This window comes from Macaca fascicularis, chromosome 6, assembly GCF_037993035.2.
Source record: "Macaca fascicularis isolate 582-1 chromosome 6, T2T-MFA8v1.1".
NCBI classification, from domain to species: Eukaryota; Metazoa; Chordata; class Mammalia; order Primates; family Cercopithecidae; genus Macaca; species Macaca fascicularis.
The window spans coordinates 76758111-76902289 of record NC_088380.1 but is presented as its reverse complement, the minus strand read 5'-3'; the positions used below and the strand labels follow the sequence as shown (position 1 = coordinate 76902289).

Genomic DNA, 144179 nt, shown 5'->3' with positions numbered 1-144179 from the left:
CAAAGTGCTTTGTACTGTTCTTTGTAGACGCTTTCTTGTTTTTTCTTTTTTTTCTCTTTTTTGCAGGTGCACGTGTTTGTATTGGTGATCATAGTTGGAGGAGGAATTCATCATTCTTTCTTCACTCTTAAAAATACATCATCTCTTACTTTTCAGTTTACACAGGGGCCTCCATATTGGTGGGGGGAGTATGTATATAGCTCTACAGATATAGATGTCCATTCATTCATCCACTCAACAAGCACCTATGGTGTTTTGGCACTGTTTCAGGTGTGTGATAGAGAGCAGTGAAGAAAAGTTGAATTCTGCCCTCAGAGATCTTAAATCCCAGTAGGGATGATAGGCAAAAATAACACAAACAAGTAGACACATAGTATAATATCTGAAATGTCGGTAGATACATAGCATAGTGGTAAGTACTATGTTACAAAAATAAAGCAGGGCAAGAGCAGTATAATGTCTTGTTTAAAAATAGCAGATGAGATCAGAAAATCTATGATACAATATGGTGACTATAGTTAAAATCAAGGTATTGTATTCTTAAAATTTGCTGAGAGTAGATTTTAACTTTTCTTACCACAAGAAATTGTAAGTATGTGAGGTAATGCATTAATTAGCTCGACTTAGCTATTTCACAACGTATACATATTTTGAAATAATATGTTGCACATGATAAATATGATTTTTATTTGCAAATTTAACAACTACTTAATTAAAAAAATATATAGCAGATGAGATGACCATATAGAATATGGCTCTGGAATTAAACTGCCTGGATTTTAATCTTGGCTCTGACACTTATGAGCTTTGTGACCTTGGGGGAGGTTATTTAACTACTTGTATGACTCAGTTTGCATGTCTGTAAAGTGGGGATAATAATAGTATCTACCTCAAAGAGTTTCTCTAAAGACTAAATTAGTTAAAATATGTAAAACAATGGCAGGGCACCATTGTTAACACCTTTAATCCCAGCACTTTGGGAGGCTGAGGCGAGCAGATCACTTGAGCTCAGGAGTTTCAGACCAGCCTGGGCAACATGGCAAAACTCCATCTCTACTAAAAATACAAAGAAAATTAGCTGTGCATGGTGGTGCACCCCTGTAGTCCCAGATACTTAGGAGGCTGAGGTGGGAGGAACACCTGAGCCCAGGAGGTAGAGGCTGCAGTGAGCTGTCATTGCGCCACTGCACTCCAGAGCCCAGGGAACAGAGTGAGACCCTGTCTCAAAAAATAATAATAATAAGGCCGGGCGCAGTGGCTCACGTCTGTAATCCTAGCACTTTGGGAGGCCAAGGTGGGTGGATCACCTGAGGTCAGGAGTTCAAGACCAGCCTGGCCAACATGCCAAAACCCTGTCTCTACTAAAAATACAAAAATTAGCCAGGTGTGGTGGCGGGCGCCTATAATCCCAGCTACTCAGGAGGCTGAGGCAGGAGAATCCCTTGAACCAAGGGGGTGGAGTTTCCAGTAAGCCAAGATTGCACCACTTCATTCCAGCCTGGGTGAAACAGCGAAACTCCATCACAAAAAATAATAATAACAATTATTATTATTATAAACTATTAATATTAAGAAAACAGGAAGTGATGGGGGGTCCTATTTCAGAGAAAAAGTTTAATGAAAATCAATCTGAGGAGGTGAGTGAAATGAAAGAAATAAATCTTGTGATGTCTACCAGACAGAAGCTACCAGGCAGAAGAAAAAGCACACAGAAAAACAGATGAGGTTGGTATGGCTTGAGCAGAATGAGTGGGTAATAGTTGTAGGGAATGTGGTAAAATAATGGAGTTGGGCCAAATCAGCTAGGGCCTTATAGGTCATAGAAAAACCTCAGGTGGTATTCTAAGAGTGATGGGAAGTCATCAGAGGGCTTTTAGCTGAGCAGTGTCATAACCTAATGTTTAGAAGGACTATCCTGGCTGCATGTGGAGAACAGGCTAAAAGTGGCAAGACGGCTGGTTGTTAAAAACATGTACCAGCACACTACTGGATTCAAGATATACTAATAAATAGAAAAAGGCAAGGTGTGGGACAAAATGCATGATATGCTGCAATGTACATTTAAAAAATCTCTATATATGTGTATTTGTAACATATATGTGTGTATATATACATATATACATTTTACAGCTATATATAGACATTACATATATACATATACACAATGTATATTACATATGTATTTTCTTCATATACATATCCTATCCCTGGAAGGAAGGATATGTAAGAGACTGGTAACAGTGATATTTTGAAGAAGGGAACTAGATGACAGGATTTAAAAGATTATCTTTTGCAATTTTTGAATTTTGTTCTTTGAGACAGAGTCTCGCTCTGTTGCGAGGCTGGAGTGCAATGGTGTGATCTCGGTTCACTGAAACCTTTGCCTCTCAAGTACAAGGATTCTCCTGCCTCAGCCTCCTGAGTAGCTGGGTCTACAGGCGTGCACCACCACGCCCAGCTAATTTTTGTGTTTTTTAGTAGAGATGGGGTTTCTCCCTGTTGACCAGGATGATCTTGACCTCTTGTCCTTGTGATCTGCCTGCCTCGGCTTCCCAAAGTGCTGGGATTACAGGCATGAGCCACCGTGGGCGGCCTTGAATTTTGTTCTATGTGAATGTATTACCTATTTAAAAATAGATAAATATTGTCGGACCCTTGAAAAACAGAAAAAAAAAAAAAAGATAAATGAACATTAAAAGGAAAAAAAAAAGAATCAGAATCATTTTATCCAGATGTTAAAAAGTGGTAGTGGGCCGGGCACAGTGGCTCACACCTGTAATCCCAGCACTTTGGGAGGCCGAGGCAGGGGGATCACGAGGTCAGGGGTTTGAGGCCAGCCTGACCAACATGGTGAAATCCTGTCTCCACTAAAAATACAAAAAAATTAGCTGGGTGTGGTGGCAGGCACCTGTAATCCCAGCTACTCAGGAGCTGAGGCAGGAGAATTGCTTGAACCTGGGAGGCGGAGGGTGCAGTGAGCTGAGATCGCACCACTGCACTCTAGTCTTGGTGACAGAGAGAGACTCCATCCCAAAACAAAACAAAACAAAATGAAACAAAAAGTGGTAGTGAAATCAAGGTTGAGGGACAGGGCTAGAACTAAAGTTCATAATGGATGGGATGCTCAATAGGAAAAAACATGAATGAACATCATGTTTAGGAACCCCAAAGGTCCTAGTATGGGTTAAATAAAGTAAAACATGGCATGGTTTCCTGATACCTTTTTATTTCAATGATAAGTTGACTAGTGTGAATTGGTTGTACAATTATTGCGTCATACTTTATTTCCTTGATTTTTTCTTTTTCTTTTTTTTGAGACAGAGTCTTGCTCTGTCTCCCAGGCTGGAGTGCAGTGGTGCGATCTCATCTCAATGCAACCTCCACCTCCTGGGTTCAAGTGATTCTCACGCCTCAGCCACCTGTGTAGCTGGGACTACAGGTGCGTGCAACCACGCCCAGCTAATTTTTGTCGTTTTAGTAGAGATGGGGTTTTGCCATGCTGGCCAGGCTGGTCTGGAATTCTGGACCTCAAGTGATCTGCCCGCTTCAGCCTTCCAAAATGTTGGGATTACAGGCATGAGGCACCATGCCCAGCCTTCAATTCTTTTTAACTTTAAAAAATTTTGGTCTTGGCCGGGCGCGGTGGCTCAAGCCTGTAATCCCAGCACTTTGGGAGGCCGAGACGGGCGGATCACGAGGTCAGGAGATCGAGACCATCCTGGCGAACACGGTGAAACCCCGTCTCTACTAAAAAAATACAAAAAACTAGCCGGGCGAGGTGGCGGGCGCCTGTAGTCCCAGCTACACAGGAGGCTGAGGCAGGAGAATGGTGTGAACCCGGGAGGCGGAGCTTGCAGTGAGCTGAGATCCGGCCACTGCGCTCCAGCCCCGGCGACAGAGCGAGACTCCGTCTCAAAAAAAAAAAAAAAAAAATTTTGGTCTTGTGTGATGACTCATGCCTGTAATCTCAACACTTTAAGAGGTTGAGGCAGGAGGTTCGTTTGACCCCAGGAATTGGGGACAAGCCTGGGCAACACAGGGAGACCCCATCTCTATTTAAAAAAAAAAAAAAAAAGCCAGAGGTGGTGGCGTGGACTACCTGTGGTCCCAGCTACTTGGGAGGCTTAGGCAGGAGGATCACTTGAGTCTGGGGGGGTTGAGGCTACAGTGAGCTATGATGGTCCCACTGCACTCCAGCCTGGGGGATAGAGTGAGACCCTATTTCAGAAGAATTGTTTCCGTTGGCCGGGCGCGGTGGCTCAAGCCTGTAATCCCAGCACTTTGGGAGGCTGAGGCGGCCGGATCACGAGGTCAGGAGATTGAGACCATCCTGGCTAACACGGTGAAACCCCGTCTCTACTAAAAATACACAAAATTAGCCGGGCATGGTGGTGGGCGCCTGTAGTCCCGGCTACTAGGGAGGCTGAGGGAGGAGAATGGCGGGAACCCGGGAGGCGGAGCTTGCAGTGAGCCAAGATTGTGCCGCTGCACTCCAGCCTGGGTGACGGAGTGAGACTCCCTCTCAAAAAAAAAAAAAAAAAAAAAAAAAATTGTTTCTGTCACTTAAAAAATGTTTTTCTTTTAATCTTGCCCTCTGTGTACACCACTGTGTTTTCAACAATGTCTGTTTTCCTTTGTGCTGCTTGCACATCATGTTCACTTCTGCAAATTTTAACATTCTTTTTCACTTCTCTCTGGGCCCTGCTGTCTCATGTTTCGTCAACAGGAAGAAAAACACGTCTTCATGTTTGTTTTTTAAATTTGTTTGTTTGTTTGTTTGTTTGAGACGGAGTCTCGCTCTGTTGCCCAGGCTGGAGTACAGTAGCACGATCTCGGCTCACTGCAAGCTCTGCCTCCCGGATTCACGCCATTCTCCTGCCTCAGCCTCCTGAGCAGCTGAGACTACAGGCGCCCGCCACCACGCCCGGCTAATTTTTTGTATTTTTAGTAGAGACGGGTTTTCACGATGTTAGCCAGGATGGTGTCAATCTCCGACCTCATGATCCGCCCGCCTTGGCCTTCCAACATGCTGGGATTACAGGCGTGAGCCCCCGCACCCAACTGTCTCCATGTTTTATTTTACCTTCCTTGAAGCTTATATTTCTGCTTTGTGTTCTTTTAATTCATGACAATGTGTTTGGTCTCAACTTTTATTAGCTCTATGGTGAGAATGCTTTATCTACTGTTTGTTTTGTGGGGGCTGGAGGTGGGTATTCCCATCTTTTCTTTTTTTTAAATAGTTCCTATGCTAGTTTTTATTTTATTTTAGGTCAACTTTAAATAAGGTAAGTTCTCATCTATTTACCAGAGTTTTGTGTGAGAGAGGCCAGGATGGCATTCGTGGTCAGCAGAAACTCTCTCCATAAGACAGGGTTATGTGCTGCCTGTGTGAATAAACTTTATGTTTTGCTTCTCTGCAGCCTCCTCAAGGTCAGCACCAATGGGGTGTCACAATGCAGTCTCTCCCCCTTCTCCTTCCTCAACTACAGACTACTTCCTGAAAAACATGATTAGTTTATGATATTTCTTGCTCAAATCCACTTCCTCAGCTTTTTCTTAGTACCAAACTGTCCAGAAAAGTTCCCACCACCAGAACCTCATTCCATTGTTGCAAACAAAGAGATTATTGATTTTTCATCTTAGGCTATGCATTTCACGTTAGAGTCATGTATTCTGCTGGCTCTGTACATTTCTGTTTGATCTTCACTGCTTTTGGAAGACCTTTTTTCTACTTCAGTTTCAAATGTCTTCTAGTTGCATCAGATATAGAGTTGACGTTACCGTTTCTCATTCTTCTTATTACTTTTGGGTGGCTAGGCAGTAAAGACCTACATTCTTTGCCATATTAATACCTGGATAAGATCAGAAGATCATTTTGCATTAATTCTGCCTGGCATTTAGTAGACTCTTCCAATCCAAGTCCTTCTTTAGCTCTGGAAAATGTTCTTTTTTTACTTCTTTGATAATTGTCTCCCTTTTATTTTTTTTATTTTTATTTATTTATTTATTTTTTGAGACGGAGTCTCGCTGTGTCGCCCAGGCTGGAGTGCAGTGGCCGGATCTCAGCTCACTGCAAGCTCTGCCTCCCGGGTTTTTACGCCATTCTCCTGCCTCAGCCTCCCGAGTAGCCGGGACTACAGCGCCCGCCACCTCGCCCGGCTAATTTTTTGTATTTTTTAGTAGAGACGGGGTTTCACCGTGTTAGCCAGGATGGTCTCGAACTCCTGACCTCGTGATCCGCCCGTCTCGGCCTCCCAAAGTGCTGGGATTACAGGCTTGAGCCACCGCGCCCGGCCTATTGTCTCCCTTTTATTCTTACAGTCCTATAGCTCTATACTGTATAATTTTAGTTATATGTATCTTCTGTGTCTCTTAATATTGCTGTACTTTTTCTTTTTTTATTTATTTCTTTTTTTTTTTTTTTTGAGACAAAGTCTTGCTCTGTTGCCAGGCTGGAGTGCAGTGGCGTGATCTCGGTTCACTGCAAGCTCAGCCTCCTGGGTTCACACCATTCTCCCGCCTCAGCCTCTGAGTAGCTGGGACTACAGGCGCCCACCACTACGCCCGCTAATTTTAGTGTTTTTGGTGGAGACGGGGTTTCACCATGTTAGCCAGGATGGTCTTGATCTCCTGACCTCATGATCCGCCCACCTCGGCCTCTCAAAGTGCTGGGATTACAGGCTTGAGCCACTGCGCCTGGTCTATTGCTGTACTTTTTCTTTCTTTCGTTTTTTCTTTCTTTTTTGCATAAATTTTGGAAAAGTCTTGCAGCTCAATTTTCCAACTCATTAATTGTATATTCAGCCCAAGTATTGGATTTAACATTTGTTTGTTTGTTTGTTTGTTTGTTTTGAGAAGGAGTCTCACTCCATCACCCAGACTGGAGTGCAGTGACGCAATATTGGCTCACTGCAACCACTGCCTCCCGGGTTCAAGCAATTCTCCTGCCTCAGCCTCCCGAGTAGCTGGGATTACAGGTGCCTGCCACCACGCCTAGGTTTTGTATTTTAAGTAGAGATGGGGTTTCACCACGTTGACCAGGCTAGTCTTGAAATCCTGACCTCAAACAATCCACCCCCGTCGGCCTCCAAAGTGCTGGGATTACAGGCATGAGCCACCGTGCCCAGCCGTAATAATATTTTAAAATTTCCATGAATTCTGGTTGTGTTTCACAGCAGCTGTCTCTTGTTTCAGTGTGATATGCTTTAAAGCAACTCTGAGGATAGGAACTATGTTTAATTTCAAGTTTTTATCTGTTTCCATTGACTATTTTTTTTTAAGTGGGCTAGTTCTGTTTGTTAAATTTGGTGCTCTCTTTAATGCTCTAGGTTTCTCCAAATGTTTGTTGATTCTTGGTTTTTTTTTTTTTGTTCCATTTATAGGAACAGAATTTCAGTCTAGACTGAAATTCATAGCCGGATGCATTTCCTCACTTCAAATGAGAACTCCTGTTTACCGGCAGTGAATGCAAGTTTTGATTACAAGAATCTGCCTCATGGGATTTGGTAGGGATAGGCAGACTCTGTAGGTAACGTCTCTTCTTAGAATGGTTTCCTGACCCTCCAGGGTATTGTCCTTTTCCTCTGACCTTAGCTTACTCTGGAACAGTGGTATGTTGGTAAATGTTTGACAACCAGCTCTGGGTGGAGTAGGGGAAGTCCTAATCTGCAGCATTTCCTGATTTCCATGCAATGTAAAATCTCCCACCCTAGCCAATTTCAAGCTAGCAACGTAACGTCACTGAAAGGGGAGCTGAGAAGAGATGTGCAAACTAGATTCTTAAGAGACTGACTTCATTTAGCACACCATTGCTGTGGGGCTGCTGCACTACGTCAGAAAACTAAACCCATGACTCTCATCGAAGCCCGAACAATGGAGCCAGCTGCTCCAAGAGCAGCTCCAGGAATTGATGGGGACTTAGGGGTATGGCTCCGTTATTTCCTCCGCTAACAAAGTTCTTTGTTCCCTTGAATGGTTTTAGGCTCTTATGCCCTGCTAGATTTTTCTATCAATTCCGTGTTTTTAATTTTTTTTGAAAAATTCCTTTCTATGTTGTTTGCTGGAAGCACCTTTTCTGGTTTTCCTGTGCTGCTTTGAATTTATTTTTCTATTTCTTTGTGATTTCAGTGGAATTTGGAGAAGGAATGGCAAAGCAGATGTCCTTCTCCTATTTCATGCCTTAGCTTGTTTTTATTGGAAGTCACTTTCTCTTTCATCTCAGAGGCTGATTTCCCTCCCATAACCAATGATTTTCCTATAAGCTCATTATCCTGAATGATGGTTGAACTAACCAAGGCTACTGGCTGCTGAGGGGTTTCTGAGGAAACTTGGGTAGCCTGATTGAGGCCATCTGCCTCTCCACCTGGGCTCTGGTTGTGGAGTATACCACTCTGTTCGTGGAGGCCATGCACATTGGCCAAAGAGCAGCCCAGGTGCAAAAGGATCCATGTGAGCATTTTCCATTTTCACAGTTCAAATAAGAGGACTTCCCACATTTATTCAGAAGGTAGTTGAAAGTGGTCAGCCCCAGATCTCCTCCATGTGACTCTTTGGTTGATGCTACTTGTACCTCAACACTTGGAAGGCCCGTTCTGGCCAGGAGCAACTTTCACTTTACTCTAGAAACATAGGCAGGTGGGTACAGAATAGAGTGAGTCTGTCCCTGAGGCAGGAACTCCTTCAGGCTAACTTTGTGACAGACACTGTTCTAAGTCTTTAGGTGAGTTAACTCATTTAGTCTTCAAGACAATCCTCTGAGGTAGGTATTGTTATTATCCTTAGTTTACAGACACAGAAACTGAGACACAGAAAGGCCCTTTAGCCACTCAGTGGTTGAGGCAGGACTGAAACTCAAGAAGTCTTGTGATAGTTGGAATGAGTTAGTCGTGATGGTGGCTACCAGGTAGGTGTGTGGATAGATATGTAGTGGCCTCTCCTCCGATGGAAAACTCCCAAAGCCCTGTGAAACAGTCTGGTAGCTGTAGTTGCCGAGGTGTGTAGGGGCATTGGTGAGCTCAGCAGACTGTGTTCCAAGCCACATTAAAGAGGCAGATTTATCGCAAGCCTATCTCCTAGAGACAGAATGTATTTTCCAAAAATGGGCAAAACACTGTGTCCCATCCCACATGCTGTTCTTATAATGTAACTTTGATAGTACATTCCTATTTAGAGATGGAAGTCCATGTTTCCTCCCTTGGATGCTGGGCAGAATTGTGACTACAATGAAAATAATGCTATATGGCTTTTGAGGCTAGGTCCTAAAAGGTAATGCAATATACATATAGTTCTCTTGGAACATTTAATCTTGAAATCCGACCACCACACTGTGAAGAAGCCTGCAGCCCATGGAGAAGTTCACACAGCCAGGAACTGAGGGCCAGCTGAGCTCCTGGCCTACAGCCAGCCCCAAGGTGCCGTCATGTGAATGAGACATTTTGAAAGTGGATCCCTCAGGCCCAGTCAAGCCATTCCTGCCAATAAAATGTGGAACAGATATGTGATTTCTTTTTAAGACCTCCCCAAATAACAGATTCATAAGCAACAATAAAGGACTGTTGTTGTTTTAAGCCACTAGGTTTTGGAGTGGTTTGTCATGTAGCCATAGATACATTCCTGGATATTACCTGCTTGTCTCCAAAAAATCCAAAACTCAGTCTAATAGGTGGGACCTCCCCTGAGGGCTCTGGCACTCATCACATTTTCCCCATAACTTTCACCAAATTATTGAGCTGCTCCAGGAGAGGAAGAATATAAAGAGTATATTTACAATCTTCCTTTATTTCATTTATTTTTAAATCTTCTTTTTTTTGAGATGGAGTCTCATCCTGTTGCCCAGGCTGGTGTGCAGTGGCACAATCTTGGCTCACCACAACCTCCATCTTGGGTTCAAGCGATTCTCCTGCCTCAGCCTCCCGAGTAGCTGGGATTACAGCATGCATCACCACACCTGGTTGATTTTTTTTTGTATTTTAGTAGAGACGGGATTTCACCATGTTGGCCAGGCTGGTCTTGAACTCCTGACCTCAAGTGATCTGCTCACCTTGGCCTCCCAAAGTGCCGGGATTACAGGTGTGAGCCACCGCACCCAGCTTACCTTGAAATCTTTAACCTATTTAGAATATAAAGTTTAGATGAGTCATAACATAGGAATCTAACTTTATTCTGTTTCTAGTTACAACACAACAGTTAAAATTTTCATCGTTTTGCTATTGATTTAAAATATCACCTTTATCATAAATTGGGCCCCCTAAAGACAATATTATCAAGGTAAAGTTAAGCACAAAATAAACCTATACACAGAAGGGGATAGAAAGGAAATTTGCTAATTTGACCTTCACACTAGATGGAGAAAATCTCTGCTAAAAATTCATAACCACAATCTAGGAGTTACATGAATGTGCAGCCTGAGTTCATGTTACTTAAAAAAAAAAATCAACCAACGGTCAAGCAGAAAATGTATTTCAAAGTGGCCCTGGGTTGCTTGTATGCCAAGTAAATAGCAGAGGCAAACATAAATTATCTCTGAACAACAGTAATTTCAACACATGCCTCAAGAACTTCCACAAATAAAGTTCTAAGAAACATGAAATAAACAAATTTAAAAATCACGAAACATAAGGAAACCAGGCACCATAAATAAAAGAGAATCACACATACAAAGAATTCAGATATTGAAATTATCAGACACAGAGTATAAACAACTATGTTGGCTGGGCACAGTGGCTCATGCCTGTAATCCTGGCACTTTGGTAGGCCAAGGTGGGAGGATCACTTGAGGTTAGGAGTTCAAGACCAGCTTGGGCAACATGGTATGATCCTGTCTCTAACTAAAATAAAAAACTTACCCAGGCATGGTAGCATGTGTCTGCAGTCCTAGCTACTCAGGAGGCTCTCTTGAGCCCAGTAGTTTGAGGCTGCAGTGAGCTATAATCATATCACCGCACTCCAGCTCAGGCAACAGGGTGAGACCCTGTCTCTAAAAAGAAAAAAAAATTATGTTTAACATGTTTACACACAAAAAAAGAAATTGAAAATAATAAGCAAGGAAATAAGAGACTATATAAAGTAACCATATTTGAAAAAGCATCAACTAGAACTTTTAGTTCAATACAATAAATAAAATTAAAGACTCAATGGAAAAATTAAGCGGAGGAATAAACAGAACCGAAGATAGAATTAGTGAACTGGAAGATAGATATCTGAAGACATTGAGAAAGAGATAAAAATATTAAAAAGTGACCGGGCCTGGTGGCTCATGCCTGTAATCCCAGCACTTTGGGAGGCCGAGATGGGTGGATCCCTTGAGGTCAGGAATTTAAGACTAGCCTGGCCAATGTGGTGAAACCCCATCTCTACTAAAAACACAACAAATTAGCAGGGTGTGGTGGTAGGCAACTGTAATCCCAGCTACTCGGGAGGCTGAAACAGGAGAATTGCTTGAACCCAGGAGATAGAGGTTGCAGTGAGCCAAGATCTCACCACTGCACTCCAGTCTGGGTGACAGAGCAAGACTCTATTTATCTATCTATCTATCTATCTATCTATCTATCTATCTATCTATCTATCTATCTACCTACCTATCTATCATCTAAAAGTTATTAAAAGACAGATAACAGAGTGAGGTCTAACAAACATTTTATGATATTCCACAAGTAGATGAGAAAATATTCAATGTTTTAGAAGTGGACTGGTAAAAATTATTAATAGGTATTAATCTGCATACCTGGCAAGACCAATGTCTCCCAAGCAGGATAAATTAGAAATATTTTCACAAACAGGATAAATTGGAAGGATTTCCACACAACTTTAAGATCTTAGAAACAAAGAGAAAAGCAGATGACCTATCAAAAAAATTTTTAAAAAGGTAATTCGCTGGGCATGGTGGCTCACACCTGTAATCTCAGCACTTTGGGAGGCCGAGGTAGGCAGATCACCTGAGGTTGGGAGTTGGAAACCAGCCTGACCAACATGGAGAAATCCCATCTCTGCTAAAAATACAAAAAAATTAGCTGGGCGTGGTGGCACATGCCTGTAATCCCAGCTACTCAAGAGGCTGAGGCAGGAGAATCACTTGTACACAGGAGGCGGAGGTTTCAGTGAGCCAAGATCGTGCCATTGCACTCCAGCCTGGGCAACAATAGTGAAACTCAGTCTCAAAATAAAATAAAATAAAATAAAATAAAATTTTATAAAAGGTAATTAGATTGAGGACTTCTCAACAACAATTTAAGGCTCAAGACAATGGAATGATATCTTCAATGTGCTAAGAGAAAATAAATGTCAACCTAGAATTATCTGCACAGTGAAAAGATCTTTCAAGAAAAGAAAGCAGAATTAAAAAAAAATTAGGCAAGCAAAAATAGAATTTACTACAAATGGTGAAATGGTTTGGCTGTGTCCCCATTGAAATCTCATCTTGAACTGTAGTTTCCATAATCCTCATGTGTCATGGGAGGGACCCAGTGCGAGGTAATTTAATCATGGGGGTGGTTATCCTTACGTTGTTCTTGTGATAGTTGCCATGAGACCTGATGGTTTTATAAGGTTCTTTTCCCCCTTTTGCTTGACACTTCTCCTTCCCTGCCACCATGTGAAGAAGGACCGACTAATATAAATGGATCTTCACTAAAGAAAATTCTGGCCAGGCGCAGTGGTGTACGCCTGTAAGCCCAACACTTTGGGAGGCTGAGGCAGGTAGATCACGAGGTCAGAAGTGCAAGACCAGCCTGGCCAACATGGTGAAACCTTGCCTCTACTAAAAATACAAAAATTAGACAGGTGTGGTGGCCGTGCGCCTGTAGTCCCAGCTACTTGGGAGGCTGAGGCAGGAGAACTGCTTGAACCTGGGAGGCAGAGGTTGTGGTGAACCAAGATCGTGCCACTGCACTCCAGCCTGGGCAACACAGAGAGATTCTGTCTCAAAACAAAAACAAAAACAACAACAAAAAAGAAAATTCTAAAGTATGGGCTGGGTGTGGTGGCTCTCGCCTGTAATCCCAGCACTTTGGGAGGCCAAGGTGGGCAGATGACCTGAGGTCAAGAGTTCTAGACCAGCCTGGCCAATGTGGTGAAACTCCATCTTTACTAAAAATACAAAAATTATCCAGGTACGGTAGCGCACGCCTGTAGTCCCAGTAACTTGGGAGGTTGAGCCAGGAGAATTGCTTGAAGCAGGGAGATGGAGGTTGCAGTGAAGCAAGATCATGCCACTGCACTCCAGCCTGGGCGATAGAGTGAGACTCCATCTCAAAAAAAATCCCAAAAACCAAAACCAAAAAACAACATGGAATGAGTAGAAGAGGAAGGATGATATAAATGTCAATTAGTGCTAAGTAGTTTCAGAAAAGAAAAAGGATTATAGCAGCCACCCATGGTCTCTTCCTTGCCTTGTTATTAAAATACTATATATGTTAACCAATTTTCTTTTCTCTTTCTTTCTGATGAATCAATGGTAATTCAAAAACTTAATCCTTAGAATATAAGATATCAAGGTACAGTTGATACCAGGAATTTAAAAAAAATCTATTCAGAAATCAAACTGGATTTGTTTGTTCTAGTTCTTTGAGCCCCTTTCTGAATCAAATAAATGCTCACCAAGGCTCTGAAGCCTATGGCTGGGGGAAGGAAAGTAGAGAGGAAAGAGGAGGCAGAGAAGAAGAAAAACCTATGCTAAATATTACCAATTTTTGACCTGAAGGAAAGTAGAGAGGAAAGAGGAGGCAGAAAAGAAGAAAAACCTATGCTAAATATTACCAATTTTTGACCTGAAGGAAAGTAGAGAGGAAAGAGGAGGCAGAAGAGAAGAAAAACCTATGCTAAATATTACCAGTTTTGGCCTGATATAAAGCCAAAATTCCTTAAAATTCATTTCTTCGTACTGATATAAATGAATAAAGAGTGGGACAGGAAAGACCTTCCCTATAGTAGAATACCAACTTAAAAATGTAGAAAAACACTATTTGGTAATCCACATAGTAATAATTGACTCAAGGCAAGAAAAATCAATAAATGCTAAAACTACTGGAGGTGTAATGAAGAAAAAATGATACAGTATTTGCAAGTTTCAAGTATTGGCCCACAAGATATTTATTAATTGCAGAGAAAGTAGTAACTTTACATTTGGGAAACGTGGTAGATAGCAAAACATGGTAGAGATCAAAGTTGACATTACTAATAATGGTACAAATTGGTATGTTTCCCTTGTAGAATAGTATTTCTGCCAACAATGCATATTTCTGGATCCAATATAAAGGAAACAGTAGATGAACCAAAGTCGTGAGACATTCTACAAAACAACTGGTTTTTCCTCTTTAAAAGTGTCAGTCATGAGAGACAATGGTTGAGGAATCTTTCCAGATTGGAAATGAAGAGACAAAGCCACCTGGATACAGTGAGTGACCTGGGAATTTTCTTTGCAAAGGTTGCAAATTGAGTCTTAACTTTGATCATTTTTCTATGGCTATGTAAGAGAATATATTAGGACATACAGTTTGAGGTATTTATGGATAAAGGCGCATTCTGTAACTTATTCTCAGGTGTTTCAGGGGGAAAAAGAGTTGTAGTTATTAACATTTATTTCCCTGTAAAAAATTACCCCAAAACGTATACACTAAGAACAACAATATTTACTCAATAATATTTACCCAAGTGAATAGCTTATATATGGTTGTTATAGAAACCAAGATGTTCAACAAGTAAAATGATAAACTGTAGCATATCCATATAATGGAATACAACTTAATAATAAAAAGGAAGGCCGGGCGCGGTGGCTCAAGCCTGTAATCCCAGCACTTTGGGAGGCCGAGACGGGCGGATCACGAGGTCAGGAGATCGAGACCATCCTGGCTAACACGGTGAAACCCCGTCTCTACTAAATAATACAAAAAGCTAGCCGGGCGAGGTGGCGGGCGCCTGTAGTCCCAGCTACTTCGGAGGCTGAGGCAGGAGAATGGCGTAAACCTAGGAGGTGGAGCTTGCAGTGAGCTGAGATCCGGCCACTGCACTGCAGCCCGAGCGACAGAGCGAGACTCCGTCTCAAAAATAAAATAAAATAAAAAGGAATGAGCCATTGATTCATACAAAACTAATGAATCTTAAATGCATTTTGCTAAGAAACCAGATTCAAAAGGCTATATGATTCAATTTCTATGATATTGAAAAGACAAAACTATAGAGTTGGAAAACAGATCAGTGGCTTGCCAGGGAAGGGTGAGTGGTTGACTACCAAGGGCCTGTATGAAGGAATTTAGGGTGATGGCACTGTTTTGCATAGTGCTAGGGTAGTGAAGACATGTCTTGCTACATTTGTTAAAATAGAAGTTTTACTGCAAATGGATTTGAAAAATTAATCGGGAAATCGGGGGAGGTGGGAATCCAAGTATGAAATGCAGATTGAGAGAAGTGAATTTATTTGTCATGACCTCATTGAAAGTAATGATGGTAGGCCGGGCGCGGTGGCTCAAGCCTGTAATCCCAGCACTTTGGGAGGCCGAGACGGGCGGATCACAAGGTCAGGAGATCGAGACCATCCTGGCTAACATGGTGAAACCCCGTCTCTACTAAAAATACAAAAAAACTAGCCGGGCGAGGTGGCGGGCGCCTGTAGTCCCAGCTACTCGGGAGGCTGAGGCAGGAGAATGGCGTAAACCCGGGAGGCGGAGCTTGCAGTGAGCTGAGATCCGGCCACTGCACTCCAGCCTGGGCGACAGAGCGAGACTCCGTCTCAAAAAAAAAAAAAAAAAAAAAAAAAAGAAAGAAAGAAAGTAATGATGAAAAAAGGAGTTGACCTAAGTAACTTGGGAAAATGGTGTAATTTGAAAATTACAAAATTACAAAAATCGTGTAATTCTGAAACTACGTTTACTAGAGTTGAACAAATAAGTAAACACACTGAAGATAATTGGAGCTAGGTTTATTACTTTCAGAAAAATAAATTATAAATAAGTAAAAGTGAAGGTGGAGGGGGAAGAGACTAGAATGGATTGTAGCTGAAGATATTTGAAGTTATGTTTCTTTTCCTATAGTAATAGAGAAATGTAGATATGTGGATATACCTGGGTTCATATACACATATTTATTTCCTTGCCCTGCACACTGAGAGGACTAGAACAGCGGCAGTAGCAGTTAACTTACACAGTGGCCTGATCTTGGTTTCTAGATGCTATCCTCCAATAAAAAGAACCAGGACTTCTTAGGGAAACAGCCAATTCTACGGCTGGGGCAGGAAATATACAAGATGAGCCTGGAGCATCATATAGTGCCAGAAAGTAAAGAAGTGACACAAAATAAAAAAGGATGGGAGTATGTCAAAAGTACACTGCTAGGTGCAATGGCATGTGCCTGCAATCCTAACTACTTTGGAGGCTGAGGCAAGAGGATCACTTGAGCCCAGTTTGAGCCCAGCCTGGGCAGCATAGCAAGACCCTGTTTCTAAAACTAGCAAACAAACAACCCCTCCCCACCGACACACACACACAGGAACCAATCTGAAAGTATTCCCAATAGTCAAACCCAGAACAAGCTGGGTGATGAAATAATGATAGTATTATATTATAATCCAAAGAATACAACAAATATTCATGAATCCACACTAATATAAATTATTAAACAGATAAGTAAGAGAGAAGGAACAGTCTTCTTTAGAGAGGAATTCCAAATAGGATATGTAGATGCTCCCCTTCCAGGAGGTGAGGTTTCATTCTTGTCCTCCAGAGTGTGGGCTGAACTTGATTAGCAGTTCAGACATTTGAAACTGATGGTATGAAGACCTTAAGGTTCTCCTCACTCTGTGATGAAGGAACAGAGAAGTCATGTGGCAGGGGGAGGGGGAAGGGGAAAGAGAGAGAAGGAGAGAGGGAGGAGACAGGGAGAGGGAGTGTATTTCCCAAAAGAGGAAGAGGGGTGAGGGAGAGGGAGACTGAGCTGGGAGACACAGAAAGGGCCAGATGACACAGAAACCTGTGAAAATTTGATAGGCCCAAAAGAACTATAAGAAACAAACAATCTTAGTATGTCAAGTATTTCTGCAAAGTATTGGGAGCAGAGGTTGGAGAATATATGTTTAAGGGACTTTGGGATTACAGGAAATAAAGATATCTAAAAGGTAGGAGAAGGTCTTAGGTAACTTTGAATTTACATATACAGGTTATCTTTTATGTTTCCTAAGAAGAAGATAGAAGCTTTCTGAGGTATCTGTGAATCTTCCTATTCAACAAAATCGTTTTTATTGGGTCCGGGTGCGGTGGCTCATGCCTGTAATCCCAGCACTTTGGGAGGCTGAGGTGGGTGTATCACTTGAGGTCAGGAGTTTGAGGCCAGTCTGGCCAACATGATGAAACACCATCTCTACTAAAAATATTTAAAAGTTAGCCGGTGTGGTGGCGCACCCCTGTAATCCCAGCTACTCAGGAGGCTGAGCCAGGCGAATCACTCGAACCCGGGAGGCAGAGGTTGTAGTGAGCCGAGATCGCGCCACTGTACTCCAGCCTCAGTGACAGAGTGAGATTACATCTCCAAAAAAAATTTTTTTAAATTGGGACATTATTATTCAGTATTAAATACAAAGCTACAGGAATTTAACTTTCAGTCACAAAACAAATTTGCTGCAGACAGAAAATGGATTAGTTGAACAGTAAATGTGTTTATTAATACCACACATCCCACTATTTATGTACAAACTTCTGGTAGATAGAAAAATTTGAAGTAGCCATCTATTTTTCTTTTTTTTTTTTTTTTTGCCAGATTTGCAAGTAAGATTAAATTGGTGGCTTTGGAAGATTAGAAAAAGTAACAATGCCAAATAAAACTTTCTTCTGACAATATGATGATATAACTGGAATGGCAATTCCTATCAGAAAGCCACAGAAGATAGCTTAGTACTGATCTCTGGTGCAGCAGAAAGCCTGAAAATTAGATATTAAATAACTCCACTTAGCTGGTTGCCAACGAACACTTAAGGAGCTCCTGTCTTTATCAATCATCTTTAATTTGGGATTATGACAGTTCATTCCTTTGGCTGATGAAACTATAAGACTTAACCAAATTAGATAATGGGTTAGGGACTAGTGGGCACCTTGTTCCTTCATTAAACCTAAGTGAGTCTTAACGGGATGTTTCTCTTGTTTCTTTCCCACCCCCGATGTGTGAGCCAAATCAGAGTGGGGAAGTGCTCCCCACACCAACAGTGTGCAGTCTTGACTACCATCATCAGGACTCTATGTTGTGGCATAGCGAACCTCACCATCAGACAGCAACAAGCAACCATACACAGATATATCAGGCCTTTGGACAATAATCACCTGTATCAGTCTGATACTTGAGCACCATGTTGGTAACAACTTACCTAAAAACGGGTGGCGGTGGCAGTATTTTTGTTAAAGCATGGGCTCTTGGGTCACACTGACCAATTATTTGGGTTCAAATCCTTGTTTCATTACATATGACTTATTTGCTTCTCTGTGAGCCAGGAATAATAGAACTTACCTCAGAGGCTGTTAAGATTAAATGAGTTAATATACATAAAACACTTAGACATGTCCTCATTCATTCAACAAATTTTTACTGAGCATTTATTTTGTTTCAGGAATCGTTCAGGGCACTGGAGATACTTGAGCAAACAAAATACACAAAGCCTCCGATATCTTGTGAAGTGTACATGCTATTTTGTTATTGTTGGTTAAAACGGAACTTCAATTTTCCAAGAACTCTCTGGGTTCTTGCTAACTCAAAGTGAGTGAGGTCCATAAACAAACAATGAGGCATCACAAGGGAGCCTGTGAGAAATACACAATCTCAGGACCAATCCAGACTTTAAGAATCAAGAGATGCATTTTCACAAGATTCTCAGGAGACCACATGTCCATTGACGTTTGAAATGTCCTGTCTATATCATAAACTCTGTACTTGGACTTAAGGAAATATCTTGAAGGTTTCCTGCATTCCAAGGTGAGAATAGCACTGACATTTTAAAACTACTCTAAAAAATGTTTTCAAGATTATTTTCATGTAAAAATGCATGTTGAAGTGACCTTAAGAGGTGGAAATATGCTTATTATATGTACATACCTTACATTCCTATAAAATACTGTTCTGATACTAGCATTCCAGAGTTAATCTAGGTAAATGGCTCCCTCTAATGGAAATATTTTGATTTATACATCACTGGGTATAGCTTAAGCTTAGAGTCCTAAGAGAATCTCAAGAAAAATAAAACTCATTTTAAGAATCTTAAGGAAAATGTGCATGCCTACAAGGGACAAATAAAGGATGAGGTTTAACAAAAACAGAAATGCTTGTAAAATCCTAGCATACATGGGAAAGACTTAGTAACCTTAATTCCTTTCTTTTCACGTATAAAGAGTGGGCCTTCGAACAAGTGCTAACTTTTAAACTGTAAGGAAGTGTTAAGAAGATAGCATCCCAGATATCCTTCTCTAGTTGGGAATATGTGCCTTCAAAGTGAAAAAGTGAAAGTACTTAAGGAATTTGTCAGTAAAGATGGTAAAATTTCAATGGTAAGAACGTCAATTACTTTTGCACCAACCTAATATGTTATCTGTCCTTGTAGAAAATATTTAATACTTGAGTTTAACAACAAAAGCTCTTACGCTCTTTTGTTCCCAAGAATACTGGATTGAAATGATCTTAAGTTAACACATCATATGCTAAGTGTTGTTATAAACTTGCCTTTTTAGGATGGGCATAGTGGCTCATGCCTGCAAACCCAGCACTTTGGAAGGCCGAGGCAGGTGAATCACCTGAGGTCAGGAGTTCGAGACTAGCTGGGCCAACGTGGTAAAACCCTGTCTCTGCTATTTAAAAATAAAAAAAAAAAAAAAAATTAGCTGGGCATGCTGGCGGGCACCTGTAATCCCAGCTACTCAGGAGGCTGAGGCAGGAGAATCGCTAAAACAGGGAGGCAGAGGTTGCAGTGAGCCAAGATTGTGCCATTGCTCTCCAGCCTGGGTGACAAGAGCAAAACTCCATCTCAAACAAAACAAAACCAAAAAACCAAAAACAAACAAACAAAAAAAAACTGCCTTTTTTCTCAGTCCTAGTTTTATTATAAAAGGTGAACTTACTAAAAAAAAAAAAAAATAAAGATATGTTGCCATTGCATGGTAAGCAAATAGGTCTTCTCTGGTGCAATGAAGTTATGTGTGAAATGAGTATTTATGTACCATTTAAATAAGAATATCTATGTGCCCACCACCCAGGTGCACAGATGTTCATGATTGTATTCTCAGCTCTGCTTTAAAGATGTAACCATCTTAATTTTGTATTATACATGTATACATGCATCACTATGTATTTTTTGTTGTTAAACTTCGATATAAATGGCTTCTCTTTAGGTACAGAATTGAGACTGGCTTTTTTGGCCAAGTTCTATTTTAAAAATTTACCCATTCTTTCGGGCATTTGGGTTATTCCTTTTTGTTTTTTTGCTATTACAATGCTGATATACATTCTTGTTTCCTGGCACATATGTCAAGTTATTCTAAGGCATGTATACACTGTACACATACCTTGGCGGTAGAACATAGGTCTAGGGGTAGGCCTAGGTTTTAGCCTATGCAAGTGTTCAATCTTACTGGGTAATGGTAAATTGGTTTCCAAAGTAGTTGGACTAAATCATCAGTGTAAGTTCCTATTCCTCCATCATTCATCCTAACAACTGATAGCAACTGTGTTTTCAATTTTTGCCAGTTCAGAGAATGTGAAGATTATTTAGCACCTTTCTGTTTATTTATGGGCTGTCATGCAGGTTACTTAGGGGATAATTTATAGGTCAAACTATACACACACACACACATATATTTTAAATATATTACTGATTTATGTTTCCTTCATGTTGTACTAATTTGCTCCTACTAGCGATGTATGAATGTCTTTCTGTATTCCCTAGGTAAGAGTATGTCCTCAAACCTCTTTCACCTTTGTTAATGTGTATGTGACCTATTAAATTTCAGTTGATTGGGGTGACTATCTTTAAAACTTAAATTCAAGCTTGTGAACTATACATACCCATTGCCTACTTTTCTATTGGGCCATCCTGACTTGTAGTGTTTAGTTTAGAAAGTTACCATTTTCTGTGAAAGGAGTCTGTCAAGTTTTTCCCAAGCTTTACTGTCATGCAGACTTTTTTTTTTTTTTGAGACAGGGTGTCATTCTGCTGTCCATTCTGGAGTGCAGTGGCATCATCACAGCTCAATGCAATCTTCAACTCCTAGGCTCAAGCGATCCTCCCCAACCAGCCTCCCAAAAGTAGCTAGGACCACAGGTGTGCGATACTATGCTCGGCTTTTACTTTTTGTAAAGATGGGCATCTCCCTAAGTCACCCAGGCTGGTCTTGAACTCCTGGGCTTAAGCAATCCTCCCAACTTGTCCAACCAAAGTGCCACAACGCCCAGGTAATTTTTGTATTTTTTGTAGAGATGGGGTTTCACCATGCTGCCTAGGCTAGTCTCGAACTCCTGAGCTCAAGATCCACCTGCCTTGGCCTCCCAAGGTGCTGAGATTATAGGTATGAGCCAACGCACCTGGCCTTTTAAAAATTGTAATACTTTGAAGTGCCATAAAATAGTTTCCAAATATATTAGTGTATTTAGATGTTTCTAAACTTAATTCTTCCAAGCTGCTTATTCATGCATCATAAATTCCTGAAGCCATAATTTAAAAGAATGTCAAACTGGCATTGTTCCACACTCATTACTGTTTTTAACAATTTTTCTGCCTTGCCTTTTTCATATGAACTCTAAAATAATCTCATCTAATTACAAAAACTTGTTGCTCATCTTTTTTTGGGGGATGGTGTTTTATTTTGTATGTAGACACTACAAGCTGGTAATATTCAAGGTAGTAATCTGGCCACTTTGGCCTGTTTATTCACTCTTCATAAGCTTCCAAATTTCTTGAACAACTGTTTTAAAGAAACAAAGCCACTGAACTTGGCCTTGAGGAAAACAGAATCCCAAGCTTTGTAGAAACCTAGAAGAGAGGAAGGAGATGGCTCTCATTCTACGTCTCCCATAGCCATACAAAAATCTACCAAAATAATGACCTTCATACTATAAATGTAATTCTCACTGCAGACAATATACATCGAATACTATGCTCCTTTGATTTTTAGTCAGCTCTCAGACTTTAATGTTGAGTGCTACAGGGTTAGTCCCTACCATCTTTAATTGTTCCAGTCCTCGGATGATGTTCTTGTTCAATGATTTGAAACAGTATTTATACACCAACTTCCAGCTTTCCATCTTTAGTCAGGTTATCTCCCTGAACTCCAACTGCCTACTCTACTTCTCGTGGGTGTCTCAAACCAAATGCCAGATCTTCCTTACTTTGGTTAAGGTAAATTCCACCCTTCTAGCTGCTCAAGTCAGGCCAAGTCTGAAGAGCCATTTGTGATTCTTCTCTCCACAACCCAAATCCAGTATGTTGGCAAATGTTGATTCCTCCTCAAAACATATCCAGCCACTTTTCACCTTCCCCACTACACTCTGATTCAAGCCACTGATAACTCTTCCCTGTTCATAATAGCATTCCCTAAAGCATCTACTTGCTTTGACCTTTGTGCTATAGTCTATTTTCAATTACATCACTTTTCTAACCCAAAACCCTACAATGGCCCTTTACTTCATTCACATGTAACACTTATACCATGTGGCCTTCCAGTTACCTCTTACATCTAATCTACTCTTCTCCCTTACTTTGGGTGCTCAAATTAGAACCCTCTCATTTATTTTACACAAACGCATTACGGTTTTGGGGACATCTGTCTTTATTGTTCCCTTTACCTGAAATAATCTTCCTCAGACATCCATCATTTCTTCAGCGTTTTGCTCATATGGCACCCTCTCAGACCTACTTCCTTACTCCATTCGAAAAAGCAACCTCCCCCACTATCATCACCTTCCATCTCCTCCTTTCCTTATGGGTACTTGCCACCATTAACACACTACTATCTGTCTCCCTAAAAGAGAATGTGAAGCTCCATGAGATCACAGAACACTGCCTGCAATGTAAGACTCAAACAACTGTTAAATATGTAATATAAAAACCTAGATTTTGTATGTAAAATTTCATACAAAATCATGCTATTAAATCACAACTTACAGCACACATGACAGAATCCACTGAAGTTGGTGCTGGATATGAAAATTAGTACAATTTAACTGAAAGGTAATTTAACTACACCAACTACCTTTGACCTGCTAGTTTCACTAAGAAATCGCTACAGATGTTTGCAAACATTGAAGCATTGTGACTCTCACTACAACTTTATTTCTAAGAGTGAAAAATTAGCAGTAACTTCGGAATGTCCAACAACAGTATAATTGCATAAATTGCTTATAGAATAATACGTAGGTGTCAATGTATATTAAACAATTCTGGATATAACTAAAAACACAAACTCACCATATATTTATGTACGTACACAAGAATATTAGCAGTTAACACTAGGTAGTTCTATTACTATTCATTTAACTGTTCACTTGTCTTTCTTAAAATTGTTTCAAGTTCTTCAAGAAGTAACACAAAGCTTGAAAAGAATACTTAAGATTTAAAACATCAGCGTAAGACTGCCATCAATCACATGCATATAAATGAACTGCCTGGCACAAAAACCTAAAGGGTCTCAGTGTAACAACTCTTCTCCGTATTGCTCTTGCCAATGGTTTAGAAATTTACAAACTGTGGCCGGGGTGGTGGCTCACACCTGTAATCCCAGCGCTTTGGGAGGCAAAGATGGGCATTTCACTTGAGGTCAGGAGTTTGAGACCTGCCTGGCCAACATGGCCAAACTCTGTCACCTAGGAGGTGGAAGTTGCAGGGAGCGGATATTGTGCCACTGAAGACTGGGAGACAGCGAGACTCCTCTCAATTAAAAAAAAAATTTACAATTTGTAATGTGTAAATTATTTGTGTCTATCTACATACTGGAGATGTTTCAGGAGGTTCTTAAACTTTTACATCAAATTAACACAAGACTCAGAAATTAAGAATTTAAAAAATGACAGAGCTTTGGCAATTCCATATTCCACTGTGTAGTACACAAAGGAAATTAAAAGTTAGCTGTGTAGATCCTACTGCCACTTTTCCAATCATTCTTAAAGAACCACGTGAAATTGTGGAGTTATACTGATTATGCACTCATTACAAGAATGCCCACCAGTCTAAAAATTGTTAAGCCAGGCTTACTCATTTATCATTATGATGGTTTAATCACCTGAGCTGAGAAGGAAAAGATCATTTGCATAAAATGGATAAGGCTTTAGTGTCACTAAAATATTGACGACTTAGAAATGACTTTTGGTTTCTAATCTTGAACAAGAATTAGGCTGATTTTAATTATCTTTTCCCCACAACCTAAATCCTAAAATTCTAGAATATTAATCTCTTGAGGATGTGTTTTAGAACACGGTATCTAAGTTCCAATTTTCTTTTCTTGTTAACACAACAGAAGTATCTCAAATATTTTCAGGGCCAGGTAACAAAGAAAAAGAAACCCAAGCCTCATTTCTCTTAAAAGTTTTTGCATTGTACTGATGTAATCTTAGGCTCTTTCCTGTTCTAAATCTCAGATAAAAGACTGTATGACAAGGCCGGGCGTGGTGGCTCACACCTGTAATCCCAACACTTTGAGGCCAAGGTGGATCACCTGAGGTCAGGGGTTCGAGACCAGCCTGGCCAACATGGTGAAACCCCATCTTTACTAAAAATATAAAAATTAGCCGGGCGCAATGGCACATGCCTGTAATCCCAACTACTTGGGAAGCTGAGGCAGGAGAATCGTTTGAACCAGGGAGGCAGAGGTTGCCGTGGGACGAGACTACGCCACTGCACTCCAGCCTGGGGAACGGAGGAAGATTGGATCTCAAAAACAACAACAAAAACCATATGACAGTTATGCACACATATTCCCTGAAATATGTTAATATACATTTAATTAGTAACATGCAACTATATTAATGGATTACAACCTGAAGAAAAAATTACTTTTATAAGTTAATTCCCAAAATTACAAATCTTAATTGTTTGAAGGATATACAGGAAGGCTTAACAGGATATACATTCATACACACTCATGCAATTTATCCTTACATCAACATTTTATATTCACAATTTCACCTTTAATTCCCTTTTTACACAATACATCTCCCCCGTCCTCAAACAGCTGAACCTAGAATCAACTGTTTAAAACACATCGAGTTAAGTTAAAATGTGGAAAAATAAGTTTTTACTATACTATGCAAATAAGAAAACACTCGTTTTAAGAAATAAATGATGTTCAACAACAAAAGTGTACTAATGTGTAAGCTAAGGAAAAAAAACCAACCAACCAAAACAAAACCTCAAACTAAAAACAAGGGAAAAAACCCCCAAAAACATAAGGCTTATCTAGATCCAAATGGGGTAAGAGGGAAAAAGAAAACTCATTTCCTTTCATTAAAAATCAGAGTGCAACATCTATAGTTAAACAACTTTATTAACATAGTCAAGCAGTGATTAACATTCACATCTATTATGTCACATCATACAAATGTAAATACAAAATTACTACAGTACAATATATATTCTCTGCATGATCCAAAATATTTGGTGGCCCCAAAAAACTCTCTTTAAAATTCAGCAGCTTATCAAAAATTAAAACCGTATTCTATTTAAAATGGAGATCTGTTAGCACAGAGTTAGACTTCAAGAAATATCAATTTAGTACAGTTTGAGAAGTTGCAGGAGGATATGTTTGAAGGACACATTCTAACATAGTGTGGCAGGTACACGAAACATCAGATTTAAAGCTTTTAAGCGTAACTCATACAACCTAAGTTGTCAGCAGAAAGATCCAGTTATTTATAACTAAAGCTAATGCTACTAAATTATTGCACCCAATGTTAACATATTAAGTGTAAAACTGTTTTGTAATATGAAGTCATTTACCACGTTTAAACATCTCTTCTCACAAGATGATAATCTATTAAGTAAAACTAATCATACAGTATTGTCTAATTATTGTCTCCATAAAAATCACCCAAGCTCAATTTGCTTATATATCCATAAAGGAAAACAACAACAAAGTAGTATGCGGAAAGTACGGTGGAACCCCTTTATGAGGCCGACATTAGAAGGGGACCAACACTGCCTTATAGGCTAACCATATTATAATAGGCTTTCAGAAAGATGTAAGACCTGCGAAATAGCTAATCTTGAATAATACCAAGCCACAGTATAAGGAAATTCTATGGTAGATAAACAAAAATTGCAATGAAAAGAAAAACTGCTTTTCTTATTAGTGATACACTGCTTGGCAAATAGATTTGGCTTGGTTTTAAAATGTACAAGAGGTGAAAAAAAATCACCATTTTAACTTCTTTCAAAGTCATGCATACATTCAGCTATTATGCATCTTTTAAAAAACAAAATACATTCTGGAATACAAACCACAATGAACAATTGTGTAATTTAAATGTGTACCTTTAAAATTAATATGTATAATAACTAGGCATAAAGAATTATCTACGTAAATAATGCTAATGGGTGAAAGATCTACGTAAGAATGAAAAAATTAGTCACAACTCACCTGGAAAGCCTAAAGGTGAATAAAACTAACTTTTATGTAAAATTTAATTTTAGAGAGGCATTAGAAGTATCTCCACATTTAATACAGTATAAAATGCACTACGTTGGTATACAATGCTATATTGCATGGTATTATTACCAGATAATATTAACAACACAGCTCATTATTGATCTGACCTTTCATTTAGATTATCCCAGGCCCATAACTATCTGAAGACCAGTTTTCTTAAAGGTTCCAAGGCCTACACTTCATTAACAATACTAGTACCAACAGTTAGTTTCCCCGCCTTGTATTATTTGCAAAAATAATTCAGTAAGCAAAGCTGTGTGTGTTTTAAAGTACTATCAAAGGAAGGACTTAAATTGCAGTTATGCATGATACACTCTTCCCCTGGGAAGAATGCTTTTGCACCATTATCTGTTAATACATTCAATATGAATAATATAGATTAACCATATGAAGCAAAAAAACACTTTTTCCTCATGGCAAAGGACTTAAATTTAGACTAAAGAGTTTAAGATGTAATTAATTTATTTCTGGCTTTTCTGCTAGGTAGAATAATTTTATATAGGGGAGAAAAATGTCCACTTTCCTATTTGAGAGTCTGAAGAAAATGAGGACCAAATGTAGCTCATTTTCAGTTAAACCTGCACGCAGGCGGCTTGTCAGGAGGGCTTTATACCACCCCAGTCTGCTAGAATATTAGGAAAAAAATCAGACTAAATGGAAAGAGTCTCAATGAAATACACTAAAAAACAAAGAATGTAAGTAGGATGACCCTTTATAAGCATGTCACCAAAGCAAAAACAATACAAGAGTATTCACCTGAGATAAAACTTGTATCTGAATATTTTATAACTGAGTAGACAAAGCATTTCAAGAGGAAAGTCCATTGAAATTAGTTTAAAATATACATCTGATCCTATTTTACAATATATGCAATTTAAGCAATTCAGATGAAAAAGTCTTAACCAAAAAAATCACAGTGTTTATCAATATGTTAATTACAAAATGTATGCTACTTGTTTTGTTTTTAAGATGTAATGGCTTGGTTAAGTGTTTTAAAATCTATTCTTCTGAAATCTAACTTGCGTAACAAAATCAAGTAGCAATAATGTAAAGCATCAGAACTGGCTCTTAAAAGATTATTTACATGTTGATTATTTGGGAAATAACCAACCAAAAAATATAAAAAAGTGATTTTTTTTTCTAACACAGTATGAAGTCATTGAAGAGATCAGACAATACAAAAAGCAAAATTCTTTCCTGAATAAATGAATACCTGTGTCACTAAGTTCACTCACTAATGGACTGTAACATGGAACTGCCAAACATGCATTTAAGTTATATTAATTACACTTTCTGTTTCCAACTTAGGTTGATCAGCAGCTTTGTTCTGTTAGAATCCTTCAAAGAGAGAAGCTCAAACAGGAAAAAGAAGGCATATATAAAACAGTAAACACTGACCTCCTGAGGTTCCTACAACATAAAAATATTCAAGTAGAAAATCTACATCACTTAGCAGCGGCTATTTCTGTAGTTGAGCACACTAACAGCGTTTTAGTGTGTAAGGAGCAGATGAAGTAAGCCGTGCTTTAAGCATGCCAAGAGGCAGAAACACTGGAATGTAACAAAGACAAACTCACAATTTCATAGACATTCAGTCAACATTCAAAACTATTAAGACTACACCACAAGAATTAAGTTGCTTTATATATATCCCATGATGTATTAGGTTTTATCAGAATAAATGCTAAATCAGAGCTTACCTCAAAAGATAACTTAAATGGCTTCTGCAAATTCCTGTTCTACACTATGTATCTGAAATATAAATTAGGAAGAAACAATAACCTCAAGGGGAAAAATACAGAAAAAATCCCAATACAAATTTAGGTTGCCAGTCATATTTACCTATTTTTATTATTTTCAAATTAAATTTCATTTAAATTAAAAAAATGTCAAGTGACTACAAAGCTGGGTGCATTTTTAATAGTGTTACTCATCTGCCTAATTGGAAACTAATTTTTAACCAGACAGGTGACAATATTGCCTTTAGTCAGTACAGAATTGTCAACCACAAGTTCAAAAAACTTTACTGAAGATTGCTTTTATGTGTTTTAAATTGAATTTGGTCATTTCAATTTAAAATATTATCTATTCCAGAATACTAAACTAGCTCTCATATTATTCTAAGTATTTGAAACACTACAGAATATCACTATAATCTAAGAATAAAACAGCTACTCTACTCAGTTACTAAAGACTAACAGGGAAGAAAATTTTGAGTCCCCAGTGAAGCAATGGTACTAGAAAGCAAAATGCTGTATACCCTCTGAATCCAACTTATAATTTTAAAAATATTAGGCACTATAAAATAATTTAATTTCAGGCTCTACAGACTGAAATTTGCAAAGCCAAAGTAGAGGAAAGGTGAAAGAACGTGTTAAAACAAAACAAAACAAAACAAAACAAAAAAATACACACACACACACATAATAACAAAAACCTTTCTGCATGCTACCATGCATTTGAAATTTTTGAAACAGTATAAATTCACACGCACACAGCTCAAACTTCAGTGCAATGGCTGTATCATTCAACACTTTTAGAGAATAGAACCATGCAAAGAGGAGCAACTGCTTATAAAAATGGTTACTCAGTATTTATTCTGCAATGCGAAGGTGACAAACTAAAATATAAAAAGGCTGTTATGGCTTAACATTTTTGTTGCAGATTAAATATGCAGCATTGAAAAATGGAAAGGCGTGGCTTCATCTCTGACCAGCAGAGTTAAAAAGAAAAATCTCTCCATTTTCCTTCATCATGGGATACACTGTTCAGGCAATCCAAATTAATAAAGACTTGCACTTTCATATGAACACAAGATCAAGTGTACCAGTTAGGTTTTCACATTCACAGTATATAAGAAAATACACATGGAAGGAAAAGTAAAGGGTTAACTTAACAAGGATTTATTCACAGGAATACATGTAAGTAGAGAAAAATAACAGAAAAGCTAAACAAATGAAATGAAGAGGATCCAAACCAACTTTCACTCTGTAGCTTTTAACTTGCACCCTGTGTGCATATATCTAGGGCACAGAGGGCCACCAACATGCGCCAAAATACAGTGTAGGAACCCTGCATTACATCCATTAACTTAAACATATCTTTAAGATCATGCTTTGAACAAAAAAGGGAAGCTTAGAAGGCAGTATGTTGAGTGGGAATAAACATTGAAATATAGCAATCATTTTTCAACTTCTACAATTGTCTTTATGTGCCAACTAACATTTATGCAGCCTTTTACAGATCTTTTACCATGTAATTTAAATTTTAGGAGTTTTGATAAAATCACTAGTAGTATATAACCATGCAGAAAGCACATCACACTGACAGCACAGAGGCAAAGATTTTGCACAGGTATATCAGCTTTCCACATTGTGCAGGTTACACACGATACAATATCAATCTTATCCTAACAGATCCTAAAAAAGATATTTCAAGGCCTACCTGTAACTACAGTACTTTATATATCTATATTCTTAATAAAAAATAAAATCCACAAATCTTAAAAAGGAACTTTAAATGCAGGGCTATATTGAATTGGTAAACTGCAACACAAACTGGCGCAACATAGGTAAATGAATACCAATCTCACTCTATGTGATGCAAGCATGCTACTTTCCCACTAATTTCAATTACTTTCAACCACTATGAGCCAGAATGCATGCCTGAACCTTAAACTGCACTTTAAAAAATAACATCTTGGCCTAGAAATTAAATCTAATGAAGTATAACCATCAAATTATATCTGCTACATTAATGTTCAATGCAAAATTAAGATGTCATCTTTAGTTTGATATGCCCAACCCCATTTATTCCTCCCTCCCTGCCCATCCCAAAAAAGGTAAAAGGAGTGACTCATTTGGCATTTCACAGGGTGCTTCATTGTTTATGTTTGTTTTGCTTTATTTCCAACTTTTTTGGGGTACCTTAAATTGTAACTTCCAAGAACCTGCTTCTACTATGGGAAGGCAAGCTGATTTTAACTATATTAGTTTTGTTTGTGTAGTTCTTCACCAACATGCAAAACAAGGCCCCATCATGTGGGAAAACTTATATAAAAAAACTTTAAATTAAAAAAAAAAAAAAGCTTCTTTACTATTTGTAACTCCCATTCTTAGGTTTCCTTTATTGTGCGCTGTAGAATTGTTCCTCTTTCTTGTCCCTAGGCATCATTTATATGGTTCTTGTTTTGGTACAATTCCCCATAATATTCCACAATGTACTGTTTTGTGAGTAGACTGAATAGATTTTTTTTTTTTTTTTTTTTTTTTTTTTTTGCTTCTTCACATCCACTGCGGAGTTGTAACTGGAGACATATTTCCACCCACAAAAGCTCCAGATGTTAAAACGTTTCCCAACATCGACTTAATACAGTGACGGCAACACCTCCCTCCCGCCCCTCCCAGTAGGGTTGGGATTGTACTGTATTCCCTACTGGTTTACCCTTCCCCCCTGTAAAGGGTAACATTTTCCCTGGGTGCAGAGGCTCCCTCATAGTCTCCAAGACTGAAGGACCTATAAGAAAAAGAACAAAAACAATTTTATCTTTAACGATCGTTTGTCTTTCAAAGCCAGTGGAGCACAAAATTAATCAAATAAGAATACTATCTTTACCCATAAAGAAAATGAGAAGTTTGGACAAATTGCCTAAGATCATGTTAGTCATAACTACACTGCTTCCTTCTCTTATGGCGCTGAATTGTGCTGCATCAGGTATGAAAGTGAGGCCAAGCTGGGTAGCAGAGTTGTACAGACAGGCGTACAACACTTTGTATAGATGAAATATGGCTTGTATGATGCTATTAATCTAATTCTTTATCCCCTTTTGCAAAATGGGACCCAATGGGAACTGGTTATTTATTATATAACAAGTGGCCTTATTTTCTTGAAAATTAAGTAGCCCTTTCTTTAGGACAACCCTCAGAATGAAAACACCATCTTCCCCCCCCAGTATTCTCAATATTAAGCAAACAAAAATTCAACCTATCAAAACACAAAGGAGCATTTTTTATTTGGTGTTGTCTGATATTTTAGCCTAGAAGGCACTAGAAGTGTTCATTACCACAGTAGGGTTACTACATTCAGTAAATATCAAAAAACAAATTCTACATAAAAAAAGAGAGAAAAGCAAATTTAACATTTATTTATTTATTTTGGAGATAGCACCTTGCTCTGTCACCCAGGCTGGAATGCAGTGGGGTGAATATGGCTTACTGAAGCCCCAACCTCCAGTGCTCAAGCAAACCTCCTGCTTCAGCCTCCTGAGTAGCTGGGAACATAGGTGCATACCACCATGTCCAGCTAATTTTTTAAATGTTTTTCATAGAGATGGAGGTCTCATCATGTTGCCCAGGCAGGTCTCAAACTCCTGGGCTCAAGCAACGCTCCCACCTCAGCCTCCCAAAATGCTGGAATTATAGATGGGGGCCATTACACCCTGCCTACACTTGCCTTCTTGATGTTCCTAATTCTCATTCTGATCCTATTTCATTTGGTCATTTCCACTATCTTCCAGTCACTTGGTTTTCCTGGTAAGACCTTTTTTCTATGCTAAACAGTTTTAATGATAAAAAGGATATTAAGAAATAAGGTAAGATTACTGGGAGATTAAACTGTTACCTGACAGTGGTCCTTTTACAAACAGAACTCTACTACCCACTGATGCCAAATTTTGGCCATTTATGAACGTTCATGTGAATTCACAGAGGGCAGTTAATCCATCTGTGTAGAAATACAAGCAACCCACCCCCCTTTTCTCCTGCCTCTGAAGAAAGGGAAGAGGAGTATAAAAAGGCAGGAATAAAAGATACTGATCTATTTTTAGCTCTAATTACAAAATCGAGAACTATTTCATACCTTGTCTTAGAACAGTTGATTCATAATTGGTGATGAGACCACAGAGGTAATAAATCTGAAAGTGATTCACTTAAGTAATTTTATTTTCTATTTATATGAGATGGAGTCTTGTTCTGTCCCCCAGGCTGGAGTGCAGTGGCACGATCTTGGCTCACTGCAACCCCCATCTCCCAGGTTCAAACAATATTCCCACCTCAGCCTCCTGAGTAGCAGGGACTACACGAACGTGCCACCACCACGTGGCTAACTTTTGTATTTTTAGTAGAGGTGGGTTTTCACCATGTTGGCCAGGCTGGTCTCAAACTCCTGACCTCAAATGACCCGCCCGCCTTAGCCTCCCCAAGTGCTGGGATTACAGGCACGAGCCACCACGCCTGGCCCACTTAAGTAATTTTAAATTTAAAGCGCAAGATAGAATGATATGAGGCTATGTTTTATTCAACCTCTAGAAAACAAATAGCTTTTTATTCTATTTAGTAGTTTGAAATGATAGCCCTAACAAAATTTTCTTCATCCTGAAAATTTCCAAACTTCTTATAACTTACCCCTAATTTTGGGACTGCAGCTTAAGTGTATTAGATTAAACACCATAAAAAGCTGCAAGACGCTCTTTTAAGGGAAGAGGAAACTGGTCAGAGAAACGCCTCCAATTTTCATCGCCAACTTGATTTTTAAATCCATGAAGGATCTGTAAGAGTGAAAAACCATTAATTTATCACTAACAAAAGAGAAAAACAGATCTGCATAGTTTCTGAAATCCAACACAACTGATTTTATTATTTATAAATTTTATCCATTTTAAAGTAGCAATTCTCAAACTTTGTAGGATTCTACACCATTCCCTGCTAATATGTTTCGGCTGTGTGTGCCCACCCAAATCTCATATTGAATTGTACTCCCATAATTCCCATGTGTTGTGGGAGGGACCTGGTGGGAGATAATTGAATCATGGGGTCAGTTTTTCCTATACTCTTCTGGTGGTAGTGAATAAATCTCATGAAATCTGATGGTTTGATAAGGGGAAACCCATTTCACTTGATTCTCATTCTTTTTCTTGCCTGCTGCAATGTAAGACGTGCCTTTCACTTTCCACCATGACAGTGAGGCCTCCCCAACCACATGGAACTGTGAGTTGAATTAAACCTCTTTCTTTTGTAAATTACCCAATCTTGGGCACATCTTTTTTTGTTGTTGTTGTTGGGGACAGAGTTTACTCTTGTTGCACATGCTGGAGCGCAATGGCACGGTATCAGTTCACTGCAATCTCCACCTCCTGGGTTCAAGCGATTCTCCTGCCTCAGCCTCCTGAGTAGCCGGGATTACAGGCGTCCGCCACCATGCCCAGCTAATTTTTTATATTTTTAGTAGAGATGGGGCTCCACCATGTTGGCCAGGCTGGTCTGGAATTCCTGACCTCAGGTGATCCACCTGCCTCGGCCTCTCTCAAAGTGCTGGGATTACAAGTGTGAGCCACCGCGCCCGGCCCTCGGGCATATCTTTATCAGCAGCCTGAATATGGACTAATACACCTGCCTTTCTTAAAAGTACCTCATAGCATATGCTTAAACTCTGCTTTGAGAAGTTTAGAATTTGGCAAGTATTCCAGCAACAGACATACTCTAAGCAATCTGATACCATACTAATGAAAAAACAGAGAAGTAGAGAAGTCATCCAAGTAATACAATTTTTATGTAGTATTTTTTCAAACTGGAAATATACAAGCTTTGAGCTCATGACAAACTACAGTTCACTAACTTTAATCTTGGGTGATTCAAATGTGTAACTGCATTTTATTTTTTACTGTGGTTGAGTACTGATGAGTTAATCAAAAGGGGGTATTGACAAAGCAAATAGGCCGGGCGCGGTGGCTCATGCCTGTAATCCAGCACTTTGGGAGGCTGAGGCGGGCGGATCACGAGGTCAGGAGTTCGAGACCAGCCTGACCAACATGGTGAAACCCCACCTCTACTAAAAATACAAAAATTAGCTGGGCATGGTGGTGCGTGCTTGCAATCCCAGCTACTCAGGAGGCTGAGGCAGGAGAATCGCCTGAACCCAGGAGGCGGAGGTTGCAGTGAGCTGAGATCATGCCACTGCACTCCAGCCTGGGAGACAGAGCGAGACTCCGCCACCAAAAACATAAACAAAGCAAATAATGACATGGGCTTACTCCTGTGGCGGCCATTTAGATTTACTCTTTTTCAGATTATACTCCAAATCTCCATTTCCACTTGAAAAACATGTACTATTTTCCTTAAATGGAATAATGGGACCACCTAAACTAGTGGTACACTTGGGAAAATACTTTCAAAGTGCATCCTCTACAGATAGGAGTCACTGCTAGGCCGGGCGTGGTGGTTCACGCCTGTAATCCCAGCACTTTGGGAGGCCGAGGCGGGCGGATCACGAGGTCAGGAGATCAAGACCATCCTGGCTAACATGGTGAAACCCCGTCTCTACTACAAATACAAAAATTAGCTGGGTATGGTGGTAGTGGGTGCCTGTAGTCCCAGCTACTCGGGAGGCTGAGGCAGGAGAATGGCACGAACCTGGGAGGTGGAGCCTGCAGTGAGCTGAGATCGCACCACTGCACTCCAGCCTGGGCAACAGAGTGAGACTCCATCTCAAAAAAAAAAAAAAAAAAGGAGTCACTGCTGTATTTTAAGAAAAGATCAAACCAACTTTGTTACCAAGAATAAGAGTTATATATATAAACTATCAATACTGACTTGAAGAGCCTAAGTTTTGTAAAAAATGTAAACATAATTTAAAGTTTTCCACTAGGATATTAACAGTCCCAAGATGACGCATTATAAACACTTATTAGTTACCTTACAGAACATGTCTCTGAGATCATCTTTTGGGTTAATCCATGATGCAACGGCATCACAAAAAAATATAAAATCCTGTAACAAGCAAGAAATACATCTTAGGTTGACATTGTATTTGTCAAACTCAGCAAAAGATATATGTAAACCTTGGAGTTTAGAATCTAGCTTAAAAAAGGAAACATTTAAAAATTAACTATGATCATGAGGAATTAGAAGAGATTACCTTAATGGCTGTCCCTATTAGCCCACAGTCAAGGAACCTCAACTCATTCAGTTTATACTGGACTTTAACGTCCTCCATCACACAACAAAATAACCCCCTGTGCAGTAAATGTTCAGCATCAGAAATGAACTGGAAGCACCAAATCGACACCTATAAAAATACTCTTTCACTTACCGGATTAAAGAAAAACATAAAATCAATGACCTTACAGTTCTGACTAGCCAAGAACTTAAAGCTAGCTAAATATATGTTAAATGACCTTGATTTGAAATAGAGAAATTAGTGATTTCAAGGTCCATTTTCAGACAAAACTTAAGTGAAACAACCAAAAATTAGAGAAAAACTAATTATGTAATTACAAATACCCAATCCAAACAAGAACAAAAAACCCAACTTTTGGACAATTCCTTAAAAGACAATCAGGCTATTCTGACTACAAGAACAAGATGACAATATGCTTTAAGCATTTCATTAAAACATTCTCTCAATCTTGCCTATCATACTGAAACATTAACAGTTCAACAAACAGCATTCAACATAATGCTGATTTTCTGACATGTCAACTATAAATTTTACTAATAAATTCAGAGAACATCACTAATTTCAAAAAATTTGGTAATACCACAGTATGTGTATAAGATGCTTATTTAAGCAAATAAGACTTGCTTAACACAATTTATTCAATTATGTCTTCCAAATACCAAATCTGATGTTAAAAATTTAAATGCACAGATACCTAGAATTTGTGATTAAAAAATTTAAATGTAAATAAACCTATGACATTTTATTTTAACCATATCCAAAATAAGGTATGTAAATAAAAGTTATAAAACAGAAATTGCTACCAACTCTTAAGTTGGTTTCCTTCCATGCTTTCTTTTCCTCCAACTCTTAAGTTGGTAGCAATTTTATGATCATACATGTGCTACTTTTATCATCTTACAACATTAATTCAAAGAGAAAGAAACAATAAAATCCTGGTCGGAAGATGCTTTTGAAAAAGATGGTACATGTCGTATCAGATATCTCTAACACACATTTGAGATCACACGAAGTTCTTAAGTATTAAAAAAAAACCAGAAAATGTCAAAAGCTTATTGTGTAACTAGAAACCTCTCAAGATGGCACTAGCTTGTTCTAACAGTAAGTTATGAGTATTTTATGAGTGTGAAATCAGTCAGAAGTTATTATCTAACTCTAACTTGTAGGTTTTCAATGTCTATCACCTATATCAATTTGAATTTTATAAAACAGAATTAACGTTTCTAAAACTGAGATAAGAAAAACCACAATACAAGCTAGGAAACATCAAACGGTCACAATTTAAAAATGTTCAAAACACCCCTCTCGGAGTGGAAAGTTGGAATTTTCTTGAAAATTAAAAAATGCGAGAAAGTTATTGCTATAAAAGCATTTTTTGGGGGCAGTTTTCTAACTCTTGTGTATATTCCTGGACACCAAAGTTTAGTTCTTCGCTTCCCTCCCTCAACTACTTTTTTTTTCCCCAGACAGTCTTGCTCTTGTCTCCCAGACTGGAGTGTAATAGCGTGATCTCGGCTCACTGCAACCTCTGCCTCCCAGGTTCAAGCAATTCTCCTGCCTTAGCCTCTGGAGTAGCTGGGATTACAGGCACCTGCCACCACGCCTGGCTAATTTTTGTATCTGAAGTAGAGACAGGGTTTCACCATGTTTGCCAGGCTGGTCTTGAACTCCTAACCTTGTGATCTGCCCAACTCAGCCTCCCAAAGTGCTGGGATTATAGGTGTGAGCCACCATGCCTGGCCTCAACTACATTTTTAAATTGATTTGATATATCTTGGGTCTCTTGTCTACAGGTTTCCTTCCATGCTTTCTTTTCCTTAAACATGTCTGCTGAAGAATCCAGGTATTTAACCTAGAGTCCCACAGTTAGTCTTTTGTTCACTGAATATACATGGTGTAATTCAACATGTTTTTGTTTTGCGTGTCTAGAAAATTGGCAGTTGGATCCAGATGCTTAACTGGACTCATGTTCAATACTACTGCCAAATAATTAAAATGTCTACATATAACTTGAACTTGGAAAACAAAGATGAATAAATCATAAGCTCTCAAAATTAGAGCAATTTCAATGGCTGATTTGTATTTCATTTTATTCATTATTTCTAAATCTGATTCAAAGTATTTTATTTAGAACAGAGAGATAGGATTCCTACTATTTGGTCACTCTCTTAAGTGTAGATATCCACAAACTGATATCCAGGGATGGGAGGCAGGGACAAAATAAATAAATGAGGTCTGAAATCTGGATGAAAGAAGCCATGGCCTGATTCAAGACAAGAATATAACCTTGTTGTCCCAATCTGCTGTTACTATCTCATTTCATGACAAAAAATTTTTGGGAAAAAAGGTATTACAATGTCAAGATATTAAGAAATAAACATTTTAAAGGTTTAACTGTATTTTAGTATTTTTGAAAACAGTTAACTTTTTATAATTAAAGTATTAAAATATTTCTTCCTTTAAAATTTTATTAATCAGACATTAAAAACAAATCTTTGTGAAATCTTACTTGGATTACGCCACTGGGATTCACACTGATCATGGTACAAATTCCACGGAATGCTGAATCCTTTTCCTCATTGTCTCTTATGTTTCTCAGAGAGGTGCACCTATTGAATTACAGAATTGAGTTCAGCATTTAAGTAACAAGCAGATTCAATTACAATACTAATGGACAGTATTTAATGGAATAAGCACCACAGTATAGATAATGATTATATTAAAAGAGTTTTTCGGAAAGCTTTAGTTTCATTTACTTATACTTCCTGTTTGTTGGGCCCATCTTATCTCAATACAGTAGAACCAGTGAAATCCACATTTTCTTAATAAATTGCATCTATAAAGTAGATAACTCATTTGAATCTCCCATTTTAAACTATTACTGAGCCTGAGCCAAGAAGAGCAAATTACCAAATTAACTTTTAAAATTGTACTCATGACTTGTATTCCATTAAACACTACTAAAATGATTTGAATTGAAAGATTATCAATTGAAAGAAGCAAAACATAGGATATAGTGCCACAATATAAACTATTACTATATAGCTTATGGTGTAGATGTTTAATTTTTACATTAACAAGTAAATAATATTTTTATACGTAACAAATTTAAACATGTATTTCTTAATGCAATCCAAGTTTCCAAATTAATTCTAAAAAAGAAACGTAATGCAAAACCTAAATTTATAGAATTTGCATGCATCTTTATTTTTCTGGTGGATATTTAAATGCTTTTTATGTATAATCAAGCTTTTTAACACAGCAAGCATGTGACAATCTTATCCCATGCATCAATTAGTCGTTAGCCACAACATAAAATAAATATACATGACGATGCTATTGAAAAACCTCACAAACCTGATAGGACAAGATTAGTCACATGGTTGGCAATGATAAAGGATTGTGATTTTTGTAACCAACTGAAAATATATCTAAAAGTGAGATAGAGAAAGAAAGAGTGAAGAAAAATGAATTAAAAAAAAAGATTGAATAATACACACCAGGGTCTTATAAACTGCTGTAGCATGGGGGCCACCTCTTGAGGACAAACGTAACCAAGACGACCAATTGTTATTGCTAAGGTAACGCAATCACGGTTATACACCACCAAACGCCAACCAAGACATGAGCAAATGAGGGGGGAAGGAGAAAAAATAAAGAAAAAACAACAAATAACTCAGAAACAGAAACCAACAGAATTTGTGTATGATAATAAACATAAGATTTCACCAGTGCTGTTTATTACCACCCCCTAAAGTAAGGGGCAGCAACATATATGGCATACTCTTGGAAAAAGAAAAACAAAAGGAAGTAAAAAAATCTAAAGATTGAGAGAACACCAAAAACCATAATGAATTGCTTTTCTTGCTCAATCGAATGTCAAGTTATCATTCTGTTAATAAGATGAGCAGTTAAATGGACAAATTTAGATAACCTTCATTCAAAAGTCAGCCAAAATTTCAGAATTTAATAATAAAATCTAGTTTTTTTTCCTGAGGAAATATCAGTAAATGTGATTATATTTCTCAAGTATCTCAAACTAATACAGGTGAAAGTAATTTCCATTCCTTGGAAATTATCTAGGGAATTTAAACCAAATTTTTGGTAGTTTAAAACTTTTTTTGATTAACATTTGCCAAACCAACCAGTGGAAATCTGTTACTTTATATCAAAATCAACTGTCAGATTTTAAGTCTCACGGTACTCACTGAATGAATGGATTAGAATATTGCTATGCTACAATGTCAAATCTCATTTTGACAAACCTCTGGTAATTCAGGTAACACTCCACTAACTTTAGGCCATATTTGAAATAAAATTCTAATAAAGGAAATTTACAGCCCACTGCAATGACATATGATATGTGGACCATAGGAAAACATAAATATTCTGTTTCTGCTACTAAAGGTACAGCACAAAATAGGTAATACATTATAATAATTACACACTATTATTTTATTTTTTACAATTTTGAAGTGGGCAAACATATATTCACCATAAAAACTAAGGAAGTCTTTAAACTTACAAAGAGCTAAAACAAATGCAACTCGGAACTGCATTCTGCAATTCAAAGGTACGTACATATAAATACATTCATACACAACGGGAAAAAATACAAACAGAAAACAAACCATGAAGTGCTTTAATGGTGTTCTCTCAAAAACTTACAGGTTAACCTTTCATAAAAAAAGGGTAGGGGGTAAAGAAAAATGTTTAAGGATTACTTGAAGCAAACTACACAGATAATACTAAAATCCAGCAGATTCATATGAAGCAAGAGAAAGAAAACCTATGTTCAAAAGACACAAACTATGCAACATTCTCATTAAACAGGCAAGTATGAACAATCCAATGAAACATGCGATAAAGCAGATGATGGTCCATTGAAAAAGTTCACTGTAGGATATATATTAATCGGAAAAAAGCAAATTAATGGCAGACTAAGGAATTGGCTTTATGAAATACTGAGATAATGGTAATTAAAAGCTGCTAAAATCTAGTATTAGCCATTGACAATCATTTTAATAATTAAAAAAAACCCACTTTTTTGGGTAAGTAATAAAGAAAACAATACTTTATGCAGCCACTTGTGATAAGTGATAATCTAATGAATCCCAAGTGTGTTTCTCAATAACATCAATTTAGTCCATCAACTTTAGGGCATTACGACTCATTTATTTATGCAGGATATAATCATACTTAAAATATAATCTTATAAATAAAGCCAATTTGTTAAATAAACTATGTAACAAATTCACCAGCTGATATCCCACAAGAAACTTTCATATACATTACACTCAACATTTATTTGCAGTTAAGCATTCACATTTAAAAATAAAAAGAAGTTTTTTTAGGTTCAACAATAATTTTATAATGGCAAGTGTTTCAAATCTGAATGTCATGTATAGGTACTGCATTCTGAAAAGATAAAAACCTAACAGGATTTCATAACCCATCCTATACATAGATTTTTGCACTTTTCAGCAAGAAAATCTAATTCACTTTGTAAAATAAACAGTACCCATACAGCCAAACAGCCAGATAACTGCTTCATAATTAAAAGATTTCCTTCCATACCAGTAAACATTATCAATTTTAATAGCATTAGAATAAAATGAACTTTCTATAATTTAAAAATACCAAATAAAAATGCCTTTGAAAATTAACTTTCTTATTTGGAAAACCTTATTTTAATCTTTGTCTAGTATTCTGGTAGAATACTCATTGAATTATAAATAAATTATAGGAATCATCTTAGTATGTAAAGAAAGGAATGTGCCTGAATGAAAACAAAATTTCTGTCTTTCTGGATTGTTAGCAGCAATCAGGGAGGGTAGAAAGAAAAGGACTCAATTCACCCACAAATGTGTTCTATAGTATGGAAGGTACTCTTTAATATAAACATGCTCTCTATAATGCAAAAGAGAAACAAGCTTCCTAAAAAAAAAAAAAAAAAATCCCATAACATACTGCCTAAATTCCCAATTCGAAGAAAATTGTATGATGAAATACAAACTACAAATGCCATTGTTATCTAACCAATTTGCCACTGAATCTTTTTGACCACATTTGGACAGATTGAAAAAATAAAAATTACTTCCCAGCTCCCAGTTACTCTTCGAATTGATTTAAAAGCAAAATTCAGGTGGTTCAAATAGTTATCTTAGCTGGGATCCATTTTAGGAAGTATTAAAACACTGGAATAGGGGAGAAAAGTGTTTTTCTGGTTATACCACTAAATATATAACCACTGAAAACTGGTTATAGAATGTAGCTGGAACAGTATATTTCATTACTGAGAATCCAAAATAGCAATTAAATACAAAATAAGCTTGATTTTAAAAGCTAGTTTTGCTTTGGTTTCTCTACGCATATTAAAATTAAAATGCAACAAATTTTCTCTTCACTGAAACAGTTCAGTCATATGGTACCTGTATTCTCTAACAACGTCTTTGGTGTGTTGGGTCTGTTAATGATTTCTACAAGCTGGTGCAACACCATAGGAATATAAGGCTGCATCTCTATACCTAGAGATCATCCCAAAAAGAAAAAAACAAAACAGAAAAATTGAACGTTAAAATACCAATGTGAAATTTTGCTTCCCTTATTAACTCTGATGTGTCATACAAATACAGAAACATAAATAATTAAAATTAAAGCAATCACAAAAATATCAAGGCACCTAAAAATTTATATTTTATTTATTTATTTATTTAGAGACAAAGTTTTGCTCTGTCGCCCAGGTTGGAGTGCAGTGGTGTAATCTCAGCTCACCAAAACCTCTGCCTCCCAGGTTCAAGTGATTCTCCTGCCTCAGCCTCCTAAGTAGTTGGGATTATAGGTGCCCGCTACCACGCCAGCTAATTTTTGTATTTTTAGTAGAGATGGGGTTTCACCATGTTAACCAGGCTGGTCTCGAACTCCTGACCTCAGGTGATCTGCCCACCTCAGCCTCCCAAAGTGCTAGGATTACAGGCGTGAGCCACCGTGTCAGGCCTTACGCTTTTAAATAGGGAAAAACATCTTACCCATTTGAATGGAGATTTCTCCAATTGCCCATGTGGCATTGTTGCAGACTGAAATGAATTCTGGATTTAGGTTGGTTCCCAATATTGGCATGAAATCAGCTAGAAAAAAAATTTAAACTATGTAGTAAACTTTTCAATAGCAGTATATTGTATTTTAAAGGAAATCTACTAGATGGAAACAAAAATCTAAGCAAGAAATAACAAGTTTCACCATTAAAAAAACTACTGCAACATCGATTTAAAAATCAGTGGAAAAAGGCGACTGTATTTAAAAATATTTTTAAAAGGGGTTGGTAATGTTTATCTTAAGAAAGCAGTATCTGGCCAATGAACTTTCATATAAAGTTGAACAGGAAATACGAGTTTGGGTATATTTTACAAAATGCCACTAAAAAGAGTTGGTCAGAGTAATCTCTTGTAATTAGATGAAAAAAAAAATCAATGATTATGGCTTTTAAAGCAACTTTCACTCTTGTGCTCTGATTGTGGTCTCTGAATATCATTTTCCACTAAAAAAAAAAAAAAAAGGACTCTCAGAAAATGTCACATTACAGGCAAAGGCAGAAAATGTGTAAAATAAGTGGACTACCTCGTCGTAACGAAAGGACTTGGGAGCCAACTTAAGTTCTCACTGCAAGCAGTACAACAGCTTGAAGATCATGAAGTCACACTGGCACTAAAAAAACCCAAAAACTAAACTCCGAAACATCAAAGATACTTTTGGAGGATGCTAGGAATCAATTCATTTTCTCAAAATCGGTAAATAGAAAAGAATCAAGTATTTATCTTGCCTTTGCTATATGATTTTACCTCAGGGCAGTAATCTATTGATATGGGAAATGTCTCTCTATATAAGCATCTTTATTATTAAATGAAGAATTAGAATATCATAATTTTTTAAACCCCTAATAAATCAGGAGATGTAAGCCAGGGTTTCTTGATCTCAGCAATACTGACAGTTTGGGCCAGATCATTTTTTTGTTGGGGGGAAGAGGAGCTGTCTCCTGTATAAGATGTTTAGCAACATCCTTTGCCTCTACCTACTAGACATCAAAGGCACCTCTCCAGCGTTAAACAAAATGTCTCCAGACATTGGCAAATGTTCCCTGAATGGCAAAATTGTCCCTACTTGAGAATCACTGATTGAGACAATCATCAAGATTGATAACATAAAAAAAAGGAGGGACAACTAGACACTATGTAGGTACCTCCTTAAGAAAGTACACAATACCATCTATAAAGTCTTAAAAACAAAACAACATAAATCTCATTAAACCTCAGTCTCTGTATCAAAACAATTTACAGTAAATACAACGGACAAAGGAACATGTTAAAGACATCAGAAAGATGCAATCAGTAAAATTCACAGTAAACTCTTCAGAATAAAAAACATGGTTTAACAAAAAACAATTGTAAGAAGAGGTAGTATGTACTAAAATATTGTGACTTCTAACGCTGTGTTTGAGATTTGCTCCAAAATATCTGAGATCTATGTGTCTCTCACCATTGACAACAATATATAGGAAACATGGCTGGACAGCTGAAGCTGGGTGATAGGAGGTTTGTTACATTTTTTCTACTTTTGTACATCTTAAAAACTTTATAATAAAAAAATCAAATCCTTTCATGTAAATTTCAACTAAAAAACTAAATTAGATGGTAAATATGAGAATCATAAGCTTCCCATAAGAATTCATTATACTGTTAGGTTTAAACTTGATGGTTCTTAATATATCATAATTTATGTTAACGTTTTTTGAGAAATGGTTATTACACAAAAGCACGATTATATCAGATGATAAAACATTCAATAAATATTTTAAATTAAGGTTTAAATCAAGTATTAAAACAATTTTTTTTCTTTTTTCTTTTTTTTGAGACAGAGTCTCACTCTGTCACCCAGGCTGGAGTGTAGTGGTACAATATCGGCTCACTGCAAACTCCGCCTCCCGGGTTCAAGCGAGTCTCCTGCCTCAGTTTCCCAAGTGGCTGAGACTACAGGCGCATGCCACCACGCCCAGCTAAATTTTTGTATTTTTAGTAGAAGCTGGGTTTCACTGTGTTAGCCAGGATGGTCTTGATCTCCTGACCTCATGACCTGCCCACCTCGGCCTCCCAAAGTGCTAAGATTACAGGTGTGAGCCACCGTGCCCGGCCATATTAAAACAATTGTTATCCAGCATGCTGAGATACAGAAAAGGGGGGAAAAATCCCATAACGCATTTATAATCCATAGGTTTGAGAACAATTCATGGTACAACATTCAAGGAACTCCTTATCATTGTCACAAAAGGCCAAGACAAATGCTATGCTAGTCTCGAACCTCGCACTCCTGACGTCAAGTGATCTGCCTGCCTTGGCCTCCCAAAGTGCTGGGATTACAGGTGCGAGCCACCAGGCTCAGGCTCAGTTAGAGTAACATTTGTTGGAAGTTTTCTGCAGTATCTGAAAAAGTATGCTGGTTTATTAGAGAATAATAAACTGATTATTACTATTTCTGTGTACCTCTACCAAAAAGGTGGCTACTCAAAAAAAGGATCTATTAACTAGGCCGTGGTACCAAGGCTTCCATGGTGGGCATGTCCTTTAAAGTATTATTACTAAGATTTCCTCCAGTAACAGGAGCGCCTAAAAAGCTGAGATGATGGCAAGCTCAAGGAAATTTTAGGGGTTCCTGCCATCTTGCCTGTTTCAGTCAGAGCAACTTCACTTTAACCAATAAAGTGTACATTTATAAATGCTGGGATTCCATGCAATTTCAGTTTAATAATAAAAAACAAAGCTGATGTAAAAATAACTTTAAAAAACCATATTCATAGCAGTAGAAAATATTCATACCTATACAAGGCTTAACATGCTGAAAGCAAGCTTTTGTGAGGTCACCTAACAGGGCAAAAGAACTCTGTCGAACTTCTGGCATTTTATCCTACAAGAAATAAGAAGAAATTAACCCCAATGTGACACAGAGAAACAGGCTTCAATTTATTTTCACCTTTCACGTCTCACCTGCATACACTGATACATTAGTGTTAGGATGTTACTTCGGGCTACCAGCTGTTCAATGTTGCCTCCAAGTCCTTCAGCCAGGCCACTCAGTAAATCAAGAGCCACTATCATAAAATCTTTATCTGGAGCTTCATATTGATCTGGTTGAGCATTGTTTAGCTGAAATTAGACACAATGTTTTTTGTAAGTTTGTTTTAAATTAACTACTGAAAAAGTTTGTATACATTATGCCTATTTTTGGAAAAATGTCCACCATGTCAAGAAGGGAAAGACATTTTAAAAAAATTACCATGGCTTGTGCAAGAGTCTTCTGTACTAGGTTTACACAACGCTGATACACAGGTTCACAGTACGGAAGGAAGCCAGACTGCAGTGCTGTGGCAACTGAAGATAGGCACTAGGAAGAATAAAGTACACATGCTAAATTTTCTGGTTACACTGAAGATTATGATCAATGCTTTAAACTGTGCTCAACAGAATCCTGGTCATTTACGAGCTTGCTCTACTAGTTTCTACAGTAGCAGGTGTCTTTTGTTTTTGTTTTTTTTTCCCCAAACATCTCTTTTGGAAGCTATTCATTGCTGTTAGTTTGCGAGCCAATCAGGTCAGGTTTACTCAGAGGAAGAGTTTCTACAAGAAACATTATCCTTCAAGGACAGATTGAGTATTATGTGTTCATATTTTTCCCTCAAATTGAAGTGATTCATTTCATGCTCCCATCATGGTCAATGTTGTGGATGGACTTTACTGGGCACATCTGAGATCCCACTGGAAAGTAATATACATACAGTTGGCCCTCTGTATCTATGGATTCAACCAATCTTGAATCAAAAGTATTTAGAAAAAAAATTAAAATGATTTAAAGTATATTGGGAGGAGATGCACAGGCCATATGCAATACTACACCATTTTATATAAGGGACTTGAGCATCGCTGGATTTTGGTATCCACAGGGAGTCCTGGAAACAATCCCTTGAGGATACTGAGGAACGACTGCATACAAAAAACGAACCATAATGATTCTTCTTGTTTTGTTGGGCCCAGAATTAGTTGTTGCTCATGGTCATAAAAAATTTAACTTCTCTGGCTAAGGAAATCCACGGTAGAAGTTGGCGAACTTCTAAGTTTCAGTGACTACATTTCATAGTGCGTTCAGTTACTACAACGTCATATACAAGTTTGCAATGGAAGGGGTGTTACAAAAAAGTAAGTATGCATGGAAACATTTTCAAATTAGAAAATAAAGTACCTCCTTACTGGCACCAAATCCTACTACTTCACATATATTTATAAGTGAAAAGATATATACACACACACACCCTGGTATACCAGCATGTTATCTACTGTCTATATATAGAGAGTAGATAACATAAGAGAACTTAAAACTATAATTTATTATCAATTAAGTAAAGCAGGTTAGAAAACAACATGTATAATATAATTTCCTTTGTCTACTTCAGAATATAAATTTATTAACACTTTTCTTATCACATATACCCATTTTGGATTTGAACATGTGTTCTTGGCAACAGATTAAATATTACTAGCCCTGCATACCTCAAGTAAAGGGAAGAGATCTTTATCTTCATCCTTTAACATGTTCCATTTCTGGATCAGTGGAGGCATTAGCATCTGAATATATTCCTATTTACAATGATGAAAAACATATAAACTTCCACTATCACATGTAAACAAGACCACTGAGTCTTTGAAAATTAAAATCCATTTTAAGCAATTGTGTAAAATCATTACAAAAGGCATTTTAAGAGTCATTCCTCACTTCTGCACACTCCCTTTTAAAGTTTTCCTTTCTTTTGCCTACCTTTATACTTACATCACCATGTTCTAGTTTTAGATCTAGAACTAGTGATCTACTAATCTTTTATCCCTGCTGAAAAAGAAAAGTCTATCAACAAACACACAGCTAATCAAAATCTATTACTTAAAAAAATCACAATCAAGGAAGATCTAAGTTTTTAAGTTACAGAACATTTTTATTTCTGCAGCTGGGCATGGCGGCTCACACCTGTAATTCCAGCACTTTGGGAGGCCGAGGCAGGCAGATCACTTGAACCCAGGAGTTTGGGCCAGCCTGGGCAACATGGCAAAACCCTATCTCTACAAAACATTGGCCACGAATGGTGGTACCCGCCTGTGGTCTCAGCTACATGGGAGGCTGAAATGGGAGGATCGCTTGAGCCCAGGAGGTGGAGGTTGCAATGAGCTATGATCACACCACTGCCCTCTAGCCTAGGTGACAGAGTGAGACCTTGTCACACACACACACACAAAAAAAAAAAAAAAGAAAAGAAAGAAAGAAAGAAAAATAAATTCTTTTTAGTCCTGGAACTGTAACATGTAATATGGCTGTTACTATACAGTACATTTTAAAATCAAGAGGTAAACTTATATAGATGCATTTGTAGAAAAACAGACTTAAAATCATTTAAGTGTCAAACTAAAGAATGATCCATAAAACGAATAAACAGTTATCATGTAAACAGGGGCACAGATTCTAAAGACATTCAGAAAACCACCACAAAACCAAACCAAACAACCAACAGCAAAGCAAACCTACAAACTGCCCTGTACCAAATTTTAAGTATAACCTAAAAATAAAACAATTTCTTAAGACTTTTGATATAGCAATCATATAGAAGTCTATTCAGCAGGGTATGTGGAGCTATATTACAATTCTACTATCACTTAAACCCTCATTAGACAAATCCATCCTCCTCTTCTCTTAACACTACTGGAAACAAGGCACTTTTGCATTATTATTTAGCATTTTTAAACCTATCACCCCAATTTCTAATTGTTTTATACAGTATACTCCCCATACCTGCTGAGAAAACAAAGATGTCTAGATATCATACTCTAAAGCTACAGTGTTTATGAAGCAGGAGATTCAAAACCACTAGAAAAAAGCAGATAGCTAGATTCTAAAAACTTTTTTATCCCTTTGCTTTAGTCATTCTAAGTAGTATCAGAGCATTCATGTGAAATGCTGTTGTAGTTTCCACACCAAGTATATACTTAAAGAATACCATATGAAAGGGGATATATTTGCTGCCTTTGTAAGATCTATACTCCTTAAAGTAGCAAATGCTACCTATTCACATCTCCCAAAACATCTTAATTTCCAAATATACGCTAACCTATTGATTGTTAACTATGCTACACATTATTTTCCATAATAGTTCTTAACAGATACTTACTGGTTTGTTTAAATGATGTCCTACTGAATCTGCTAATGTTCCTATGGCATCATAAAGAATGAGCAGGTTCTTATGCTGGTATTTACTAAATGCAAAAACCAGAGTATCAAGTATATAAGCAAGGTAAGGAACAAGTTCTGTACAAGCCTCCTCTTCTAGGGTAGCAAAGGCACTGTTAAAAAAAAAAAAAAAGAAAAGAGTACTTATTGACTGCAAGACATATCTAACTCTTAATTTCTAAAATGTTTATGTTCTGTTTTACCCAATCAGAAATTTCCTAAAATGGTCTAAACCATCTGTTAATGAAAGCCCTGGTCATCAGCACTGTGAATTATTAACCCATTTCTTCTATAGCACCTGCTATAAATGATAATTATGTTGTTGCTTTGTATCTCCTACTAGCCTGTATGCCTCAAGATGGCAGAGACTGTAAACTCAGCACTTAGTATATGCTTAACAATTAATAGCTTAAAAAAACTCAAAAACCAGGTACTGAATGAATAAACTATAGGATCTCAAACATAATCTATATCCTCCCTCCCCTGAAATTATTTAGTGCTATATTAATCACTATAGCCCCCTGTTCAACTTTCTTTCATCTCACTAAGAATATCTTCCAGATATTAAGGTCAAACTCAGATTTACTTTTCTTGCCAGGTGTGGTGGCTCACGCCTGCAATCCCAGCACTTTGGGAGGCCAAGATGGGTGGATCGCTTGAGGTCAGGAGTTCAAGGCCAGCCTGGCCAATATGGCAAAACCCCATCTCTACTAAAAATACAAAAATCAGCTGGGCATGGTATCGCACACCTGTTGTCCCAGCTACTCAGGAGGCAGAGGCAGGAGAATCGCTTGAACCCGGGAGGCGGAGATTGCAGTAAGCCAAGATCGTACCACTGCACTCTAGCCTGGGCAACAGAGCGAGACTCCATCTAAAAAAAAATAAAATGAAATTTTACTTTCCTTTGTTCAACAGTTTTTCTTCCTACTATCAAGGTCAACGGTAAAAGCAAATCTACTCGAAAAAGTAAGAACTATAAACATAAGCAGAAGGCCCTTTTAAAATATAAAGGTTTGTTCCAGGAAACTGGAATATTTGCAGTAATAATAGCAACTGCTGCTTTGATATGAAGAGACAGCCTCCAAAGCAACAACAGAATGGCTACTGGAGCAGAACTACTAAGCACTCAAGACCTGTAACTGGTAAGTAACAGAGCACAGGTCCCTGTGGGACTTTCTAAGTTACAGAGGTTGACCTGTAGTCTAAAGATGTCACTCTGCTCAAACTTTGTTATTCCTTCAAGAGTAGGAGTCCTGTCATCACTACTTCAGATGTTTGAGAGAATTAGGGTGTAAGATAATTCTGTTATAATAACCACTGAGTGGGAAAAATGAGCCAAGGAAGAAACAGCTAAGATTGATGTTGTCACATTTAGATCTACAAAATCATCAGGTAAAACCCGTATGACAAAATTCTCCTGGCCAAACAAAATGTATAAAATATGCTAATATGCAAACCCAAAAGCTACAGATCCTGCAAAAAACTTCACCAAGAAGAAAAAAGAAAACTAAGCTTTCCGATGTAACTGGAAAATTTTCAATTACGAAACACTTCATTAAAGGTTTAACACCAACACTCCATCAGAAGGTTGAAAATTAGTTTTTCACTCCCACAAAGAACACTGTGTTATGAATCTGTCCCACCTGCAGGCAGCTTCTTGTACTCTCTTGTTGCTATCCAGGATGCGCTTTAGCAATTCTGTCATTAATGGCTTCAGGTACGTGTCTGGTGGCTGGCTGACTACCCAGTGTGCATAGCGGCTAAGAGTCCAGCATGTTATGGAACGCACAAGAGCCTTTTTATCAGAGAGGCACTGAATAAGGTGAGGAATAAGCTCAGGCAAGTATGGAATCATGCCCTGCATGCAACCTAGAAAAAAAATAAATCTTTCAAAATGCTAAGATTTGGTTATTATTATTTTGATCGTGAAAATAAAACATGTATCTATGAAAAAATCCAGAATATTTCTACTGCTATAAATATACTACAATAACCTATACCAAATTTTTAAAACCCTGAAGTTACAGCTACCCGCTCCCAAGCATCTTATAATAGGGTTAGGACCTCATTTTATCTCTGCTACACGAATTATAGCTTTCAGAAATGCCTATTAACGTGTTTCAATTTCTTCTAATAGATGTTTACTGCCAGGACAGAATCAATAATAACCCTTCATAGAGAATGATGACAGTCTTGCCTTATTGTGTTTCCTAGATTTACCTAAGAAATCAAGGATTTTTTTTTTTTAAAGCAATGGGGATGCTTCAGACATCAGAGCCTTTCATTCTGTTCCCTTAATTTTTTTTGTTATTTTTTTATTGAGATGGGGTCTTGCTCTGTGGCCAAAGCTGGAGTGCAATGGCACCATCTCAGCTCACTGCAACTGCCACTTCCCAGGTTCAAGCGATTCTCCTGCCTCAGCCTCCCAAGTAGCTGGGACTACAGGCGCATGCCACCACACCCAGCTAATTTTTGTATTTTTAGTAGAGACGTGGTTTCACCATGTTGGCCAGGCTGGTCTCGAACCCACCTCAGGTGATCCACCCACCTAGGCCTCCCAAAGTTCTGGAATTACAGGTGTGAGACAACATGCCTGGCCTCTGTTACCTTTATTATAACAAAAACATTTTGCAAAATATCTGGCTGGGGTTAGAAGCCAGCATATGGCTGTTTAATACCAGTTATCTGCTTCAAAACAGAAATTCCTTAAAGTCGCCTAGCCTTATTAGTACCTAATAGTAGTAAGAAGCCAACTTACATAATTCAAACTGGACTTAGACTTACCTTCAGCAATTGCTCCTAAAACCAAGATGCCTGATTCTTTAACAACCCATTCATGATGAAAAAGTAATTCTTTCAAAAGGGGCAAAATATGTGGCAGCAGCTCATCACGATACACATTTGCCAGAACATCTAGGGCAGCAGCAGAACATTTTCCTAAGGAAATATTTAATTCAAAAACATTACATTAACCTCTTATTACTTATATATTAAAATATTTACTGTATATGTAACTGTTTGTTCATATCTCTAATACAGGGTTTTAAAGTAAGAATTCAATTGAATAGGACGTAGTCTGTCACATGAAAACATTTTCTGTTTTTTTTGTTTGTTTTGTTTTTTTTTTTGAGACGGAGTCTCACTCTGTCGCCCAGGCTGGAGTGTAGTGGCCGGATCTCAGCTCACTGCAAGCTCTGCCTCCCGGGTTTAAGCCATTCTCCTGCCTCAGCCTCCCGAGTAGCTGGGACTACAGGCACCCGCCACCACGCCCGATAGTTTTTTGTATTTTTTAGTAGAGACGGGGTTTCACCGTGTTAGCCAGGATGGTCTTGATCTCCTGACCTTGTGATCCGCCCGTCTCGGCCTCCCAAAGTGCTGGGATTACAGGCTTGAGCCACTGCGCCCGGCCGTCATTTTTTTTTGAGACAGAGTCTTGCTCTGCTGCCCAGGCTGGAGTGCAGTGGCACGTTCTCGGCTCACTGCAAGATCCTCCTCCCAGGTTCAAATGATTCTTCCACCTTAGTCTCCTGAGTAGATGGGATTACAGGTGTATGCCACAACGCCCAGCTGATTTTTGTATTTTTAGTAGAGACGAGGTTTCACCATGTTGGCCAGGATGGTCTCTAACTCCTGACCTCATGATCCGCCCACCTTGGCCTCCCAAAGTGCTGGGATTACAGGTGTGAGCCACCATGCCCGGTCAAAAACATTTTCTATTAAGATGAATATTTTTTATGACAAGAACTTACTTGGCAAATTAATTGTGAAGACATTGTATTCTGTACATAACTATCATACTAGAATTCTGCCTATACAGAAAAACTAAAACAAATACTGTGCCATTCAAGTCAATGCTTCTAATATAACCACTCAATACGATATAATCATATTACAATCATGATTACAATCAATGTTACAATCATGCAAAAAACATATATTAATTCTACTTAACATTTCCAGCGGTAAATCATCTAGAATTTAATACGCAATTACTTAGCTAGAATTTAGACACAAAAATTGGAACAAAAGTCACTGACACATGAAACATAAAACATGCTAGAAAATACTCTTTACAGACAAAGAATTAACTATGGGACTATAAATCAACCCAGATTTTATTATCATAATAATTTAGACAAGAGCAACAAAATCGAAAAATATCATTTAACTGTTATGGGTAGGAACATGTTCCTGAAAGTTCATGTGCTGGAAACCTAATCCCTAAAGCAACAAAGATGGGAGATGGGACCTAATAAGAGAGGCTTAGGTCTTAAGGGTTCTGCCCTCATAAATGGTTTAATGTTGTTATTGCAGGAGTGGGTTAGCTATCAAGAGAGCTGGCTTATTGTAAGTGTGAATTGAGCTCTCTCTTATGTGTGTCTTTCTGTCATCAGATGTTGCAAGAAAGTTCTCACCAGATGCAGCCCCTCCACTCTGAACTTCAGGTATCCTGTTATAGTAGCACAGAATGGACTAAGAAAATATCAAAAATCAAAATATCAAAAAAAAAAAATCAAAAACTAGGCATAGCAAATGATGAATCACAAACTACTAGACAGTAACAAAATCCTTAAAAACAAAAAACAAAAAACAAAGCCATTACATTGGCCAGAAATTAACACCTTACCTATCAATAAGGATCTTAGTTATACCACATGGTAGATCCATACAACTAAACAGTACACTGACATGCAATAAAAGGAAATCTAAATTTGTATGTACTGATGAAGAATGAGGCATATGATATACAGAAAGAAAGCAGCAGAGTACATATAATCTGATTTCACTTTTAGAAATTTGGCTTCTCCTCTAGTTATCTGTGTAATGATCTTGAGCCATCCGGCTCCCCCAGTCTGAAAGTAGGGATACACTGGGAGATAATCGGTAATAGCAGTGAACACCATGGGTTGTCTTAACAAGTGAGACTCGCGTACCAATACTAGATGTGCTATCAGTACTAGCTATGCTAACCTTGGGTAAATTTCTCTTTCTGCAGTTTTCTTACCTATTCAAGGTTGTTGGAAATCTTAAATATAAATATGACTTTATTCTTACTTATGATTAAGTAAGACTTTCATATGCATGTAAAGTCCTTGGCCTAGTGCCTGGCACATTAGGCACTCTAAATAGAATGTTAGCTATAGGAAGCTGAAGAGGCAACAGAGGAATCAGCATTATCTAACCAAACGAATGACACAGCCCAGACTAATAATGTCTGTCCTTAACTGCTTTATTCATAGTTATTAGAAAGCCCAACACTTTGAACTAGAGTAGGGGCTCTAAACTGGGGGCAATTTTGCTCCCCCAGGGGATATCTAGCAATGCCTGGAGGCATTGCTGGTTGTCACAACTGTTTGTGCTGCTGGCATCTTTGGGTACAGGCCAGGGATGCTGCTTAACATCCCATAATGTGCAGGACAGCCCCCACAACAAAGAATTACGTGCATGATGTCGCATTCACATGTAAGAAAAAAAAAAAACTTATGTGGCCCAAAATGCCAATAGTGCCAAGGCTGAGAAACCCTGAACTAGAGTAGTAGAGGTTTAAAAACCAGCAAGCAAGCAAGCAAGCAAAATCAGAACACAGGTGTTTAGGTTCATCCCCAATTAGGAAGTGTGGGCCAGAATGCTAGCTCTACAGGTGATGTGATTTGCAGCTAAGGTTGGAAATTAACATATTTTAAAAAGCATATTTCATAAGTTTTGAACATAACAACTTATATTATTTTAGAATTACCTATGATAGCCAATTCTCATGCAAATTACCACACAAAAAACACTCATGTTAGAAAAACCAAAAAAGCTTGTGGTAATGTTCTTACAGTATTAAAACAAACAGCCTTTTGAGAAACGGTAGTTTAAGAATACAATAATGATAAAATAAGAGCAGGCCCACCAGGAAAATGCAAACCAAAACCACAAAATACTACCTCACATCCACTGGAATGACTATAATAATAAAGAGATAATAATAAGGCAAGTGAGCATGTGAAGAAACTGGAACCCTCCAGACAACGGTGCTAGGAAAGCAGAATGGTGCAGTCACTTTGGAAAACATCAATTTCTCAAAAGGTTATTTCTCAAAAGGTTAAATATACAGTTACCATATGACCCCAACAATCCTTCTCCAGAGTGTTTACCCAAGAGAACTGAATACATGTTGGGCCAGACACAGGGGCTCACGCCTGTAATCCTAACACTTTGGGAGGGCAAGGCGGGTGGATCGTTTGAACCCAACAGTTCAAGACCAGCCTGGGCAACATGGCAAAACCGTCTCTACCAAAAAACAAACAAACAAACAAAAAACACACAAAAAAATCAGCCAGGTGTACTGGTGCACACCTGTAGTCCCAGCTACTTGCGGAGCTGAGGTGGGAGGATCACCAGAGCCCGGGGAGATCAAGGCTGCAGTGGGCCATGACTGTGCCATTGCATAATCACACCAGCCTGGGTGACAGAGACCCTGTCTCAAAAAAAAAAAAAAAAAAAGCCTACACACAAAAATTGTACATGAGTATTTATAGCATCACAACTCAACAGCCACAAAAAGAGAAACACAAACATCCACCAACCAATGAATGGATAACTAATATGTGGCATATTACTACAATGAAATATTATTTCATAATACAAGTGAATGCCACAACATGAACTGTGAAAACTTTATGCTAAGTCAAAGAAGATGGTCACAAAGGACAATGTATTGTATGACTCCATTTACACAGAATGTCTAGAATAGGCAAACCCAGAGACAGAATATTGACTAGTAGTTCCCCAGAGCCAGTAAACAATAGGGAGTTACTGCTGAAGGGTATGGGTGATGAAAACATTCTACAACTGATTGTGGTAATCGTTCAACAGTTCTCTGAATATACTAAAAACCAATGAATTGTATACTTTAATGGGTAGTAAACTGGACAGATGAATTATACCCCAATAAAGTTGTTACCACAGCAGGCAACTGTGCTTTTCCCTTTCTGACTTACTTAGATTCCAGTCAGAAATTGTATCATCATCATCAATTTCATCATCATCATCATCTTCCTCTTCAATTCCATCTTCATCATGCTGCTGGGCCACTGTCCTTGATCGGTGAAAACGTGGCCGTATATCCTGTTCACTATCAGGAATCGTTTCATCTTCTTCAACATCACCCTGTTGTTTTTTTTAAGATAAATTTTTGGTGGCATTCATTATAGGCTAATAACATGTACATGAGTAAGAGAAACAGAATATCCAGAGATGGGGTCATGCACAGGATTCTGAAGTATACTTCCAGAGTGATTAAGAACCACGCCCACGTACAGAACATATTCCTTATGGAGGGGCGAACAGATTGACATAACACACCTATTAGGTTATATGTCCCTTTCAGCCAACTACATGGCCTCCAGTGGCTGGTATAATCTAAGTGTACCTGAATCAAATTCAGAGCAGCATATATAAGAATATTTTTAAAATAACTCCAAGTAATTAAGGGGAAATTAATAATAACCCTACCAATGTCACCATCTAGTACCAAATTAAGCAAGAATTTATCATTACTCAAACTTATGCTTCTAACTTTAAACTTCTATAACCTATTATAGACAATAGGAAGTCTATTTACTGGATATCTATTCTCAATGAATGTTTTATTGGCCAAATTCAAAGATGTACTAAATCAATATAAAAATCATGTTCCCTATTCATCAAAAAAACCTTCCTTACCTTAAGTAGGATAATATCTATATCTGAGTACTTCATGCCATTCACTAACACAGGAATCAACCTATAAAGAAAGAAATTCATGAAACAAAGTCCAAAAGATCTCAACAGAATAATTAGTAAGTCTTAACCTTGTGTGTACTAATAAAACCAATGAGATAATTAACGGTAATATTGTCTTTGAACTTATTCAGTGATATATATCTGCTCTCATTAACTGAAGAAATGCTAATAGAGAAAAGGAAGCAGTGAAATACAAAATCCCCTGGATAGGTTTAAGAAATGTGGGCTAGTCAAACTTTCACGCTCAAAGTCCTTCTAAATTCGAAAATAGAAAGATTAGTAGTAAACATTATAGTTAGCATAATTTAACTAGGTAAGACTTAAAATACATAGAACTATATTTTGTAAGCTACAGGCATTTTGCAGGAGAAACAGGTGTATCTGGATCACTAACAGTTAATCACTGATGATCTTTGTCAACAATTTCAGAGAAATGGTGAGGACAGACATCAGAATGTAAGATAATGAAGAGTTAACAAGATGTGGGTTAAAGAAGTGAAGACAGTAAGTCCCACTCAAAAAAAGTTTGAGTTGTTTTTTTGAAGACAGAAAAAACTGCAGCAAGTTATAAAGTTATGGAAAATGAGGCAACAGGGAGAAGCTAGGAGTGAGTATTTATCTGGTACGGTGAGGTCTCTGGGGATATGAAAAATTTATACTATACGGAACTTAAGTTTGGTTAGGAGAGGACAACTCATATGAAAATATTATCTGTAAGTTTTGGGGCAAGATAATGGGTCACCTGCTTTCTTTATAAGCAATAAGAGCTCAAAATGCATTAAGAGAACATCAAAAGAGTGACAAAGGTTTCAAACAGTTGCTCTTGGTGACTAAAAGATAAAAGCTGATCTGGAACATGAATTAGCAGATTGTGAAGGGTCCACTTGTGGATGATGACCACAGATTTCTATAGCCAACAATCCCCCTGGGGGAGTGTAATTTTCCCCAAAGGCATTCGACAACCTGGTTAAAGAAAAGAGTTCACAGTTCAATTAGTCTAGAGTAGGGTAGACAGAAGTTTCGCGTTAGTAGGGTTTATTCATGGCTCTGATGTTTGTCACATAAAGAGAATAAAAATAATCAGATTAGGTCGAGGCAAGCGGATCACAAGGTCAGGAGTTTGAGACCAGCCTGGTCAACATAGTGAAACCCGGTCTCTACTAAAAATACAAAAATTAGCCAGACATGGTGGCACGTGCCTGTAGTGCCAGCTACTCGGGAGGCTGAGGCAGGAGAATCGCTTGAACCTGGGTGGTGGAGGTTGTAGTGAGCTGAGATCACGCCACTACACTCCAGCCTGGGCAACAGAGCGAGACTCCATCTCAAAATAATAATAATAAAAAAGAATCAGATTAGAACACAAAGAGGTCAAGGGCCTTGGAATGGGGTGGCAGATGGGCCTAGCAAGGTTTGCAAGAAATAAAGGACTGGCTGGTAAGACTGGGCAAATAAGAAAAAATTAGGCCAGAAAAATTAACTGTGACCATGTGGCAATCTGGCATGTGCCTGGCAATCACGCTAGGCAAATTATTATTTTTGAACAGGTCTAATTGTGAAGATTTCTCCTGAAGCCCCCATGTAGCCATTAAAAACAATATTTTTTTTTTTTTTTTTTGGGATGGAGTCTTGCTCGTCACCCAGGCTGGAGTGTAATGGCACGATCTTGGCTCACTGCAACGTCTGCTTCCTGGGTTCAGGCTATTCTCCTGCCTTAGCCTCCCAAGTAGCTGAGACTACAAGCACGCACCACCAAGCCTGGCTAATTTTTTATATTTTTAGTAGAGATGGGGTTTCACTATGTTGGCCAAGCTGGTCTTGAACTCCTGACCTCAGGTGATCCACCTGCCTTCGACTCCTAAAGTGCTGGGATTATAGGCGTGAGCCACTGCACCCAGTCAAAAAACGAGTTTTTTAATGCAACATCACATAAAGGTAGTAATATAGATAATAAACATTTACTGACTACTTAAATATGGCCTGAGCACTGGGTTGTTTTACATGGAAAAGCCACACAACAGTCCTATAAGACATTAATGTACAAGAATAAAGGTGGGAAAAAGCCAAAACAATTTCGTAAAAACAAGAGAAATCAAGAGCTGCTATACCAGATTACAAAATACATTAATGTTCAATAACATAGTACTAGTTAAAAAAAATAGGACTATATAGCCCAGAATGATAATAGAACTTAATATCCTCCCTGTTACATTGGTGCATTTTTTTTGAGACAGGGTTTCACTCTGTTGCCCAGGCTGGAGTGCAGTGATGCCATCTCGGCTCATGGCTCACTGCAGCTTCTGCCTCCTGGGTTCAAGTGACTCTCCTGCCTCAGCCACCCAAGTAGCTGGGATTACAGGCATGTGCTGCCATGCCCAGCTAATTTTTGTATTTTTGATAGAGACAGGGTTTCACCATGTTGCCCAGGCTGGTCTTGAACTCCTGAGCTCAAGCCATCTGCCCGCCTCTTGCTCCCAAAGTGCTGGGGTTACAGGCATTGAGTTACTGTGCCCAGCCTACAATGGCGCTTTCTAAATGAGTTTTTATTTATGAGCGATCTTGTAACACATAACAATTTTAATTCCCATGCAAATGCTTTTTGCTCGTATTATACTAAGCAAGTGTGGTTAACAACTAGGAAAAACAAGTTATTTCATTGTGCATCAGACTGATGATGATATTCTGCTATCCTGTCAATACATTAACTAAAACAATAAAAACAGCTGTGTTTTATATATAAAAATGGCTCCCACCGGGTGCAGTTATCCATGGCTGTAATCCCGATGCTTTGGGAAGCCAAGAAGTATGGATTGCTTGAGGCCAGAGGATCAAGACCAGCTTGGGCAATACAGTGAGACCTCCTCTTACAATAGTAGGGAAGACATAAATCAAACTCAGTCATGACTGGCTTGAGTTGTTTAAGGTTGGCACCTAATTAGTACAGCAAAATGGGTAGTGCTGAACTTTTAATTTCCTGCTTGTTTTAGGAATATTTGGATTATATTAGTGCAATAATAGAGTTAAGAGTACCTAGTTGTAATTCCTCATTTTCAACATCATCTCTAAAGTTATAGCCTAGGTTTTCATTAATAATATCTCTGGAGTGAAGCACCTGCTGCTGAAATTTGGGGGCAAATAACTGGAGTCTGGTGGGAATAGGAGTTCTAAAAAAGTATGTCTGGAAGGCTGTGGTCCAAGGCCTTTTCTGCTGGCTAAAAGCAGGGCCTCCAGAACCAGAGGAAACACACAGCTCTTCTTAAAATTGAAGATGTTTATGCATGAGGTGAAACAGAATTCTCTTTGGGCAAGAGATGTGCTTATGTATATAAAACAAAGAAAAACACAGAGATTCCTGGTGGCAAACCAAACAAAGCCAGAGTAATCTGGGCCCATGGAAACAGTGCCATGGTTCATGCCAAATTTCAAAGCAATCTTCCTGTTGAGGCCATTGGACACAAAATCTGAGTGATGCTGTACCCCTCAAGGATTTAAACTAATGAAAAGTCAATAAATAAAAGTGGATTTCTGCTCTTGAAAGAAAGAAAATCTCTGCAGTTTTTATAAAAATTATCTATGACTTTTAGAATTATATGACCCCACAGAAACCCAAACGTATCATTAAAGTGGTATTACAAAGTAAAGAGGAAAGGAAAAATAATAGATTTCCTAAAAAGAAAAAAATCCAGTCAGTGTATTTGGAGAGTAAGGTTAAGCAAGATATGACGTGCCTTGCTTAAAATTTAATTTAATTAAAATTAAACACCACATCTTGCTTAACCTCACCCTCCAAATAAAGTGACTTTACTGTTGCTTTCTTGATGGAAAGAAAAAACTCAGTTGACCATAGGACAATAAGAACATTCAAGTACCATATCTGAAACAGAAAAAAAGAAACAAAAACCCTTTACTATTAAGACATATTAAAATAATTATTTTTTCTTATCCAGATGACTAAGATTTGAGACATTAAAATTCGTGGCTGCCAAAGTTGTGATAGACACACAGTGGCGCATGCAGTTCTATAAATTTCCTAGAGAACTATTCGGAATATTGTGAAAAATCATTAAAATGCTCATATACTTTGACTCTGGGGAAAAAAATCACTCCTAGCAATCACAACAAAAAGGAATAACCTTTTATTGACAAAGAAAGATATTCACTTCAGGATTATTTATGAGGGGGAAAAAAAGCCAAAACAACCTATTCAACGGCAGAGAACAGTCTTTCTCTCTCTATACTATACACATATACAATCGTCAATTATGTAAATATGGTTATGTATACTATGATAGAATAGCATACCTCCACTGAAGTTTTAAAGACTAATGACATGGAGGAAAGCACACAGCATATAACAACTGAAAATTTTAAATAGTAAACAACTGAAATTTTAAATAGTATATTTAAAATTTTAAGCACTAACTACAGGCGAGATGTCATGTTAATGTATTATATATTATTAAATCCAATTCCTTCTCAAACACCCTGAATACATGCTATTTAGTATATGGTACTTTCACAGAAAAGAACATTAAAAGATGACAGCAAAAATACTGCCAGTGATTACTCAGAGTGGTGAAAATGCAGAAAATATAAAATTTTCTGCAATTTAGTTTTCTCCCATGAGCTTGTATTTTAGAAATACTTTACTTTAGAAAAATGGGCTTAACATTAACTAAATTTTGTTGCATCACAACTAGTGGGAAATTATTTCTTGGGAAAAAAGCCTCGTAAGAGTCTGTGGTTAAGTAACAATTAAAAAAAAAAAAACCCCAAAATACTGTGCTGTAAATTATCCAAAATCAATTATAATTTAAAATAGGCAATTGCTTTTTGAAAAATCTCTTTACTAACAATAAAATTAAGTCTGGCTTCTTTAGAATCTCACTTCCTGATGGCAAAAGAATGAATTTTATAAAAATACGAAAATGAAGAATCACTTAGAAATTAAAGAACAAGGCAGCATTTATAAGAAGGAACACTTACTTAGGAAGATGCCTTACGAGTACATCTTTGCATATTGGCTGTTCAGCTAAAGTTAGCCAAAATTCACAGGCTTCTAAAGCCACATTTTCGTCTTGATCTTGAGTCCTCTGTAGCATGTACTGGAAACACAAGATCCTTACTATTAGTCAGTTTAAATCACACAATTAGTATCAATTCAGTCCCATTATCAAGCAAGCTTTTTACTTTATGGTTTTCAACCTAGGCATCTGAATTTTTTAAAAGTTTCCTAGGTGACTATAAAATACAGTTAAATTAAAGAAACACTGATTTAAAATGTTACCCAATGAAAAGTGTTCAGTGAATGTATTATGTTTCTGTGTAGTTTTTTTATGATACCACTGAGATTTTTGAAATGTGAATGTTAATCAAATATTAAGTCTTCTTAGAACATAAAAATAAAAACTAAGAACTCCATATATATTTCTTAAAATGAAGACTCTATAAAAGAAAAAACTGTAACATTATAAATTAGGCTCCCCAGCTGTGACCAAGCAACTGATAAAAATATTTCTTCACTTTAGTTAACACTAAACTTTCAATCAGTCCTGCCTGACTTTTCAAAGAAAAAATAGGCCTACCTTATGCAGCCACGTTTCCTAAAGTTTTAGAACAGGAGTTGCTGCATACCACGAATGCTAGCTTTTTAACAGATCTTAGACTACATGCTTTAAAAAAGATCCTCCCTTCTCTCTACCATATGGAACTTCGGAAGTGAAAAGGAGACTCTAGATAACATACTACTTAAAACACTTCCAAAGTTATATAGTACATACAACTATATCCAGAAATACAAAACTCCCCACAAAGATAACTCATAATTTTAAGACAATCATAATTATTTTATAGTCCCCTCCCCACCTGGTATGCTGCATTTTCTATCTAGTATTTCTCTTAGGGGAAAGATGAGGAAAGAGCCTTTAAATTGCCAGTGTTACCTCAACTATGTTATGCATGTGAGGAAGCAGGCGATCCATTCGAACTTCGAGCAACATCACAAGCGCTCGGCACACATTTTTCCGTACCTCTGGTTCTTCATCACCAGCTAATGCAAAGAGATTCTGTTGCACAAGAAATAATTTTTTCTAGTTTTAGAAAGGCTTATACACAAATAAGTAATCTGCAAGCTGGTGACATTTAAAGAAACCCTACGAAGATAACATACCAAAAAGTGACTCAATGGCCTACAATATTAATTATAAGAATTAAATGTGAAATAGCTGACAAAGATTATGATTTTGATAAAAGATGAACAGCTGTTCTTTTCTGATAGAGTACAATCAGTTGTATTTTGGGGAAATTTTTAATTTTTAAGAAACCATGTCATTAGGACACAGGACCATTTGTTTGCCCACCCAGAAGCAGAGACAAAAGACTTCCCTACCAACCCTGATTTTTAAGGTGAGAGGTGGTAATAGATTCAAGTTCTATAAAAAGGTGATATAGATGCAATAATCGACAAATATTAATATATACTGATTTTCTAACTTAACCCTAAACTGATGTTGTTCAATAAAAATAATATTAAATATTATGCTGTTCCCTACAAGTACGTCTGCAAGGTAAAAATACAATGTCTGAATGGACAATAGGCTATTTTGTTTAATCTTCAAAACTCTTAACATGTTATTATTCAATTTTACAAATAAGGAAACACATTAATAGAAGTTAAGTAGCTTGATAACCAGCAGAAGATCTGAATCTGGCTTTCACGGAATCAGAGTCCATACTCATTTCCTTATACCAACAAGCTTCCACTAGAAGAAAAAGACATCTCTCAGAGCGGGGATGTGAAAGAAAAACACAATGAAGCCTTCCTCATGTCACACATAGTCTTACTTTATTTACACATACGTGTATTAAAAGCAGTAAAACAAGCATTTAAAAAATAAGTAAAATCCAATGTGTCCCACTGTCTTTTTTCAGGAAATCACAGAAATCTCTACAAAATGAACCTAAAGTCTCATTACAAGAAATTCAGAGGAGAAATTCAATGATCAAATGGGACACTATCTGAAGTACTATTGCAGCATTTTTAAAATGTTGATTTACCCAAGTCCTGCTTCCACATTTGACCCTCTCAAAACTAGATAGTTCCTGTTTTAATCATGTGTTTTACATAGAGAAGAGCACTGTTTTCCCAGCAGGCATTGCCATTAACAGTGCATCTTCCATTAAATTTTATTAAAAGATTTCATTAATTTACTCTAGAGAACAGCAACTGGGTTGGGGGTGGAGATATCCAATGCCATCATCTTGCATTTGTCACTTTTGTTACTACTGTCAATGAATACCTAGCTTTGCCAAGGTTACACATTATAGCCATGTACTAGTAACCAACAAACTTTTCATCAATACATTAGACTTAGCAGACTTGATACCATAGAAACAATGGCAAGTGAAGAAAATCAGTTTACTTATTCACTTGGCAAATTGTTATTGAGGGCCTACTATATGTTAGAGGCACTTCCTCCAGAGGTTTACTGTTTTTGTAGGGTGGAGAATTGGCTAAATTCTGTAGGACTATCAAGTAGTAAACAAATATTAACATATTATTTAATAGTAAAGCAAAATATTTTAAAATGTTAGAAAACGCTTCTGCCTCACTTGCTGAGTACAGTCCTATGAAATTTTTATTTTCAGAGAGAATTCAATTTCATTTATTTTAGATTATATTTCCTTATAAGGTGCTTGTATGTCTATCACTGTCCCCTTTATTAAACTGTGAAAGAGTAATACAAAAGGAAACACCAGGATAATTACAACAGAAATAGCACTATTAATACTTTAATAGCTAACATGAAGTACTTGCTTACTCCGTGGCAGGCACTGTTCTAATTTACTTTTATCAACTAGGTGTATAACAATCCAAGAAGGTAGGTCAATTACTGACTCATTTTACAGATATAAAGAAAACATCAGTTAAATAAAGTATCTAAGGTTACAAAGCTACTAAACTGAGAAGCTGGGATTTGAACACCAATAGTCTACTCCAGACCTCTAGTATTACCCACTACATTATACTACCTCTAGACTAGACTAGACTGAAAGAAAACACCTTGTAGGCATAAAGTTTAAGTATCCCTAGTATCAAGCACAGCATCTGTCCCACAGTAGGTAGTAAGTCAGTAGAACTATTTAAGACACATTTTGGTTTTAACTTGTAAATGGTTAAAGGATCTTTATGGCTACTACTCTTAGTCTATTGGTAAAAAATGCTCAGAAAGAAGCTGGTCAATTTAAGTGACAAGAAAAAAAGTAACATGACCTCCCCCCTCTGCCGACTCTTCCTTATAATTTCCCAACAGTAATATCAACAGTCTGACTTCTAAGGGACTTTTAACAATTCCATTTCATGAAAATAAAAGTGAAGGCGCTTAAGGAACTTTAACAATCCTTTTAATTGTTATCAAGTAGCAGAGATTTTGAAAAGAAATTGTGGTGCTCATGGTTCCTGGCCAGAAAATTATGCTCTTTTCTTTCCACTTTTATTGGAAAGTTCAAAATGCCTTTAAGAGTCTGTTTTTCCTGATGTCTCTAATTTTACAATGGAAACCAATGGAAAATATTGTCCTTGTAGTCTGTGCCTTCAGATTCTACCAATCAACTTAATCTAACCTCACCAATTTTTCACATTTCAAAAACTGCATGAGCTGAGGGACTTGGTTTCCATATGCAATGTGAACAGTATATTGAAGGAAAAATTTTTAAAGTAGTCAAGATACTAAACACCCCCTGCCACCAAAATCAGTGCTTGTATAATGATACAAGTAGAAAAATTAGTAAAAGAAGTGCTTTCTCAGCTAACAAAAATTACAATCTATCCCATATCCAGTTTTAATACTATCAGAAATCATTTAATTAAATACTGACTTTAGAATTATAAGTGATTATTTTGTTTTAAAGCAAAATGTAGTTAGTATCACCTAATCTTCTCAAAAAAAAAAAAAAGTTGGGGGTTGGGGGGAGGGAGACAAGAACAAGTCTTACCTCAATAAAAGAATCAATGTGCAACATTAGAGCTTGAGTCCTACTGATGATAAACTGATTGACACATGCAACAGCGTGAGACCTAGAAACAAAGTTTAAAATTTAACATATGCTCATTGTAACTTTGTTCTATCTACAGAAAATTGGCAAAAACATTCCTCCATAAAAGTATTATGGTATATGTCTATCAATATACCCACTAAAAATAATAAGTCACACTTCTGTATCAACAAAGAAAGAATATGAATGATATAGTAAGTGCAAAATTCAAGTTGCAGGGCACCATGTATTTCTAAGCAACTGAAAAATGTTAGAAAGGACATGGCGCAAATTTTTAATAGGGCATACCCCCTAAAGAGTGGAGGTTGAGTGAGGGGCATAGTTGTTTTTTAGATACCTATAGATTTAAAAATGATAGGTAAACATTCCTTTTGAAAGTAAAAATGGAGAATAGTCCATGTGTTCTGGCATATGCAATTCAATTGCTCAGCAGTTCTTATTGGCACCACCTTTAAAAATTTACTCTTAATTCAATCATTTCTCACTGCTTTCATTTCTCTCATCCAAGCCATGATCTCTGATCTCTTACCAGAGTTAGTGAAATAGGCTGTAATTGGTTTCCCAACTTCCACTGTGCCAAACCCCACTACAGCCTGTTTGACACACACAGACCACAATATACTCTCATTCAGATTGCTGCAATAAAACTTAATCTACTTTCTCTACAAAAGGTCAAACAGTAAATATTTTAAGCTTTATGTGCCACATAAACACCTTTGTCATTTTTTTCCCTCTTAATTACAACCTCTTAAATTAAAAAATCATCCTTACCTTGCAGGTCATGGGCTAAATTTGGCTCCATGGGACATAGTTTGCTGACCACTTGCCTAGATATTCCTTTATACTGTGGCTCCTCCCTTATTCCCTAACTTCAATTCCCATCATGCTGCTACAGACCAAAGTTTCTTCTGTCACTCTAAAAAGCTGATTCCTAATTCCAGAGCCACTTGCTGTTCTCTTAAACATTCTTCACCATCTTTCATAGACTCACTTCCTTACTTTGTTCAGTCTTTGTACAAATGTTTCCTTTACAGAGAACCATTTATATCAAGTATCTCTGAATCACTGTCTATCCCTGATCTCATTATTTTTCCATCATACTTATCACTGTCTGAAATTATATTACTTATTCATTATCTGTCCTATCTCCTCTTCTGAAATATAACCTCAAGAGAACCTTTGTCTCAACCACTGTGCCAAAAACACAGTTGGTTTTTGGTTCTGCAGTTACAGCAAAGCACACAAACATTTACTAAGGTAACATTAAGTGAAAAAAGCATACTATGGGGAGCTCAACCACTTAAATGTGCAGCACAGGGTAAGCTGCTTATGCTTTAAAGTCTGTTTTTTTTTCATTCTATAAAACCACCACTGGCTGGGTGCAGTGGCTCATGCCTGTAATCCTAGCACTTTGGGAGGCCGAGGCAGGTGGATCACTTGAGGTCAGGAGTTCGAGACCAGCCTGGCAAACATGGCGAAGCCCTGCCTCTACTAAAAATACAAACATTAGCCAGGCCTGGTGGTGCATGCCTGTAATCCCAGCTACTTGGGAGGCTGAGGTAGGAGGCAGGAGAATCTCTCAAACACGGGTGGCGGAGGTTGCAGTGAGCCAAGATCGTGCCACTGCACTCCAGCCTGGGCGATGGAGTGAGACTCAGTCTCAAAAAACAAACAAACAAACAAACAAACAAAACTCTGTCTCGAAAACAACCACAACTCTGTCTCGAAAACCACCACCACCACCACCACCACCACCACCACCTACAATTCATCCATTTGTTGGGGGGATTAAATACTAAATGAGCTAATATATATGTTAAGTACTTGGCATAATAAACAAATGGAAAAAAAATACAATAAAGTCTTTTACAGGGCCTTTAAATTAAGGCCCTTTTAACTTGCATTTTTTTGTGTGTGCATGTGAGGCTAAATTTAAAAGGCAGAAATTTATCCTATCCCCAGCCTCCAGAGGCACCTATTACTAGCTTCCCCAAATAATTTTCAGAAACTTGGGAACAGTCAGGATTTACATTTTAAATTAAAAGTAACAGTTTGACATGCTTTCTTTAGAAGTTTAATATAGTTTCTGTACATCAGCAATGAAGAAAAAAACTAGAAAAACTTAAATGCTACCATTTACTATAGTATCAGAAGACCAAGTGCCTGGGAATACATTTAATGTAATATGCTCAAGGCCTCTAAAAAGAAAAGTATAAAACTTTATTAAAAACAAGCAATTGCCAGGCACAGTGGCTCACGCCTGTAATCCCAGCACTCTGCGAGGCCAAGGTAGGCGGATCACCTGAGGTCAGGAGTTTGACACCAGGCTGGCCAACATGATGAAACCCCATCTCTACTAAAAATAAAAAAATTTAGCTGGGAGTGATGGCATGTGCCTGTAATCCCAGCTACTTGGGAGACTGAGGCAGGAGAATCGCTTGAACCCGAGAGGTGGAGGTTGCAGTGAGCAGGGATCATGCCACTGCACCCCAGTCTGGGAGACAAGAGCGAAACTCCGTCTTGAAAAAAAAAAAAAAAAAAAAAAAAGCAGCAGCAATTAGTATTGTGAAAATGACTATTTCTCCTAAATTGATCTATAGATTTAATGTTATTCCAATGTAAATTCCAAGATTTTTCATAAAACTTGACAATTCTAGAATGTATAAGGAAGAGAAAAGGCATTCCTACTGTCCTACTGTAAGCTCTAAATATCATTTCCCAATAAAAGGAATCAGATGTAGGCCAGAAATACAGATGACAAACTTGGAATGCTATGGATATCTGTGTATATAAAAATAAAACTTCCTTGTATTGATTTCTGGTGATCAAAGGCAATAACAAAGGCAGAATAATTACTCACGTCACGTATTCATAATCAATACCAACTTGTTAATTAGATCTGATACCATATAAATGGCATTTGTTGTGAAGAATGAATTTTTTTTCCAATATGATCTCTTCCTTATAGATTATAAGAAAATATTCCCCCTAGAAGCAACTGAGATATTTAGTAAGCTCCGAGTAATTCTGCTAAATCATGTATATTTTCAATTCTAGTATCTCATCCCGAAAGTCTACATATTTCAGGTCAAATTCTGATTTTTAGCTTTTCTTCAACATATATTTTTATAAGGTAAAACTCTTTAAAGAAGTTGTTTTATTTATTTATTTTTGAGATTGAATCTCACTCTGTCACCCAGGAGGGAGTACAGTGGCGCAATGTCAGCTCACTGCAACCTCTGCCTCCTGGGTTCAAGTGTTTCTCCTGCCTCAGCCTCCCAAGTAACTGGGATTACAGGTGTATGCCACCATGCCAGGCTAACTTTTGTATTTTTAATAGAGGTAGGATTTTGCTATGTTGGCCAGGCTGGTCTCAAACTCTTAACCTCAGGTGATCCACTGGCCTCGGCCTCCCAAAGTGCTGGGATTACAGGTGTATGCCACCATGCCAGGCTAACTTTTGTATTTTTAATAGAGGTAGGATTTTGCTATGTTGGCCAGGCTGGTCTCAAACTCTTAACCTCAGGTGATCCACTGGCCTCGGCCTCCCAAAGTGCTGGGATTACAGGTGTGAGCCACTATGCCCTGCCGTTTATGATTATTTTACAAGTTCTGCCAAATTTATATGTTGTAAAACTGTAGGCCTTATTTTCATTCCATTTTGGGACAGAATGTAAATTTAACTTATAAATAGGAGTAACGTCAAACAAAATTTTTTTCAAGTTGAGATATCCCAGAACACAATAAAAATACGGAAAAATTATCTTTATATAGTTTGAGCTGTTTGTACAACTCTTTCCTTGCTGTGTAGAAATTCACTGCAATATGTCATAAACTTTTTTTATTTTGAGACGGAGTTCTGCTCGTTGCCCATGCTGGAGTTGCAATGGTGTGATCTCGGCTCACTGCAACCTCCACCTCCTGGGTTCAAGTGATTCTCCTGCCTCAGCCTCCTGAGTAGCTACAATTACAGGCGCCTGCCACCATGTCCAGCTAATTTTTTGTATTTTTAGTAGAAACAGGGTCTCACCATGTTGGCCAGGCTAGTCTTAACCTCCTGACCTCAGGTGATCCACCGCCCCCAGCCTAAACTTTAAGTAACTACAATTTGTTAAAAAAAAAGAAAAAAGCCTCAAACGCTCCAATTTTTGCTCTAAGACATACCAGAATTCAATTTGAAGCTTTAGTCATGAAACAGCGATGGAATAAAATAGAGGGCCCATTAATAGACCTACGCACAGATATAACTAAGCATGTAACACAGGTGACATTTTAAACTGATGGGGAAAAGGAAGGGACTATAAAATAAATGTGACAACAAGAAAAAGTTACCTAAATGGAAAAGACAGAATATTTCTCTCATAGCACACACCCACAAATGCCAGATATATTAAGCTCTTAAATGTCAAAGAGCCCTTAACATTTTAAACTCTTAGTAAAGACAAAAAGGGATTAAGATATTCTCTACACACATAACCGATAAAGGATGAGAATTCCTGTAAATCAATGGAGTACAAATAACCTAGTAGAAAAAAGGACAAAAGACAAGAACAAGATAAAGGCAATAAACATACAAGATCTTCAACATCATTAATGATAGTAAAGAGTATCATCAAGACCATAATGAAACACCAAATAGCTATTTGATTGGCAACACTTAAAAAATACGCTAATTGTCATGCAATGGAGTATTACAGGAGTCAAAATGAGCTATATTGATTCAGTACAGATGAATCTTAATGACATAATATTAAAGTTGCCTATGTTTACATTCAGTACTGTGCAGTTCTTATAATGCTAAAAACTAAGATATATAACACCCTTTGCATATGCATGCAATAAAATTATCAAGAAATGTAAGGAAAGTATGAAATTGGGGTTTAGATGTAGACTGTTGTCAAGGTCTTCATTTTGTTTCAGGTGGTGGATCTGACTGCTTATGTTATTAAAAATAACTAATATATAACTAAAGGCTAAATACGAGTAGGCCATGATGAGAATGTCTTCAACTAAGAATAATAATTCAATTCTGAGTACCTCAAGTCTGATAAAATGGTTCTTATTTTTAAATTGTTTAGTCATCACCTATAGAACTAGGCAATACAGTGTAGTTTCCTATACTCTAATTCTATTTTCTTGAAGTCCAACAGTTATGTTGAGAGGGAAGAATGCTTAAGAGTACATAGTAAATGCCAGTTAAACTACATTAATAAGGTATTAAATAATGTAGAATAAGATCACGTTAAAGATGGATGATACATTTAGTATATATTTGTAGCAGATAGTTACTTACCCAAATATACATTAAAATGAAGAATGCTTTTTTTTTCTGTACAACAGAATCTCAAATGGGTATTAATCAACATTCACAGAATGGAATTTTTTTTTTTGCAGACAGGGTCTTATTCTATCACTCAGACTAGAGCACAGCGGCTCACTGCAGCCTTGAATTCCTGGGTTCAAGTGATTCTCCCGCTTGAGCCTCCAGAGTAGCTAGGACTATAGGCACACACCCCACTACACTCAGCTAATTTTCTAAACTTATTTTTTGTAGAGAAAGGGTCTTGCTATGTTGCCCAGGCTGGTCTCTAACTCCTGGCCTCAAGCAATCCTCCTGCCTCAGCCTCCCAAAGTGCTGTGATTTTAGGTGAAATATTTCTGAATTGCTCAACTTTACCTAATGTTTTAATCAAATGACCATCTACAAAATAAAAACCGTGAAAAAAAATTTATGAATAATATCCAGCAATGGTGTATCAATTACCAGAAATATGGTTTTTGGATTTTTCTGTTTTTCTTTTTTGAGACAAGGTCTCGCTCTGTTGCCCAGGCTGGAGTGCAGTGGTACCATCTCAGCCCACTGCAAACTCATCGTCCTAAGCAATCCTCCCACCTCGGCCCTCCAAGTAGCTGGGACCACAGGTGTGTGCCACCATGCCCAGCTAATTTTTATATTTTTTGTACAGATGGGGTTTCGCCACATTGCCCAGGCTGGTCTTAAACTCCTGAGCTCAAGCAATCCACCCACCTGGGCCTCCCAAAGTGCTGGGATTACAGGCATGAGCCACCAGGCCCAGCTGTTTTTTCAATTACTGAGAATCAGTCACAAAATGTGAAGTACGTATATTACCACATTTGCATTATCTTAGTTAAAATGTTAAAAGGGGGAAACATCGTGGAAACGCGAACTCTTGTTAACTATGCCAGAAATAACATTATTATTATAATGTTACAATAATGGAAAACCAAATACCTGCATGCTCTCACTTATAAGTGGTGGCTAAACACTGGGTACACATCGAGGTAAAGATGGGAACAACAGACACTGGGGAATACAAGAAGGGGGAGGGAGAGGGCCAAACTCGCTAATGGGTACTATGTTTACCACCTAGGTGATGGATTCATTTGTACTCTAAACCCCCAGCATCATGCAATAGGACTTTGTAACAAACCTGCATATATATGTACCCCAATTCTAAAATCAAAGCTGAAAAGAAAAAAACCACAACTAATCTCGGCCTTAAATAAAGCAAGTTAGAAGACGCCTGTTAACTACCACAAATATAATTAACTACTGTAAAAGGCAGAGAACTTTTATCACGTTTAACGAAAATTTCCTCACAATCAACATTTCACAGGTTTTGTTACTGAAGTAGTAAACTTCAATTACATAAGTTCACCTCTCTGGAACATCCAATATCTTTTGCTAATCTCAAAAATACCAAGTAATGAAAACTAAGGTAATGGTCAGGTTTATATCAGAGTTAATGAATTAGTACTGGCAATATAAGTACCTTATTTTTGGACTACTATGCTTGAAGAACTGTAAAAATTTGGGAATCATGATGTTGAGAGGACGATCTAAAACATCACTATCTAAAATCTCAGCAGAATCTTCACAAATCTTCTGAAGGGCACCAAATGCTCCCTGTAAGAGACACATTTAAATTATTCGAATTTGTTAAAAATGAAGCCATATGAAAACAAGCTGAAGAATGCTGACTAATTTGTATGGATTAATGTTCTCAGCCCACATAAAATGCCTTATAAAATCTGTAAATTTATTTATTTATTTATTTATTTATTTTGAGACGGAGTCTGGCTCTGTTGCCCGGGCTGGAGTGCAGTGGCCAGATCTCAGCTCACTGCAAGCTCCGCCTCCCGGGTTCCCGCCATTCTCCTGCCTCAGCCTCCCAAGTAGCTGGGACCACAGGTGCCCGCCACCTCGCCCGGCTAGTTTTTTGTATTTTTAGTAGAGACGGGGTTTCACCGTATTAGCCAGGATGGTCTCGATCTCCTGACCTCATGATCCGCCCGTCTCGGCCTCCCAAAGTGCTGGGATTACAGGCTTGAGCCACCGCGCCCGGCCTAAATCTGTAAATTTAATCGCTCAATTTTTTTTTTTTTTTGAGACGGAGTCTTGCTCTTTCGCCCAGGCTGGAGTGCAGTGGCGCAATCTCGCATCACCGCAACTTCTGCCTCCTGGATTCAAGTGATTCTCCTGCCTCAGCCTCCTGAGTAGCTGGGATTACAAGTACCTGCAATTGTGCCTGGCTAATTTTTGTATTTTTAGTAGAGATGGGGTTTCATCGTGTTGGCCAGGCTGGTCTCAAACTCCTGACCTCAGCTGGTCTGCCTGCCTTGGCCTCCCAAAGAGCTGGGATTACAGGCATGGGCCACCACGCCTGCCCTAATATTCAATTTTAAAACAAATTATAGTATCATCGAGTATGTAAACATCTCAGTTAAAATACAAGGGTATATTTTAGTTTTAGCATTAAATGACTTAGAAGTGGAGGATATTTTGGTTGGCAGGAGAAGTAAATACCAGTTTGTTTAAATTAAATATAAAACTACATTTACATAGAAGAGTAATCACCATAATACTTTTCTTTTTGAAGCACAGAGAGGTCATTAATACCATTAAAAAGTTACTTAGGCCGGTGTGGTGGCTTAAGCCTGTAATTCCAGCACTTTGGGAGACCGAGGCAGGTAGATTACCTGAGGTCAGCAGTTTGAGACCAGCCTAGCCAGCATGGTGAAACCCCGTCTCTACTAAAAACAAAAAAATTAGCTGGGTGTGGTGATGCATGCCTGTAATCCCAGCTACTCCATAGGCTGAGGCATGAGAATCGTTTGAATCCTGGAGGCAGAGGGTACAGTGAGCCAAGATCGCACCACTGCACTCCAGCCTGGGTGAGAGGGCAAAACTCTGCCTCAAAAAAGTAAAGTTACTTACATATAAAAGTATTCACCGGGTAACTGGTGACAAAATCTGTTGCAAGGGCAGGCAATGCAAATTGGCGACCATTTTCCTAAAACCATTTTAATACTAAAGGGGAAAATCCAGAGCCTTTGCACGTAACATATAACCTACTAGTTACCCACCCACCTACTTTACTGTTTATATTATATAATTCCAACAGCAGCAACTTGATGCTTATTCTCCATAGTACAGTTTTAACGTGTCCAACAGAAGGTAAAATCCTTTAAGGAAATTACTCAACATCCTTTCAGATTTTATAATATCTTAAAAATATTAAATCTGAAAATATTTTTAAGTCTAAAATTTAATCAATATATTAAATTTCAGTCTTCAATTTAATATGCGTTAAATATCAGGAATTTTAATTGTCATGCTAAAATAGTCATATTTAATTATTAAGGTTTTTTTTTTTTTAAAAAAAACTTTACTTCTGAAACCCTATTACATCAAATTAAATGTGAACTTGTTACCCATGTGGCAATTAAAAATTTCAAATAAGAACAAACATTTAGCTATCACTACATACCAACATCTGGAAAACCACTATCTTTAGTGCAGATGGATGGGAATATTGTTTATTTACAGTATGACTTCTATGTAGTACACCAGCTCAACAATTTCACAATTACTGCAGCTTAAATTTTTTATTCTTCGAAAGTGCTTGCTTAAAATTTTGATCTTTTTTTTTGAGACGGAGTCTTGCTCTGTCGCCTGGGCTGGAGCGCAGTGGCACAGTCTCGGCTCACTGCAAGCTCTGCCTCCCAGGTTCAAGCCATTCTCCTGCCTCAGCCTCCTGAGTAAACTGGGACTACAGGAGCCAACCACCACGCCCGGCTAATTTTTTGTGTTTTTAGTAGAGATGGGATTTCACCTTGTTAGCCAGCATGGTCTCCATCTCCTGTCCTTGTGATCCGCCTGACTCAGCGTCCCAAAGTGCTGGGATTACAGGTGTGAGCCACCACGCCTGGCCTGATCTTTTATGTTACTACCATCACACCAAAGCACTATTTAAATGCAATCAACTGTCACATGATTACTTACTTAGCTTTTCTGTAAACTTATCAGTGTATTTCCAAAGTTTTTTTTTTTTTTTTTGAGATGGATTCTTGCTCTGTTGCCCAGGCTGGAGTGCAGTGGCGCAATCTCGGCCCACTGCAATCCCTGCCTCCTGGGTTCAAGTGATTCTCCTGACTCAGCCTCCCGAGTAGCTGAGATTACAGGCATTCGACACCATGCCTGGCTAATTTTTGTGTTTCAGTAGAGATGGGGTTTCACCATGTTGGTCAGGCTGGTCTCTCAAACTCCTGACTCAAAAGATCCGCCTGCCTCAGCCTCCCAAAGTGCTGGGATTATAGGTGTGAGCCACCACACCTGGCCCCAAAGCATTTTTATGTATATGGGAACGAACAATTTTTCTTTTTCTTTCAAGGAGCAAGAAAAGTGGCTTTAAGCAGTACTTAGCTAACTCCCCCTTCTCTCTATCTTCTCTATTTCCCTGTATCCACCTGTTGGGCAACAAACTGCCATGTCCTAAAACCACCTTATGTGTGGTTAGGTGTATTTTTTTCTGGAGATAGGGTCTTGCTCTGTCACCCAGGCTGGAGTGCACTGGTGTGATCTCACCTCACTGCAGCCTCCACCTCACAGGTTACAGTGATCCTCCCACCTCAGCCTCCTGAGTAGCTGGGACCACAGGCGCACATCACCACACCTCACCAATTTTTTCTAATAGGGTTTCACCACATTGCCCAGGCTGGTCTTGAACTCATGCAATCCACCCAGCTAGGCCTCGGGATTATAGGTGTAAGCCACCATGCCCGATCGGTTTTCTTTCCCTTTTAGGTTAGGTTATTCCTGTGGGTTTTTTTTGGTTGTTGACAGGTTATTCCTGTGCCTGCCCTGCCTTCAATCTCCGCTCTCTGAGAGGTAGAGGAGTCACTGCTTTATAGAGTCAAGACACGGAATATGGTTTCCACATAAAATAGATTTCCACCCAAATTGGAAGCCTGCTAATAGATACTTACAGTATCCACTAACCATGAGAAATCATTCTCTCTCCCCAAACAAAAAGGATGCTAGTGATCTAATCAGTGGCAAAGAACACCCACAGGTCAGAGTTAACATATGATTAAAACTAAGACAGGCCGGGCGCGGTGGCTCAAGCCTGTAATCCCAGCACTTTGGGAGGCCTAGACGGGTGGATCATGAGGTCAGGAGATGGAGACCATCCTGGCTAACATGGTGAAACCCCGTCTCTACTAAAAAATACAAAAAAGTAGCCGGGTGAGGTGGCGGACGCCTATAGTCCCAGGTACTCAGGAGGCTGAGGCAGGAGAATGGCGTGAACTGGGAGGCGGAGCTTGCAGTAAGCTGTGATCCGGCCACTGCACAACAGTCTGGGTGACAGAGCGAGACTCCGTCTCAAAAAAAAAAAAAAAAAAAAAAATTAAAACTAAAACTAAGACAATGGTCTGGTGCAGAGGCTCACACCTGTAATCCAAACACTTTGGGAGGCTGAGACAGGTGGATCATTTGAAGCCAGGGGTTCAAGACCAGCCTGTCCAACATGGGGAAACTCCATCTATACTAAAAACTCCATCTATACAAACACATTAGGCAGGCGTGGTGGCTCATGCCTGTAATCCCAGCTACTCGGGAGGCTGAGGTGGGAGAATCACTTGATTCTGGGAGGCAGAGGTTGCAGTGAGCTGAGATTATGCCACTGCACTCCAGCCTAGGCAACAGAGCGAGACTCTGTTTAAAACAAACAAAAAAACAAAAAAATGAAGACAAGTTTAGTGAAGTGCAGTTGCTCATGCCTGTAATCCCAGCACTTTGGGAAGCTGAGGCTGGAGAATTGCTTGAGCTCAGGAGTTCGGGGTCAGCCTGAACAACAGCGTGACCCCATCTCTACCAAAAAAAAAGAAAAAATTAGTCTAGCATGGTAGCACATGCCTGTAGTCCCTGCTACCTGGGAGGCTGATGTAGGAGAATTGTTTGAGCCCAGGAGGTTGAGCTATGATGGTGCCACTGCACTCCAGCCTGGCAACAGAGTGAGATCCTGTCTTTAAAAACAAAAACAAAAACAAAAACCACCAAAAAAACGACAAAAGCACAAGTTCAGCATCCCTTAGATATCACATAAGAGGCATAAAAACAATTTAGAGAAGTTAAAAAAGTACTCAAGGTCCAGGAATTTGGTAAATTTCAGTCTATCTTTAACTGATTAAGCTTGACACAAACTGTTTATTACATACGTATACATCCAAGAATAATTTTATCACAGAAAAACAAGATACATCCTTGTATGAAATATAGTAAAAGAGGTTTATAATATAAGTTTTTACAGAAAAATAAATGATTTACAAATGTAATATAACACAAAGGTAACTTTAGGTTTCTAAGTTTTGAGAAGCTGTATGTTTCGTAGGAATTATTTTCCCCCAAATCTGCTAATACATAACATGACAAGAAAAATAGAAAAAACCCAATTATATATGAAACCAATATCCTTACCTCACAAGTATTGTAATCTTCAGAATCCAACAGGCTACAGAGTTTTGGTAAGAGGTCAGGCCAATTCTGCAATTCTCCCTTGGAGGCTATAGTTGTGATCAAAATACCTTGAACGAAAACACACTTCTTTAGGAAATCCAACAGCATTATGTTAGGTATTGCCATGTGAGTAACTGTATGTACAAACACACTTTATGTAAATAATAACATTTGGCTAGATGTGGTGGCTCATGCCTGTAATCCCAGCATTCTGGGAGGCCTAGGTGGGTAGATCTCTTGAGCCCAGGAATTCCAGACGAGCCTGGGCAACACGGTGAAACCCCGTCTCTACTAATAATACAAGAAAATCAGATGAGCATGATGATATGCGCCTGTGATCCCAGCTATTCAGGAGGCTGAAGTGAGAGGATCACCCGAGTCAAGGAGGTCAAGGCTGCAATGAGCCATGATTACGAGACCGCACTCATGCCCAGGCAGAGTGAGACCCTGTCTCAAAAAAAATTAGTAACCCTCACCGACGACACCCATATCACCACTGCATATCTTGTGGGGAAAAAACCTCACAGAAACCAGATCTGTTTCTAATACTGTTTTTCAACATTTCACCCTCTAAGGGTTTTTGAGTTAAATTTACCAAGTATAAAACTGCAACTTCTTTTTCTGCCATACTACCAAGAATAGTTCCACCAATTAAAATTAATTCTAATGGCTGGGCACGGTGGCTCATGCCTGTAATCTCAGCACTTTGGGAGGCTGAGGAGGGTGGATCACATGAGGTTGGAAGTTCGAGACCAGCCTCATCAACATGGAGAAACCCCATCTCTACTAAAAATACAAAATTAGCCGGGCATGGTGGCGCATGCCCGTAATCCCAGCTACTCAGGAGGGTGAGACAGGAGAATCGCTTGAAACCGGGAGGCGGAGGTTGCAGTGAGGCGAGATCACGCCATTGCACTCCAGTCTGGGCAACAAGAGTGAAACTCTGTCTCAAAAGAAAAAAATAATAATTCTGATTTATCCATACGGAAGAGTAGAAAGAAAGTATACCAAAATGTTAGCAGCACTTAACACTGGGTGATGAACTTACGAGTCTGTTAGGTTCAAATAAAAGACACATTAAGAGGCTAAAAATAGCTCCCTGACTTAATCTGGAACCAGAGACAAGGAACATGGTAGGAAAAACTTAAGTGGATAAGCATCACTTGAGAATAATTCTACATGTTTCACTGCTTACAACACTCTCCCTCATGTAGGCAGGCTACATACTCCTAAAACAGTTCCCACTTACTGGATCAAGAATGAGTCGCTAGAGAGGCGATCTTGGAGGCTGGGTGGCCCAGGCTCACTGATCATGTTGTTCTGACTGAACAGATTATCTCAACTGTGTTGTGCAGCTGAGTTGTGATAGTCAATGAATTATGCAAATACACACAAATGTAAGGAAAGTTTTGTGTTAATACAAACACAAGGACAACAGAAAGGTTTTGTGTTAACATTTTTTTCTGCCTTAGTAAACATATTAGTGATATAATATGCTTAGTGATTATGGATCTTTCAGTGCCAGAAGAGTATAAACTCTGACAACAGAAAAATTATATGCATTCTAAGCTGCAAAATATGAGTGTGCAAAAAGGAAAAAAGGAAACTCTTCATAGGGTTATTTTGAAAATTCAACTGGATATATACAAAATGCCTGGCATCTAGTAAACACTCAATGACTATTACTGAACAGCAAATATTACTGTGTATATAAATTTTCTACCTTTAGTTTTGAGAAGGTTACTCCCAATGATAAAGAACTAAAAAAGAATCTAGAAAGTAAAGCTCCTGGCAAATTTACTCTTCACACACACAAAAATTAAATTGTATAGTAAGAATTAATGTACTGATAGCATTTTCAAGATATAGCCCTTACTTAATAAAATAGCCTTCCATTAAGATCCAAAAGCAGCAAGACCTGATCCTTCCTGCAAATTAGTCTTTCCTAAAGTTAAAATATAAAAGAACTAAGGGAATGAGAAAGATCTGAATCTGTCTAAAAGAAACCAAGCATGACTTAAAAAAGACTACAAACAAGCAATAAATCACAACAATTAAACCCAATCTACAACTTGGTACTAACGAACTGCTCACGTTCATTACTTCTGTTAGCAGAACACTAAAGAATGTTGATGTACTAACAAACTTACCTGCACCCATCATCTCACCCACACATGAAGAAGCATCTAATACCTAGCACAGCTGCAAAAAGTGGGAAGTGACACATATTTCTCAGTATTTACAAGAAATACAGGAATGAAATCAGTGTGCTTGGCAACAACTACTAAAATCTTAAAAAGTTTAAACACACTTTGACCCAATAATGCCACTTACACGAATTAATCCTACAGAAATTTGCCTGTAGATGTACAAACACATACAAGAGAATATTCATTGAAATAATAAAATTACAAACAAACTATATACTCTCTAAACAAGAGAAACATCTTTACCTCATCTAATGAATTACCCAACAGTCATTAAGATGTGGTCCCTTCCAAACAGACTTCCTTGGTAAGACTCCCAACATGTATTGTTAAGGTTAATAAAAATTTTTAAAGCCAAAGCTGCAAGTCTATTTTTATAATCAGTAATCTTTTAATTAAGATATTTAAGTATTGTAAATATTATTAATAGGTGCTAAGAAATACAAAAATAACACATGGTCCTTGCCCTTAAGGAGCTCAGTCAGGCACTCTCTGACCCCAACACGTGACATGGTCTGGGGACATTTTTGGTTGTTACAACAGGGTATGTGGCTGCTACTGGTACCTAGTGGGTACAGGTCAGGTGTGCTGATTAACATCCTGTAGCGCACAGACAAAATAGCCCAACAACAAAGAATTATCCAGTCCAAAATGTTAAGTGCTGAGGTTGGAAAACTCGGGTCTAGAGGAACAGAGTCCTACATTAACTGATAATGCAGAGTCGGAGTACTTGCATGACTATACATACACCAAGAATTTTCTGTGAAGGTTACTAATTGATGAAAAGCCTGTTGCCAATTCTTAGAAATGATTTTCAGAAACCCCAAAAAATTATTTCACTTACAAAATATGTTCCTGGAAGTGTTTTACATCTTTTTCTCATGTAAACAAAGATTAGGCAATTTAGGTGATTAAAAAAACAACCACCTTCCCAGATTTGTTGGAAAGCACCAACGTGTTTAAATAAACTCATCAATTTTCCTGAAGCAAAACAAACAAAACAACAAAATTATGAAATATTTTAGAGTGGTTTTTTTTTTTTTTTGAGACGAAGTCTTGCTCTGTAGCCCAGGCTGGAGTGCAGTGGCGCGATCTTGGCTCACTGCAAACTCCACCTCCCGGGTTCATGCCATTCTCCTGTCTCAGCCTCCTGAGTAGCTGGGACCACAGATGCCTGCCACCACACCCGGCTAATTTTTTGTATTTTTAGTAGAAACGGGGTATCACCGTGTCAGTCAGGATGGTCTCGACCTCCTGACCTCATGATGCCTGCACCTTGGCCTCCCAAAGTGCTGGGATTACAGGCGTGAGCCGCCGCACCTGGCCAATACTTTAGAGTCTTAATGCTGTGCCCCCAAAATAATTTCTCCCCTCTTTGGGAAGAATCTGTCAATCACACCTTTCACCACCTTCACTAATACATATAGCTGGAAGGGGTGTGTGAAGGGAGGAGGGACAAAAATGAACTCATTTTTAGCTAACTTATTTCAAGCTCATAGCTGTTTTATCTAGTTAACATTACAGACTTTTTAAAATAGAAAATTTCACATATATACATAAAAATAGAAAAATACAATGAACTAAATGTATCCATTAATTAGGTTCAACAATCATTAATACATGGTCAATGTTGTTTTATCCATACTTCTACCCACAACCACCTTAACATTCCTAATTGCTCTTTTATGAAATCCCAGACATCATGTCATTTGAAAATACACTGCAGTTATGTTTGAAGCTCCTTCATCTGTATTAAAGCAACTAAATAAAAGCTGTTTCTACACTGAAAACTACAATGGTCCCTCACAATTAGAATACTTAAATATCTACTTAACATAAACTAAAATGAAAGACCTTTCGTATTCTACTAATACACAGCAAGAAATAAAAATACCTACATAAGTCAATTTCACCAATCTCCGTTTTAAAATAAGTCAGATGATACATAAGTGCTTAAATAATTCCCAAGATAAAGTCAGCTCCTAAACATGTTCAAAAACCTTATGGAAGGTGAAAGTACTCACTGGGAGATAAAACCAATTCTTCTCTCCCCAATACTATTACTTCTAACCTTTCAAATTTAAAGACACAAAGTATTGTAGTTTGGACCAAATGGCACTTAAAGATAGGTTTATAATGAAATACAGTTTAGGAAGAAACAATCTTATATCTAGTTTCTAAATCCTCTCCTTTCCTTTCAGCTGAGTTGCCAACTCTCAGAGGAAACCCACCTTCCCTCCAAATCCCATTCCACTTATGTATGGGGACTTCTCTCCTGGATCTGAAATGGAAAAGGCTGGCACACACTCACCATTCTTTTTAACAGTATCAAGAGTAGGTAAAGCCTTAAGGTACATAAGAGTATATTAATCTAGGGAGTCCTTTTTCTTAAACCACAAATGTCCTCTACCCATCAAATTTAAAATCAGTGTCAATGATGGCACTGTTTAATACAAGAATATCTAGAGGGATGTGATAGAGCCAATGCTTTGTAAGTAAGAGATGAATATTTTTCAAACCCACAACAAGACAAAATAGGAACTTCTTTTTTTTTTTTTTTGAGACAGATTTTCACTTGTTACCCAGGCTAGAGAACAATGGTGTGATCTCGGCTCACTGCAACCTCTACCTCCAGGGTTCAAGCGATTCCCCTGCCTCAGCCTCCCAAGTAGCTGGGATTACAGGCATGTGCCACCACACCCGGCTAATTTTTTTGTATTTTTAGTAGAGACAGGGTTTCACCATCTCAGGCTGGTCTCGAATCCCTGACCTCAGGTGATCCATCCGCCTCAGACTCCCAAAGTGCTGTGATTACAGGTGTGAGCCACCATGCCCAGCCAGGAACTCTTAATGAAAGCATCTGACTCATTTAACTGATTTTCATTTAACCAGCCTGGGTAGATTAACAGAAGCTTTCCAGGTCGTTGTAAAAGTTAGCTGTTTAAGCCCATGGTATACTAAAGTCTGCCCATTAGTAAGCTCCTCTTCAGTATGGCTATTTATTACTGCTTCCATTGGTTGGTATATGGTGTTAACCAACAGCCAGTTGCGTGTGTTTCCAAATAGATTTATACGAGTTACTATAACTAAGCATGTTAATTCAGTATTACATAAGCTAACAGAAAGTTGTACTGTCCCTGAAAATAAGCTGAACGCTCTGAAAAGACTAAAAAGTTGCTGCTGAATTACTGACAAGGCAAATATTTAAAAACAAGGGAGAAAATAGTGAAAATCTAGAATCCTATATACACTTAGGTTTTCCATAAACAATCAAAAAGTATTTCTTTACCTGTAAAAGTGAAACAAGAAATTATATCCCATGCATTATGCTAGGCAGAAAATAATAACTCCAAACCAGGCACCATGGCTCAGGCCTGTAATCTCAGCACTTTGAGAGGCTGAGGCAGGCGGATCACCTGAGGTCAGCAGTTCTAGACCAGTCTGGCCAACATGGTGAAACCCTGTATCTACTAAAAAGTACAAAAATTAGCCGGGCATGGTGGCGGGTGCCTGTATTCACAGCTACTCGGGAGGCTGAGGCAGGAGAATTGCTTGAATCCAGGAGGTGGGGGTTGCAGTGAGTCAAGACTGTGCCACTGTACTCCAGCCTGGGCAACAGAGACTGTCTCAAACGCCCTCACCCCACACACACAAAAAACAAAAAACAAAACAAAAAACCAGAACTCCAATCTGCACGCTCAAGAAAAAGTAGTGTCTGCAAATTAGTATCACTTGTTGATGCCCCATTTTAACGAACTCTGATTAAGCTAAGTTTAATTAGGCTCTCCTTTTATCCAGGGTCACTGGTTTCACTGGATGAGAGAGCTTTTACCATGATTACACCATTTTGAAAGCATTTAAGGCAATGAAAGTTTCCCCATCACAATTTAACATAAACCAATAAAAATTCCTAAGGAAATAATCTGTCATCTCTAAAAACGACATATTTACAAACAAAGTAAGCAAAACTGTTGTAATACAACTTACCAACAGTGGCTCTAATCAGAGGAGAGGAGTCACCAATATTATTTAAACATTCACTTTTAATAAAGTCTGTTACACCATTTGGGAAGTTCTGAAAGTGTGCTTTCACATTATTCTTCAAGATGAGACCACTCAATGATCTTGTGGGTTCATCTGTAATAAAACAGTAATAGTATTGAGTTTTGAAGTAGTCTTAATTTCAAAATGTGCCGATAACAGTAGTTTTAAAAATACTTATATTCAAAAGTTGACTGACATTCAAACTTGCTATAACCAGTTAAAATAATTATAACTGATTAACAAAAGATTAGTGTATGATTTATAGCTCAGGGTTTTTCAACCTTGACATACTGACAATTATTTGTTGCGGGGTGCTGTCCTGTGCATTTTAAGATGTTAAGTAGCATCATTAGCCATAGATACCAGCAGCACCCCTCCAAATTGTGTTAACCAAAAATGTTTCCAGATAATGTCAAATGTCTTCTGGGGGTTAAAATTGCCCTTGGTTGAGAACCACTGATTTAGTTTGAGTTAATTTAGTTTACATATATGGCCACTGTGCTTGAGCTTTATTGTTTCCTGATATAAACATCATTATAGAGCTGGAAGTATTAGTCATTAAAAACATCCAATTTTTTTTTTTTTCGTTTAAGGGCTGGGCGTGGTGGTTCATGCCTTTAATCCCAGCACTTTTGGGAGGCCAGGAGTTCAAGACCAGTCTGGCCAACATGGTGAAACCTCGTATCTACTAAAAACCCTCAAATTAGCCAGACATGGTGGTGTGTGCCTGTAATCCCAGCTACTTGGGAGGTGGACGCAGGAGAATCACTTGAACTCAGAAGGCAGAGGCGCCAAGATCATGCCACTGCACTCCAGCCTAGGCGACAGAGTGAGACTGTCTCAAAAACAACAAAAAATTTTTTTGAAATCATTTTCCTCCAATGTCAAAAAATATAATATTGGAAAAATTAAGTGGACAAAGAATATATAAGATCATCTTCATGTAACAAATATGATTGCTGTTAATTTATATCATGTTTTTCATTTGCCTCTGAACTTAAAAGCAAAAAAAAAAAAAAAAACTCCAAAAACATTTAAAGAGTTTCCTAAAATAAGTTTAATCCATAGATAGTATTTACAAAATTTCAAAAAGCAACTTAATACTAGCAGAACATAACTGATGGCTTTACCAGTTGGCATCAACACCAACAATATTAGCAATAGCTAACATCTTCATTAAACACTGCTAAGTGCTTTCCAAATGGCACTGCACTTAATCCTTACAACTTCATGAGGCAGGTATTATTCATTCCATTGCACAAGTGAAGAAGCTAAAGACTTTGAATCATTCTTCAGTATTACCCTCCTCTCAAAGGGCTATAAGATGAAGAGCTGGTGTATTGAAGAGAATGTTATTTTAACACCATTGTTTTACCTGTCTTCTTAAAAAATAATATATTCCAAGCTTGTTCTAGTTAGTGTGATGTTCCCAAACTCTGACTGGCACTGAAATCTTCAAGAGTGAAGCACATGTAGAGGCAAAAAGAGCATTTTCTCTGCACACAACTCCGCTCAGGTCATCACAGCACTATAAAACCTTGTATGTCATCATTTAAAAACTACTTTCCATTTTCAATTACAACCCATTCCAATGAGTAATTTAAAAGGAAACAAAACATATTTTTAAATTCTCTTAAAAGTTAAAAATTGCCATGAAATAAATGAAGTCAGATATTTAACTTCTTCAAGCAATAAACTTGCCTTAAATTACCTGTTAATAATTCAGCCATATAATTATTTTATTTATTTATTTATTTTTTGAGACGGAGTCTCGCTCTGTCGCCCAGGCTGGAGTGCAGTGGCCGGATCTCAGCTCACTGCAAGCTCTGCCTCCCGGGTTTACGCCATTCTCCTGCCTCAGCCTCCCGAGTAGCTGGGACTACAGGCGCCCGCCACCTCGCCTGGCTAATTCTTTGTATTTTTTAGTAGAGACGGGGTTTCACTGTGTTAGCCAGGATGGTCTCGATCTCCTGACCTCATGATCCACCCACCTCGGCCTCCCAAAGTGCTGGGATTACAGGCTTGAGCCACCGCGCCCGGCCCATATAATTATTTTAAATGGCATGACTTCGTTTACAAGAAATATAGCATATTGTTTTTACCATAAAGGTTATAAGATGAAGAGTTTTAATAAACCACAAAATGAAGTGAAACAATTCAATATGAGAAGTATATACTCTCTTAAAATCCATTTTAAAAATTCAACGACTAACGATTTCCTTTGTTTTAAAAAAATTAAGACTATTTCAGTGGACCCTCAATTTGTTCATTTGCAAAGTGAGAGAATTAGAGCAGCTGATCTGAGGGCTCTTATAGATCAAAAATTTTACTCTACAATTCAGTGATAAGATTGCTAAACAAGCATTTTTCATTTAAGATGTTACTTGTATTGCTGCTTTAATATGAACGGCCATGATGCAAAGGTTTTTTTAAAACAGAAAACTACATGCAGCAAACTTGTGTCCCAATCTTCCCAGGGAAAAAAAATAAATGCATAAACGCAAGAAGAAATATCAAGTGTTATACCAACGTAAAACTACTGCATCCTTGGAGAAACTGCATAATGAACATAAACACATTTTAGGTTCAAGAAAATCTGAAAAATATCCTTTCCAACATTTTATGGTTTTGTAATTAATGCTCTGTGAAAGCAATGGCTTCCAAACTCTCTTGCCACTACTGAACAAGTTGTATGTTTGTGTTTTTTTAAGTACTTCTGAAGCATCCCAGGCTGGGGTGCAGCTGCACAATCATAGCTCACTGCAGCCTTGACTTCCCGAGCTCAGGTGATCCTCTCACCTTAGCCTCCTGAGTATCGGGACCACAGGTGTGTGCCACCATGCCAGCTAATTTTTTATAGAGATGGAGTTTCACCATTCACTATGTTCCTCATCTTGAACTCCTTGCCTGAAGCAATCTTCCTGCCTTGGCCTCTCAAAGTGCTGGGATTACAGGCGTGAGCCACCTTGCCTGGCCTGAAGTATCCTTATATTCCAAGAAAGAGCCACCTTGCCTGGCCTGAAGGAAGTATCCTTATAAGAAAGCTTCACTCAAGAGTATAATATTGCAACAATCCTAACATTTAGAATGTAGGATGAGAACATGAGAGTGGACAGCTTAGTGAAAATAAATAAAAATTTCAAATAAAACAATTACAGATTTTAAAAATCCATTTATAAAATCTTAGTAAAGAAACAAACAGGTTGATCACAAACTGTGTCAGAAAAATTTCTATATTAAGAAGCAATGTATCACAAATATATTTATCAAACTAGGAATATTAATTGCTGAAAGAATTCTTAGTGTCTTAAAACCTAGACTTACGAGTTCTCGATTTTCTATTGTGTCCTTCATTCACAAATTAAAATCCCCCAAAATTAACTACAAAATCAACTGAAAATAATTCAAAAGAAATTGCTGTGTATGAATTATGAAAATCTGAATACAGGATCAGTGAGATTTTTACTACACATTAACACCATTAACCTGTCAGAATTTGGAGCTAAAACTTTACAGATGGTCTGGTTGTCTAAAACTTGTTATTTCCCAATTCCAAGAGCATGGATTTTATTAATTGCACCATAGCTTCTAAAACACTAATCACTGAATAGGGTACAGTGCTTTCATTTAGAGGCCAAACAGATGCTCAATAAATATTTAATTGACTTCTAGGTGTCCACAATGTTTCAGGAAGGGAATACCCAAATAATGCTACCAGAAACAACTCTCACTACAATGTAAGCTCCTTGAGGGCAGTGAGTTTTGTCTGTTTTGTTCACTTTTCTCTCCTGAGCCTGCAAATTGCATGGCAAAGAGATGGTGCTCCATAAATATTTATGAAATAATGTCTAGTGGGATACATTATGTATTATCAGAAATAATCAAATGACCATGTTATTTAATAATCAGACTACTCAGGCTTTAAACTGTCATATAAATAATTTAAATTTAAAATTAAGAGTCATGAAAAAGTTTCATGTATACTGTTAGAAGTTTCTTAAAAACTTACAAAAGCCTACTTATGAATAGAATGATCCCACTTTCTGCTAAATAATTTTAAAATAGTATGTGGCCATATAAGAGCAGAGAAGGACAGAATTCAAGAGATCAACAATAATTATCTCTGGAAGATGCAATAATTTTTCATTTTGATTATATGACCTTTCAATTTTTTTCTACAATAAACACACATATATTCAGTTATTAAATCCTACATTCAATCTTTGTATTACAACCTTTGTTATATCCATCTATATGTATGGAAGCAAAACATTAGACTTTGCAACAAGTTTTTTATCTGCAAAGAATTAAGTAACTTATTATACAAACACCCAATTAAAAATGAATGCTGGCTGGGCACAGTGGCTCACACCTGTAATCCTAGCACTTTGGGAGACTGAGGCAGGCAAACCCCCTGAGGTCAGGAGTTCAAGGTTAGCCTGGCCAACAAGGCAAAACTCTGTCTCTACTAAAAATACAAAAAAATTAGCTGGATGTGGTGGCGCATGCCTGCAATCCTGGCTAATAGGGAGGCTTAAGCATAACAATCGCTTGAAGCCGGGAGGCAGATGTTGTGGTGAGCCAAGATCGCACCACTGCACTCCAGCCTGGGTGACAGAGTGAGACTGTCTGTATACATAAAAACAGGAATGCTTATTAAGCATGTAAATATTGAGTGGTATTAACTAAGACTGTTCATCCCACATGTATAAAGCACATGGTTACTACAAAATGAAATTATTTGAAATGAATAATTCTCAGTACATTTAAATAGGTCTTAAAGAAACTTTAGTTATCAATGCAACTCCTACTTACCTTCAGATTTTAATTTTGTAAGAACAAAAATCAAGTAGTTGTTAAAGTCTGGATATTGATTAAGTTGTTCCAGTTTCTAGAACAAACAGTAGTTAAGGAAACTTGTCTGTGTAATCTCAGTGAGAAATTAAGCGTTTTTAATGTAACAATCAAGGATCTCTTTGGTGATATTTTCAGTCCTGCATTTTTTTTTTAACTAAGGCTAAGAATATCTTATCAAATCTATCAACGTGCTATTTCAAAAACACACTGGTGCTTGCTAAACCTCTTAGGTGCTTTATGGCTGAAATGTATCAATTACATGCAATACAACATAAGAAAGTGCCAGCTTCAGCATGCTCAATATAGCAAAAAATATTCAAAAAAATTCTTAGATTTCAACTTCAAACCACTCTAAACAGAAAGGCATTTAAGTAAAAAATGACAAAAATAAAAGCATTCCAAGTGAAAACAAGTCTCTCAGAGTTAAAGATCATTTACAGAAATTAACTTTATAGAATAACTTAAAAAAAAACTTTTCAGACTCATTTGTTCTTTAGAATCCAAAAAGATAAAGTGCCATTTATGCACCAGGTTATATATCTTACCATAAGGTCAGCATTATGAGATTATTGCACTACAGTTGTACAATTATTCCCCTCATCCCCAAGATTTAACATTTCCAGTGACACCAACTTGCAGGTATTTCATCGCTATCAGGAGGCAGCTGTGACAAAATGCTCTATTACATCTTTCTTCAAGCCCTGACTCCCAACCCCTAACTAATATGCTTCCCAATTGTGTTTTACTACACAGAAAGATTAAAATGTTTTTACCCAACAAACCTAAACTTCTGATTAAATCCATGAATCAAACTTCAGCAACTTTATTAGCTATTTATTACATACTTGAATACCCTCAATGTTTAGGGGTCAGAATGTAAACGAACCAACAACATAGCCTCTAGTAAAATTCCAAAGTGTAACCACTTTCTCCAACCCAGACAGTAATTCTTGTTTCAGTGAATGGCCAAGACTAACAGCATGCTGATATGCCGATGAATTTTTCAAAACTATTTCCTGATAAGGTTTACCTTCTTACAACTTGAGCTACATCTCTTTATCCTATTATAGTGGTCTTTCAAAAAGTACTCAAAAGCCTATACGAAACAATAATTAAATATATTATCTTCTTAGGAGAGACAAAATAAGGTACTCTGAAACAGCAGTATATATTTTTAGCTGAAGTAGTTTTCCTCTCACAGCAACAGAAAGTTGTTCTTTCTCAGAGACATGCTAAGTTCCAGGCACACGGAAGAAACTGTAATTGACTACCAGCCCAAGCACAGTACTGAGCATCTGACGTGCCTAATAAATGTAGACTGAAACAAGAAATTATGATATATGGTGCCACAGAACAACTGCAATGCAGGACTGAGCTTAGCTAATTTAAGAAAGTAGTAATTGTATCATATAATACCTGTAATTAATCAACTATCAACTTCTATCATCCCTAGAACTATGACAACACAAATTAAGACTAAGCCATAGCAGGGTTTACAAGACACAAACGGCAATACACTCCGAAACTGTTCTTTCCTCAGTATACTAGAAGTATCCAAACAAAATGGCTTTAAAAAATCCAAGCAGATCTAAATCATTATCCCTTCCACTTTTAAATGGGAAGTATTATATTAACCAAGAAGGTACGTACTAATTTTATCTATTGAAGGTTTTAAGTTACGGCAATGCAGTATTTCTGCGAAACCCTCGGGGTAAATAACTTCATCTTTATAGATGTTTTGAATATAAATAAACTCAAACACGAAGAGCTTACTTACCAAACTCCATATTAAGTAATTTTGCTGCTTATTGACAATAAATATCAAGAGGCTTTTCTGCAAAAAACAGTAGACTTAACTTCTTTAGGCTTAAAAGATCGGGGGTTAAAATATTATTCATGATATAATGAGTGAATGTTTCCTTTACTGGATCCATTAAGAGCTCTCCATTTGAGCACGGTTTAGGGCACTACAGAAAGCATACCTAGTTGAGTTTTGGTTCTCTTAACCTTTTCTGTCTGTAAAACCGTAGCAACAGGATCACTACACCAGCACACTCGGTAAAGACCTAGATAATTGTGCAGTCAGCCTCAAGCCAAAGCTTTAAAAAGAAAATCTCATTTGGGTGACACGGAGCTCGCAACAGGTGTTAACACCAGTAACCCCAGGGTGAGGCACAGAGACCCTTTCCCCCCACCTGTAGGTCCCCGGCCTCTTTAGGGCAAGGACGTGGGAAAAAAACCCCAGGACCCACACAGCTGCAGTTCAAACCCCGCGCCAGCTCCACCCATTTCTGGCCAGTCAGGCGGCGAACTCCGCCGCGCACAGAGCGCCCTCCACCCGGCCTCCCGCTCGGCCCGCCGCCCCCACCCGCGGGGCGCATTGTGTGGGCCCCGGCCGCTCCCGCTCGCTCGCTCCCTACCCCCGCGGCAGGTCAGCGGCGGGCGGGGACGTGGCGGTCCGGCCCGCGCACATGTAGCGATCCCGGGCGGCGGCCGGGGGCCCCCGCCTCCCGCGGGCCGGAAGCCGGGGGCCTCCGCAGCATGAGCCCCACGCGGCGGCGCCCCCGGCCCAGGCACCAGGGCCGCGTGCGCTAGTCGCCCGGCAGGGGTAGCGACGGCTTTCCCCGCGCGCGGACCCAGGCAAAAGGCCGGCCTCGGAGAGCGGGGGAGGGGCAGAGGCGGGGGCGACTGGAGCCCCCGGCCGCCGGGAGCTGGGCCGCAGCGCGGGGCGAGCTGCCCGGGTGGCGGCCAGGCCTCGGAAAGGATACTTGTTGCACGGTTCTCTGGATGGTGGTGTCTGGGGACTGGGACTCCTTCAACAGCTGCAAGATTTGCTGAAGCCCTTGCTCGTCAGGTTTCCACTCATACTCCATCTTGGTTTGCTGCAAATAAAGCCAGACACAGGAAGAGACGGAGCAAATGTTACTCACGGTGCACAGGCCCGGAGGCTTCCCGCGCGCAGCGGACCCGTTCTCCCAGCCACCACAACCCCAGCGCTCCCCAGACGTCGCGGACCTGCCTGGGGTGCCCCGAAGGAAGTCTCGGACAGTGAAACCCGGCGGAACTGCTCCTGGCAGCCCGGCCGCCAACGTCTGCTGCTGCTGCCGCCGCGGCCGCCGAGCGCAAGCAGCCGACCAGACTGAGTCACCGCGAATTTGCAATCTGGCCCCAAGATCCGCTCACGGGAGCCCCCTGGGTCCTAGTGCCACGCAGTTTTCTCCAACCCAACCCATCTCTAATTCCGTCCAGAAGATTACTACTGACTTAAGGGCTAATAAAAAGTCAAGTCCTTATCAAAACCCATGCGAAACACCTGAAGAGATCTGTTTTTGGTATATTATTTTACATACACATGGCGAATTAACGCAAAATGATTGAAATAGGGTAAAAAGGTGGTTAATTTCCCTGACAGTTCAGCAATAATTAGAAGCAATAAAAATGTTTACAATTCAATTTGATATATAAAGCACTAAAAAAGTCTAAAATATTGATGCAGTCACAACCCACATCTCGAAAACCATTAAATGCAACATCTGCAGAACCTGACTAAAAAAAAATGTATTCCCGCATAAACTTCAACTTTTGAACTCCTATTAAGTGAAATAAATTCCATTATGAACTAACTACATTCCATAAGTAAGGACTTTGGGTCGAAGAAAATACAAGAAAAATAATGTAATTTTACAACTGGGTAGTGTTTAATTCCATTAAAGTATTTTCACATACTACAGTTTCTCATTTGATTCTCATTACAACCTAGTGAGGTATTATTTGCCTCGATGTGGCAACTAAGGCGAAAAAAGATCTGAGCAAACAACCACACTTAATCAGTGAAGACTGAGACATGAATATAGGTTTTTAAAGCTACTATGAGTTGCATCTGCTACAGTCAACTGAAGCTATTAATGACATTTTTCACTAAAACTAAATGCTTAAAAACAACAAAATGTAAGTATGAAGCATGACTTATTTGTAAAAATCAAACAGTTTGATAAAGGAGAGGATTTTTAACATGAAAAGTCCCTTGCTAGTAGGTTTTAGACAAACTACTACCTTTTCACCTCTCTAGTTAGCTTTTTCTTTCTTTTTTAAAATGCCTTTTCCTCTCTCTTTCACTCTTATTTTTCTGCTTAATATCCTGTAGTCTGACTTTGCTCACCAAGTTCTAATGACTTCATAAATGGCCCAATCTAATAAACTGTTCTTTTTTTTTTTTTTTTGAGACGGAGTCTCGCTTTGTCGCCCAGGCTGGAGTGCAGTGGCCGGATCTCAGCTCACTGCAAGCTCCGCCTCCCGGGTTTACGCCATTCTCCTGCCTCAGCCTCCCGAGTAGCTGGGACTACAGGCGCCCACCACCTCGCCCGGCTAGTTTTTTGTATTTTTAGTAGAGACGGGGTTTCACCATATTAGCCAGGATGGTCTCGATCTCCTGACCTCGTGATCCGCCCGTCTCGGCCTCCCAAAGTGCTGGGATTACAGGCTTGAGCCACCGCGCCCGGCCAAATAATAAACTGTTCTTAAAAAAAAAACCCAAAAAAAACCCACCACCATCCAGATATACAATGTATTAATGCTGTAGTGTTTTTATTCTAGTCTTCATTCTATTTTTTATGTACATTATATTTTATAATAATGGGACTGTCCTGTTTCTTGCCTGACTTCATATATCATTAAATATTTATTGAAAATATTTCAATAAAAAGTTAATAGTATTCCATTGTACCACTATGTCATCATTTATTTTTATATACTTTTATTTGATACAATATAGACACAAAATTGTACAAATGATAAGCATATAATCCATAGATGGATTTTTACAAAGTGAACCCATCTGTGTAACCAACACCCAGTTCAAGATAGAGATCGCTGAGTATGAAGAGGTTTCTTTTGTGTCCAATCCCAGCCATCAACCCTTCCCAAAGTAATCCCCAGTATAATTTCTATCACTATAGATTTCTCCCCTTCCCTCTCTTAACTTCAGAAACTTTTAAAAAACTACAAATATTATAATAAATCAAACAACATGGTTGTATAAGACAAGTTAATTCAATCCTATCTCCAGGCTTCCTAAAGAATCTGTTTTATCAGTTTTATGTGAATCTTTCTACAGTCTAATCTCATATATATGTTTTCCTCTTTTTTTTAAAGATCATCCTCCATACTACACTAATATTAACTCTACAATGTTTTTTACACATAATATGACATGGCCATAATTCCAGGCCAATACACACAAATTTAACTCACCTTTTAATAGATGCACATTGGTCTTGAGAATGGATACAGCATAATTTGTTCAACCATCTCCTGATTGGCTTCCAGATTGCTTCTACTTTTTTGCCACTACCAACAACACAGTAAAAAAATTCTTGTACCAATGTCCCTACATAATAGTGGCAACCTGGCAGGGTTATTAGGCCAAAAAGTATGTGAATTTAAAAATTTTAAAGTTACTACCAAATTATTTTCCAAAAAGTTATACAATTCACACATGCCAACAATATGAATGTTTTCTTTATCTCCACCAGCACATTCTTTGAATTTTCATGAAGCTAACCAATGACAATTTAATTTCCCCTGATACTAGTGGGGGTGGGGAACTTAAAGTCTGAGCCTTAGTAATATTAGAGTTGGAGCTGCTACCAGGCATACCCTACCTGCTGAGGTGACATTCAGATAGCCCACTTAACCCCCTAGCTGCCCTTTTATTTTTTTATTTTTTTTTATTTTTTATTTATTTATTTTTTTTGAGACGGAGTCTCGCTCTGTCGCCCAGGCTGGAGTGCAGTGGCGCGATCTCGGCTCCCTGCAAGCTCCGCCTCCCGGGTTCACGCCATTCTCCTGCCTCAGCCTCCCGAGTAGCTGGGACTACAGGCGCCCACAACCGCGCCCGGCTAATTTTTTGTATTTTTAGTAGAGACGGGGTTTCACCGTGGTCTCGATCTCCTGACCTTGTGATCCGCCCGCCTCGGCCTCCCAAAGTGCTGGGATTACAGGCGTGAGCCACCGCGCCCGGCAACTGCCCTTTTAAAGAAGAAACTAAAACAAGGGACCAATAGCAGTCCAGTCTGAAAGGCATCTTCATTATCACATCCATCCTGAGGATGGCTGCACCATAATATCAGGCCAATAGCGTGCTTCCTTCTTTATTTCTGTCGTCAAATAGGGTTTTCTTTTCAAACAGCTTAGTATTAAGAACATTTAATTCGATCAGCCTATGATGACAGAATAGGTGTTTCCCCACACCTTACTCAAATTATCTGTAACAAAAGGCTCTTAAGAATATTTGATTCAGATAACTGCTTGGTAAGAGATCTTAGGCCACTTTGAACTTTTCTATCACATCTTTTTAAAAATTGTGATAAAATCTACATACATAACATATACCATTTTAAGTATACAGTTCAGTGGTATCTATCTCCAAAACTTACTGTATTTTAAAAACCATTAAAATAAGGAAGAATCTTATACCCTGGGCTAGCCAGACATTACAGGGTTAATTAGATAACATCTGAAGTACTTCAAGCTAACCAAGGACATTAGGATTATTATATGAAGTAGAAATCATTTATTTAAATAGCAAACTACATTTATATTAATTAAATAGAATAATTAATCAATCCAATCAATATTGGATTTTCTTATAAAATTTAAATATTACCTGGAGTATTCTTTTTGCATGTTGAAGGCTCAGCTTTCTAAATGTCTCAAAAAAAGGAAGTAGTACTTCAAATTTCGCTCCTTTAGATGATACCCCATACTACACTAATATTAATTTTACAACTTATGCCTGATTGGCCCATGACATTCAATGGTGACCAAAAAAAAAAAAAAAAAAAAAGGCATTTAAACAAGCCAAAATACAGTTATTTGAAAAACAAGATAGAAGACAGCCCTAAAATAAAAAGTAGCCTGCAAGTGGTGAGTTACTGTGATACCATTTTGGACTTCCAGAAGACTAGAGCTTACTTATGAGTAAGTTTTTAACTTAAATTTACATAAAAATTTTGAATTTGCTACAGCTCAGAATCATGTGAGGTAAAGAAGCCGGATTGGCTGAAAAGAAAGTAAAAATATATAGCATCTTCCTTGCTGGATACTCTGTAAAATATAGTTTAAAAAGCAGACTGGAGATGTGGACTCAACTGACCTACGTTTGAAGTCTAGTTCTTCCACTTGGTAGCAGTGAAAACCTGGGCAAGTTAATTCATCTGAGTCTTAGTTTCCCAACCCTAACATAGGAATACACTACCTCTGTATGCAGATCATAGGTACCTGGCACACAATATATGTAATTTGAAAAATAATAGTTAAATGAAAGGCTTTCTAGCATCTGCAAGATAAAATATAACTTCTTTTCATGGAAGAAGTCTCTTCATGATCTGGTTCATTACCTTCAGGGACATTTTTATCTATGACTCAACCTCCAACTTTATGCTCCATCATCTTTTCCTGCACCTCTCCTACCTCTGAGCCTTTGCATAGGGATTTCCTGCTGGGAACGCCCTCTTTAAACCTGACCAATTGGCAAACTCCTTCTCACTCTTTTTTTTTTTTTTGAGACGGAGTCTTGCTCTGTCACCCAGGCTGGAGTGCAGTGGCGGATCTCAGCTCACTGCAAGCTCCGCCTCCCGGGTTAAAGCCATTCTCCTGCCTCAGCCTCCCGAGTAGCTGGGACTACAGGCGCCTGCCACCTCACCCGGCTAAGTTTTTGTATTTTTAGTAGAGACGGGGTTTCACTGTGTTACCCAGGATGGTCTCGATCTCCTGACCTCGTGATCCGCCCGTCTCGGCCTCCCAAAGTGCTGGGATTACAGGCTTGAGCCACCGCGCCCGGCCTCCTTCTCACTCTTTAGAGCTACCCTCATTCACTGATTTTCCAAATATTTATTGAGAGTCTTTCTTGGCACTATGATTGATACTGGATACTATTTCTCTTCTGTGTCATTATTCCAAGATCTCCCCACAAGACTTAAGATTATTTTTCATTACAGATCTATGGTTTATAGCTATTTCCATTCTAGAAACTGTCATATTGTATTATAATTATTTCTAGGTCTGTCCTGGCAATAGATCACAAGTTCCTTGAGAGCAGGGACAGTGTCTTTTCACTCTGTTTGCCTAGCAGAGTCTGATTCAACAAATAATTGTTGAATAAACGCTATTGTTGTTGCTATTAATTCAACTGAGTAAATATTAAGTTGAACAACTACCATGTGCTCAGTGAATTTTGGAGATTCAAAGATAAAATATAGTTTTAATCCCCACTAAGTTCTCATTTGGTGAGAGAGGCAGATGAGCTGTCAATGAATGAAGTACATGATAAAGTACAATAGGAAAAGAGAAAAAAAGCAAATACATTCCACCAGGAGAGACAGATGCATTTTCCTCTCATCTAGCTCAATTAAAATTTTTTCCATCTAATTTCAACTAAATTCAAAGTTAGATGTTTCCATCTATATGCTGAATCACTATGAATGTGAGAAATGTTGCTATTAGTGACATCATTTCCCAAAATGGTAAACAACTCTTGGTAAGGATCCAAACAAAACAAGGTACAATTGTCCTTCAATAACATAGTAGTTTTGTTTTTTTGTTTTTGTTTTCGTTTTTGTTTTGAGACAGAATCTTGCTCTGTCACTCAGGCTGGAGTGCAGTGGTGCGATCTTGGCTCACTGCAAACTCCGCCTCCCAGGTTCAAACAATTCTCTTGCCTAAGCTGCCCAAGTAGCTGGGATTACAGGTGTGTGCTACCATGCTCGGTTAATTTTTGAATTTTTAGCGGAGACAGGGTTTCACCATGTTGTCCAGGGTGGTCTGGAACTCCTGACCTCAAGTGATCTGCCTGCCTCAGCCTCCTAAAGTGCTGGGATTATAGGTGTGAGCTACCCTGCCCGGCCATAATAGTTTTTATTCCTGGAAAATTCAACATATATTAAAACTCTGCAAAAAGTTCCATGTGTATATGTAAAATTGAGTTAGGCTCTTGGCTCTGATATCTATAAACAGATTTATTACACCTTTGTGATTATCTAATGAGACATTTACAAGTCATACAAAACTAGGACAATTCTTCATGGTGAACATCTAGCACCTCTCAGCCCTGCCCAGTAAATGACAAGAGCACCTCCCAGTCACTAGGACACCTCCAGAGAGCAGCACTGCCTCAGTGGAGAATGACTATGGCAGGGAAAGTACAAAGGGCTGTGAAGACATTATGCTAACCCAGTTAAGAGGTCAGGAAAGGACTTCCTTGAGGAAATGACTCTTTATCAGAAACCTAACAGGAATTACCAAAAAGCAAAAGTGAGGCTGGGAGGACCTCATAGATGATGTTAGGAAGCTTGGACTATTTCTTAAGGATAATACAAAGTTTGTGAAAGGGGTTTTAAATTGATTAAAAAACATGATCAAATACAAGTCTGGAAAAGAATTAATCCTCCTAGAAAGCAAAAATGGTGAAGGAGAGGTTCATCTTTTGCTCTATAGCTTCAATATTATGTTAATTTTTAGAATGTGTCATATTTCAATAAAATTGATTTTTAAAACCCATCAGTTTGCAATGAGGGCAGGAGGAGCCATAGAAGACCTAACTGTCCAATCCGCACATAAAATGAAATTACAGTTTGTTAGGGGAAGGGCAGTCATGTTTCACAGAGAACCAAGATGCTACCAAAAACTCTGGTAGTTAAATATTGAAGACTTAAACACGTGCACTATTTTGTTAGTAATAGTGATAGCTAATATTTTTTGAGTACCAAGCAACGTTCTAAGCACTTCACAACTCTATGATGCTGCCCTATTAATTATATTTTACAAATAAGTACATTGAGGCACAGAGAAGTTACCTGCCTAAGGTTGCTCAGCTAGTAAATGCCAAAGCCATGATTCAAACCCAACTAAACTGGCTCCAGTGTCCAGTCTGGAAGCCCCTGATATACTGCCTTTCCAAAAGAAACATCAATCTCTATAAACTGGCAAACTACTCATAAATACAACCATTTGCATACTAAAGAACATATATTTTGATACCTTTGTGGTGAGGTAAAAGAGAAAAGTAAAATCACACTTCACCATCATAAGTCATAATAGATCTAAAAAAATAGTAGTATGTATATAGTATAATATAATAAAAATGAGATATTTCCATAGCATTGAGTAAATGAGTTAAAAACATTATCAATATAATGTTCACAACACCCCTCTGTTGTAAGTAGGTAGCAAGTATTATTTTTATTTGACAAGCAGATAAATCAAAACAACTTAAGAAATTTGCTGAATGTGAATCAGATATGTAGACTTCCACAGAAAATGTCTCTCTTATACTGTTTTTTTTTTTTTTACAGAAAAATGCTATGATGAGCAAGGACAGAAAAAAAATCAGAGCTATCCAATGATCTAAAAAGAGCATGCTATTTAAAGAATATAAGTATTTAATAAAACTTTTATGAGAAATTGAACCAAAGTTCAGGTATGAAGGGAAAGAAAGAAAAGTTTACAGGCACCTAATGATGCATCAAAATGTTGACAAACTTGTTAAATTATAGCTATCAGTGGAACTAGAAAGTCCTTTAAGAAAGTCTATAGGCTGGGCGCGGTGGCTCATGCCTGTAATCCCAGCACTTTGGGAGGCTGAGGCAGATGGATCGCCTGAGGTCAGGAGATTGAGACCAGCCTGGCCAACATGGAGAAATCCCGTCTCTACTAAACATACAAAAAATTAGCTGGGCTTGGTGGCGGGTGCCTGTAATGCCTACTAGGGAGGCTGAGGCAGGAGAATCTCTTGAACCCAGGAGGTGGAGGTTGCAGTGAGCAAAGACTGTGCCATTGCACTCCAGCCTGGGCAACAAGAGGGAAACTCGGTCTCAAAAAAAAAAAAAAAAAAAAAAAAAGAGAGAGAGAGAGTCTAAAATCAGAGGTTATGGATCAAGAAAGAAGAGAAGAAAATGCAAAACGAACTGTTGAGCTCATATTAGTTGCAGAAATGAGCTCAACTAGATTAGAAGGGCAGGGACCATAACTCATGTTACACAGTGCTAGGCACATGGGTTTTAAATCATCCTTGATTGAGACTGATGGGTAAATCATCTAGTTCACCATTTGAAAAAATTAGGCTAAGACACTAAAATTTTAACTTTCTGGCATTACAAAGTTATTGTCATCTAAGAGCTGAGAGATTAACAGAACACAGAAAATGGAAAATAGGTACTAAGGAAAGTTTGAATAAATGTATTCTTAGAGTGCCTTTTCTGGAAGAACTTTGAAGATGACTAGACATGCTTACCAAATGCTAAAGTTTACAAATCAACATTAAAAAAAGAAAAAAGAGTGTGGTATCAAATTGAGGGATAAGAAGGAAATCTTGGTCTCAAAATTTGACCCAATCTATAACCAGACACTTCCTATACTTTAGCCCATTTAATATTCACAACAGCACTATGAGGTAGATGTTAACTCCATTTTATATTAACCGAGTTTCAGAGAGGTTAAGTAGCTTGCCAGCTAGTATGTGGCAGAGTAGGCATTCAAAACCAAACTTGTGTGATTCCAAAGTCTGAACCATGCCTACTAATAACAGCAACCCTGTTATCATTAATGGGTCCTTCCATATGCCAGTTATTATGTTAAATTCTTTAAATACATGATCTCATTTAATTCCGTGAATATGTACTATGATTATCTCCAATTTACAGAAAAGGAACAGGCTTAAGAGAACTTAAGCTATGTGTCCAAGTTCACACAGTAACGAATAAAGCCAGGACTCAAGCCCAGATGCACCCAACTCTAGAGCCCATGCACTGAACTACTCTACCATATTATTCTCGTTCTGCTACCCCACGAACATGTGACTAACCCTTAGAGAACTTAACAGTGGGCAGACTATGAATGGTCTGCATTATACTACTCTTTCCCTTTCTATTTCATGCATCACCAATAATTCAACAGCTCTCTTGAAGAATGTCTACTTCAGGTCAATCACTTCAGATATGATAACTGCACCTTGCTTTTCAGAGCACAGATTTTGCATTTGTAATGAAAACGAAAGGCTGATAGGAGTAATACCTCCCACACATTTAACTTTTGGTTATCTCATTGTCAGCCTCAAAACACCAACTCCCTGTTGAGTTCTAAAACAGATTTAACCTTCGCAGTTGGTCTCACTCTGCATGTATGTTTAAGCAACTTAAATCAGTGGTTCTCAACCCTGACTGCACATTATAATTACTGGGAACTTAGAGCCAGTTGAGAACCATTATATTAAATCAATATATCTGCTCCTGGCAATTTCCATTATTTCTTACTCTTTAAGCAGTGGTGTTCTAGCTGTACTGGAAATGACAGAAAGCAGAAAAAGAGAACAGAATGCAGGCTGCACCAATTCATATAGGAAACATTACTAATCACTAAAAAAGTCTTTGATGAAAACCAAAACATAAGAACATACTGTTTGAAGTTACACAATAATTTGTACTTCCTAGTAAGGATAAGTACAATGTTTATTTACTTTGTAATTTAACAGTGACAGAGAATGGGTAAGAAGTTCCACTTAAGTTGTAAGACAGAAATGGGAACTTGGGAAAAGTAAGTTTTGGGGGAAGTTTATCTCCAGTAAATAACAACAACACACTAGAAAATTATGATCCTTAACTGGCAAAATATGATTTAAATTTGTATATCAAATCAACTTATCTTGTGAATAACTAGATCTTTCTTCAAATGGCAATATTAAGTCATTCATAAAACTAAACTCTTTTAATAAGCCTACACATTAAAAACCAATTAATCAAAATAATTAGGTCCCTGATTCTCTTAGTATCATAGGATTTATTAATGTGCTTTACTAGGGATTGTCCCACTGCTACATTCAACTGAAGAGTTAGTTTTTAAGTAGTTCAATGGATTACTGTCACTGCCTATTGTTAACCCTAGTCCAACAGTTTTCATTTCTGTGACACAGACTTAAGAAAAAAAGCTTTTTAAAAGTCTTCTTTAAGTATTATACCATGATTATAAATTTCCTTTCAGAACATTGCCAAGTGGTTTTATGTAAACACAGTGCTTAAAAAGTTTCAAAGTACTTTCATATTTTACCTCATTTAATTTTCAGAACTACTCTGTGAGTTGAGGAAACTGTCTCAGTGATATTAAGTCACTTGCCAAAAATTGCTCAGCTAGTAAATGTTAAGAATTGGGTTGGAATGAATGTCTATTTCTGGTCGAATACTTCTACTACTCCAAACTATTCCTTTAATTCATAGTTCATTAAATATGCAAGTACCATCAATTAAAAGAGTAGCCTGTCTTCAAGTAACACTGCTCTACACTGATTATACATTTGCTGATTTATATGATGATATGCATAAAAGGTGGAGACAAGCTGTAGTACTCTAGGTAAAATAATGGCACTGAATGACAAAATATGAGCACCAGGCAAGTTACTAATTATAGCTATACTTACTGAATTTAAAGAGCTGGTAAAAAAGGCTATGATGCAAATAGCCAAATATTTTCCTGTGAAACACATCTGAAATTATAAGTCAATAAAAGGTATGATTCAATATTTTAGAATCCACTTTACATACTAATAAAGTGAGACATACCTAAACAGTTGATAGGAAGCCAAGTTGATAATTTAAAAAAAAATTAGCACATTGGGATAACCGTTATAGCTCATTTTGATAACTACAAGTATACTGTTTTATTGCCGTTAGCTTGCTCCTGAAGTTCTGAAGTGAGAGGGATCCAGAAATGTCTTATTCATGTCCAAAGCTGTCCTTGATTAAGTATAATGTATGGATTCAGTATTTCACATTTTCAAGTGTATACAGAAAAAGGAACATAGCACTGTATTTATTGGTAAGGGTTGAATGAGAAAAGGATCAGAGCAGTTTAGAGAGCAAAATAGGAAGATTAAAAAAAGTTAAGCGGTTAGTAGGCTGATTAACATTAGGTTTTACCTAACCATACATTTCTTCATAGAAATCTCACACACAACAGGGGCATATATTAGTCAAATTTCAGTTATGAAAAGATAGACACAGCAGAAAAAACATTTGAAAGGGAATCAATTTTTACAAGTTTAGTTCCTGAACTGAATCTTGTTCCACATTACTTGTTGCTGGTAAGCAACAAGATGGAGTAGAGGAAGCATGGGTTCTGAGTCGTACATTCATTGGCTCAAACCCCAGTTCTGTTAATTATTGACGCTGTCTTTTTTAGGAAAATTGCCCAATCTTTTGAGCCACAGTTTAGTCATCTGTGAAATGGGGTTGATGAGAAGATTAAATGAGAACGTAAAGTGCCACAAGAGTCAGTACTTAATGTTCATTCCCTACACGCTACACTCCCAACTAAAATTGTCATTAAGACCCAGGTTTACTGATGGCAGTTCGTACCATCAGATAACAATAGGATGAAGATTTCTTAGATTATTTTTGTACAATCAAAGAATATGCATCAAAATGGGCTGTTTAACTTGTCATTTAAATGAACTGATGCTATGGTTTAACGTTTGTATCCCTCCAAAATTCATGTTGAAACTTAATTCCAAATGCGACAGTATTAAGAGATGGGGACTTTGGGAGGTGACTGTCATTGTCATGAGGGCTCTGCCCTCGTGAATGGAATTAATGCCCTTATAAAAGGGCTTGAGGGAATCTATTTGGCTCTGCTGCTCCCCTTCAGCCATGTGAGGAAATAGTGTTGTTCCTTCATCCATGTGAGGATGCTGCAAGGTGTCACTTACGAAGCAGAAAATGAGATTTCATGACACACCTAATTCACTGGTGCCTTGAACCTGAACTTCCCAGCCTCTAGAAGTGTGAGAAATATATTTATATTACTCATAAATTACCCAATCTAAAGTATTTTGTTATAACACAGGAATGGACTAAGACAGAAATTGGAACCAAGAAGTGAGGTGCTACTATAAGAAATACCTAAAAATGTGGAAGTGGCTTTGCAATTGGGTAATGGGTAGACGTTGGATGGTAAAGGGCTATTCTGGTAAGGGCTATGAAGAGGAGAGCTGCATGACATGCCTCAATCCTCTTAGAGATTTCTTAAGTGGTCCTGTCTGTATTGGTAGAAATACAGACAGTAAAGCCTATTCTGATGAGGTCTCTGAGACAGATATGAGGAATATGTTATTGGAAACTGCAGGAAAGGCCATTCTTGTTGCAAAGGGGCAAATAACTTTGCTGAATTGTGTTCCTGTCCTAGTGTTTTGTGGAAGGCAGAACTTAAGAATGATGAAATAGGATATTTGGCAAAGTGTTCAAGGTGTGGCATGGCTTCTCTTGACTGCTTATAGTAAGATGTAGGAAGAGAGAAACAAATTAAAGATGGAATTTGTAACTAAAAGAAAGGCAGAACTTAAGACAAATTCTCGACCTGAATGTTTGATAAGGAGATTAGTACGGACAGAAAGAAGCTAGGTGCTATTTATCAAGACAATGGACAAATGAACCAAAAGGCATTTCAGAGATGGTTGCGACTATCTTGCCTATTATAAGCCCGGAACGCCAGTGCCTTGGGAACAGAATGATTTCAAGGCTCTGCTACCCACATTGTAGTGCAGCACTCCCTGGCTACCCTAGCTGTGGCTCAACCACACCGAGGTTCAGCTCAGATCACCCCTCCAGAGGGCACAGGTGGTAAACCTTGGTGGTGTCTACATGGTGCTAACTCTGCAGGTGCACAGAATGCACAAGCTGTGGGAGCACTGTTACCTCACCTAGATTTCAAAGAATACTGAAAAACCCTGGGGCTCAGGCAGAGCACCATCACAGGGTGGGGCCACTGCAGAGAGGCCCCACTAGGGCACTGCCTAGTGGAGCTATGGTAGCAGGGATACAGCAGAGAGCCTACACAAGGGCAATACCTAATGGAGCTGTTGGAGTGGATCTTCTTAGACTGAAAGAGCCACTGGAATGTAATTCCAGCTTGGGAGAACCACAGGCGGTAGACTCTTAACTCATGAGAGCTGCAGTATAGGTTGTGCCCAGCAAAGCCATGGGGGCAGGGTGACCTGGAGCCTTGGGGGCCCAACCCCTACCCAACTGTATCTGGAAGGCAACACAAAGATTATTCTGGAGCCTTAAGATTTAATCTTGTTTGCCTTCTTGGATCTTGGGCTTACTTGGTTTTGCAGGCTCATAGCTGGATAGCAATTTGCCTCAAGATGAATCGTACTTTGGGCCTCACCCATACCTGATTTAGATGAGATTCTGGGCTTCAGACTTTTGAATTAATGCTGGAATGAGGTAAGACTTCTGGGGCTATTGGGATAGAATGAATGTATTTTGACAGAAGCACATAAATTCTGTGGGGCCAGGGGCAAAATGCTATGATTTGAATGTGTCCTTCCAAAATTCATCTTGAAACTTAATCCTGAATGCAACAATATTAACAGGTGGAGCCTTTAGGAAGTGATTAGGTCATGAGAGTTCTGCCCTTATTAATGGGATTAATACCCTTACCAAATGGAGCCAGTTTGGCCTTTCTGCTCGCCTTCCACTATGTGAGAACACAGTGTTCATCCCTTCTTCCATGTGAGGATGCAGCAAGAAGGTGCCATTTATGAAGCAGAGGGCAAGCCTTCACTAGACATCAAATTGGCTGGACTTCCCAGCCTGTGTAGTACTATGAGAAATACATTTTTATTATTTTATAAATTACCCAGTCTAAGGTATTTTGCAACAGGAACAGACTAAGGCAGGTGATATTCTAAAGTAGAAAAATCAAAACAGAAACATTGGAAGAATAAGAACAAAGAAACAAATGGAAATCAAGTGGTGGACATTAAAGCAGATATGAATTTAATCAGCACAAAAATTGTATAAGGGCAAAAACTAAGTATAGTCACGTGTCAGTTAAGGACAGGGATACAGTCTGAGAAATCCATTGTTAGGCAATTTCCTTGTTGTAGTTAACATCATAGAGTGCGCTTACACAAACCTACACGTTATATAGCCTACTACACACCTAGGTTATATGGTATAGCTTGTCTGCTAGGCTACAAACCTGTATAGCATGTTGCTGTACTGAATACTGCAGGCAGTGGTAACACAATGGTAAGCATTTGTGTATCTACACATATGTAAATATACAAAAGGTACAGTAAAAAAAGCCTAAAAAGATAAAAAGCATAAAAATAAAAAATAAAGCATAAAAAGCATAAAAGATTAAAAAAAAAAAGGTTTATCACTATAAGGGACTTACCATGAATGGAGCTTACAGGACTAGAAGTTGCTCTGGGTGAGTCAGAGAGTGAGTAAACGCAAAGGCCTAGGACAATAGTGTACACTATGGTACTTAATAAACATTTTCTTTCTTCAATAATAAATTAACCTTAGCTGTTACTGTAACTTTTTACTTTGCAAACTTTAGATTTTTAAAAATTTTGACTCTTTTAATACTTAGCTTATAACACAAACACTGTACAGCTATACAAAAATATTTTCTCTTTATATCCTTATTCTATACACTTTTTTTTATATATATATATATATTTTTTGAGACGGAGTCTCGCTCTGTCGCCCAGGCTGGAGTGCAGTGGCCGGATCTCAGCTCACTGCAAGCTCCGCCTCCTAGGTTCACGCCATTCTCCTGCCTCAGCCTCCCAAGTAGCTGGTCACTTTTTTATATTAATTTTTGTTTTACTTTTTAAACTTTTTTGTTAAAAATGAAGACACGAACACACATATTGGCCTAGGCCTGCACAGGGTCAGTGTCATCAATGCCACTGTCTTCCACCTCTGTATCTTGTCCCACTGGAAGGTCTTCGGGGCAATAACAAGCATGGAGCTGTCATCTCCCATGATAACAATGCCTTCTTCTAGAATACCTCCTGAAGGACCTGCCTGAGGTGGTTTTACAGTTGACTTTTAAAAAAATAAGTAGAGGTACACTCTAAAATAACAACAATATAGTAAATACGTGAACCAGTAATAGTTATTTACTATCATTATCAAGTATTATGTATTGTGCATAATCATATGTGCTATATTTTTATACAACTGACAGTGCAGATTTATTTTTACCAGTGCCACTGCAGACATATGAGTAATGCATTGCACTATGACATCAAGAGGCAATAGAAGATTTTCCGCTCTATCATAACCTTATGGGACCACCATTGTATATGTAGTCCATCGTTGACTGAAATGCATGAGTGTAGTTGATGGAGGGTGGACCTCATATTATGCAAAGGGATAGGACAAGAAAATTCTATAGAGACAATCCAAAAGTGGGAAAAAATCAGTGGGAACTAATGTCATATGATAGACATTAGATACCACACAACGAAGAGTTTAATACAAAAAACAGCAGCATTTATTCTGTGTTATGTTATTTTTCTGTTACTGTGATAAAGAAACATTGAGGCTCAACCAAGATTAATGAGACATATAAAAATTCATGAGTACAAAAAACAGAATGAAATGTGAGATGGAAAGGAAATCTGAAATTACACTAGACACAAAAGATAATGTTAATCTGCACACATTAAGAAAGTGTTCAGTTTATAAGCATAGACCCTTAAAACTGAATCTTAGGTTAAAAAGTTTATTTTAGTCTTACAAATAGAGATACTAAGTTATTGGCCAATTGAATATCATGTCCATTCATTCCCCTCAGCCCACAAAATAAAAATTTGTTAACTTACACTTTAACTGTAATTAGAGAATGGCAATCATAGCACCTAAGCTTCGAATGTAATGAGTACTAGACAACATCTATCCAATCCTCTTATTTTAAAAATGGGGAAATCAAGACCCAGAAATCAACATTACAAATTAAGAGGGGCTGTGTGTGGTGGCTCATGCCTGCAATCCCAGCACTTAGGGAGGTAGAGGTGGAAGAACTCCCTAAAATATTCAATTTCTTCCACTTAAAGCAAAAACATCTTGGGACTAGTCTGTCATAATATATATATTATATAATTATGTAATATATACAGTCATGTGGTATATATTTGAATTTTTATCTAATCGATAAATTAATAGATAATATTTTACCTAATTGCTATCCTGATTAAGCTCTTTTATTTTCAAGAGGGGGGATAACTCAAATTCAGATTGTCTAAGAGAAAAGGGGAGGTTTATTTTAAGTCATTCATGGATTAGAAATAGAAAGCCATCAGGAAGTAAGGCAGTTTTCAGCAGCAGGGAGTTCTCTAGGAACTGCAGGGTTGGTACAATGAAGGCTGATGACTGCCATGGGAATTAATTTCCTTCAATTTGAACACCAATGTAAATCTGAGAGCTGACATGCAGGTCTCTGAAAGGTACAAAGTCTAATGAATATACCCAGATGGGTGGAAAGGAAACTGAATGGGAAAAGTAGAGAAAACCCAGAATAAAGTCATCTGCCAGTTCAGGTGTACACCTCTTTATGGACAACAGAATTCCTTCCCCATCTCCTTCTATCCCTCTCCTCTCCTATCTTCCCCCATCTTTTCCAAATTACACTATTTTGTTTTTGAGCACTGACAATCACTGCTACTGATGCCATCAAGGGAAAAAAACACCTCACAACATTCATTTTACTAACACTTTACACCAGGAGAAGATGTAGGGAAAGTGGCAATTTACTCTCCCTATGATGCTAGCGGTATTACTTGGTTCTCAAGACTTGGACATTCCATATCTCAAAGGACCTACAACATCTCTTAGGCATTTCCAGGAGGTACCACTGTTGACAAATATGGTAGATGAATATCTGCTTTATTTGAACGAGTATAAAAGAGAGCTCCTAAAATATTCCAACAAGAAAGCAATATATTAGTAACTTTTCTGGGAAGCTAATATAGAACCAATAGTAGCACATGAAAGAAAATTCACAGGAGGAAATACAACATTAAACAAACATGAGAAAATGCTGAAGCTTACTAGTAATCAAATAAATGTAATAATAAAGTAATGGTTTTAGTCCAATTAGCAAAGATAATTTTGAAATGATAATATCCTATGCTGCTGAGGAGATGAATCAACTTTAACAAAATACTGACGGTAGTATAAAACTAGTATGACCTATAAGAAATAACTCAACAATCTATATTGAGCCATATACATTTTTATACACTTTGTCCTCATGATTACACTTCTGAGCCTGTATCCTAAGAATCCTAAATACACAAAAGACAGTATTATACTCAAAGATTTTATCCCAGGGTTATTTCTAATATCAACAATAAATATATGGCAAATAATATACCCTTCAACTGATGCAGCTATTATGCAACAATCAAAATAAGTAGACATACTATGAAGATAATACTGAAAACAAAAACATCTTCATAGTTATAAAAAAAAAAGGATTCAACTTTTGCAAAGCTCAAGCATTATACCAAAAAATTGTTTTAAAATCTAAGAGACCGGCCGGGCGCGGTGGCTCAAGCCTGTAATCCCAGCACTTTGGGAGGCCGAGACGGGCGGATCACAAGGTCAGGAGATCGAGACCATCCTGGCTAACATGGTGAAACCCCGTCTCTACTAAAAATACAAAAAACTAGCCGGGCGAGGTGGCGGGCGCCTGTAGTGCCAGCTACTTGGGAGGCTGAGGCAGGAGAATGGCGTAAACCCGGGAAGCGGAGCTTGCAGTGAGCTGAGATCCAGCCACTGCACTCCAGCCTGGGCGACAGAGCGAGACTCCGTCTCAAAAAAAAAAAAAAAAAAAAAAAATCTAAGAGACCTAGTTTCAGAGAAAGGCTTTCCTGAATATTAGAGAACAGAAGTTTTACTTAGATAACAGGAGTCATTACATATTCTACACTTGTGATTACTGTTCTGATACCTTGTATATACAAAATCATTTTTAATATATTAATAATATGAAATTCATGTTGACATTTAAATGCTACAAAATACTAAGTAAAAAATATAGAAACAGTAATAGTATGAAATTTAAAAGAACAAATCCCCAAATTTTATTTTATATCAAAAGAAATAATAATACAAGGATCTTTCATTAATTTCCTAATTTTTCAAATGCCGATACAAAATTCTGGCAATGTAAGAAAAAACAATAACTCACTCAAACAATACATTGTACTAGAAGAACTAAGAAAAAATCTCTACTAAATATGTAAAAGCCAAAAGCAAATGAAAATGAATTTTAGCTTAGAAAAGAGGGCCTATATTCTCCAACAATGGTTCTTGAGACTTCTGTAGAAATAAATTCTACAGACTGTCTCAATAATCATAACTAAAATATGTTAAGTAAAAAACTAATTCATAATAAAATCTCTACTGTAAAAATAAATAAATCTAAAGTACTTATGTTAGAATCATCAATAGATTCTTCTTAATACATTTTTCTGCCGAAGAAAACTAATGTGGTAAGAAGGGATGGAAAGAACATGAATGCTTACAACTATCTTGACTAACGAGCTAATGGCATAATTCTGTGTGCCTGTTTAGTCTTTAAGGTAGATACCACTCACAACTATACACTTACAACTGGTAGACATAAGAGTCTAATTAACTATTTCAAAAACATATACTATTTCCATTACAGTAAACTGATTCTTAGAAAAGAAACATAAATTCACTTATTATAAACTTCTCCTAAATCCTGGAGTAGGGTTGAGAGACACAAAAAGAAAACCTTTGTCTTGAGTCACATGAAATGATACTTCAATTTAAAAAATAATTTCATGTAGTAACTGATTCATATTATTTACAGTTAATAAAATACATAATCTTCAGTTAACTCTTGGTCATACATTATTATAAGCATACTGTGCATCTCCTAGAAGGAAGGAATGCCAGCTATTAAATCAAAAGGAAACATGTCTTAAGTGCTTGTATGTGCAGGATCTCAGCTGGAAATTACCAACATAATAATAAAACATCTGAAATGAGAGGATGAACTCAGAAATTCCTAAGATTTCTTAACTTATTAATTTAAATTGTTATTAAATTAAATAATATGTGGGTAGGCATTTGATGAACTTGCTCAAAAACATTTGAGATGTTCACGAGTTTGTATTTCCCAGAATCAGAATACAATAATTTTATCTAAAATGACACTTTTGCCCTAGCTGCTGAGCAATTTAAACTCTACGGGAATCACACTCCAGTAAGAGTGTGTATATTCTGTTTTACAAATAAAAATTGCCTGCCATGTACCTAACAAAAGTCTCTAGCCCATTAGGATGTAAGGTTAAAACAAAGCTAGAATTTTTATTAGTGCCTTATCCTTTTTATGTCTCATCCTTTTATTTCTCTACTGATTCTTAAGCTTCTCCATCAAATTCCTACATTAAATATTAAACTACCGTACCACTCTCTTGATTCAGAGCTTATTATCTATGCTAAAACCGACTCCAGAAAAATCTCCTACCTTCACCCTCCCTTTATGGTTTCATTGTTTCTTATTTGTGCAGGGGGATCAGGCTAAGGGAAGGATGACGCAGACACTTAAACTCACAGCCATAACCTGTCTAGAGCTAACAGCCCAGGGTAACTGTATGGGGCTTTAGGACCAACTACCTTCCTCTAAGGGTGTTTAAATCTTCAGTGCCAAGAAGAGTCAAAAAAAAAAAAAAAAAAAAGAAGGGGCACCAGGAATCTGGGGCTCCAGTCTCAATTCTCTGCATTAAGAGCAGCCAGCTGGGGAATTCTACACCAATCACATACTCTCATTTGGTTTATTTCCCCACCTATAAAGCAACTAAAGACCATGTTCCTTTCAGCTTCTAGAAGTAAAACATTTAGATGACTATAAACAAGGAATCTAGTCATACTTCACATATAAAAGCTGGCATTACTTCTTATACTTGCTAATGAAATTCTCCGAGCCACTCCTATCCTTGAGGGAAACTTGTATTCAACTCAATTGTTCAAGAGTAGTTCTGGGTCTAAGTTACCTGAGTGAAAGCTACATGTCACTCGATACTTTCAGCTAATACTTGGGCCCCTGTGAAAGAGCACAGTACTGTGCTAGCCTTAGGTGACTTCTTGCAGAAGTCGTATTCAATAGCAGGAACAATCTCTGGTTGAAAATGTCGGAGACAAATTTGCATCATAACTTGTGCTTTCAGAAGTCTTTACTCACTACCCCTCAAAACTGTGTAACAGAAAACTGTGTTCATCACTGAACCAAAAACCCAATGGAGCATTCTAATGCCTATTCTGAAACACTTGTGGTTCCAATGTTTCACTCTATAATGCTCTTTTCCTAAATTAAGTCTCACAATATATTCTAATAAAGGTTTGACATGCAGCATTTTATGAGCTGAAACAAACTCTTTTTGAAAAACTCTTAAACCATGTCCATATACTACTGCCAACTCAACCCTATCACAAAAGAATCCAAGTTGTTTTACCTTTCTAAACAATAAATATCAATAACTCTGAAAACACATTATTTATGCGCAAGTCTGATAAATGTACATATAAAGTATCTTCACTTTCCTTGCTCTTCTTTCTGTCCTAATGCTTATCAGGATGACATATTAAACTGATCTACCATTATGAAGTTATAATACACGTCTAGAGAATTTTAAATTATCTTTCTGATATAATGATCATTGCAAATACCTCTCTGTCTAAACAGACATGACAACGAAATAGAGCATAAAATCCTAGACCAGATCAGGTACTGGTAGGAAAAAAAAAATGCTACAAAAGATGTTACTGGGACAACTGGCAAAATTGTAATGTGGGCTGTAAAAAACGAAATATCCTGAATTTGCTCACTGTATGCAGTTTTGTAAGAGAATATCCTGGCTGTCAGGATGTGCACATTAAAGTATTAAGGGCTAAAGAGGCACAGATGTATGCAGCCTACTCTCAAATGACCCCCCCAAAAAAGAGAGAGCAAACAAATGTAGCAAAATGTTAAAAACTGGTGAATCCAGGTAAAGTAAATATGGGAGTTTTCTGAATTATTTGTACTACTTTCTGTAGTTCAAAAGTAATTTAAAATAATATCTTTAAAAACCAGCTTAGACTCTGTTCATCCCCCACAACTAAGTTTCTCCACTCCCCACCATTCACAGAAACATCCTGAAAGTTGTGAATAGTCACTGTCTCCCGTTGTACTCCACTCCACTGAGAGATTTCCACAGTGCCAAACCCAACAACTTCTTCTCGGCCTCATCTTAATTTCTTCACAGTGCTGAATGCAGGTGACCACTCTTTCACCTCTTATGGCGCCACATCTCGCTGGTCCTCCTTGTATCTCACTGGCTGCTCTTTGTCTCCTTTGCTGGCTCCCCTCAATATCCTAGACCCCCTTCTATTCTCTATCTAAATAATCTCATCAGTCTGCAACATTAAAAGCACCCTGAATTCCAGACTCAAGTATCCAACATCTGACAAGACATAACTGCTTGTTTGTCAAATGGGCATCTCCAACTTTGCTGGTTGAAACAAAACTCTTTTTTTTTGGCAGGGTCTCCCTCTGTTGCCCAGTCTGGAGTACAGTGGCATGACCACAGATCGCTGCAACCTTGACCTCCCAGGCTCAAGTGATCCTCTCACCTTAGCATCCTGAGTGGCTGGGACTATAGGCGCATGCCACCACGCCCAGTTAATTAAAACATATATATTTTTTTTTTTTTTGGAGACAGGGTCTCCCTATGTTGCTCAGGCTTGAAACAGAACTCTTGATTCCCTTCTCTAACCCATTCCAATCTGCTCCTCCTTCAGTTGCCTAATACCACTAAATACCACTAGTTTTCACCCAGTTGTTCAGGTCAATTATGGAGATCAGAAGCAATCCTTATTTCCCTTGATTTCCTTCATATCCCAAATACCATCAGCCAAGACTTAAAATACACCATCAAAATATACCCTGAATTGACCATTTCTCACCCCCTCTGCTGTTCACCCTAGTCCATGGTCTAGGCAGATTTGCCTGCCTCCCCTTTTATTCTGTCATAACCCATTCTCTGAGACAAAGCAGCAAAAATGAGCTTATTAAATCTGTAATTAAATCATTTCTTCCCCCCATCAAAATCTTCCAATGGTTTCCCATCACACAGAAGACCTTATATCCTCATCACAGCCTGCAAAGCTGTACCTAACATGGGTGCCTGTCCATCTCTCTGAACTTATCTCCTAGCAGTCTCTGTCCCCTTTTTCACTATGTTCATCACACTGGTTTTCTTACAGTCTCCAGATCATGCTAAGTTTGTTCCCACCTGAGGGCCTTTACTTTTGCACGCTCTTTCCCCCATATTCACATTGCTCACTCCTTCCCCTCTTTCAGATTGACTGCTGGCCAAATAAGACATTTAAGAAAGGCAATGTCCTCTTCCTTTTCCTCTCTCTGCTTTATTTTCTTAATATGTATTTGTTTTTTCTTGTCTCTTCATTAAAAAATAACTTAATGTAAAACATTAACATGTGACAGTTTCTCATTGCTTAAAAAAAAAGAAAAGCAAACAATATATATGAAATTCAAGCTCCTTTCAACTATCTCCCTTAATCTTGGTTCCCTCCCCAGAAGTACTTTAGTATTCATTTGGTTGCGTATCCTTGTAGAGTTCTTCTCTATGGAATTAAATACACAGGTATCTGTAAAAACAAAAAGTGTTTTATGCCTGTTCTATAGCAAACTTCAAAATACGCCTTAACTTTCCTAGTCATTATACAGAGATTTATTTTGTTGCTCATTGGAATATATAGGTCTATTGGTGAACACTTAACGTAATTACCATTTTGCACCATTACGAACAATTAATTTAACAAATATTTACTGAGTGTCTACTACATTCTAGGCTCTGTATCTGTATCTTGCTGCAGATACAGCAAAAAATAAAACAAAGATCTTGCCCTCTTGCAGCCCGTATTCTTGCAGGAGGAGGAGGACAATAAACAGAATAAAATATACAGTGTAAACTTTTTTTGAAAAGGGCCAGAGAGTAAATATTTTTGGCTTTGCAGGCCACATATATATGTTACATATTTTTTGCTTTGTTTTTACAATCCTTTAAAAATGTAAAAACTATTCTTAGCTTATAGAATGTACAAAAACAGGGCAGAAGCTCATGGAGCTGTGGCTTGCTGACCCCTAATAGAGTACGTTAGAAGGTGGTATGTGCTATGCAAAAAATAAAAAGGAGTCCAGGATAAGAGTGCGGTGGGGGGGAAGTGAAGGATATAATATAGTATTAAATAGGGTTTCATAGATGGTAAGATCTGAGCAAAGACTGGGAGGTAAGTCCATTGAGCCAAGCAGATATGTGGAAGAAGTACATTTCAGAGAGTGGAGCCAGCAAGAGATCTAAAGCAGGAACAGGACAGATATAGCAAGGAGGCCAGTGAGCAAGAGGAAGACAGTGGTAATAGTTAATGAGGTCAGGAGGGTAAGGAGAAAGTGGAGTGGATTGGGCAGATCATGTAGAGCCTCACAGGACCAGCTATTCTCTGACTGAATGAAAGGGAATGTCTTAGTCCATTCAGGTTGCTATCACAAAACACCACAAATGAGATAGCTCATAAACAACAGAAATCGATTTCTTACCATTCTGTAGGATGGGAAGTCCAAGATCAAGACATATTCAGTATCTGGTGAGGGCTGCATTCTAGCTCACAGACTTCTTGCTGTGTCCTCAAGAGACAAAGGGCAAGGGATCTCTCTAGGGTTTTTGTTTGTTTGTTTGCTTTGAGACAGAGTCTCGCCACGTCACTCAGGCTGGAGTTCAGTGGCGCGATCTCGGCTCACTGCAACTTCAGCCTCCTGGGTTCGATTCTCCTGCCTCAGCCTCCCGAGTAGCTGGGACTACAGGCACGTGCCACCACGCCCAGCGAATTTTTTGTATTTTTAGTAGAGATGGGGTTTCACTGTGTGAGCCAAGATGGTCTCGATCTCCTGACCTCGTGATCCGCCCACCTCAGCCTCCCAAAGTGCTGGGATTACAGACATAAGCCACCGCACCTGGCCTCTAGGGCTTTTTAAGGGCACCAATCCTGTTCATGAGGACTCCACTTCCATGACCTAATGGCCTCCTAAAGGCCCCATTTCCTAATAATATCAACTTGGGAGTTAGGATTTCAAGTTTGGGAGGACACATACATTCAGACCATAACAGAAGCCATTGCAGGAGAAGTGACAGGGACTGTCTTAATTTGCGAAAGGCTTATTCTGGCTACTGTATTGAGAAAATACTCTTGGGAGGGGCTAGGGCAGAAGGGGCAGACCACATAGCAACCTATTTCAGTAATCCAACAAGATGTGATGGTAGTGGCTTGGACAAGGGTGGTGGCAGTGCGGGAGGTGGTGAGGCATGATAGGATTTTGGATGTATTTTGATGATACAGAAAACAGATTGTCCTGAAAGAACAGATCTGAAGAGCAAAAGAAAAAGTGAAGTAAAAAAATAAGGTCAAGATTTTGGTCTGAGCTGCAGGATGGAGTTGCCATTGACAGAAATGGGGGAGTCTGTGGGTAAGGTAGGCACTGGGGAGAAAGTTTAGGAGTTTAGTTTTTGGGTATGCCGACTTGATGTCTATTATTAAACATTTAGGGGAGATGCTGAATAGGCAATTGCACGTATAAGACTGGAATTGGGGAGAGGGGCTAAAGATCTAAATTTGGGTATTGTTGATATTTACATGGTATTTAAAGCCATGAGACTAAATGAGATTACCAATAAAATGAGCATAGATAGAAACAAACAAACAAACAATAAAATTGGGGCTCTCCAACATTAAGAGGTCAGTGAAAATAAAGGAAAAGGAGAATTACAAGGACCAGCATTGAGACAGCAGATAACCAGGAATGTGTGACGTCCTAGAAGGCAAAGAAGAAATGGTTTCAAGGCTAAGGGAAGCAAACAGCTGTGTCAAATGCTGCTGACAGGTCACATAGGATGAGAATCAATAACATAGGGCGTTTAACAATATGGGGGCTACTGAAGAACCAGTGGAGCTGTTTCTGTGGGAGTGGTGCAGACAAAGGCCTGACTAGAGTGGGTTTAACAGAGTACTAGAGGAGAGAACTTGGCAATAGCAAGTACAGACAACTATTTCGAGAAATACTGCTCCCACGGGAAACAAAAAATTGGGGTAATGTGGTGAAATGGGACAATTTTTTTCCTAAGAGAAGAGAAATGATAGCATATTTGTTTGCTGATAGAAATGATTCAATAAAGAGAACAAAATTGATGATGTGGAAGGAGAGAACGTGAAGCCAAGTCCTTGAGCAGATGAGACAGAATGGGGCCTAGTACAAAGGTAGACAAGAATATGAACAGTTAATCTAAGGTAATGGGCAGGGAGATAGTCATGTACTGAGCAAATGCTGCATAGACCATTTCATAAATAGAGTGTCAGAGGTACGTGGAGTGGTTGCAGTCTATGGAAGTTCTGATTACTTCAATTTTCCTAGCAAAATGGGAAGCAAGGTCATGAGCTGAAGGTGAGGATGGGAAAAGAGATATGGAAGGTTTGGGGAAAATAAGATATGAAATAGTCATTTAGAAGAGTGGGAGAGTAAGCAGACTAGGAAATACAGTACAATCATCGGGCAGCATTACGGACCCACTTGAGGTTTGTGGTCATGTGTGGTTGCGTGGTTTTTTTCTGGCCATGCCCAGTTACATAGGGGCAAGTGCAAAAAAAAAAACAAAAAACAAACAAACAAAAAAAAAACAAAAAAAACCCCAGAGAGTTTGTTTTAACTAGGGCTCTGGTTTTGCCAAACAAGCAAAGAGCAAGGAAGGGGATCCAAAGAAGTAATTAAACTGATTAACCATGAAATTTAGATGAGTAAATTCCATGTAAAAGGGAGTAAAAACATCAAGAGGGTAAGGGGCGGGGGAATAGTAATAGGATCAATGGGTTGGAGATTCCACTGGGGTCTCAGAAGATGGTTAGGGCTGAGGCACTAGGAGTGAGCTGCAAAAATAGGAAGAAGGGGTAACAGAGCAGAACACATGAAATGGCAACTATGGAAGGATTGCAGTTATTGACAATATAGGAGGGTATCACTGTGGAATGAGTGGCTGACATAGCGTAGATGGGAAGAACACTGGAAGAGAGGTCTAGGAAATGACAGGCCAGAGTTTGGGTGGATCAGTTATGTATACTCTTATCAATTTCAATATAAAGACTGGAGAGTGGGACAGTGAGCCTTTATGACATAATTCAAAACTGAAGATTGTAGGGAGAAAGGAGGAAGCATAGTCTGAAAGAAGCAAGGAGACTCGTGACAGATATCTTTCCCACCTCTAGAAACAGTGGTAAGGAAAGTTATGGAGCAAACAAACAAAAACACCCACAAGTGCACAGTGGAAGAGAGTCCAGTTTCCATTAGAGCAAGAAAGTGAAAACAACATCTAAGAATAGGTTCAGGGCCGGGGCGCGGTGGCTCACGCCTGTAATCCCAGCACTTTGGGAGGCCGAGGCGGGCGGATCACAAGGTCAGGAGATCGAGACCACGGTGAAACCCCGTCTCTACTAAAAATACAAAAAATTAGCCGGGCGCGGTTGTGGGCACCTGTAGTCCCAGCTACTCGGGAGGCTGAGGCAGGAGAATGGCGTGAACCCGGGAGGCGGAGCTTGCAGTGAGCCGAGATCGCGCCACTGCACTCCAGCCTGGGCGACAGAGCGAGACTCCGTCTCAAAAAAAAAAAAAAAAAAAAAAAAAAAGAATAGGTTCAGACTGGATTTTGCAGATGATAGACAGTTAATTTCACAAGGCACACTAGAAGGGTATGAAGAGTTGAGAAGGGGTTTAAGAAAAAGTGTAGACCCCATTCCAGCCTGGGCAAGAGAGCTAGACTCTGTCTCCAAAAAAAAAAAAAAAAAAAAAAGTGTAGACCCAGTCCGAGCGCAGTGGCTCACACCTGTAATCCCAGCACTTTGGGAGGTCGAGGTGGGTGGATTGCCTGAAGTCAGGAGTTGGAGACCTGCCTGGCCAACACAGTGAAACCTCGTCTTTACTAAAATACAAAAAATCAGCTGGGCATGGCAGTGTGTGCCTGTAGTCCCAGTTATTAGGCAGGCTGAGGCAGGAGAATTGCTTGAACACAGGAGGCAGAGGTTGCAGTGAGCCGAAATCACGCCAGTGCACTCCAGCCTGAGCAACAGAGCGAGACTCCATCTCCAAAAAAAGTGTAGAACATTTTATGAATGGAGAGCCAGAGATAAAATGTGAACGGGAAGTCTGGAGGTTCTGTGGTTACTGACCAAGACTAATCCTAGCACACATGACTCCTATGATACACTCATGTGTTTCACTAAGAAATGGAAACTGCTGGGTCAAAGTTGTTTTTACTTTAAAATAGCTGTACTGATATATTCAATGTTATCCCTTTAACCTTCTCAATACATACTAACAAAACTTTTTTCTCTTTTGCCGGTATAATGAGCAGGAAAAAAAAAGTCACTGCTTTACTTTGCATTTGTCTACTGGTGAGGTAAATCATTATTCCATGTTTACCCGCTAGCCATATTTCCTCTTCTGTGGAACTTGCCCACTTAAAAAACAGTTGTTTTCCCTTTTAAATTGATGTACAGTGCTTTAAAAATCTATTTTATTCTCTTCTTAATGATTCACACAAATCAATCTTCTAGATTCGTTTCATACCTTTCAACGGCTCATGATAGGGTGATATAAGGCTCAGTAGGTGCTCTCTCTTCCAAATCCCTCTGTACTATATATTAGAGTTTGTCTAATTAAGGCCTTAGTCAAATCTGGCCATACCACTGGTTTCATAACTGTTTTTGCACTACAGTGGTAGAGATGGTATGGCCCACAAAGCAGAAATTATTTGCTATCTGGCCCTTTACAGAAAGCTTGTGGACCCCTGCTATATACCTTTCAGGGCCCCTGAACTGCTGAAGATTTCCAAGAACACAGCGGATCCTTATCTTTACTGACACACTCACTGAAATGCTGTTCCTAGTTCCCAAAATGCTCCAGACATTCCCCCTATTCTACTCAACGAATCTATTACTGGCCTTTCTTGGTGTTTTTACAGATTTATATCACGAAATCTGTAAACACACTTATTGAACTTGTTTATTTACACATCTCTTTCTCCACTAGTATGTAAATCTCTCGACAAGAGATAATGCCAGCACTAATAAATGGCACACAAAGTCCTTCATGGTTTGCTAGCTCTCTCATCATTTCCTAGTTCTGCTATGCTCCAGTCAAAATATATATTTAATTTCATTAAATATTTTTCAAAAAACATAATTTCTAATGGTAGTATAATAATAAAGAGTTCTGTACTTTCATACTCATTTCTTCAAAATTTTGGTGGATACCACCTATTCCTAATAATTTATTTACATTTATTTAGCATATTCATGATTTGCTGAAATACTTCTCTTCCTTAATTCCTTTCTTAGTAAAAACAAAAGTGGTGGAATCTTATCCTTCCTAAGATTAACTTTTTCATCTGTGGTAGGAACATATGCATCTAGGATAAAGAGGCTCCACTACCTACCTTGTAGGTAGTTCTATTTTCCTTATGTGAAACATATTTTTTTTTATTTCCCCAGTAGAAACTTCATTTACTTTACCAGGAGTTTTACTAAATGCATATTTCAATTTAAGCACTTACGGGCCTTTTCATTCCTCTTACTCCCCAGATTTAATCAAATTTGAGATTTCTTTAGTTTTCTCTCACTTATTTGTTTTGAGATCATTAAGAGTTGCACCCACAGATATTTGGTGCATTCACTTTAGAACCCAGTTTTATATAATTGTTACCAATTATATCTCACCCGGGTAAAGATTTTTCTCTAAAATGTATGTGAAAAGTTAAGCTCTGTCTTGTTTAACTTTGCAACTTACCCATTCATTATTCCCAACTCAGTTTATCTTAAAAGTGTGGTCTGTGATCTATAGTTAGTTACAGCATAAAATTCCAAGTATGTATATGATATAAAAGTATACAAACAAAACAGCATGATGAGCTTTGCAGCCAAGCAGATCTAGATTCAGATTCAGGCTCGAATGCTCTGAGCCCTTGGACAAAGTACTTACCTATTTACACTTTGTTTTCTCATCAGTAAAATAGAAGTAACTCCCATGCGTAACACAGAGCCAAGATAATAAATGAGAAAAATGTACATGAAAGTGACAATGTATATTAAATGCCTACAAATAATGTCCAGTACATTACAAGTAAAACGTTAATCCACTCTCTATTCTTCTAATCCCCAAGCAACAGGAACAATAAATACTGTGTAGTCTCAATTTATTGTATTAATAAGTTCATTATTAAATTCCCTTAAATAAAAGCAATTTGGCAGTATGGACCATGAGCTTTGGATGTTTACTTTGACTCAGTATTTTTGCTTTGGGGACTCTATCTTCATAATCTAGAATGCAGAAATTGATATTTTTAATGAGGATGTTCATTGCAGTGTTTCTTATAACTGCAAAAAATTTAGAAACTGTTTAATAATGAGAAATCCACAAAAACATGCAAACATTAAATATGGTAACAAAATAATTTAGTAGCATAAGAAAATGCTTATGGTGCTAGGTGAAAAAAGAATACAAAATTACCCACATAGTAAAGTGTCAACTGTGAAAAAAATCCAATAAACTCAGAAAAAAACATTGGAAGGAAATGCACCAAAGGGCTTACAGTAGTTACTATGTAGTACTGATATTTGTAATTTTTATTTTATGGTTTTCTATATTTTCTGAAATAATTAACAATGATAATGACATTGATGATAACAGCAGTTATTATCTATGAAAAAGTTAATACATGACAGGCCCAGTTTTAAGAGCTTACTGTATTAACTCATTTACTCCTCATAACATAAGATGAAAAAGTGAGATTAAATAACTTGCCCAAGGTCACACAGATAATTATAGAAGGTGCCAAAATCTGAATCCCAATAGTGTAGCTCTAAAGCGCCTGTTCTCTACACTACACTGAAAAGTTTTGCTTTGTTTTAAAAATTTAACCGTTAAAAAGGCATATATCAATCCCAACTTTATGGTCTCACGGTTATCAGCTTTTTTTTCAGTACTGAGTTGTAATATTTGCTCTGGCATGGAGTGTCTTTTTGGATTAAGATGTAGCCACTATTCCTATATGTATTCTATCTACTCCAGAAAATTCCAAGACAAATCTGCCTCCCTATTTCCCATTTCAATATCTCATTTGACCATTGAGACTCTAGAACTCTAATATTCTTACTTATTATAGCAACTGACAGTACTTCAAAGGACCCTTCAAAGCAACCCAATCACACTTGCTTTTGAAAACCTCCCAACTAACATCCACGCATATAATTACAAATCAGTTGCCACTTGCTGTAGTTTGCATATGGTGTGTCTGTCTCCATCAAAATTCATGTTGAAATTTGATCGTGATCTCGTGGACATGATTTAGTTCCCCGAGGGTGAGTTGTTAGAAAGCCAGGCCCCTCTCCCCTCAGATTTCCCTTTCTTTGCCTGGGGAGCTTCCCCTTTGACCTTCTCTAACATGATATGATGCAGCACAACAAGCTGACCAGATGGCGGCGCCTTGCTTCTTATACTTCCCAGCCTGCAGAACCGTGAGCCAAATAATAAACCTCTTCTCTTAATAAAGGACCCAGTCTCAGGTATTCTTTTACAGCAACACAATACGGATTAAGGCACCACTCTTGCAAACATCTGTCTTCCATTGTGAAGTTCATTCCTTGTACAACTCAGAAGACTCCTTCACCTGCCAACACTCAACAGATTTACCATGGCAATGGCTGAATAAGGCCAACTAAGAAAAATCCTCAACCTCCAGGGGAATTTCACTGTTTCTGATCCTTCCTCTTTAAGGATGGCATTGTTCTCCATTGTTTTTGAAAACCTCATCAGTTTATTTGATTCTCTCAGCTTTCTCACCCTTTTGCTGGTAAACCAAACTGTTTTGAGGGGGGAGGATATCTTTTTGGCACCAATATGTATTCAAATATCAATCTCAGGAAAAAAAATCACAATTTATACCCTGGCCAATAAAAAGAACTCCCCCACTCACTGCTGTGCTCCTCTCTGCAGTTTATATTTGATAAATTTATTTCATTACACGTCACTTGGTTTGACTTCCTTTATAACCAGGTTTCTTTTCTTATAAAAACATTTGCAGAATCCAACATGCTTAAAAGTCAAGAAATTCTTCTAAATATAGATGTTTACATTTCAATGTAGGAGCTCATTTACAACACTTAGAAAACCTGAGTTCATGGAATGGCTTTAAAATTATAAATAAGAAAAACTATAGTCATAAAAACAATGAATACAATAACAAGTATTGATATCGGAAAAGCTTACAACTAGAATTATATATTTTTACAAAAAATCTTATTCTGTTCACATTATATAATGGTAATAAAGCCGCTGAGAGTTGAGGTAGAAGCGCAAACAAGATTTTTATAGATATTTCAGTGGGAGGAATTTAATAATTCCTGACTAGGACAAAGATGCAGCCACACCAAGACTAATCCAGGGTGGCGGCCCCTTTTAGGAAAAAGAAAACAGAACACTAGTACTTCATTAGGCTCACGTTAAATTGCACGAAGTAAAAATCGTACTGTCAAACTAGTATAAATTTATGCATTGCATAGCTAGAGACTGAAAAAGAAATCTGCACCTTCAAACTACTATTTCCCTTTTGTGGTTGCTAATTTTCATCCCGATACAGCCTTCTCTAGGAACAACTAGGGTGCCAAGTAAGGTAAAAGTGGAAAACAGATCCTTTCCCAAAAAACGGGACTTTCCCCTTTTCCACTAAATATAGCTTCTTCACCACTCTAATATGAAAGCTTTGATACAACAGGGAAACTTAAAATCCTGCAGGAAGTTTTGTTATTCTAAAAGTGAGTACGTCAGGACAGCCATTTTACAACCTTCATTTCCAAACACCTATTACACCATACATCTTGCAATTTTAAAAGTATCTTTTTTTTAGGGTAAAAGAAGTACCATTTACGCATTCATCATTTAAGTCATTACTGTTTCAAAGGACAGTTATTAAGCTTCTTAATACAGCTGTCAAAATCAATTTGTAGATAGCCTCCAATTTCAATTTTCTACATTTACATCTACTGATAGACCAACCTGATTAGCGATTAAGATAACAGACTTAAACTGTAAGCAATCCTTGCAAAGTCCAGTTGATTTTTAAAATCAGTAAGCAACACGCGATCATTTTTAAAGAAAGCCATTCCGAAAATAGCTTGATTGTGGTGGTCGGTCTGCTCCTCAGCAGCTGTTCCCTGTTGCTTGTACGCATGGGAGTGCAGGTAGAAGTGCAAACCCCACAAACCCACGCCAAACCCGTACAGTCACAAACATTATGTAAACATGTCGTGAGGCCAAGAAGCCCCAAGGAGAAAGAATCGCCGGGAGAAAGAGATCGGCAAGCTGCATGTGAGGACGATGGGCGCTGTGTGCGGACGCGGGAGACCCGGGCAGAGGGGCCCAGGGCGCGACAAAGACTGGTCCATCTCGGGCAGCGCCGGCCAGCGCCCAGAACCAGTGGGAGGCTGCCGTCCCGGGGCAGCCGACTGCAGCGCTCAAGGGCCCTCAAACGCCACAGCTTAACAGGCGAGGCAAACGCTTCCCTGAGTATCAGATCATTCCCTTCCCGCCCCTTGTAACGGGCTCCCGCCGCCCCTGACGGGCTCCTCGGACACCTGAGGAGCCGCCGTCGCCTGCCCCCTACCCGGGTCCCGCAGTGCGCCTGGGCCGGCAGCTGTTGGGGTTAGAACCGCGCCGCCGCTGCCTCCCGGCTTCAAACGGCCGGGCGGGCACCGGGAGAGCGAGCGAGCCCAGCGTCTCTCCCGTAGGCGCGTCAGGCAGCTCGGAGCTCCCAGCCTCTACTGCCGCCCCTCCAGTTCGGGGCCGCGCACCCTCACGCCACCTACCCGGTCCCACACCATCCCAGAGGCCTCGGGCGCTCAGGCCTTCGGCCGAAGCGGCACTGCCTCCTGTCCGGGGCCTGAAATGGCTGCGGAACAAAGAGAATCTGGGCTCCACCGAGCGCCGGTCCGATTGGCCGGGGGGCGGAGCCCGCCGCGGGAACGTTCGGCGGCGGTCGCCTTGGCAACGGCGGCGGGGCTGGGAAAACTGCGGCCTCGGTCGGCTGGGCCTGTGGGCCTGCGTCCGGCAGCGCGCGGCAGTGCTTTCTAAGCGGGCTCTGTAGCTTCAGACCTCACCGGCCTGGCGCGGGGCTCACAAGTGCTCGCACTCCCTGCGGCCGGCGCGCTGACCGGAGCCTCTGGGTCTCGCACGCAGCAGCTGCAGACGCTGTCCTGCGCGGTGGGGCTGTGAGCAAAATGGCCCGCCAGTGTGGTTGCTCAGACTGTGCTGGGCCCTCCTAGGAGGATGGCCCTGCCCCAGCCTAACTTCTGTACCCCAGCATAACCTCCAAAGTAACAGCCGTGCCCTGGGAGCCTGTTCAACACTGAACATATCCCACAATAACACAGTTCCAGCGTCGCTGGTAAAAAGCAGAAATGGCTTCGGTAGGTAGATGCGGGTGGATGGCTGCCTGCTTAGTACAAAATAGGCTTTTGACGTGTGTTGTATCTGGCGTATAAACTACTATGTAATTAAAATTCAGTGATTTATAAAATTTTTACGTCTCCAGGTGTGCAATCCTATAAAACTGTAGTTTCTTGCTCTTAGAAATAACAAGCCCTTCTCTCCCTAACCTGCCATCATGAGAAATTAAAATGTCCTCTATTTTCTGTACGGCAAATGATTCAAAATGGGAGTGGTGGACGTTTTTATACCCAATTGCAACAACGGTAATGAGATAAATATCAGTTCCCTTCCCTCAGATGATTCTTATATGTAACATTTACTGTATAAAAATACTTAAAATTTGCATAGCTAGCTGATTCTTATTTTCTAAGGTGATGATTCCGGTGATAATATTCCTCACATGATCAATGTGAGTAGAAATACCAGCAGTTCCGACTATCTTACTGGAAGTGCTGTATATATTTTGAGAATACGTAACAGTTGTTGCCTTCCTGTCATAGTTTAGGTAAAATTGCAGTATATAATACTAGAAAATGTCTGTAAATTTTTACTAAGATAATTTATTTGTTCATCTAAACATGTTAACAGTTTTCATTTGAACTACAGTCATTTTGCAGGAACAACTAGTTTATTTAACTTAAAATTTGAGACTAAAAGTACCATTTTTTAATTATTGGGAAATTGAACTTAGCAAGGAAAATATTATAGATAACTAAAATACTCATGATTTCAACATGTTCTAATGTTAATTTGATAGTAATTGAATACAGTAGTGTATATCAAAAAGAGCCCCCCCCCCAAATAGGAGTGGATTACTAAGAACAAAAATGTAATATAAACTTTCCTAAATGGTAGTTTATCTGCAGGAAAATATACCCAGAAAAAGTGTATTTATCCAAATAACAAATGGCTTATTTCTGCATTTGAAAAGTTACATCGTGGACTAGGATCTGTACAAATCAGAGGATGTGTAGTATTTGCATTATTCTTTGCTAAAGGAAAAAACACAAATATTTCTAAAATCTAAAGGATTAGCAAATAATGACAGATGTAAATACTGCTGACTAAGCAATTAGTAGGAGTTCCTCTGATTAATAGTTTAGAAATAATTGAAATGAAGAAAAAGCAACATTATTTAGCCTAAGAGGATTTATTGGCCACAATCGTTTGAAAGAAAAAAATGTTGATTATCAGATGTTGTAAAATTGAGATTAAGCAAATTAAATATGTATTCTTTTGTAAAAATCAAAGTGAATGAAAATATTAATATAAAATAGTTCTATGTTGAATAGAGATTCTTACACATGTAGCCTTTTTGTCTCTTCTAGGTCAAATTAAAAATACATGTTTTAAAGAGTAAATCTTATCATTAACAAGGATTTATTAACATGGCTTATTTTATTTTTCTTTGCACCATTTGCACATATAATAGCAGCTATCCAGTAGTATTTTCTCTTTATACCTAAATATGCTCATGTGGTAAAACTTTGAAGAATTATTGATAATTTTTAAATGACAAAAATGAAGTTAAAAATTATAAACTTTGTTTTTACCTTTAAAACATAGATACCTTATATTTTAAATTTCTGTATTAATTTTATTTTCTCAGGTGAAAAATTTACCAAGATAAAAATAAAAACATGTTAGAAGTTACAAAATAGCATCTGAGGAAGAAAACATGCCTATAAGCTTTCACCTAGGAATGACAAGATGCTTATTTTGTCAGGTGTAGCATTGTCAAAACAAGTGTGGAGCTTGCAGGCAGAGGACCTATATGCAGACGCTGGCTTTACCACTTATGAATGCTTTTGGTTCAGTCTTTCTGAGCTTCACTTTCTTTTGTCTGAAACGAGATTAAGTAAGATAAGTTACATAAAGAACTCATGAGCAGAGTGCAGGGCAGGTTGTTAGAGGGCAGTGAATGAAAGTATTACTAGACATTAATATAAATCAAAGATGTTTGAGAAGGAGGAATGATTATTGAAAAAGTAGGTCTGGAAGTTCAAAAATTGTTAAATAAATATCTTTAATAGGCAATTGTTGGTGAGTATATAGAAACCTGGTAAGATAAATAATCTTTTAAATGCAGCCAAGCTTCTAAAATAGAACAAGCCTGGGCGCAGTGGCTCACGCCTGTAATCCCAACACTTTGGGAGGCCGAGGTGGGCAGATTACCTGAGGTCAGGAGTTTGAGACCAGCCTGGCCAACACGGTGAAACCTCGTCTCTACTAAAAATACAAAAATTAGCTGTGTGTGGTGGTGAGCTTCTGTAATCCTAGCTACTCAGGAGGCTTAGGCAGGAGAATCGCTTGAACCCGGGAGGCAGAGGTTGCAGTAAGCCAAGATCACACCATTCATTTGCACTCCAGCCTGGGTGACAGAGCAAGGCTTTGTCTCAAAAATAAATGAAAAAATAAAAATAAATAAATAAAAAAAATAGAATAGAATCTTCTAAAATATTGTTTCCATTTATACTTCTGGAAAGACAATTATTTCACATTATGTAGTTTAAAGAATTGCCTTACACTGAAACATCTTCAGGTTGACATTATGAAAAAAAGTTTCAGTAATTATTTAGAAGAATTTAATTCAAATATTGAAGAGGACAACTGTAGTCAATATTCAGAAATGTATAAATAATCTACAGGCATTTCTCATTTAAAGTAAGCCCAATATATAAAGTTTGAATTCTTAAAAATGATAAATTAGGGAGTTATGAGTTGGGAAAAATTAACTTCAAAGCTCCTTTAAGTATTAACATGTCCTAGTGATTATAATACGATTCTGCTTATAAAAAGGTCTACTTAGACTTCCAGTTTTGGGAAGATGGAGTAGATATACTTGTCCCTATTCCTCCCACTAAGTATAATGAAAAATTCTGAACTTTACATATGAAGCAAACATAAAAGTCTCCAAATGGTGGAAAAAAGACAGATCAACTAGAGACCTTGGGACCCAAGGAACAACATGATGGTTAATTCCCTATGTTTACTTTTTGCTTTAGATACACCAGACTTGAAACTTTAGATATCAGCAACCTGGAAACACCAATGGCACAGACAAAAAAAGCCCCAATCAAAACACTGCTCCAGCTGAAGGGCCAGAAAAGGAGTATAGCAGACAGAGAACTTTTTGACAATAAATGCATACTCTAGGCAACTACAGACAGAATTGTGACCCCATCCTACTCATGTCAGCAAAGTCCTAGTGGAGAGCATAGACCCCTACCCTCACCAGACTATTAGGTAGTTTAAAGAATTGCCTTACACTGAAACATCTTCAGGTTGGCATTATGGAAAAATATTAAGTAATTATTTAGAGGTGTCCTAACCCCTCCTTCCCAGGGTGGTGTCGGAGAAGGTCAAATAAAGAACCAGTACTTTCATCATCATACGTCAGTAATAAGGAGTCTCCCATCCTGGGTGTCAGTGAAGGCCAAATGAGGAACTTGGATATCTCCTCCAACTTGGCCTGCTCCCCACACCCACTTCCCCTGCCAGTACCATGTTAGAAAAAGCCAGCTAAAAGAGATTTTAATGAGATTCAAAACCTCATAAATATCCCATATGTCCAGGTTTTATGAAAATCACTCATGATATATATCAAGAACTAGGAAGATCTCAAACGATATGAAAAAAGACCATTAATAAATGACAAAACCAAGAAGACAAATATGTTAGAATTATCTGACAAAGATGTAAAAAAATTATCTAACAAAGATGTTAAAAAATAAAAATGCTTCAGTGAGCAACTACAAAAACACTTGACACAAATGAAAAAATAGGAAGTCTCATTAGATAAGTAGAAGACATAAAGAAAAACCAAATGGGAATTTTAGAACTGAAAAATACAATAATCAAAATTAAAAACTAAATGAGTTGAATAACAGAACGAAGGAGACAAAGGAATAAATCAAGGAACTTGAAGATAGAAGAACAGAAATTATCCGCTCTAACAAAAGAGAGAAAATAGACTAAAAAGAGCAGATTCTCATGGAACTAAGTGACTACAACAAAAGATGTAACATTCATGAAATCAGAGTCCTAGAGGGAGAAAAGAAAGAGGGTAAGGCTAAAAATACTCAAATAAATAATGTCTGAAAACTTCTGAAATTTGGTGAAAGACATAAACCTACAGATTCAAGAAGCTGAGTGAGTTTTTAACAAAGGAGCCAAAACAGTTAAATGGGAAGAAGGTAGTTATTTTTTAACAAATAGTGCTGAAACAACAGGGTATTCACATGCAAAAGAATAAAGTTGGACGTCTGCTTCACACCATATATAAAAATTAACTCAAAATGGATCATAGAACAAAATCTAAGTGCTAAAACTATAAAATTATCAGAAGTAAACATGGAAGTAAAGTTTTGTGACCTGGAGTTAGGAAAAGACTTACATATGACACCAAAAACACAAGCAACAAAAGAAAAAGTAAGTAAGTTGGATTTCATCAAAATTTTAAACTTTCACGCTTCAAGTGGCACCACCAAGAAAGAAAATGAAAAGACAACACACGGAATGGGAGAAAATATTTGCAAATCACATATACAATAAGAGATTTATATTTAGTATAGATAAAAACTCTTATACCTCAATAATAAAAAACAACCTAATTAAAAATGGAGAAAGGATCTGTATAGACATTTCTTCAAATAAGATATACAAATGACGAATATGCTTATGAGAAGAAGCTCAACATCATTAGCTACTAGGGAAATGCAAATCAAAACAAGGAGACACCACTTCACACTCATTAGAATATCTATAACATGAAGTACAGGTAACAGGTATTGGGGAGGATATGGAGAAATTGGAACCCCCATACACTGCTGGTGGGAATGTAAAATGCTACAGCTGCTCTGGAAAACAGTGTGGCAGTTCCTCAAACAATTAAATATAGAGTTACTCTATGACTCAGGAATTCTACTCCAAATAAAAGAAAACATATGTCTACACAAAAAGTGGTACAAAAAGCAGGATTATTTGTAATTATTTGTAATATCCAAAAAGTGGTACAACTCGAATGTTCATCAATTGATTAATGAATAAACAAAATATAGTATGTGTGTGTGTGTGTGTGTGTGTGTATATATACAATGGACTATTAATTGGTACTAAAAAGGAATAAAGTGCTAATACATGCCAGAGTATGACTCAACCTTGAAAGCATTATGCTTTAAGTAAAAGAAGCCAGTTACAAAAGCCACATGTTACATGATTATGTGAAAGTCTAAAATAAGCAAATATATAGAGACAAAGTATGTCAGTGGTTTCCAAGGGTCAGGAGGGGAAATAGTGATTACTAATAGGTATAGGGTTTCTTTTCTAGGTGATTAAAGTGTTCTAAAATTAGATAGTGGAGGTTACACAATGTTGGGAATCTAAAAACCACTGAATTATAAACTTTAAAAGGGTGAGTTTTATGGTTAAAAATTATATGTCAATAAAGCTGTTACTAAAAAAAAGACAAATGAAACCTAATAGGATAAACTCAAAGATATTTCATGCCAAGATGTATCATTCAACTTTTGAAAACTAAGAGCATAGAAAAAAATTGTTAAAAGCAGAGTGCAAGAAATGACACCTTACTTGTAAGGGAAAAGCAATTTGAATGACAGTGGATCTCACATCAGAAACCATGGACTCCATAAGGAAGTGACACAACATCTTTCAAGTGCTAAGAGGAAAAAACTGTCAACCCAAATCTAATATCCAGCAAAAAAAATCCTTTAGGAATGGAGGGGGAAATAATGATGTCCTCAGATGAAGGGAAACTAAGAGATTTTGTCACTAGCAGTTTTTTTCTAAAAGCATGACTACAGAAATTTCTTTAAACAAAAAGGAAATTATGAAAGAAAGAATATTGGAACATTAAGTGCAAAGAAAAAACACATTAAGTAAAAATATGAGTCAATATAATAGGCTTCCCTTCTCTTGAGGGATTAAAGCAGAAATTTTAACATCTGATTTGGTAGAGAGAATACTTAGGACAATCATATTATAAAAGAAAAAAGATAAGGAACTATAAAGGGAAATAAGGTTTGTACACTTCACTTGAACTGGCAAAATTACACCACAAGTACACGAGGATAGGTTTGATATCGATATTGACTTAGTCCACTTATGCTGTTATATCACAATACCTGAGACAGTAATTTAGAATAAACTGAAATTTATTTTCTCACAGTTCTGGAAACTGGGAAGTCCTAGATCAAGGCATCGGCATCTGTTGTCTGCTGAAGACCCTCTTGTTGCATGAAGCCTCTTTTATAAGGGCCTTAATAACATTAATGAGGAAGAACTTTCATGACTTAATTACCTCTTAAAAACTTTACTACCTAATACCATCACATTTGCAATGCCTGAATTTTGGAAGGGACACATTTAAACCATAGCAAATATATGAAAAATTTTAAGTTATAAAAATATGTATAATTTTAATACCTAAAGCAACTAGTAAAAAAGAAATAGATACACTCAAAAACAAAAATTAATATGGAATTCTAAAATGTAACCCACAGGAAGTAACCCACAAGACAATAAGGAAAAGAAAACAGAGAAATGAAAAACAGAGAGAATAGACAGAAAACAAAATATAAAATAACTGATTTAAGCTCTAACATATCTGTAATTACATTCAACATATTGGAAAAAAGGATTGTTGGAGGTGGGTGGCAAGATGGCCGAATAGGAAGAGCTCCGGTCTGCAGCTCCCAGCGAGATCAACACAGAAGGTGGGTGATTTCTGCATTTTCAACTGAGGTATCTGGCTCATCTCATTGGGACTGGTTAGATAGTGGGTGCAGCCCACGGAGGACGAGTTGAAACAGGATGGGGCGTTGCCTCACCCAGAAAGTGCAAGGGGTCGTGCAACTCCCTCCCCTAGTCAAGGGAAGCCGTGAGAAATGGTACATTCTGGCCCAGATACTATGCTTTTCCCACAGTCTTTGCAACCCGCAGACCGGGAGATTCCCTTAGCTCCCTACACCACCAGGGCCCTGGGTTTCACGCACAAATCTGCGTGGCCATTTGGGCAGACACTGAACTAGCTGCAGGAGTTCTTTTTTCATACCCCAGTGACGCCTGGAATACCAGTGAGACTAAAGTGTGCACTTCCCTGGAAAGGGGGCCGAAGCCAGGGAGTCAAGTGGTCTAGCTCAGTGGATCCCACCCCCACAGAACCCAGCAAGCTAATACTCACTGGCTTGAAATTTTGCTGCCAGCACAGCAGTCTGAAGTAGACCTGGGATGCTTAAGCTTGGTAGGGAGGGGTGTCTGCCATTACTGAGGCTTCAGTACATGGTTTTCCCCTCACAGTGTAAACAAAGCCTCCGGGAGGTTCGAACTCGGTGGAGCCCACCGCAGCTTGGCAAAGCCGCGGTAGCCAGACTGCCTCTCTAGATTTCTCCTCTCTGAGCAGGGCATCTCTGAAAGAAAGGCAGCAGCCCCAGTCAGGGACTTATAGATAAAATTCCCATCTCCCTGGGATGGAGAACCTGGGGGAAGGAGCGGCTATGGGTGCAGCCTTAGCAGACTTAAACCTTCCTGCCTGTGGGCTCTGAAGAGAGCAGCGAATCTTTCAGCACAGTGCTGGAGCTCTGCTAAGGGACAGACTGCCTCCTCAAGTGGGTTCCTGACCCTCGTGCCTCCTGACTGGGAGACACCTCCCAGCAGGTGTCAACAGACACCTTTGCAGGAGAGCTCCAGCTGGCATCTGGCAGGTTCCCCTCTGGGATGAAGTTTCCAGAGGAAGGAAAAGGCAGCAATCTTTGCTGTTCTGCAGTCTCTGCTGGTGATACCCAGCCACACAGAATCTGGAGTGGACTTCCAGCAAACTCCAGCAAACCTGCAGCAGAGGGGCCTGACTGTAACAAACAGAAAGAAATAGCATCAACATCAACAAAAAGGACATCCACACAAAAACCCCATCCAAAGGTCGCCAACATCAAAGACCAAAGGTATATAAATCCACAAAGGTGAGGAAAAACCAGCGCAAAAAGGCTGAAAATTCCAAAAATCAGAATGCCTCTTCTCTTCCAAAGGATCACAACTCCTTGCCAGCAAGGGAACAAAACTGGACACAGAATGAATTTGACAAATTGGACAGAATAGGCTTCAGAGGGTGGGTAATAACAAACTCCTCCAAGCTAAAGGAGCATGTTCTAACCCAACACAAGGAAGCTGAGAACCTTGAAAAAAGGTTTGCTAACTAGAATAACCAGTTCAGAGAAGAATATAAATGACCTGATAGAGCTGAGAAACGCAGCATGAGAACTGCGTGAAGCATGCACAAGTATCAATAGCCGAATCAATCAAGCAGAAGAAAGGCTATCAGAGATTAAATATCAACTTAATGAAATAGAGTGTGAAGACAAGATTAGAGAAAAAAGAATGAAAAGGAACGAACAAAGCCTCCAAGAAATGTGGGACTAGGTGAAAAGACCAAACCTACATTTGATTGGTGTACCTAAAAGTGATGGGGAGAATGGAACGAAGTTGGAAAACACTCTTCAGGATATTATCCAGGAGAACTTCCCCAGCCTATCAAGACAAGGCAACATTCAAATTCAGGAAATACAAAGAACACCATGAAGATACTCCTCGAGAAGAGCAACCCCAAGACACATAATTGTCAGATTCACCACGGTTGAAATGAAGGTAAAAATGTTAAGGGCAGCCAGAGAGGAAGGTCAGGTTACCCACAAAGGGAAGCCTATCATGCTAACAGTGGATCTCTCTGAAGAAACACTACAAGCCAGGAGAGAGTGGGGGCTAATATCAACATTCTTAAAGCAAAGAATTTTCAACCCAGAAATTCATATCCAGCCAAACTAAGCTTCATAAGTGAAGGAGAAATAAAACCCTTTACAGACAATCTAATGCTAAGAGATTTTGTCACCACCAGGCCTACCTTACAAGAACTCCTGAAGGAAGCACTAAATATGGAAAGGAACAACTGGTACCAGCCACTGCAAAAACATACCAAATTGTAAAGACTATCAACACAATGAAGAAACTGCATCAACTAATAGGCAAAATAACCAGCTAGGATCAAATTCACACATAACAATATTAACCTTAAATGTAAATGGGCTAACTGCCACAATTAAAAGACACAGACTGGCAAATTGGATAGTCAAGACCCATTGGTGTGCTGTATTTAGGAGATCCATCTCACGTGCAATGACACACATAGTCTAGGGAACAATGAACAAGAAGAGCTAACTGTCCTAAATATACATGCACCCGATACAGGAGCACCCAGATTCATAAAGCAAGTTGTTAGAGACCTCCAAAGAGACTTAGACTCCCACACAATAATAGTGGGAGACTTTAACACCCAACTGTCAATATTAGACAGATCAATGAGACACAAAATTAACAAGGATATTCAGGACTTGAACTCAGCTCTGGACCAAGCAGAGCTAGTAGACATCTATAGAACTCTTCACCCCAAATCAACAGAATATATGTTCTTCTCAGCGCCACATCACACTTATTCTAAAATTGATCACATAATTGGAAGTAAAACACTCCTCAGCAAATACAAAAGAACAGAAATCATAACAAGCAGTCTCTCAGACCACAGTACAATTAAATTAGAGCTCAGGATTAAGAAACTCACTCAAAACCACACAACTACATGGAAACTGAACAACCTGCTCCTGAATGACTACTGGGTAAATAATGAAATTAAGGCAGAAATAAGTTCTTGGAGACCAATGAGAATAAAAACACAATGTAGCAGAATCTCTGGAACGCAGCTGAAGCAGTGTTTAGAGGGAAATTTAGAGCACTAAATACCCACAGAAGAAAGTGGGAAAGGTCTAAAATCAACACTCTTAACAACACAATTAAAAGAGAAGAGGGGGCAGGCAGATTCAAAAGCTAGCTGAAGACAAGAAATAACTAGGATCAGGGTGGAACTGAGGGAGATAAAACACGAAAAACCCTTCAAAAAGTCAATGAATCCAGGAACTGGTTTTTTGAAAAGATTAACAAAATAGATGGACTGCTAGCTGGATTAATAGGGACCAAAGGAGAGAAGAATCCAATGGACACAATAGAGAATGATGGGATGTCACCACTGATCCCACAGAGATACAAACCACCATCAGGGAATACTATAAACACCTCTGTATAAACTGGAAAGTCTGGAAGAATCGGATAAATTTCTGGATGCATGCACCCTCCCAGAACTAAACTGGGAGGAGATCGAATCCCTGAATAGACCAATGACAAGTTCTGAAATTGAGGTGGTAATTAATGGCCTGCCAACCAAGCAAAGCCCAGGACCAGACAGATTCACAGCCATATTCTACCAGGGGTGCAGAGAGGAGCTGGTACCATTCCTTCTGAAACTGTTCTGAACAATGGAAAAAGAGGGGCTCCTCCGTAGCTCATTTTATGAGGCCGGAACCATCCTGTTGCCAAGACCTGGCAGAGACACAACAGAAAAAGGAAATTTTGGGCCAATATCCCTGGTGAACATCGATGCGAAAATCTTCAATAAAATGCTGGTGGGCTGAGTTCAGCAGCACATCAAGAAGCTTATCCACCATGACTGGATCAACTTCATCCCTGGGGTGCAAGGCTGGTTCAACATACGCAGGTCAATGAATGTGGTCTATCACATGGGCAGAGCCAGTGACAAAGGCCACATGATTGTCTTAGTGGATGTGGAGGGGGCCTTTGATAGAGTTTGGCACCCCTTCATGCTGGAAACTCTCAATAAACTAGGTATTGATCGAACGTATCTCCAAATAATGGGAGCTGTTTATGACAAACCCGCAGCCAATGTCATGCTGAATGGGCAGGGGCTGGAAGCATTACCTTTGAAAACCAGCACAAGACAGTGGTGCCCTCTCTCACCACTCCTATTCAATATAGTATTGGAAGTTCTGCCCAGGGCAATCAGGCAGGAGAAAGAAATGGGGGGTGTTCAGACAGGAAGAGAGGAAGTCAAATCGTCTCTGTTTGCAGAAGACATGATTGTGTATTTGGAAAACCCCATTGTCTCAACCCAAGATCTCCTTAGGCTGATGAGCAATTTCGGCAAAGTGTCAGGATACAAAATCAATGTGCAAAAATTACAGGCATTCCTATACACCGATAATAGACAAGCAGCAAACCAGTTCATGAGTGAAGTCCCATTCACAATTGCTACAAGCAGAGTAGAATATCTAGGAATACAATTTACAGGGGATGTGAAGGACCTCTTTGAGGAGTGCTGCAAGCCACTGCTCAAGGAGATAGGAGAGGACACAAATGGAGTGTTCCATGCTCATGGATGGGAAGAATCAATATTGTAGAAATGTTCATACTGCCTAAAGTAATTTATAGATTCAATGTTATCCCCATCAAGCTACCATTGACTTTATTCACAATTAGAAAAAAGCTACTTTAAATTTCATATGGAACCAAAAAGGAGCCCATATAGCCAAGATAATCCTAAGCAAAAAGAGCAAAGCTAGAGGCATCATGCTACCTGACTTCAAACTATACTACAAGGCTACAGTAACCAAAACTGCATGGTACTGGTACCAAAATAGATATATAGGCCAATGGAACAGAACAGAGACCTCAGAAATAATGCCACATATCTACAACCATCTGATCTTTGACAAACCTTGTAAAAACAAGCAATGGGGAAAGGATTCCCTATTTAATAAATGGTGTTGGGAAAAATGGCTAGCCATATGCAGAAAACTGAAACTGGACCCCTTCCTTACACCTTATACAAAATTAACTGAAGATGGACTAAAGACTTAAATGTAAGACCAAAAACCATAAAAACCCTAGAAGAAAACCTAGGCAATACCATTTAGGACATAGGCATGGGCAAAGACTTCATGTTTAAAACACCAAAAGCAATGGCAACAAAAGCTAAAATTGACAAATGGGATCTAATTAAACTAAGGAACTTCTGCACAGCAAAAGAAACTATCATCACAGTGAATAGGCAACCTACAGAATGGGAGAAAATTTTTGCAATCTATCCATCTGACAAAGGGTTAACATCCAGAATCTACAAGGAACTTAAACAAATTTACAAGAAAAAAGACAAACAACCCCACCAAAAAGTGGGCGAAGTATATGAACAGACACTTCTCAAAAGAAGACATTTATACAGCCAACAAACATATGAAAAAAAGCTCATCATCACTGGTCATTAGAGAAATGCAAATCAAAACCACAGTGAGATACCATCTCATGACAGTTAGAATACCCATCATTAAAAAATCAGGAAACAACAGATGCTGGAGAGGTTGTGGAGAAATAGGAACAGTTTTACACTGTTGGTGGGAGTGTAAATTAGTTCAACCATTATGGAAGACAATGTGACAATTCCTCAAGGATGTAGAACAAGAAATACCATTTGACCCAGCAATCCCATTACTGGGTATATATCCAAAGGATTATAAATCATTCTACTGTAAAGACACATGCACACGTATGTTTATGGCAGCACTATTCACAAAAGCAAAGACTTGGAGCAGACTCAAATGCCCATCAATGATAGACTGGATAAAGAAAATATGGCACATATACACCATGTAATACTATGCAGCCATAAAAAGGATGAGTTCATGTCCTTTGCAGGGACATGGATGAAGCTGGAAACCATCATTCTCAGCAAACTAACACAGGAACAGAAAACCAAACACTGCATGTTCTCACTCATAAGTGGGAGTGGAACAATGAGAACACACGGACACAGGGAGGGGAACATCACCGCCTGTCTGAGGGTGGGGGACTCGGGGAGGGATAGCATCAGGAGAAATACCTAATATAGATGATGGGTTGATGGGTGCAGCAAACCACCATGGCACGTGTGTACCTATGTAATAAATCTGTACATTCTGCATATGTATCCCAGAACGTAAAGTATAATAAAAACAAACAAGCAAACAAAAAAACATAAATGATCTACAACATTGTATTTTGACTGGCAGAATGGATTAGAAAATATGAACCACGTATATGCTTTCTATAAGAAACTCACTTCAAGTATAACAACATAGGCAAGTGGAAAGTAAAAGAATGAAAAAAAGATATGTGATGTAATAATTAACCAAAAGAAAGTAGGAGTGGCTATGTTGATATCACATACAGCATATTGCAGAGCAAAGAAAAGTACTAGAGTCAAGGAGAGATATTATATAATAATATAGGGTCAACCCACCAAAAAGACAGCAATTGTAAATGTGTCTGCACGAAATAACAGCTTCAAACTAGTGAAACAGGAAAAGTCCTGTGGTTCCCCTCTCAGGGCATGTGATGTGGGTGTGGCTCGCTTCCTCAGTTCCCTGCTGGTCAAATCTCTAGGGAGCATACAGATGGGCAAGCTATCGGCCTACAACCCCATGGTAGTGTCTAGGGGTGAATGTTTCCACCTGAACCCCCAGTGGGCATGTGTTACAGTGTGCTCTTTTAGTTTAGCCGTCCATAGGTGGCATCGGTTAGCTCAATTAGGCCCCTGCCTTATCTCAAAGACAGAGGGCTTTCTGTATCCTAGGGTTCTTGCCTCGGTGTACCAAAATAATCAGATCACACATGGGCTTGGAGAATGTGTGCAAGGTTTTATTGAGTGGGAAGCTTTCAGCAGATGGGGGAGCCAGAAGGGAGACAGTTTTCTCTTGAAGTCGGAGTGCTCGGCGGCCCAGGGTCTCCATCGACTGCCATGACCAAACTCTGCCTCGTTCTGCTGGTCGATGCTATGCCAGCACCTGTCATGTGCTCTTCTTCCAGCATGATCCCCTCGCCATCCTCTCGCCATCCAGCTGCTTGTGTGCCTCCCTGCTCGAGTCTTGAGAGTTTTTATAGGCACAAGATGGGGGTGTGGTGGACCAGGGTGGTCTTGGGCAATGTAACATTTGGGTGCGGAGTCAGGAGTGCCTGTCCTCACCTAGGTCCATGGGCACAGGGCCAGCAGTTAAGCCCTTGCCAGGGACCTGCCCTTCCCTTCCCAGTACTTCCCTGCCCCTTTCTGTATTGCTAGGTGAACTGATAGTACTAATACGAGAAATAGGCAAATCCACAATTATAGTTAGGGACTTCAGCACCTCTTAGTAGTTTATAGAACAACTAGATGAAAAATCAGCAACTCAACAATACCATCAACCGAAAGGCTTTAATCAACATTTATAAAATACTCTATCCAACAACAGCAGACTTAACATTCTTTTCAAGTGTTAATGGAACAAATGTCAAGATAGACCATATCCTTTTACAAAAGAAAGCTCAATAAATTTCAAAGAATTGAAATTATATAGTGTGTTCTTTTACCATAAGAAAATGAAACTAAAAATCAATAACAGCAAAATGTTCTCCAAACATTTGTAAACTAAACAACACACTTCCAAATAATCTATGGGCCAAATAAGTCTGAAGGGAAATTTAAAAATATGTTGAACTGAATCAAAATGAAAATATATAAAATTTTATGACACAGCTAAAACAGGGCTATAAGGGAAATTTATAGCATATGTTAGGTTAAACTTAAGTGCATTTATTAGAAATGATGAAAAATCTCAAACCAATAATCTAAGACAATAAATGTAATATCTCTTTACTGTCTCCTTTTTATAATTGTCTTAGATATTTCCTCTAAATACATTTAGAATCACATCAGATAATGTAAGTTTTCAGCAATTAAACGTAATTTAGAAAACTCAAGGGCCAGGCTTGGTGGCTCATGCCTGTAATCCCAGCATTTTGGAAGGCTGAGACAGGCGGATCACGAGGTCAGGAGTTCAAGACCAGCCTAGCCAACATGGCGAAACCCTGTCTCTACTAAAAATACAAAAATTAGCCGAGCATGGTGGTGGGCTGTAATTCCAGCTACTCAGGAGAGGAGGCTGAGGCAGGAGAATTACTTGAACCTGGGAGGTGGAGGTTGCAGTGAGACAAGATGGTGCCATTGCACTCCAGCCTGGGTGACAAGAGCAAGACTCCTCCATCTCAAAAAAAAAAAAAAAAAAAAAGGAAAAGAAAAGAAAACTCAAGAGAAGGGAAGCCTGTTGTATTTAACCATATTTTTGAGTAAAGCATTTTTTCTTGGTTATCAATGTTCCTAAATTCCTCCTTTTATAATGTAATTTCTGTTTAGTTTTTTTTTAGCCATTCTTTTAAAAGAAGTCTGCTAGTGACAAAATCTTAGTTTCCCTTCATCTGAGAATGCCATGATTTCCCCTTCCCACCTCAAGAACCTAGAAAAAGAAAGAAAAACCAAAAGCAAGTGAAGAAACAGAAATAATAAAGGTAGAAACAGAAATTAATGAAGTTAAAAACAGAGAGAAAAATCAATGAAACAAAAAGCTTCTTTGGAAAAAAATTAAAATCAATAAATGTCCATCTCTTTTTCTTATGAAAAAGAAAGAAGAGAGAAGACATGAATTACCAAACTCAAGGATGAAATAGAGGATATCACACAAACCCTCTAGATATCAAAAAGATGATATGGGAATAGTAAGAGCAATTCTGCACACAAAAATCTGACAACTTAGATGAAATGGATCAATTCCTTAAAAAGTACAAATGACTATAATTTGCCCAACATGAAATAGATCATTTTAATTACATAACTATTATATAAATGTAACTATTAAGATAATTGAATTTATAATTTTAAAACTTCCTGAAAATAAATATCAAGGCCTGGGTGGTTTCACTGGAGAATTCTACCAAACATTTAAAGAATTAACATCAATTACGTAACTTTTCCAGAAAAATAAGAGAGGAGGGAGCATTTCCCAATTCATTTTATGTGGCTACTTTCACCCTGCTATCAAAACCATAAATTCTTAACAAAATGCTAGCAAATAGAATTCAGCAATATATAAAAAGAATTACATACCATGAAAAAGTGATTTTTTTTTTCATGGATGCAAGTCGAATCCAATATTCAAAAATCAGTCAACATCATTAGCCATTAAAGAAATGCAAATTAAACCACAATAAGACATCACTACACATCTATCTGAATGTCTGGAATTTAAAAAATAAGTGACAGCACAAAATCTGGCAAGAATTCAGAGAAACTGAATCACTTATACATTGCTGTTGGGAAAAAAATGAAACATGTGATTACCCTTTGACGTAGCCATTGTTAGAAGAGTTATCAAAGAAATGAAAACTTAATTTTACAGAAAACCTGTACATGAGTGTTTATAGCAGTTTTATTTATAATATCTAAAAACTGGAAACAACCCAGATATTTTTCAATGAATGAATAGTTAAAGGAAGTATGGTACATCCATAACCAAGAAATACTACTCAGAAATAGAAAACAGAAAAACAATTGATACAACAACCCAGATAAATCCCTAAAGAATTTTAAGGGAAAAAGAGCCAATCCATGGTTCCCCTAGCAAAGGCCATTCCCTCTGCATTATGTCCCTCTAGCCTTCTCTCTCCTGACACCTTCAACCTCAAGTGACACATATTACCAATTTACTATTTAATCTCCTTCCTTTTGCATCTTCACAATACAACTCTGATTTCCTTTTTTCTTCTTTAAGAAGTAGTGAGCACAAGGGTTAAAGGCAAAGCATTAATGCCCAGTGTATCTAGGTTTAAATCTTGGCTTTGCCATCATGAAGATGTCAATTGGCCTTTGGAAGCCTTGGTTTCCTCATCTGTCTGATAAGAATAATAATAGTACCTATCTTCTAAGGCTGTTGAGAGGATTAAATGAGCCTATGTGTATAATGAGCTTGTCACAGTGCCTAGCTCAAAGTAAGCACTCAACTAAATACCAACTGTGATTATTTTTATTGCTTGGGATGATTAATAATTTGTTCTAGGAGAATTGAAAATAATGCCAATTCTACTATCATTATTAACAGTATAGCCAAAATTGAGGAATGCAAACTTTTTTCTTTAGAAATGTCTCAGTATTGATAAATGTTTTGAGTGTCTGTGTTACAGTTTAGTAAAAATAAAGATGAGTTGGGCATATTGATTAATCCCAACAAAGCAAAACTAGTGGCAAATAATGGCAAATCTTAATGAGAATGCTATCTAAAGGTATCTCAAATGTAGATCTTTTGTTGAAAGGCATGGGGGTAAAAGACTGAGTTAGTCTTCTCTTATCTCTTTATGATATTAATCGGGGTTAAAAATCAATTTTCTTCTATTGCCTGCATTCTTCACCCACCCCCCAAGTTCTTTTTCTTCTGTTCGTTTTTGTCTATGCCTTTGATTTTGGTGGCTTTTAAAAAATATCTGGTGAGGCTTGGTTCTCCATTCAGAAATATTTAAGAGTAAGGCACCGAAAAGCTGATTGGAAGCTCTGTTGTAATGAGGAACTTGTAGACAGGTGGGCAACTCTTGAGGGATGTGGGACAGTAAGATAGCTTTTGTGTTGAGGGACTTTCTGGGTCTCCATAGAAGGCTCCTCTGATGTCTTGATTGGGAGGAATAAAAAGGATTCCTTGTGTCCTGGCACCTGGAAGGAGTTATAGGGCTACAGGTGGAAGGTTGATTATGACTAATTAGTCCCTTATTTTCTGGCTGGTGCCTCATTCCTGCTCTCTGTGTTCCTGGAGTGCTCAAATCTGGGGCCTCACTTGTTCAAATGCCATAGAAAATAAACCTCCTCTTTTCCTAAGGGTGAGACAAGAGTAGTTAGCTGGCTTCATAAGGTAGGGCTCCAGTGCTCTTTTCAACCTCTTTTCAGTAGGTTCTCCTGCTGTCAGTCTCACCCTACATCTCAGCCTTTTCTGTACCTCCAATTCCTGAGCCCTTCTCCAGCTTTATGGAGAGAATCAGCGTACTTCAGTATGGTATTAGGAACTTTGATTTCAGGTTTCTCTGCTCTTCTAAGAGCAGAATTTGGAAAAAATAGAAGAGTTCCAGTTCCAAAATTTAGAAAAAATGAAAGACATGTACTGTCAGTTTCTGGTGCTTTCAGAAGAGAGAAGTGACAAAAATAAATGTAGTAGCTTAAACCAAAATTTTTGATACTACTTAAAAAATCTTTTTAATTTTTTTTTTTTTTGTTTTGAGACAGCATTTTGCTCTTGTTGCCCAGGCTGGAGTGCAATGGCGCGATCTTGGCTCACTGCAACCTCTGCCTCCCGGGCTCAAGTGATTCTCCTGCCTCAGCCTCCTGAGTAGCTGGTATTACAGGCATGTGCTACCACGCCTGGCTAATTTTGTATTTTTAGTAGAGACGGGGTTTCTCCATGTTGGTCAGGCTGATCTCGAACTCCCGACCTCAGGTGATCCACCCACCTCAGCCTCCCAAAGTGCTGGGATTACAGGCGTGAGCCACTGTGCCCGGTCTAAATTTATTTTATTTTTTAAGAGACAGGATAGGCTGGGAGTCGTGGCTCACGCCTGTAATCCTAGCACTTTGGGAAGCCAAGGTCAGTGGATGGCTTGAGCTCAGGAATGAGACCAGCCTGGGCAACATAGTGAACCCCACCCCTACAGAAAAAAAATACGAAAAATTAGCCCAACATGGTAGTGCGACCGTGGTCCCAGCTACTCAGGAGGCTGAGGTGGAGGATCACCTGAGCCAGGCAGGCCAAGACTGCAGTGAGCCGAGATCATGCCATTGCACTCTAGCCTGGGCAACAGAGCGAGACCTTGTTTCAATGTTGTTTTTTTTTTTTTTTTTTTGAGAGACAGGTTTTTCTCTGTTGCCCCGACTGGAGTGCAGTGGCACAATCATAGCTCGTTGTAACCTCAAACTTCTGGATTCAAGCGATCCTCCTGCCTCAGCTTCTCAAGTAACTGGGACTACAGGCACGCATCACCATGCCTGGCTAATGAAAAAAAAATCTTGTTTTCATTTTTGTAAAGACTGTGGTGGAAGGGTGCGGAGAGTGTCCAATTTTATTGCCCAGTCTGGTCTAGAGCTCCTGGGCTCAAATGATCCTCTCACTTCCAAAAATGTTGGGATTACAGGTGTGACCCACAGTGCCCAGCCTGATACTACTTTTTAGAGTCATTAAATGATATTCTATACATGGTTTCATTTTTGATTTTGATTGTAAGAAAAAAAGTAGTTCGATGTATGTGACTATATGTAATTTTGAGTTA

General features: G+C 38.3%; 1 protein-coding gene, 1 long non-coding RNA gene and 1 pseudogene across 10 annotated transcripts; 2 read left to right on the top strand and 1 right to left on the bottom strand.

Annotated features, from left to right (window-relative positions):
* Positions 1-25472: 25472 nt before the first annotated feature.
* TNPO1 (transportin 1) lies at positions 25473-124596 on the bottom strand. Of its 9 annotated transcripts, none has more exons than XM_005557125.4 (25): positions 91680-124596; positions 91433-91546; positions 88623-88698; positions 83751-83900; positions 77518-77624; positions 72530-72663; positions 65676-65757; positions 62624-62746; positions 61668-61786; positions 56625-56685; positions 55901-56069; positions 51699-51851; positions 50558-50783; positions 48856-49027; positions 47195-47281; positions 45927-46034; positions 45638-45796; positions 45470-45557; positions 42632-42730; positions 42035-42130; positions 39104-39179; positions 38113-38212; positions 35339-35413; positions 33053-33195; positions 25473-31166 (listed from the first exon to the last, which is right to left on the bottom strand). In XM_005557125.4, exons 2-24 carry the CDS (start codon positions 91535-91537, stop codon positions 33088-33090), a joined length of 2673 nt encoding a protein of 890 aa, XP_005557182.1. In that variant the 5' UTR covers positions 91538-91546; positions 91680-124596; the 3' UTR covers positions 25473-31166; positions 33053-33087. The 9 variants fall into 9 exon arrangements, 6 of the variants coding, with proteins under 6 accessions (XP_005557182.1, XP_005557183.1, XP_005557181.1 ...); XM_005557126.4 differs by having other exon boundaries at positions 91684-124596; XM_005557124.4 differs by having other exon boundaries at positions 124505-124596.
* LOC107130011 (large ribosomal subunit protein eL33 pseudogene) lies at positions 59785-60173 on the top strand (annotated as a pseudogene).
* Positions 124597-124690: 94 nt separating the features above from the next.
* LOC141407011 (uncharacterized) lies at positions 124691-130186 on the top strand. Its single transcript, XR_012413726.1, has 2 exons — positions 124691-125104; positions 128132-130186. It is a non-coding gene; the product is annotated as an uncharacterized lncRNA (long non-coding RNA).
* The last annotated feature ends 13993 nt before the right edge of the window (positions 130187-144179 follow it).

What these genes read in the sequence shown, in the direction of transcription:
- TNPO1 (XM_005557124.4), bottom strand. An exon ending in TAATGTATCAGTGTATGCAG is followed by an intron (nt 45,558 to 45,637) that starts GTGAGACGTGAA and finishes TATTTCTTGTAG; the next exon opens with GATAAAATGCCAGAAGTTCG. An exon ending in GACGTTGTTAGAGAATACAG is followed by an intron (nt 39,180 to 42,034) that starts GTACCATATGAC and finishes GCGTTACCTTAG; the next exon opens with CAATAACAATTGGTCGTCTT.